This window comes from Lynx rufus, unplaced genomic scaffold (genome assembly GCF_022079265.1).
Source record: "Lynx rufus isolate CCGP_SWC_20201006 ecotype Redwood Valley unplaced genomic scaffold, mLynRuf1.p SCAF_2, whole genome shotgun sequence".
In the NCBI taxonomy this organism is placed as follows: Eukaryota; Metazoa; Chordata; class Mammalia; order Carnivora; family Felidae; genus Lynx; species Lynx rufus.
In genome coordinates, this window is record NW_025814834.1 from 14,466,310 (window position 1) to 14,610,488 (window position 144,179).

The following is a 144,179-nucleotide window of genomic DNA, read 5'->3' on the forward strand; positions in this document are numbered from 1 at the left end:
GTCTAGCTGCTGTAGAAGACAAAATTATTTCTGTCTCTCAAAGAGTGTCACTGCTTTCTAAAGTTCCTCTCTCCTGAGTCAATAGATACTTCAGTACAAATCCACTTGACTTGGTTTTCCTTAATCATTCAATCTGAATGGCCTCTGTTCTTTTGTTTATCATCTGATATAGCTTGAACACCGTTGCCGCCAAAGACTGTTAAGACAGATAGCTTTCGGTCCTACCTATAGTTTTCTAGTTATAGATACAGAATTTCTAATTCCTGGTAAGTCCTTATGGTTTCCAAGCATAGGTATGTGAGTTACCTGTAGTTTCTCTGTGTCTTTGTTGTGTTGACTTTGGAACCATTTTATATTTGGATTCACAGAGGCGCCAAATGATCTGTTAATTAGGAATGCTTGAGACACTACATTTTTACATCTTGCTAGACTTCTATTATATGCAGATATCCACAGAAGAAGGAAACTGGTGAAATGTGGAAATGCCAGCATTATTACTGCGGTGTAATCCCTATGCCTGCTGGAATGTCAGCCCTAGGGAAGGAGTGGGGGTGGGGACTTCTCCGGACTATTTTCTTAGAGGCCTCAGTTGGAGAAGAGGGAGCTGCGGGTGTTTAATTATCCCATTGTGGAATAGCCATTCCAAATATACTGTTTGTTTCCTTTCCTTTCCTTTCCTTTCCTTTCCTTTCCTTTCCTTTCCTTTCCTTTCCTTTCCTTTCCTCTCCTCTCCTCTCCTCTCCTCTCCTCTCCTCTCCTCTCCTCTCCTCTCCTCTCCTCTCCTCTCCTCTCCTCTCCTCTTCTCTCCTTTTCTTCCTTCCTTCCTTCCTTCCTTCCTTCCTTGCTCTCGCAAGCAAGCACAAGCAAGGGAGGGACGGAGGGAAAGAGAGAATCTTAAGCAGGCTTAATGGTCAGCACGGAGCCCCATGCTGAGCTGCAGAGGTCAGTTTCGCCACCATAAGATCATGACCTGAGCCGAAATCAAGAGTCGGATGCTTAACCGATTGAGCCAATCAGGTGGCCCGCAAATATACCATTTTAGATCCGGAAGGGTCCCCGGTTCCTTCATCATTACTGACTGATAACTTAAGCACTCTTTGGTTCCTGGGGTGCACGCAATGTCACAGCTGCTCCAGACTGTGCCTGCGGGCTTTTTAATCTTGGTTCCCTGTTTCCAATTATAATTCAAATGAAATGGAAGCTTGTTGGCCTTCAGTCACTTTCTGGTGTCATTAAACAATGTGAGAGACGCTCACGCCCAGGGCCCGGCAAGTGCAGGACTGATACTTAACTTGGCCTTGACTCCTTAAATTTTCTGTCCGCCAAGACCCACAGGCTGCACCCTAATCCCACCCTGAGTCACATTATCCTGATTTTCTTTGTATTTATCGTCATCTGAAACTATCCGCTTCATTTATTTACTGATGTGAATAATGGGAAATAGTTCTCTCTCCCATCAGACTACAAAGCTCCATGAAAACATAAACTCTGACACACAGGGCCTCCAAATCCAGTAGGTTTCGGGGACACAGTGCACAGAGTGCTTGATGCTTTCAGGGGCTCACACGAGCATCTGAATGTTAATTTCTTCTAATATCAGAAACGCTATTTTCATATGGCTTCATTTTTGTTACACTGTTACGCTCCTTAATTTTTGTTTAATTCTTGTTAACCTAACAGGTGAGAAATGGCATCTCTGTAACTTTAATCTGCATCTCTCATGTTCTGAGTGAAGTTGAACATCTTTTCATATGTTTAAGGGTCACTTAAGCTTGTGTGTGCGCATGTGTGTGTTTATGCCTTTTGCTCATTTTTTCTATCAAGTGTTTTGATCTTTTCCTTCTTAAATCTGAGTCCTTTGTATGTCAGAGAACTAGCCCTTTATCTATGGCATATGTTGCAAATATTTTTTCCCGTTTTTCATTTGTCTTTTGACTTTGACTAGTGCTGGTTTTTTGTTTCCTGTCATAACATTTAAAAAAAATACTTATTTGTCAAATTTATCAATCTTTTCTTTGATCGACTCTAGCTCTTTTTAGAAATCCCTTGGGACGCCTTGGTGGCTCAGCTGGTTAAGTGTCCGACTTCGGCTCAGGTCATGATCTCACGGTTTGTGGGTTCGAGCCCGGAGTCCGGCTCTGTGCTGACAGCTCAGAGCCTGGAGCCTGTTTCAGATTCTGTGTCTCCCCCTCTCTCTGCCCCTCTCCTGCTCGTGCTCTGTCTCTTTCTCAAAAATAAATAAAAACATTAAAAAAAAGAAAAAAAAGAAATCCCTTCCCTATACACAGGTTAAAGAGAAACCTCTATGTTTTCTTCTTTTATTTATTTATTTAAAACAATTTTTTTTTTTATTTCTGAGAGACAGAGAAATGTCTCTGTTTTTTAAATGTTTTTTTTAAATGTTTCTTCTGGGGCGCCTGGGTGGCGCAGTCGGTTAAGCGTCCGACTTCAGCCAGGTCACGATCTCGCGGTCCGTGAGTTCGAGCCCCGCGTCAGGCTCTGGGCTGATGGCTCGGAGCCTGGAGCCTGTTTCCGATTCTGTGTCTCCCTCTCTCTCTGCCCCTCCCCCGTTCATGCTCTGTCTCTCTCTGTCCCAAAAATAAATAAAAAACGTTGAAAAAAAATTTTTAAATGTTTCTTAACTGTCCTTGCATGTTTATTTTACATATAAACTTTATTTCTACTTGTCCTGCTCCATAAACAATGTCTTGGTATTTTTATTGGAACTGACATTTTTATAATGTTGAGTAATCCTATGCAAAACAGAGTATTTGTGCCCTTTTGTTCAAATCTTCTCTTGTGTCTTCCAGGAAAAATTTTTTTTCTCCAATAAGGTTTTAAAACACTTCATGTTAAATTTATTCCCAAGTGATTTTCCCCCCCGTTTTTGTTGCTGTGGTAAATAGAGGTCTGCATACTTGATATGATATGATATGATACTATGATATGATATGTGGCTCAGTCGGTTGGGTGTCCGACTTCAACTCAGGTCATGATCTTGCGGGTTTGTGAATTCAAGCCCTGTGTCCAGCTCTGTGCTGACAGCTCAGAGCCTGGAGCCTGCTTGTCTCCCTCTCTCTCTGCCCCTCCCCTGCTTGCTCTCTGTCTGTCTCTCTCTTGAAAATAAACATTAAAAAAATTGAAAAAAAAAAAAAAGAAATGCACTTTCTTGAAAATAAACATTAAAAAAACTAAAAATCTCAAATCTTCATATTTAATTATGGTAAAAAGTTTCAAAGTCCTTATTATTCAGTGAAGTCAAATTTGTGGCTGGTATCTGGTAATGTGAGGTATACTTTTTTCACGTGTCTCCTTACCAGTTTTCTTAGAACAACTTGAAACATTGTTTATAAATATCAAGTCAATTACACTTGTGTAACTATGAACCATTTAAAACTTTAGTGATGTATTGGGGTAGAGAGGGTAAGAAGAAGCCTTCCTACACTTTTCTGATTTCCAAAAGCAATAAGTAGACAAAAGTAGCTTCAAAAAAAAAAAAAAATCTGATGTTTAATGTGTTGAAATGTATTAACTAAGGCTAGTACCCAATGAAGCACCTAACTGTGTTGAGAATGCAATTGCACATTTAGGAAAATTCTCCCTAGTTGCACAGTTGTGTCTGTGCTCCCATAATCATTTCAATTGCCCTTTAATCTCCTACTGAAAATATTCATCTCATTCCTAATGAATGCAGTGGAAGCTTCTAATTTAGTGCGTAATTTATTTACACCTATGGCCTGAGTCTCCAAAGCGAGTCACAGCAGGATCCACAGGGGCATATACATCTCACAACATAAAATACCATTCTAGAACTGATGCCAGTTTGCACCTCGTGCCTGGAAATCGAACGTTGAAAGGAACACAAAAGGAAGGGTGTGAGCCTCGTGTAAGCCTTGCAGCCGCTGTCTTTCTTCCGGCATCATGGGCTTTCTTAGAGTTAATTCAATGAAAGAAATATATCTCGTTATATTTTTCTATGTATCTCTGGTGAACTTTAGGAAAATTGGGTTATTACCTAGAGCCGATTGGTTATTTCAACACAGTCAGATTAAGAGGTAGAGTATTGAAGAACCGGTTTCAAAGAGGATAAATATTGATTCATTTGTTCATTTATGTATTCATTTGGGTATTTTCTTCACCGTTCTCGGTTCTGGTTTGAGGGGAAGGGTCGCTTATACGCAGTGAGTGCCTATTTTTTTTCTGACCAAGGTGCTAAATTCTTCACCTGGGTTATTTGATTTAACCTTTTAAAAAATATTTTATTTATTTTGGAGAGAGAGAGGGCAGGAGGGGCAGAGAAAGAGTGGGGGACAGAGAATCCGAAGCGGGCTCTGTGCTGACAGCAGAGAGCCTGACGCGGGGCTCGAACCCACAAACTGCAAGATTGTGACCTGAGCAGAACACTCAACCGACTGAGCCAGCCAGGTGCCCCTGATTTAAACTTTTTAAGGGCTCTGTAGAAATGGTCCTCAAATTCCAGATTTTCTGCTTCTAAAACACCCTCCCACTTCCTGCCCAAATGGTGATTACAGAACCCCCAGAGGAGGCCAACAGGAAGTGCTAATGAATGCCTTCAGGACAGCGTAGGGTAGAAAGAGCATGGACTTTGGCTCCACATTTATCTGGGTTTGAATTCCAGTGCGGCTACTCACTGGCCAAGTTAACACTTGCAACTTACGCAAACATTCTGGGCACTCATTGCTTTCATTACCTGTCACATGAGTACAATGATATCGTGTATGTAAACATTAAGGTACTTAAAGCAGGATAGCCTAGTATCCACAGTAGATAAAAAAATATTAGTTCCTTTTTTCTGCCTCCCTTCAATTAGAAATGATGCAGATGAAGCAGGGATTGAACCTACTTTGGGGACGTTGATGGAGGAGAAGAGAGCGCTGTGCGGGATGTGCCCCTTGAGGCAAAGCTCACTGTGGGGTGGAGTTGGGGTGTGTGGCCTGATCCCATTGGAGTTCCTGGTTCACAGCTTTTAAGAAAGGCTGATACTGGGCAATACCAGTTCTCTGGCCCAGTCTCTTTGGCTCTTGTTACCAGTTAAAGAAGGAACTTACAAGAAGGTCTGAATGAGCAGGATTGGGGATGTGGGTAAGGCTGACTTCCCAAGGGAAGCAAAGAATGCTCTGTAGTCAAGGAGGGGAAAATCGCCCCAAGGACCAGGGATAGAGCTGCTGACCTAGAGTCTCCTAATGTCTAGAAAGAAGGGGAAAGTGCTAGAAGAATCTGCAGCCTGGGAATGTTTCTCAGTGGGATCTTGAAATGAGTTCTATTTTGATTCATACAAGACTTCACTGGACACTGATTCACTGAGCCTGTGTTCGTCAGGCACCCGCTGTGCAGCAGCTACTGGAATGACCCTTAGGAGCTGTGTGGCCCCTGAGCAGCCATTTAACCTCTGGATTCGGATTTGCTCTCTCTGTGAGGTGGGGAGAGTAGTGACCTCTAGAGAGTCTCATGGTGAAGATTAAATGAGTCCATGCGTACAAAGTGACACATACACTGCCTGCCACATACTCAATGTCCAATAAATTTGACCTATTTTGATATGTCAAGCTGGGCCAGAAGACGGAATTTCGAAGACTGGTAAGTTCCAGAGGGCTGCAAGGCACTTAGAAGTCCCTCATCCCAGCAGGGGGAATCTGGGTATCCTTGTCAAGCCAAAGACAGGGTCGGACAGATGCTAAACCCAGTTCCCAGCCCTGCTTTGATGAGGTGCTGTTTGAAAAGCCCAGGTGGCACCCCATGGCTTCAGGTCAGAATCATTCTCCCCTGGTTCCTGACTGGTCTTTTGGACCCATATCTTTTCTACCGCACACAGTGTAATGGGAGGGCCGAGCTTGGGGGAGGCTATGGGCTTGGATGAGGTGATATGGTGACTCTTTCAAGCCTGTGAAGTTGGGTGGAAGTTTTGAAGGTTACGAGCTTAAAGTAGCTGAAAAGTGCCCAAGAGAACCCTGAATCCTCTCCCGTGCCTCTTCTGTGACCCTGGAACCTGGTGATGGTCAGTGACTCGACCACCCAAGCCAAAGGCAAGGCCAGAAGCCAGTCCCTGGTTCTGATCCCAGTCTCCTGGGATTATAGAATCAAAAAGGCTCCTGGGCTGTGTACTGTCAAAACTTTCTGGGTTTTTTTGTTTGTTTGTTTTTTGTTTTTTTAATGTTTATTTATTTGAGAGAGAGAAAGAGAGTGAGCAGGGGAGAGGCAGAGAGAGAGAATCCCAAGCAGGCTCTGCACTGTCAGCAAGGAGCCCGACATGGGGCTCGAACCCACGAACCATGAGATCATGACCTGAGCCAAAACTGAGTCAGACACTTAACCAGCTGAGCCACCCAGGCGCTCCCAAACTTTCTGTTTTTAGAGATGGTAACGCTAAGGCTCAGTGATGTTGGAAGACGCTGCTTACTGGTCCTACTTCCTAGCTCCACTGAATCTAAGCTGACTTCTTGTTAATTAAGTTGTATTGGGAAAGGTGGCAACTGATTAGAGAATAAATAAGTTCCTAAGAATGGGCCTGGTGCATAAAGGATATTTTCCCACTTAACACCTTTAGATAGGAGAAAAAAGGTTCATTCTGGTAGCTATTACTCAGACTGAACACAGGGGGTCTCCACTGTCTGGGCCTACAAATAGCTCAGTTTTCTGGTCTTCCTTGAAAACCTTACTACACCTCTCACAAAACTGTTAGGATCTAGTCTTTAAGTCTGGCAGGGATAGAAGAGGTTACTTACTGCTCTGGGAGCTTCATGTTACCAGAAATGCAGCTCTGAGTTAACATTCAGACTTTTCCTTTTGCCTGAAAGTATATAGGTTTAACGCCAGAGGACTATCTAGGCAAATGTTCAATAGTTATTAAATGGGAGCAATGGAAAATGTGGAACACTCCTAATCCACCACATTCCAAGGAAAACGATTTCTTGTGTTGGGGGGGCTCAGGTAAGCAGATACCACGCTGCCATGACCTGAGAAAGATGACACCATTTATTTGAGGGGTGGGGGGCACAGTGAGCAAAGGGCAGAGACAGAGAGAGAGAAGCAGGGCTCACCTGAAGCAGGGCTTATGTTTACCCAAAGCAGGGCTCGAGCTCACAAATTGTGAGATCATGACCTGAGCTGAAGTCAGATGCTTACCCGACTGAGCCACCCAGGTGCTTAAATGACACCGTGGAACATAGGATTCAGAGAGGAGAGAAGGGAGTATTGAACAAGTGTTCTGTTCATGCATTCCTTAATAGGGGGAGCTCATGAGTGCCGGTTTGCTCAGAAAGCTAAAAGAAGGAAGGAGGTTCTTTTCCTTAAAACATTCCAAGTCTTTAGCAGAGCCGACAAGACTTGCCCCACCTGGAACCAAGATCTTCTGGAGTGCTCTGCTCCCCATATGCCAACCACTCACCTGTCCTCTCCCATCCTGGTCACCTGGCTGACTCCAATCCAAGTCTCCCAATCCCTTTCAGCCTTCAGATTCAACGCCCCTTCCTTTAGGCCCCTTCTAAGTAGATTCCTCCTTATTCTCCATCGCTGGTCCCTGCTTTTATCCACCATGGATCTCCTCCTAGTTTCCAATTATGCTTTATTACTGCTTTTGCTGGGGTGCTCGTTTCCTGCTGGTTACTTCTCACAACAAAATATGAGTTGTGCACCTCCATTTACATATCACCTCTGTATCACCTCCATTTACAGCTCCTCTACTGGCCTCAAGGGAGACAACAGTCCGAGTGAGATCTTTGTTTTTGCCTCCGACAGAGGTTCACAAACTTTGGTATCAACAAAAGCAGTTAAATTTTCTTAAGCACTTACTACGTATAGGCACCATGTAAATAATTTTGGGGTGTTATTAAATTTTTTTTTTAATCTTTATTTTTGAGAGAGACGGAGAGAGTGTGAGCGGGGGAGGGGCAGAGAGAGAGAGGGAGACACAGAATCGGAAGCAGGCTCCAGGCTCTGAGCCATCAGCACAGAGCCCGATGCGGGGCCCCAACCCACAAACCGTGAGATCATGACTTGAGCGGAAGTCAGACACTTAACCGACTGAGCCACCCAGGCGCCCCTTAGGTATTATTGTTGTGGTTAATTCTCACTACAAAACTTTGCACGTTAATAGTATCTCCATTTATAGGTGAGGAAAAGGCACGGAGAAGTTAGGTAATCAGTTCAAGTTTGCAGAGTTAAGAAGTGGTGAGGTTACTTAGTAAATCAAAGCCCTGTAGTAGAATCTATGCTTGCACCTATCTCATTAGAAGCCCTTGAAGAGATCTTCTGGATCAGCATTTCTCTGGGCAGGGCTGGGCGTGCCTGTCTTTAGCATGCTCCTTGGCGATTCCGTGCGCACCCAAGTTTGAGGCCCCCCGGCTCTAGTGAGAGGGGTCTAGAATTCTAACAGCTCCCATGGTCTCGGCAGGACTTTTGTCTAATCAGTGGGACCCCAACCCGTGTCGAGGGCGGTGACTCTAAACGTCAGGCTGGAGGCAGAAGTGTGAACACTGTGTGCAGGACAGAGAAGACTCTTCGGCCTCTTTTTTTTTTTTAATGTTTTATTTATTTATTTATTTATTTTTAATGTTTATTTATTCTTGAGAGCGAGAGAGACAGAGCGCGAGTGGGGGAGGGGCAGAGAGAGGGAGACACAGAATCCGAAGCAGGCTCCAGGCTCTGAGCTGTCAGCACAGAGCCTGACGCGGGGCTCGAGCCCACAAACTGCGGGATCGTGACCTGCTCCGAAGTCGGACGCTCAGCCGACTGAGCCACCCAGGCGCCCCTTCCCTCGTCAGACTCTTACAAATGTTGCAAGGTTTGGCCAGAATAAATGCAGCCCAGTAAGTTGGGAATGCAGACGATGAAAATAAAGGAAAGTTTGATAAAGTCTAGCTAAAGACTTTAGCTAGGTCTGGGTGCTAGGGTGCTGGGTGCTGAACGACAACCGTAGTGGAAAGACCATGGACTTCAGGGTCCAGATCGCCCATCTGAGTTCCAGCTTTGCACCTTACAAGGGGGGTGACCTTCACAAGCTTAACCCTTCTGAGCCTCGGTTTCCTCATCTATACAAGAGGGATAATGACTTGTACACAACATCGGCAGCAACCTCAGTATTTTCTAAAATGTGTTTCCTCTCAACCAGAGAGGAAACAAGTGAGAGGAAAAGAATGTGGATTAAGAAAATAAAGAGGCGGGGAGTGGGGCGCCTGGGTGGCTCAGTCAGTTAAGTGTCCGACTCTTGACTTCGGCTCAGGTCACGATCTCACAGTGTGTGGGTTCAAGCCCCACATCAGGCTCTGCGCTGACAGCACGGAGCCTGCTTGGGATTCTCTCTCTCTCTGCCCCTCCCCCACTCTCTCTCTCTCTCTCTCTCTCTTAAAATAAATAAATGAACATTAAAAAAAAAATTAAAAAGAAAAGAACGAGAGGGTAGACCTGCACAGAAAACCTCCACTGCTGAGTGAATTCCTGCCAATTGTTTGCAATTCTAGATCAAAAGGGCAGAATGTTTTGCTTTAAAGATAAGATTAACAGCTAGTATCTATTACCCATTAACACTGCTTTTAGAATATGAAGCTGGATATTTATGATGGCAAAGTATTTGTTAAGGACAGAAATAAGAAGGGAATAAAGTTCTTGAGCTCTTTCAGCAGCAGAAGAGGAAGTATTGTCTCACACAGGATTCTGAATGTAGGAGGCAGCTTGCTGTCATTCTCTCAGGTGACAATTTCTGCACCCGTGTGCATTCACATGATTCCCCCTACGGAGCCTTGGGACCATCTGGTCACCCATGCCCCCTGCTTGTGTGTGCAGATCACCGTTCTGCACCATTCACTTCTTTCTCGAGTTTCGTGTGCCTCCCCTGGCCTGGGGCATGCTGGGGCCATCAAGCTACCTTGCCTTCCCGCTCAGCTCTCTCCCTTGCTTTGAAACATGGGAGTCGCGTTTTAACACGCTTTGGAAAAAGTATTTAGGGCCGTGAGTATGCAAGGTTGCTTTCTTTTTTTTTTTTTTTAATTTTTCAACGTTTATTTATTTTTGGGACAGAGAGAGACAGAGCATGAACGGGGGAGGGGCAGAGAGAGAGGGAGACACAGAATCGGAAACAGGCTCCAGGCTCTGAGCCATCAGCCCAGAGCCCGACGCGGGGCTCGAACTCCCGGACCGCGAGATCGTGACCTGGCTGAAGTCGGACGCTTAACCGACTGCGCCACCCAGGCGCCCCTGCAAGGTTGCTTTCTAAAAAAATTTTTTTTGATATTTATTTTTGAGAGACAGTGAGACAGAGTGCTAGCAGGGGAGGGACAGAGACAGAAGGAGACGCAGAATCTGAAACAGGCTCCAGGCTCTGAGCTGCTGGCATAGAGCCTGACGTGAGGCTCGAACTCGGGAATGGCGAGATCATGACCTGAGCCGAAGTCAGACGCTCAACTGACTGAGCCACCCAGGCGCCCCAAGCTGCTTTTGTAATAACGTTAACACAAATGAAAATTTACTACTAATAGTGAGAAGAGCTGTAATTATTCAGTAGTGACTTTTAAATCCTGGCAGCATCTTTAGGAAGCATAAGAATTATCATTTCCATTTTACCGGTGAGGAAACTGAGGCACAATGAGGTTAAGCATCTTGCCCAAAGTCACGTGGCTTGTAGGAGGAGGAACCAGACCGGCACTCAGGACTTTTGATCGTAACTCCTCTCCTGTAAGTCAGTCCCAGCACTCAGGCAGGTCTGCGGCCACGTTTCCATGGGCAGGGGTGAACCCTCAAACTTTGCCTGTCCCAACTCACTCGAGGTCTAGGTTCTCCATCTGTTCTCCATCGCCCCTCCTGCTCCCTGCCCCACATTTTGAATCACCAGCCTAGAGGTTTAGTTCCCTTTCCCAACATATACATTTATCTAGGGACTGTGTACTTATGCTCAGTCTATGCATGGTCACAGGATTGCATGGGGAGTTTACAACTAAAAGCTATAGAACCAAAGACTGCTGTTCATCAGGGGCACCAGGGCTAACAGTTCTCTGGTTGACGTTGAAATTTAAGTATCTCCCAGAGAGGGGCACCTGGGTGGCTCAGTCGGTTGAGTACCTGACTTCAGGTCAGGTCACGATCTCATAGTTTGTGAGTTTGAGCCCCGTGTCGGGCTCTGTGCTGACAGCTCAGAGCCTGGAGCCTGCTTCGGATTCGGTGCCTCCCTCTCTCTTTGCCCCTCCCCTGCTCATGCTCTGTCTCTCTAAATAAATTAATAAATTAATAAATTAATATCAACCAGGGAGTTCAGCATATTCTGTAGGAGTCCGGAGGCTGGGAACATAGGACACCAGTGTGGCCTCAAGTTTCGGACCAACCTGAAGGCCTCTCGAATACGAGGGTATCTCCTCCAACCCAGCTATAAATCAGGCCCCCTCAATGTCACATCTATGCCTTGGGTAATTCATCAGTGTCAGCACTGCATATGCTGAGCAGCTGGGGGTGTGGCCATCGTTTGATTGTTTGAATCTTCAGAATTCCAAAGTAGGGTGGATATGAGTAGGGAGGAAATGGTGGCAAAAACCAGACAAACGTGGAATGCACCAGCCAGGAATGATGCCAACCCTCTTCCACCAGGACCCAGAGTGGGGAAGGCGACCCTAAGAACCCGGACTGATCAAATCAAAGGCTAGCCCTCACGTGAACGTCTCGGTTCTTTCGCAGGTACCCGCTCTCACCCGCGCGCTGACGTAGTCTGCGTTTTTCATGGTGATTGTAACTGCCAGCCAGTATCAGGGTTCAGCTAGATTCCATTTTCTTTCCGGTGTAGCAACAATAACCATCAGCCTGCCTTGTTGAAGTATCTCATATTTTGACAACTCAAAAGAGAAACCCAGGAGCTGCCCCATCCGACCCATTTTAGTTCAGTTGGCCCTTAACCAGATAACCATTAAGATTGGAGAGAAAGACCTTGTTGGCTTCCTAACATGCGTCGTCTGATATCTTCAGTAAGTCTTGTGTATTCCCAAAGATTGCTCAGAAGGCAAGAGCCATCAGGAAGCATTTTGCATAATCACACACACGAGATGCATGCTTCACGCTCGTTTTCTAAAGAAAATCTGGCGTCTACAGTGTGAGGAAGTAACACTTGAATAGCATGCACTGGTATATACATCATCTGGATAGATGATTACAACTCTAAGGCGGAGACACAGGTCACTGCAGAGACATTCGTCTCGTTCTGGAATAACGTCACATACGGAGCGAGGTGTTGACGTGTCTGTATGAATCCTTCAGCATGTCCAGAAAAGATGATAGGGAAGACCACTCTTGGTACTATGTATGTAGTGATGCTTTTAAAGCCAATTTGTGGTCTCTGGAGATAATGGATATAATCTACTTATGGATGGACCAAAAAGGCTTGGCACTCCAGAGCTCTCCCCAAAAGAGGGCGGGACCTACTCAAGGTATCTGCCAAGAAGAACACGGAGGCATGATGATAAGCCTGCAGCATTTGACTTGGTGGCTTTCCTACCCTCTCAAGGCTCTGTCCCGACCCTGCCACACCTCTGGGTCTGGGGGTCGCACCCCTCTTTCCATAAATCCCCACTGCAGGAAAACCATGCCGGAAATACGTTCATGTGGAGATGGAAACAATTTGACAGTTCCCATACTGCCTTTCCTGGTGATTCAGTAAGTGATAAAGCCCGTAACGTAAAGGAACTGCATCCTTGTGGAGTTTCTGCCTTAACAGCAACGTGTGGGCGTGTCTGTGCGCGTGCACACGTGTCCACGTGCGCGTCTGTGAATCAAGTGACACGCACACTCTGAATTTCTTGGCCAGATTACTAGCTTCTTCTCAAATCTCCAGAAGTACATTTAAAGTCCCACCTGATTGAGCATGTTTGAACAGTTCCTTCGGACATCGTGCCCTTATGCCCTGCGGCCAAACACCTTCTCAGGTTAATCTCCTTCAAGCACAGCTGTGTTCACCCACACGCTAACCCTTTCCGCTACACTTCCCGCCCCCAACATCCTCACCCTGCCGGAAAAAAACCCAATAGCTCCTCACTGTGTCTAAAAGTAAAACAAGTTTTAACCGACGGGCACCGGTGCCCTTCAAAGCTTGGTCCAAACCTCCGTCAGCAGCTTTAAAACACCTGCTATCCTAACTCATGCCACTTCTCAGCCACCCTGGGGACTGAGTGTGAACACTGACCCTGGGTGGGCCAATGCTGAGAGCACTGGAGGGTGAGGGGGATTTAGCAAAGGCAGAAGGACACGGCCAAGGAAGTAAGAGAGCAGAGCCAATGGTGTCCCGGAGGCCAAGTAAACAGCGTCCGGGAGGGGGTCATGAACAGTTTGATTCCACGTTGCTAACGGATGGACCTGAGTGAAGATCAGTGGGTTGGACACTCTGAGCTCACTGGCGATCTGGATCAAAGCCGCTAATGGAAGTCAGTTCAAAAGAATGTGGGATGAGTAGATATGAAGACAGAGTAGGGGTGAACTGTTTGAGGCATGACTGCACAGAGGAGCAGAGACACAGGTGGAGGCTAGCAGGGCATGTGGGGCCAAAGGAAGTTTGGGCTTATTTTCAAAAGATGGAGTATATTACCGCATGTTTAAACATTGCATGGGAGTGCGTCCGTGGAAAGGGGGGATGTGTGACACAGAAGAGGGTGGCCGTTGCAGAACCGGATCCTTGCTCTGTTGGGTGGGGGGCTGGGGACCTCGTGTCCCAGTGGACGCCCCCCGGGGGCCAGCCAGCCAGGTAGTCACAGAGGGATGAGCAGGTGGCGGAGGTGGGGGCAGGCGGGAAGCCTGGGACATTCGGTGTTTGAAGGATGAGGAAGTTCTCTTTTGATTGCTTCCATTTTCTCAGCACAGTAGGAGGCTGAGAGAGAGAGGCAGGAGGAGAAGGTGGAAAACATTCCTTCAGGAAAGGGCAGCCGGGTGACAGGTGAGGCTTCTCTGGACCCCAAAGGCCTATTTACATTTGTGAGCAAGAATCTGAGGTGAGACCAGCCAGCCAAGTTGTGAGTTTTCTCCGGCTAAATTCAGCTGGAACTTTGCTTACACTGAAATTTATTCTTCATTCAAGAGTTACACTGGGTATTTATTATTGCCAGGAGTGCATATCAGTGTAAATTGATACAATCTTTCTTGATGTATGTATATCTACATCCTGTGTGTGTGTGTGTGTGTGTGTGTGTGTGTATATATATATATATATATATATATATATATTTCCAGAGAGAGAGAGAGAGAGAGAGAGAGAGAGAGATTGAGAGTCCTGAAAAAAGGTTTACTCTTTCAACCAGTAATTTGAATTTTATGGATTTATCCGGATGTGACCAGAAGCTTGGACCAAATTTGTATGTGCAAGATTTCCATTGTGATATAAAAACCAGAAACAATGTCAGTATTTAGTTGTAAGGACTTAGATTCCGAATAGCAGTATGTATCAGTTATAAGGAAATAGAATATAACTAGTCCAAGAATGGACTCTTTATATGTCCTCTAAGTATCGTTGAAAAAGATTAGAAATTGGTTTTGAGAAATTCTCACGAAATAACACGAAGTAAAAAAAAAAAAACCACCATCCTGTTAGGAGTCACAATATCATCTCTCACCTGAAATATTGCAAAGGCTCTTAAGCCTCCCTGCGTCCTCTCTTGTCTGCCTCCAGTGCTGTTCTCTACACCGTCACTGTAGCAAATGGGACTATTCATAAACATCTATTATTTTATTTTATTTTATTTTGTTTTACTTTTGAGAGAGAGCGTGCACACGCATATGCATATGGGAGGGATAGAGGAAGACAGAGAAAGAATCTCAAGCAGCCTCCACACCTAACACAGAGCCCGACGCGGGGCTCCCTCTTAAGACCATGAGATCGTGACCTCAGCCGAAATCAAGAGTCAGATGCTTAACCGACCGAGCCAGTCAGGTGCCCCCAAAACATCTTTAAAAGGCAATCTGGACAGTTCTCTGCTTGTAAGCCTTAAATGGTTTCTCATTTCTTGGTCTCATATTCTGAGCCCCTTAAAGTGACCTCCAGGGCTCTGTGTGATCTGCCCCTCCCCACACTCAAGCTTTCTTGCTCCAATATCATCCAGCTTCACCTGCTCCAGGCCCCTTGGCCAGCCACATGCTATCCTATCTGCTTCAATGGCACTCCTAACCTCCCTCCAGGCTTCGGCCTGCTTAACTCCCATTCGGTCTTTAGGTCACACCTTACACCTCCTGGCCTCAGGAAAACCTTTATACCCCTAATCACCTTAATTACCCCAAACCCTGATAATCCAAACTAGCTCAGATAACTATAAAACCCAAGGTCAGTTTCAGGCTTGATTCAGGTCAGAAAAAGTCACCAGCACCTGATTATCTCCCTACCTCTAGGCCCCATTTCCTTAGCGTTGCCTTCACGGAGAAGCTCAACCTTCATGGTGGCAAGATGGCTGCAGCTGGTCCGGCCTCCTCATTCACCTTCAAACCCAGTAGGAAAAGCTAATATACTGCTCCAAGAGGATTCCAAACAGTGTCCCAGAATTCAGTCTCATTGGCTTGGGTTACTTGACTCCAGGTATTTGCTTATATTAAAACTAAATATTGTCACTGTGACAATGCAATGCTCTGATTGGCTAGGACTAGGTCATGTGTCACCTCTAGAGCTACCAGCTCGCTCGTGTGTGGGAGCACAGAAGCAGAGGTATGGGTCCAGAAGAGGCAAACAATGTACGTACGACAGGAATTTTTTTTACTACAGGTTTGCATAGCACCTTATCCTTTCCTTTCACAGGATTTGTGATAACTGTATATTTACTTATGGTACTATTTGTTCAGTATTTGTCTTTACTATGACCCTCTGCACTTGCTTTGAGAGGGACTGTGTCTCCTGTTCTAACTCTCTTATGCCTGGGAGCCAGCACAGTTCTTGGCACAGAGCAAATGCTCAATTAACATTTGTTTAATAACAATGTTACTAAACAAACCCCAAAACAGCAGACTGTAAAACCGTATATATGCTAGGATTCCATTTTTTGTTTTAGCAACTACGCCTTTCCCCTCCTCTGTCTCTACAGATTGCAAACCTGAAATACACCAGATATGATAGGAGTTATTTCTTGATACACGAATGGGATTTTAAAACAACGCTTTTCTTGATTTCCCTAATCTACAATGAACCTACATTATTTTTAGCTGAAAAATTGCCTGAAAATATTCTTTAGAAATATGTTGGGTAAGGTTCTTCCTCTTGGAATAAAAAATGACCTGTTTTGACAAGAAAAGGGATTTTCCAAAGAACAGAAGGCCTTAAACCAACTGCTTAAGGACAAGGTGAATTCCTGTACACTGCAGAAGGGATTATTGGAGATGTTGATTACTTAGGACATTAATAGGAGGGCACTGGGGACCAACAGGGCCAGGCTCCAATCAAGTTTGTGTGCTGCAGTGGAATTATTACATAAGATGGCTTTGAAGTTGGCCTCTCTTTTATTGCTTCCTTTATTTTTTAACCTTGTAGCTTGACCCCTCCCAGTTTCTGGAAAGTTAGTATTTTGGCTTACGGACTATCATGGTTTTACTTTTATTTTCATGTCCCTAATTTCTCCCCCTCCCCCACCTCCCTGGTTGGTGGTGGCTTTTACTGCTTTCTCTCCATCTTCTGTCACCCTGTAGTTCCGGAGCGATCTGAGAAGTGAAACTCATAAATCGAGTCGATCTCTTGCCAGGGCATTGTGTTGTGAATAAACGTACACGTACAGAATTGCGTTCGCCTGCTCTCAACCTCATCCGAAACACGTTAGTGCACTGTGCACGCCGGTCTCTTTCTTAACAGTAGATTTCGAATCTAAAGACCCCATCTGGATTGCAGCAGGGGCCTCTTTCTACAGCGGAACGTCTTGAGCTATAGGCCTCTGGGTCGTCCTTGGGGTCAGTCTCATTGTTGGCAGACCTGATGTGGAGTTCAAAAGGGAGCAAAGATGGGATAGAGAAGCAAGACCCCAAAACGCAAGTTATTCCTCAGGGGCGCCTGGATGGCTCAGTTGGTTGAGCGTCTGACTCTCGGCTTCGGCTCAGGTTGTGATCGCACGGTTCATGGGTTCCAGCCCCACGTAGGGTCTGTGATGGCAGCGCAGAGCCTGCTTGGGGTTCTCTCTCCCCCTCTTTCCGTCGCTCCCCCACTCGCACTCACTCTTTTTCTCTTTCTCAAAATAAATAAGTCATCCTGAAAAGATGCAAGTTATTCCTCTGAGACACGTGGGCGTTCTGAATAAACATCGCTTACCACCCACTGCTGTGTCCCACTGTCACGTATGAGGCTTCGGGGGGAACCAGCTTGAGGCTTGGTGCCGTGAGACCAGCCTTAGCTCTCCCTCTTCTTTGCTGCCTGTGCCTGCTTCGGTCTCACCACCTCTGTGTTCAGGCTCTCATCTGGACAATGGGCACAGTACCCCCCAATCCCAAGCAGCATCAGAGCCTGACATGGGGCTCGATCTCAGGAACTGTGAGATCATGACCTGAGCCAAAATCAAGAGGCAGACACTCAACCAACTGAGCCACCCAGGCGCCCCAAGATGAGTTTTGAAGTCAAACTCCCCTCATTTTCTAATCAAACGTTCCCTAACACTGGCTACTCTGCGAGGGAGCTTTCTCTCGCTCTAATTTTTTATCTAACCCTCTCGGCAGGAGCACGGGGATTTATCTTTCATGTACACCATTGATACTCCAGCTCTTTCTACTAGCAAAAAAACCCCTCAAAGCAGAGGGCGCTGGGTGCTTTTCATAGGCTCAGCAAGGCAAGTGGGGTAGGGCTGTGCGCCACCCTGAAGTCAGTGGAAGGAAAAAGACCCGCAAAGGTTACGGTTGAACTGGGTGAAGTCGAAAGGCCAAAGACAGGCAGAAAGCACACCCCGGGGTGACAATCAGAAGTTCGAAAGCAGCTCTCCTGAATTCACAGTAAATCGTGGAGCATCTGTCAGAAGGCACACTCACCCCATTGGGATGGGGCATAAACCGTTACACATCCTCTTTCAGAATCCTCTGGAAGATGCCACAACACCAGGGAAGGAAGCCAACAGGAGGCGTGAAGCATGATGGAGGTGAGCTTTCTGAGAACTTTGCGGTTGCCGTCTTGGGGGCTGTAAGCCCTGTACGTGATGCCCTAAAGCAGAGAAGGCCCACAGTCTTCTGGTTCCTGCCATCTCTCTGACGTCCTATCACTTAAGTCCAGCCACAGAGGTCCCCTTTGGGGTCTTTCGAAAAGGACAACTCTCTTCTTTTCCTTCTGAGCACTGGCTTTTCACCTCCAGGTCTTACGTCGCTGCCTCAGGGGCATCCTTCACCTGCCCCCCCAGGCTCAAGGTACGTAGCCTTCCCTGAGCCCATCCCAGCCACCTGCACCCACCTTCCTTAGAATCCTTTCACCCACTTGACACTCATCTTACTTTATAATCATTATCTTGAATCATCGTTGTTTATTTACCAGTTTATTATCTGTTGTCCCACAAGAGACTATAAGCTTCCAAAGACTGGCTGGCTCAGTCAAAAGAGCAGGTGATTCTTGATCTTGAGGTCGTTGAGTACGAGCCCCACATTGGGTGTAGAATTTACTTAAATAAATAAAAATAAAAATAAAAAGCTTCATGAGTTCACGAGCCCCACATTGGGTGTAGAGATTCCTTACATAAATAAACATTAAAAAAAAAAAGCTTCAGAAGAAAGACAGCTTGTTTCTTCTCAGCTGGCCCCCCATGCCCCTTCTGTAGGACCCGGCACAGAGTTAGCACTGATAAATGTGTCACCAGTGCATGGACGGATGGAGCATGCCTTCTAACCCATCTTCTCAGCCCACACCCCGTGGAAATTACACAGTAAATCCTAGGAAGGTCTTTGAGCAATTTTGGCCTCCAGGGAGCACCCGGGCAAAGGTTTTTAACCTTTCCGCACCGGATCTCTTCAGGTGTTTGATAAAACCAACAGCCTCTCCCAAAAGAACATACACACACACTAAAAACTCTGCTTACAACGTGGGGGTCTGGACACTCCTACCGCCCCAGGTAAAAACTCCAGGCTTAAGAAACATCAAGCGGAGAAGGGAAGAGACTGGACATTCGACGCCACCAAGTCTTAGGAGAGACGTCCTAAAACCAAGCTTGTATAAAATGACCTATGTCCTTGGATTGCAGCATTAAAAAAATACACAAAGACGGGAAGAAATCGGGAATGGGTGGGAGGGGTGGGGGTGGCAAGGGATCGCTTCTAGTTCCGGCTCTGCCAGCCGCTCCCTCCCTTCTCGGTTTAGGACAAGCCAGCAGCGTCTGCCACGTTCCCTAAGTGCTGGGGGCAGATGCACATTTCTGGAATACAGGAATAACATATTCCCCGGGCAGAATCGGGAAAGCAGCCCCCTCGGGGGTCCCTGCTCAGGGGTTCCCAGTGGCCCGGGGTGCAGAGGCGGGGGCAGGTGCTTATGCACCTGCCGCAGCCTGCGCGCCGGGCTGGGAGGGCTGGGGGGGGGGTGGGGGTGGGGAGGAGGGAGAGGAGGTGGAGGAGGGAGGGGAGGAAGTCGTGGAGAGACGGAAGGAGGGGAGGGAGAAAGCAGGGGAGGAGGGAGTGGAGGAGGGAGAGGGGAGGGGAGGAGGGAGAGGGGAGGGGCGGAGGGAGGGAGGGGAGCCGCGCGGGGAGGAGTCTGCAAACTTTCAGTTCGAGGGCATTGTGGGAAGCAGCCATGGTCTGAGGCGGGCGCCTCACCTGTCAGCCTCCGGCTCCTGCGCTCGCCTTGCGCCCTGGTGACCCCCGCTCCACGCTCGCCGCTCGCTCCTGGGCGGCCGGAGGGGACGGGGCGGCGGAGGCCCGGCCACCATGGTGAGTGACCCGGAGGCGCGCGCCGGCGGGAGGCACCTGCGGCGGCCGCCGGGGGGACCCCGGGGTCCCGGTCCGCCGCCCGACGGTGCGGACGCGCGGGCCACCGGGACGCCGGCCCGGGACCCTCGGGGCCACAGGCGCGCTCCTTCATTCATTGGCTCGTTCGCTGAGCGCGGGGTCAGTGCCAGGCGCGCGCGGCCAGGTGCAGGGTGTCGCGGGGGACGCCGGGGACCTTCGCTGGCCAGGGGGGTTACCTTCTGGGAGGAGGGTGTGGAGACGAGATGGGGAGCCGGTGGCAGACCGGGGAAGTAAAGGTAACCGCCGCGAGTGAGTGCTCCCCAAGTCTCCAGTACCACCGGATGGCGGAGGGGAGAGGCCACTCGGGAGGAGATCGCGGAGAAGGCCCTTTGCAGGAGGTGACATCTCAGATGCCGGAGATCCCGCAGGGGCCATGCAGGTGGTGGGAGCCGAGAGAGAGCAAAGAGGAGCGAGAAGAAATCCTTGCTTGTGGCAAAAAGAGAGAGAGAGGGGCCAGTTGAGGTGGGTCGTTAGAAGCCAAGTTAAGGAGTTTGGGTTTTATTCTAACTTAGTTGAGCCCTGGGAGCCTTTTAGCGAGATTACCGGTCTCATCTCATCCCTTCTACACGCAAAAAAAAAAAAAAAAAAAAAAAAAAAGTGCCTGTGGCTGTTGGCGGAGAGTCGCCTGAAGGACACGTGTTCGAGGAGGGGTTTCCATCAAAGTAGAAACAAGGAGACCAGTTCCAGGGCCCCAGGTGAGAGGTGGTGACCTGCCCTCGGGTGGAAGCAAGAGCTTCAGGCGCCTCTTCCGTTGCCTTCTGTCCAGGGCTAGCGTTTTGACAGTGAGGTGGCCTGAACTGTGCCAGTCGCACTTCCCCAGGTGAGTTCAGGTCCCACATTTAAGTAGAAACAGAAGTGACCCGCAGTCTGAGGGCTTGAGGGCCCGCTGCGGGCTGGGCAGGAGATAGTCAAGGACAGTGTGGAATGCTAAGCCCCTGGACGCAAAGACCACAGATCCTGGCCCCAGGGAGAGGCCTGGCCGCACAGGCCGGAGATGCCTTTTGTTGTTTGTTGAGAATTCCTTGTAAATACAGCACGGTGTAAAAAGGAGGCTGTAAATAATGGAGCAGCTCTGTTCGTTTGCTCGGGTTTCCCAAGGAACAAGGTGACAGCGTGCGGAGCTCGCCAGCATCACTTGCCTGTTGGAGGGGTGGAAGTGGGAATGAACTGGGGCAGGGTCCTCACTCTAGACAGCACTTGCCGTGGAGTTTTGGTTTTTTTCTTGCTGGTTTCGTATGATCAGGTAGTCAGAAATGTGTGCAGAAATGTGTGGCTTTAGCACCAGGCCTCGCCCACCAGAAATGCTCATGTGATTGAGCACTTCGGATAGGCCCAGTCGGATGCTCAGCCCTACCATTCACCATCTCGGGCAAATCCTGATGAAAGTGAGTGTTCTGCTCTTTGCATTTTACCTGTTCCGACCTATTTTTAGCAATGTGGCCCTGGACGGTCTCTTGACCTCTCTATGCCACTTGGCTTATTTGTAAAGTGAAGATTGTTAAGTGTTCCCGACTTGTTAGAAGGAGTTCTCCACATGCAGTCTGGGGACCCTAAGGAGTCCCTGAAACTTTTCAGAGATCCACAAAGACCCGAGGAATTTCATAATAGTTTATAACAGCACCATGATATTATGTGCCTTTTTCACATTCATTCCTACATGACCGTGTGTGGAGTTTGCTTGAGACTAGCATGTCCCGGGATTATGTGACAGATTGAATACAGACACAGCTAGGAGAGTCCAGCTGTCTTCTACTGAGCCAGACATTGAGAAGATTCGAAAAAAATGTAAAATAGGGGCACCTGGGTGGCTCTGTCACTTGGGCTCAGGTCATGATCTTAGGTTCGTGAGTTTGAGCCCCACATCAGGCTGTCAGCACAGAGCCCCCTCTGGGTCCTCTGTCTCCCTTTCTTCCCCCCCCCCCCACCATGCTCTCGCTCTCAAAAATAAATTAAAAAGAAAACGTTTAAATTTTACAAAAAGAAAAACTATAACCATACATAACCTACATAAATAAAAGGTCTTTGGAGCTACCTGTTTTTAAGAGTGTGAAGGAGTCACAGGCAGGTTCTGTGAGTCAGTGCAAGTGAATGCATTTAGGGCAGTAGCTTTGCCCCCGTCCGAGCTCGGGGACTATAACGTCTCCTCCGATATTACTGCCACGTGCTGGGAAGAACCTTCTTGGTGAGGGCCACTTTGTGACCCTCTGTCTTTCTCCTGCTCCGTTCTTGACTCCTGCCAACTCTTCCCTTAGGAAACTGAAAGGTGCTTACGCTATCCTACTTGCTCCCTCCGCACAGGAGATGGTTCTTCATCCCTGTGCCCGTGGGCCAGGTTTCTAGCACAGGGATTCTATACCTCCTGAATCTGGGGACTGTTTTTTTATCCGAATTGTCTTGTTTGAATCAACTTTGTACCTCTGCACCCTGTCTTTGTTTTAGAAACCTCTGCCCTGGGAAGCGATGAGAGGGTTATTGTGTTTCAGGGATCCCCGTGGCTTCTGAGCACAGTGTATTTAAACATCTTAGTGGGAAGCCTTTACTGTTGGATGGTTGACAATGTTGGTGGAGGAAGGAGGATTTTCTTTTATTTTTTTGTTTATTTTTTTTTCCCTGTAAGAAGATAGCAGTGAGGATTTAGAGGGTGAAGTTTGAAGGGCTGTGGGGATGCCTTTACTAAAAATGCAAGCGGACATTGCTTTATGCAGTCCACATGCTTCGGATCATTTGAAATGGCTTTTAAAACCACGTTGCAAACAAAATAGAGGAATTACCCATTGAAAGAAACTCCAGGGGTGACCCATTTTTGAAATATGAAGAATCATCTTCTTGCGATGCAAATGATCATAATGGACGCTGCTTATATCTGAAGTGAGATCCACTCACGCTAAAAACAAAAAGATCGAAGATTCTTTGGTGTGATTTTAAATCTTAGTTTAGAGAGAGACTTTCCCGAGCTGAACTGGGAAGCCAGTTCTTGATCAGCGTTGAAGTCAGTCAGTTTGAAACAGCACGAGGGCACCTTCTCCTAAATCAAGTACATCAGAGTTCCCCGTGTTCGTCCTAATCTCACTGTATCGCCTGGAAACAGGAAGGATGAAGAGGGTTGCAGAGGGCTGAGGAGGGAGAAATCTAACTATGAACCTGTAGATCCTGCTACGATCCCGCCTCCCTACCCAGTATATCAATTTAATCGTCCAAGGCTTAAGTGAACTGTAATAAGCACGTAGTTATTTAGGCAGTTTAAGTTCTAGTTCCAGGGTGAAGTAGTTTATTACAGCAAGGAGCGCTTTCCTGCTCCAAAGCCTCGTGTGAGCTGCTGGGCAGCCATTAGTGTGGGGGGGAGGGGGGAGGGAAGAAGGGAGGGAGGGCAATGTGGCCTCGGTGGTGGTCAGTTATCCCCGGAGGCGAGACCACAGACAGCCCTTCCCCCAGGTCTCCCAACAACACCAGTGAGACATGTGTTTACCTGACCCCAGGATTGTGATTCCTGAGTTCCCATTCCTGGTTTCTGTGGCCAATAATGTCAACAGCTTATGATTTTTGTGTGACATTTCACAAACAGCTGGAAGGAAATGGTCAGCAGATTGTGTACTCGCCACAGGGTATTTTCGATGTGTGTCCCTTTGGGTCCCATGAGTGATTTCATTATTGACTAAGACGTAACAGATAAAGCGAAGCCCATCCCCCAACACAAAGGACGAAAACTCCTTGAAGAGCCCCCAGAGATAAGCATTTTGGGATCTCCCCATGACCCATTCCTTTGATGATATTTTGTTGTTACTGTGGCCAGGCCAGAGGTTCTTGCAGTGATCGGAGACTTCACTGGGGTTACTTCTTCCCTGGGGCCTGCCCGTGCCTATCCTAGCCATTTACCTGGGAGAAACTCCCTTTGGACCATCTGGAGCCCCCAGATCCTGTGCTGTGAGAGAATGGGCAGGGAAACCAGAAGCCAAGCCCCTCAGGCCTCCCAGGGCAGCTCTGACCTGTCTCGCCAGCACCCTGACGGGCCAGAGGAACTGTGCTGATTACGTGGCTGCTGATAGCAGGATAAATGGTGACTTTTAACAATGAAAAGGAAGCGCTACAAATCATTTAAGTTAGAAACGAAATGCCGTTGAATGTTATGAGGAAGCTGGCCTTCGAAAAAGCTCCGACCATGTCCCGAGCCCGGGAACTTTCCGACAGGTAGAAGTGAGTTCTGAAAAAGCTCTGACTAGTTTCTGCAAAGCCCCCGGGGGAAAATGATCAAGTGTCCGGGAGTCTGTCAGTGTGATGGGCCACTGACCTGCAGTACAAGAATAAGGGCACTCAGGATTTCCTATGTTCATGTCCTTGTCGGATCCTCTCTTAGTAGGGCTTCCGGGCTGGTGAGAAAGGATGGGAGTGTGGTGGGGTTCGCTGCGTACTTAAATGCTGCAGGAGGCTTCTGGCCACCCTGGGTTATTAAAGAGGAGAAACTTAAGGCCATGGTTTGCAAGCTGGGGCGCCTTGTACTTGGTCTTGTAGACAGCGGACGTCAAGGGATAATCGTGACTTGCACAGATCATTTTAGATTTAAAACTTCCTTGCACTAAAACACGAATGGGGGTGCCTGGGTGGCTCATTGGTTAAGCGTCCGACTATTGATTTCGGGTCAGGTCACCCTCTCACGGTGTGTGGGATGGAGCAGCCCATGTCGTGCTCAGTGCTGACAGCACGGACCTGCCTCGGATTCTCTCCTCTCTCTGCGTCTCCCCCACTTGTGCGCATGCGTGTGTACGTTCTCTCCCTCAAAAATAAATAAACATTAAAAAAAACTCACAAATGCGTTTGAGTCCACGCTGCAGAATTCATACACACTTTAAAGATTAAAAAAAAAAAACCCTAAGAAGTAGCTTGTGTATGGCTAGTTGCTTAAGACTAGCACTCTACATCTCACAAGGCTACCTGCCTTTTTTGCTGTTTCGGTGATTTGGGTCGAAAAGGTTGAGATGGTGTTCGAAGACGGGGTCAGAAAAATTATTCTGTAAAGGGCTGGATGGTAAGTATTTTAGGCTTTGTGGGCCCTAAAGTCTCTGTCACTGTCACTTAACTCTTCTATTATAGAGTGAAAGCAGCCATGGACGAGATGCAAATGGGTGTGGCTATGTTTTAATAAAACTTTATAAACACAGGGGGCGGGCCAGAATCGGGCTATCGGCTGTAGTTTGTTGACTTACGTTCTAAAGTAACTTCCATTCATTCACTATATATTTGACAAGTGAATTGGGCATGTGCCCCAGGACAGGCAGTGCACCAGGTAGAACTGGCTATATAATTTGTCACACCTAATACAAAATGAAAATGTAAGGTCCCTTGCTCAAAAAACTGTTGAGAATTTCAAGATGACTGCAGAGCATTAAACTAAGGACTTGCTCTAGGCAAGAACCCTGTGTCCACAGAAACCAGCCCTGGGTCTAGGCCTCAGAGCTTGTGTTAAATAAACCAGAAGCTCCTTGCTGTCCTGGAGCCCATGTTCTTGGTAGAAAGTTCTCGAAACTTTCTAAATATTTTGTACCAATGACACAGAAGAGGATATTATAAAGCATTCATAAATCATCCTCTCATTTTTTTACTTGATGGAAGTGGCAGGTGTTTCTGATGTGGGCAATGTGGGACCCTGTGAGAGCATGTGGAATTGGGGGCGGTCCTGGTGTAGGTGGCCACTTCAGGCCCTGCAATTTCACCCCTTCTCAGCCTGAGGAGGTGGGTCCATTCACCGGGCCAACTCAGCTGGCCCTTGGTCACTTCCTGAAGCAGTTGTGACTGGATAGAGAGTTCAGGAACCATGTCCTTCTATATCCCCTTGGGTACAGGACATCGAGGCTTCCCCAACCCGTTCCAGGTTTGCCCTAAAAGTCCAGGTGTGGTGTAGTTTGTCAGTGTAAATCCTGTACATTAGCTCCCCATTTGTGTAAAATGAGACCGATACGCCCGTGTATAAACTGGAGACTTCCAGGAGGATACGAAAGAAACAGTGATTGTTCCTGGGAAGGGCTCTAAGCATCCAGTGTGATACATTTTCATTTCGTATTGTATGTTCTATTAGACACTTCAGTTCTCTCTATTTGAATGTTAATTATCTTCTAAATTATGTGAAAAATCACTTTTAAAAATATCTCCATTTACATTAGTCCTCCAGCAAGACTCTGTTTGGTTTTTCCCTGTGTTTTGTAACTTTTTCTTAAAGTTTATTTATTTTGAGAGAGAGAGAGCACAAGCAGGTGAGGGGCAGAGAGGAGGGGAGACAGAATCCTAAGCAGTCTCCGTGCCTAATGGCACAGAGCCTGATGCGGGGCTTGACCTCATGAATAGTGAGATCATGACCTGAACCGGCGATCAAGAGTCAGACACTTGGGCGCCTGGGTGGCGCAGTCGGTTAAGCGTCCGACTTCAGCCAGGTCACGATCTCGCGGTCCGTGAGTTCGAGCCCCGCGTCAGGCTCTGGGCTGATGGCTCGGAGCCTGGAGCCTGTTTTCGATTCTGTGTCTCCCTCTCTCTCTGCCCCTCCCCCGTTCATGCTCTGTCTCTCTCTGTCCCAAAAATAAATAAAAAACGTTGAAAAAAAAAATTAAAAAAAAAAGAGTCAGACACTTAATTGACTGAGCCACCCAGGTGCCCTGCGTGTTTTGGAACTTCTTAAGGTTGGATGTGTCTGGAATTGGGATGTAGGCAGAAGTTTCCTGAAATCTCAACACACACACACACACACACACACACACACACACACACACACACACACAGGCTTTCTCTCTGACTTGAGCTCTTGGCCAGCCTTCTGAGACTCCTATTAGTACCTGTTTTCATATGAGAACTGAGAAAACCTGAGGGGGAAAATGTGAACCATCTTTCTCACTTCAGTGACTCTGAAAACTTTTGGTAACGACGTAGAATAATGTTTCTAGTCACTTCACAGAGGACTGAACCATTCAAGTACAGAGATGGGTTGGCAGATCACCTAGGGTTGGCCTTCCTGCATTCAGTGAAGAACTGAACATTCCAGCAAGATTAAGAAGTCACGTCCCTGAAAAAGTCAGGAAGGCCCCATCAAATGTGGCATCAGATAACGACTGTCACTGATTTGTTCTGCCCCTGATTTCAGTGTCTGCTGCATATCCCCAGCTTGCCAAGCCTTCCTTAAAAAAAAAAAAAAAAAAAAAAAAAGGGACAAAAAAAAAGGCAGCAACTTTTCGTTATGTGGAGGTAAAGCTGTAAAAGGCTTGAAAAAAAGGTTTCTTTGAAGAGAAATGTCCGAATTTCATCAGGTGACAGAACGTGTTATTGGAAGACACATCTCTGTTGTGAAAACGTTCAGCTACTGGTTCCCTGTGGAAGTGACACGCGGGGCATTTTGCCCAGCTTCCCCCCACCCCCTAAAGCCTTCATGTGTTCATTTCCAGAGGCAGGTGTCAGATGTCAGTGCAATGTGTCCAGGAGGAGCACATGATGAGGCCGACAGCCCCAAGCCCTGCATGTGTGCCCTGTGACCTTGACCACTTGGGTTATCCCTTTCACACGGGGCCCACTTCCTCAGTTTACCTGCAGATTGAATGAGATAATCCAGTTCAAGCCCTTTGCATGCGGTCTGGCACCTGGAACACATTCCATAAACGTTAGCTAGGCTATTTTTAAGAGAAACAGGAAAAAACCCTAACAAAATGTTTAAAAAGGGTTATAAGTTGATTCCCGCCTCCCCCCCACCCCCCCAGGAAACTTATCTGAACCAATGAAATAAACAAAATATCATAGACTGTAAACACTGGGGAGATAGGAGAAGATAAGGGTTTTTGTAGTATCACAGTGTTTTTCCAATGTGATTCAAAACCCAGTGTATGTATAGGACATTTTTCTTTTATTTCCTAAACAAGTACTTTCAGTTTCTTTACTAAGAAGCCGAAACCTCAATTCTAAGTGCACTGCACGTGCATCCAACCTTTTAAAGTTTATTCGGCCTCATGACTTTTATACTTTAAGGATTCAGATAATCTACTCTATATCAACAGTCTTGGTAAAAAAAAAATAAATAAATAAGCGGGAGAGGGAAGACTTGACTATATAGCAAGCCAGGTCTTTCTCTCAGATTGAACCTGAGCTTTGAAAGAGGATGATGGATGTGCCATTGCCCACCTCCTAACAAATTTTGTTCGCCGGTGTAGACCTTGTTGTCAAGGTATAAAGGCGCGAGGGACAGATTTTTATTGAGTTCTGAGTAGTCTCCAGTAGGAGGAAAATGGAAGTTCTTAATAAACATTGAAGTGGTCATTACCATCGAGGTTAGCATATTAAGCATAGCCTCTTAAAGTTCCTGATCACAAAAAAATTCACATTAAGAATGATTGAATGAGCATCACTATGAAATACGAATAGGGTCCCAAGTTATTCATGTTTCGTTGGACTTCACAGTCATACTGAATGTTGCCTGGAATTTCTACCCACTATTTCCAGTTATCTTTTGGTCCTTAAATGATTTGAAACAGAACCAAAGGCCGGTCTGCCTCTCAAAAGACTCTAGAAGAAAATCTAATTGGAGTTATAGTTACTCTAAGACAAAAATGAAGCAATTAACAGGTATTGTTGGTATGTTCTAAATTGATTACTCTGCCCAGAGGAAGTAATGAATGGAGAAATCATATATGAACCACTTCTCAGGCTTTTTTTTTTTCCTCCTCACTTGTGAATCCTTGAGCTCTTTTAATTGGGGAAGTTATTAGAAAAGAAAACCCAGGGGCTCCTTGGTGGCTCAGTTGGTTGAGTGTCTGACTTTGGCTCAGGTCATGATCTCACAGTTCACAAGTTTGAGCCCCGCATCGGGCTCTGTGCTGACAGCTCAGAGCCTGGAGCCTCTTCGGATTGTGTGTCTCCCTCTCTCTCTGCCCCTCCCCTTCCCCCCGCCTCGCTTGTGCTCTGTCTCTCTGCCTCTCTCTCTCTCAAAAGTAAGTAAACATTAAAAAAATAAATACAAAAAAAGAAAAGAAAAACCCACAAGTGTAGATCTGTTTCTTGATTGCAAGATATGTGTGTTGTGGGGAAGAAATTTCTCACATGCACAGGAGTGGATGATTAAGCACTGAAGTATATTGTTCAGATTATATAATTGCTGCAGAAGCAGGACACAGTACGAGCTCATGGGAGAGATGGGCACTGGGCTGAGACCAGAAGGGCAGGACGATCCTGCCTGCAGCTTTTCAGAAGAGCACGTACTGTAGATATGCTGGATGTGCATGTGAGTGGGAAGGGTTCATAAGCAGACCGTAGAGACAGGCAATTTGAGGGAAATGCAAGTCCTGGAGGAGAGCCTGGTTTCTCATCGACTCCACCTTCTCCAACTTTGCTCGTCCATCAGCTCCAGTGGGACAGGATTCATCCAGTATCATCTGGGAATGACACTTCTCCCAAGTGGATTTTCCAGAGAGCAAAATGGACACACTTTTTTTTTTTTTTAATTTTAGAGTTAAAAAAGTGTTAATACCCTCCTCAAGCATTTGGGGAAGTTCATCAGAAGTAGTTTGAAGCAGCCTCACTTCCCTGCTTGGTTTTGGGGATGAGTTAGTTGCCTTCTAAGCAGCCAAAGTACAATGGTACAGAAATTGCAGGTGTATTTAGGATGCATGTGTGTGTGTGTGTGTGTGTGTGTGCGTGTGTGTGTGTGTGTGTGTGTGTGTGTGTGTGTGTTTTATCTCCGAGTGGGTTAGTTCCTTTAAAATACTGGGGTGCCTGGGTGGCTCAGTCGGTTAAGCGTCTGACCGGCCCAGGGCATGATCTCTCGGTTTGTGAGTTCAAGCCCCGTGTTGGGCTCTTGTGCTGACAGCTTACAGCCTGGAGCCTGCTTCGGATTCTGTGTCCCCTTGTCTCTCGGCTCCTGCCCCATTCATACTCTGACTCTCTCTTTCTCAAAAATAAATAAACATTAAAATACCATCTGCTGTTCCTTCCCTCCACTACCCTGTATGTCTGCCCCCAAACTCTCTTCCTCCAATCACTTTCATGTATGTTTCAAGAAGGAAAGTTCATTTTTAAAAAAAGTTTGTTTATTTTGAGAGAGGGGAGGGGCGGAGGAGAGAATCCCAGGCAGGTTCTGCACTGTCAGCATAGAGCCCAATGTGGGGTTCCGTCCCATGAGCCAAATCATGAGATCATGACCTGAGCTGAAATCAAGAGTTGGTCGCTTAACTGACCAGGCCACCCAGGCACCCCCAAGACAAGGGAAGCTCATTATAATAGCAGCTTAAGACAGATATCACTAGGAAGACAGAAGAACATAGCATTGGTAGGGGTTGCCACATTGGGAATGAGAGAACTCAGGGCCGTCACCCGGCTATACCAATGACTGTGACCTTCACTGCTCTCCTGCCTTCCTGGCTCTGTTCTTGCTGTCACGTGAAGCAAGCTTGGACCTGAGGCATGATCTTAAAAACTCTTTCTGGCTCTCACAGTCTGTTACCTGCTGCAAGAAAATCCCATGTCTCTCTAAACCTAATGTACACTGTTTTCTGAATGTGTCAGAACCAGAAGCAGGGCGGGGGTGTGATGTTGAGTTGTTGATCCGTGTGTCTTTACGTTGCTGTTGATGCCTGACATGTCCTAGGTGCAACTTGCAGGTGCAGTTTCCATGTCTGCAGCTGGCCTGAAGGTCTGATGGCCATCCCAACACCGAGGGTACATAACTAGGTGGTGAGTCATTGCATTCCTCACACATCTGTCTGTTTACAGCGCGTAAACGTCACGAGTGCATCGTTAAGTGCACGATCGTAAGTGCAATTTTGGCTTCAGTCAGCATAAGTGTAGAAGAAGCACAGCGTTATTATTCTGCTTTAGGTACAAATTTACTGAATACCTACTGTGGTCTAACCCCGGAAATGGAGATTATTAAGCGCTGTAAGGGAAACAGAACTGATGATGCTTCTGATCCCACGGGGAGGGAAACCTATAAATAGAGCAGTTTGTACTGCTAAACCGTGGGTTTCTTCAAAGAACGTTGAAAAATGAAGATGTGGTCAGGAGGCACTAGGGTTCAGAGGGAAGTGTGAATCTGGAGAGAGGTTTTGAAAGGATGTTACAGACGTGCTTTGGTGATGAGTGTATTTCAGACACGGGGCTCGAAGGAGGAGCCAGCTGCTGAGGTGGGTCCCAGTAACACGTGTTCTAGGGCCTGTAAGCAGATTGGCATGGCTGCATGGGGGAATGGGTTGGAAAACACACACACACACACACACACACACACACCCACACCCCCCAAATACTTGGGAGCTAGATATCTCCCAAGAAAAAGTAGAGTACTTGGGTGCTTTGGTGGAGGGCATTGAAAGACAGGAGATTTTCTCTGTGCCATTCTGGAGGACAGTCCCGAAAGGTCTGTCTTTTCTGTTTTCTGTTCAGAACCATCATTTCACAGATGTGGAGTGTGAACAGCGGACAGGCACTGCTTGAGACAAACACCTAAACGAAATCGCCGTCCCTCTGTAGTATTTTTAGATGGTAGGGGGTAGCGTGTGCACATGTAGGTGTAACTGATTTGAAGTTTTAAAGTGAAACAAAGTTTTTTGTTCATCTTGTTTGTATTGGTAACCACACCCATTTCTCGGAAGAATTTGAGCCTATCTTTGCCAATGATCATTTACAAATTTTTTTTAATATGAAATTTATTGTCAAATTGGTTTCCATACAACAATCAGTTTAAAAGAAAATTCAGGCAATAAATATTTATTGAGCAGCTGTTTGTCCATACCTATTAAAATTCAAGCCATTACACTTGCTCAAAAGTAAAAAAAAATGTAATTTTATTTATTTTTATTTATTTTGAGAGAAAGAGGGGGAGAGAGAGAGTGAATAGGGGAGGGGCAGAGAGAGAGACGGAGAGAGAGATTCCCAGGCAGGTTCTGCAAGGTCCACGCAGAGCCTGACATGGGGCTCGAACTCATGAAACCATGAGATCATGAGATCATGACCTGAGCCGAAGTTAAGAACTGGATGCTTAACTGACTAGCCACCCAGGTGCCCAGGCACATAAGGGACTGAAAGTGAAAACTTCAATTCTGGCTCCTTGTGTAAAGCTTTGGAAAGGACTCTTATTCTTTGTCAGTTGCAAGATAAGTAACTATTGGTCTGAGAAAAAAAGTTTTTTAAAGTGTCCTTCTTTAAAATAATGCGCTTGTCTGATTAAGTGATGTTTATCCATGTTTATCAGTTTCAGGGTCAAAATGCTGATACGCTAAAGACCACGCTAAATCTTTCCAACACAGTAATGGTGAGACTTTTTTTTTTAAATAAAACTACCCTTTCAATCCCATTTTCCTGAGCTCCTTCTTATAACCAGTGAGTATAATCATATTTTATCAGTAAGAGTTCAAAGAACAGAATATTTAAGATCAATAGGTTTGCAATAATCATTATATTTTTAGCAAATATTTACAACGTGAATGTTTCTAAAATATACTTCCAATTTAGAATTATATTCTGTACTACAGTCTTGACTATGGAAGCTAAAAATTTTAGACCTTGAGCAAAAGTGACCAAAAAAAAGGTCTAAACTTCTTTTTTGTTAACTGTGAAATAAGATAGTCATAAACATAGTAGGATTTCCTTTTTCTTACAAAGCATCTTTTTTTTTCTCCCAGTTTTATTGAGATATAATTGACTAAAGCATCTTGGGTGGTATTTTTTTTGTAACATCATAGAAAGATTTATAATTAAATATCAGTTTTACTGAAAATGCACACAATTATTTATGGGAGCCAATGACTTTAGAGTTTATTCCATAGCTACACGTTGCTAAAATTGGGTTTGATTTCTGAATTTTAAAGTAACTATTTAAAATGTTGCACAAGAAAAAGAAATGAGAAAACAGACTGTACTTATCTTACATTGCCGGTTTCTCTACCGAGTGGTATAAGGAATGGTGATTTCCAGCAAAAGTGACCGTAAAACATCTATTGTATTCTCCTGTAATAAAACTTTATGCTACATGGGAAGTCTAATAAAAAAGAAACAGGTGTTCAAAATGGAAGATGTTAAGCCCATCTTCAGCCCTACCTGCACATGGCTGATTGCTATGACCCCAAAATGGGCCAGCCCAGTGCAGGCTGTAGTCTGATGCTCCCTTTTGGGTAGGGAACTGGAGGCCACCAAGTAGAGAATAGAAACACTTCGGCCAATGCATGTGTGTATCACCATCCACCCTTAATTACTCACGTCTTAAGAATAGAAGGAACCCGGAGAGGAATCATATAATGAGCTCTGAGCAGAGGTCAGGTTCACTATCAAGTAATTAGCACTATCAGCAATTAATATAGCGTTAAACTATTTGCCTGTGACTGAAACTTAAATTGGTAACAATTAAGTAATGTCACCTTAGTGCATGTAGCCTGCACAAAATACCGTGCTGGTGGTTCTTAAAGTTTTCTGGGATAAAAATCCTTCTTAAAATCTGCTAAAATTTCTGGACCTGATTTCTAGAGTAATCGCTCATCTAAAAGTTTGCATCTAAAAGTTTGCATAGACTTTCAAGTCTACCAACACTCCTTTCCCTTTTAAATTACTCTTAGACCTTGGGGATTTATTATAAAGGTATAGAATCCTACCTGAATTCAATACCTAGCCCTGCCACCTATATTTTGAAGACTCCACGAAAGTCTTTGAAGTGTCAATAACTAATTTTTTTTTGTATTCAATATGATACGTCACCTAGGTATGTGGATTAAACAATACAATAGGACCCACATATAAATGTGCCCCAAACCGTGTCCGCCGTGCAATGGATTGTCTTTATTGATAAATAAATAAATTTGTCATGTGGCATAGTATGTTCATATGGGTTGGTCTGTTAATAGACTGGAGTCTTCCTGGAGAAAAGGGACCCTGAGAAGTCAGATGGTGATCAGAAAGTTTCTTGGAAGAGTGCAGGATCAGAGTAGCCAGATGGGGGGCCAGTGACAGTGTCTGTAGGGTGATCCCCCTCATAGCTATCGTATTTACCTCCACTCTAGGTAAACAAGTCAACAGATGCTACTTGGAGAGGCCACACAGGTGCCTTTGTCCCTAGAGATGTGTTCACAGATTCTTCCAAATTGTCCTATTTTTTCAAGAACTCTGAGCAGACCACTGCTGCTAACACAGCTTTCTTCAGACCAGCTCCTGTAGAATAGGAGCTGGAGGCCCTTTCTGGTTGTCATCCCAGCCGTGTCATCCTGTGACACTGTGGCTGATTGAGCTATGTCTTCTGTAGAGAGCTAATCTCACCACTATGGGCTATTTTATTTTCATTGCCAGATTATGAGGGTTACCTGCAGTCTTTTGTGAACAGGCTGCAGTCTTGTGGACCAGAGTGTTATGTATCTGTTTAACAGAGATTCAAAAGCCTCATGTAGTATGTCCAGCAGTCTCACGGGCGCTGTGCACATTTGAAGACTGCCTTTAACTGGCGGATTGTGTGGGAAAACCTCAGGCTTTAGAGTCGGACGTATCTGTGTGTTGGAATCCCTCTCTGCCATTTACTGGCCTTTGAGCTGAGTCCCTGACATAGGTATCATAGACCATCTATCCATGACCTCATATGAGTACTATCTGTTCCTTGCTGGTGGTTATCATGATTGTGATGGCTTGTGGCTACTCACATTTCCTGCTTCTCCTAGCAACGCTGCATGTTCATGGCCCGGAACCCTGGCTTTGCTCGAAAAGGACCATCTGATCTCTTGATTTGTTTTTGATGGGTTATCAGTTGAAGTAGTTTTTTTCCAAATGTATGGGGATGAAAAGAATAATCATCCACTCTCTGTCATAGAGGCTTATCACCACACACGTCACACTACGTTCCTAATTTAAACAATTAACCTGAGATGATAAAAGTTCACTCTGATAGTATTGTGTTCTGTGGAATGCAAAGCGATGTACCTATAAGATTGGTTTATGTGCTTGGATTTGCTGTGGAGTTAAAACCGTTTCAGATTTCTTAGGAACCTAGGACCCATTGCTTTAGGTTTTCTTACAAGGTTCACATGTTAAGTTGGTTTCACAAATCTGTGCATCATTTATTTTAGGTTAGTACTGCAGTCCTTAGGAATCTGATGTCGGTTCATAAAGTTAGGGGGAAAGTGATTGTTATCTGACCCTTAAAGCAGAAGCTAAAGATCTGTTACTTTGGGTCTTTCTGGAGTTAATTAACCCAGTCTCTCTGCTTTCCTTGGGTTGAATCCAGCATCAGCCCTGGACGGTTTTTCCCAGACTTAGCTTCCCCAGACTCTCCCTCCCGAGGAATACGTGTCTTACACTGGAGCCCAGGACTAAAATTTACCATGCAAGGTGAATCCGAGACTGTCCTTAGTTTTATAGCAGAAGATACCCAAACATTTTCCAATGTGGTTTATAGAACATTTACAGAATCAATGGTATTGTTTCACTAACTCAGTCAATCCCACTGGTAAAATGGTTTAAAAGTCCAAGTCAAAAATTATATTGATGTTCATTTAAAATAAAATTGGGGGGGGCGCCTGGGTGGCTCAGTCCGTTGAGCGTCTGACTTCGGCTCAGGTCATGATCTCGCGATCTGTGAGTTCGAGCCCTGCGTCGGGCTGTGTGCTGACAGCTTAGAGCCTGGAGCCTGTTTCAGATTCTGTGTCTCCCTCTCTTTTTGACCTCCTCTGTTTGTGCTCTGTCTCTCTCTCTCTCTCAAAAATAAACAAACGTTAAAAAAAAATTAAAAACAAAAAAAAATAAAATAAAATCGGGTCTTTGTTATTACTGTCAGCCTGAAATATCTTGCACAGTCTTAGAATTCTTGCTATAGTTTTTAGTTTAATGTGCAAGCCTCATTTGGATTGAGGTACAGCTAGGAGTTGCTGTGTTTGAAGCCTGAGATTGTTTTGCAAATGGTGGATGTTCACATGATCAGTGAGAATTTTGTTCATGACGTTTGTTGGGGTCTTTGGAGAATCCGTCCTGGGCACCTGCCTCTGATTATTTTGGCCTAGGATGGTGACCAGGGATGGTTTAAATGTGACTTTTCAAGTACATTTGGTTTCAGAATTTGGTAATGTCAGTCCCTAGGCTGTAGGCTGTGAACCAGACAGAATGAAAAACAAAAGCAGAGAAGGGCCATTTCCTATTGTTAACAGAGCAGAGTGTAAGATTCCAGCTATTACCAGCTGTACCCACCACAGCCTCTTATCTATGATTTTTCTCAAACTTAGCATAGCCTTCCTTCTAGCGAGAGTCACAGGGAGTCAGGGCATGGATTGGGGGGGTGGGGGGGGGCGCACAGGAAACGCAGGCTACTTCCATATTCTGAAGCCACCTGCACATGAAAAGAAAGAGAGTGCCCTAACAAGGCTGTGAACATTGTGGCACCTTTTCAAGCCTTAGGCTTAGCCAGTTAGCACAGGCAGCATGCATAAAATACCGCGCACTTTCGTCTTGCCTTTTGCAAAATGTTTGAGGGATTTGTAAACAAAACAAAACAAAACAAAACAAAACAAAACAAAATATATTGATTCACTGTGTATGCCAGGAGCTTGGACTGGTAATGGGCACACGCTTATGTCCGTATGAAGAACGTCTCTGCCTTTTGACCTCAGTGGGCCTTTTCTGTGACATCCTGAGTAGTATCCAATTTTACGTTTGAGATCCTTTGTGGATGTGAGGCCTGCCCCTTCCTTCTAACCCCTTTCACTGAGATGGGTACCTCTGATTCTGAGGATGACTTATGTGTCATTGCTGCCCCACTCATTGCCACTTAGGGTCCATGTGTTAGAAAATGGCTTACAGGAGGTCAGAATGGCATACATGAGGCCATGGTGGAAGAAAAGGACATTTTTTCATTGGCTTTTTTTACTAGTTTTGATTCCAGTTTACTTGTTTTTGTGACTTTGTGGCACATTCATGATTTCACTCCCCCTCCTTTCTCTGTTCTTTGAACAAGTAGACAGTAGTGGTCAAGCAAGGCTCCATGGAGACCCCGGAAGCCTCCCACATCTCTTTCACCATAGCTGCTCAGATTTCTCTTTGACTCTTTGTGATGAACTCTTATTTCACTCTAGACACTCTGTGTTTTAAATAAAAGCCCTCTTGAAAACCCCTTCTCTAAGGGCAAAGGATAGAAGAGAACTAAATTTTGTTGCACTTGCCTTTTACCAGGTCAACAATGGCTCACATACCTACATGCATAAATGGGGGAAGACTTTGGTCAGTGAATGGGAGACTTTTGTTTTTCTATAACATTTGATTTCCGAAAAGTGTGCAAATATGCTTTATGACTGCTGGTCTGAGAATCACTTTCTGCATCCCATTGTTTTAAAGAATGTATGGGTGTCATTGCCTTGTATGATAGATAGATATCTAACATCAGACTGTTGGGGTTGAAGGGAACTATGGAAATTATTTTAGGTCTAGCACCCCAGAGATACTCGTCAAGTTGCATAATCACATGGGACTAGTTCTTGGTTAAACCTGGGATTGTAACCACATTTTAAGCCTCTAGGCCATGCTGTTTTTCCTAAGGCTAATTATTTTACTGGCTCAAGAGTAAATAGGTAGAGAATAAGCAAGCCTTAAACTACTTACAGGGCACCTAAAAACTACCAAATCATGTATTCCAATGTCTACAGCTTATGTCCAGGAGACCCCAAAACATAAACACAATTCCCAAGTCCCAAATAACCATTGAATCAGAAGGCTCCCACCGTCTACAATTATATGTAGGTGGAATTGTTAAAAATGGAGCCCAAACAACTCAATGAAGAAATAGATAAAGGCCTTGAATAGACATGTCTTGAAAGATGATATCCATGTGACCAATATGCACATGAAAAAAAATACTCAGTGTCATGATTCACTTCACACTCATTAGATGGCAACTATTAAAAACAAACAAAATAACAAGTGTTGGTGAAGATGCAGAGGAATTAGAATTTTTGTGCAGTGACGGTGGGAATGGAAAACGGTACAGCTGCTTTGGAAAACAGCATGGTGGCTCTTCAAAAAATTAAACATAGAATTACCATATGACCTAGCAATCCCCCTCCTGGATATGTACCCCCAAAAAATCGAAAGCAGGGACTTGAAGGGATTTGTGCACCCATGTTTATAACAACATCATTCACGAAAAAGTGGAAGCAACCCAAATGTCCATTGATGGATGAATGGATAAAATGCACTGTATATAAATGCAATGGGAATATTATTGAGACTTAAAAAAAAAAAGAAGGCAATTCTGACACATGCTACAACGTGGATGAGCCTTGAAGACATTATACGAAGTGAAAGAAGCCAGTCACGAAAGGAAAAATACTTTGTGATTTCACTTATGTGACATCCCTAGAGTAGTCAGATTCGAAGAGACGGAAAGTAGAATGGTAGTTGCCAGGAGCTGGGGGGAGGGAGGAGAGGGAAAGTGTTGTTCAAGAGGTACGGAGTTTCACTCTGGGAAAATGAAAAGGTTCTGGAGGTGGGTAGTGGTGATGATGAATGCACAACATTATGGATGTATTTCATGCCGCTTGAACTATACATTTAAAAATGGTTAAAATGGCAAATTTCAGGTTATGTATATTTGACTACAATAAAAAATTTTCTATTCATCACAAAGTATTTGTGGAGTGTTTTCTGCATAGTAGTTTTTTGGTAAGTGGAACAGCAGATCTTTGCATTTAGGTAAGTAGACATTACTTCATGTGCTATTTCTTTTTTTTTTTTTTTAATGTTTATTTATTTATTTATTTATTTTTTTAACGTTTTTATTTATTTATTTTATTTTTTTTATTTTTGGGACAGAGAGAGACAGAGCATGAACAGGGGAGGGGCAGAGAGAGAGGGAGACACAGAATCGGAAACAGGCTCCAGGCTCCGAGCCATCAGCCCAGAGCCTGATGCGGGGCTCGAACTCACAGACCGCGAGATCGTGACCTGGCTGAAGTCGGACGCTTAACCGACTGTGCCACCCAGGCGCCCCTAATGTTTATTTATTTTTGAGAGAGAGAGAGAGAGAGAGAGAGAGAGAGAGAGAGAGAGAAAGAGGGAACGAGAGGGGGAGGGATAGAGAGAGAGGGAGACACAGAATCCGAAGCAGGCTCTAGGCTCTGAGCTGTCAGCACAGAGCCCAACGCAGGGCTTGAACCATAAACCTTGAGATCATGACCTGAGCCTAAATTGGCCACTCAACCGACTGAACCACACAGGCGCCCCTTTCATATGCTATTTCAAGAAAGAAAATTACAATGCTTCCTTGGGCCAGCTGCAAACTTAAGAGTCGTGTATTTCAAAAACTACAAAAGAGAGGAGTTGGGATGGGGTCAGGTATCAGTTATTTTCCCTCTGTCATGTATAAGCCATGTAGTCTAAATTTTCACTGCCCCAGCTGCATTTCGCTTTGGTCAAAAGACAGCTGTGTACTGGAATTTAAAACACACATACACACACACACACACACACACACACACACACACAGACACACACACACACAACGGTGTTTGTGGTCACGGTCTCCAGGCAATGATCCTGAATCATCAGCTTATTAGTGATGCAACTTTGGGCAGTGGCCTCTCCTCTAGAATTGAGTTTCTATTAGACTGTATCCAGTAGTCTATTCAGGTTTAGCATTTTGTGAACTCTATGCGATTTTTTTAGCGCATTACAAATTTTAAAACATCTTGCTCTTGACTCTTGATCCATCTAACTCTTTTCTCATTTCGCAATCAAGAAAGTTCTTGAAGATTGCTTTTGAGTTAAATGTAGGAAACCCAGTGGACTCAGGTAATAGCCCAGACCTGAGAAGAGGTATGGTCAAAGATGTAAAAGCGTCTTGGTGTTAGGAGGATTCTCAGTGTTGTTAGAGAAACATTTTTGTGAAAACCCCTCTTAAGCCCCCTTGATGCTAGTGCTGATGGGATTCATTATTAACTCCCTCTCGAGTCCCGTGGTGGGTGAGCCCTGCCACTTTTCTGCCATTCAGACGACACCTGGAAAATTCATAAGCAAAACATGAAGGGATGGATGGTGACAAAAGCTTGGCTCTCCATTCCGAAAATACTGGCTCGGAAATTGAAACAATTTTTTTTCCAGGGAAACAGAAAAATGAAATGGCTACCTCTAATGAGTGGTTTTAAGAAAATTCTTTTATTTCCTCCTTAGCTAAATTTTCACATGTCCTTAGAGGCTTCCATTGTGCTGGCTGTACAACGGTCATTCACACAATCTAGGTACATGTTAGACAGCACGGCCCAGTGTACTTTTGTGTTGTCAAGATATTTCCTTTGGCTGTAACTTTTTTTTCTGATAGTTGATCGTCTCATTTTCTGGGAAGGGTAACGTTGAATGTCCTGGAAGAAGAGATACTTGGTTTCCAGTTGAAAAGTTAAATGTTAATCAACTAAATGTTACATCCCCATGGCGATTACTCCATGATAGTCTCTCTCTCTCTCTCTCTCTCTCTTTTTTAAAACATTTCTTTATTTTTGAGAGACACAGAGAGACAGAGAATTGAGCAGGAGAGAGAGAGGGAGACACAGACTCTGAAGCAGGCTCCAGGCTCTGAGCTGTCAGCACAGAACCTGACGTGGAACTCGAACCCGCAAACTGTGAAATCATGACCTGAGCTGAGGTCGGACGCCCAACCGACTGAGCCACCCAGGTGCCTCTACTCCAAGATAGTCTTGTCGGTAAATGCACTAAGGGAGGTTTTCTTTGACTATATGTGATGGATTCTTCTTTTTTTTTTAACTGTAAAATTTATAGGAAGAAAAATTCATAGTGTTCTCATGTTGCTTTCTCATCTGTTGTCCTAGGCTTATCCAAGAAGATTGGCACCAAATATACTTGTAGGCTGATTAGTAGATCAACATCCCCTAGAAGAAATTAATTTATCTTCTCTCCCACAGGCACAATTCTGCCATTAAAATGTGAAGCAATGATTGATTTAGACATAATTATATAATAATAACCCATCAATATTATACTAAACATTAATCTTCTAAATCCTCACAGCTCTATTGTGAGTTAACCAAATAATTACATTTTACACGCTACCTTTTCTCTTTTGTATTGTGGAACTACTATTGAGTGAATTACTGCTTCATCACCTACCTACAAGAGCAGATCTGCCATAATCACTCATTCATTCAAAAAGTATTATTTGAGGGCCTACTATGTGCCAGCCACTGTTCTGGAAGCTTGGGATACATCAATAAACAAAAGACAACATGACTACCTCATTGGGCATATATTGCATGATGTGTATTGAGTATAATAAAATAATAAAGTAAAATATTAAGTCGCAAGTACTTTGAAAAATAATGGAGTAAGACTGGAAGATTAGGAGTATTGGGCCAGGCCAGTGATGGGGTAGTACGTTTCATGTAGAGTGGTCAGGGTGGCTTTACTGAGAAGTAGATTTTTGTACGGATTTGATGGAAGTGAGGGAGTGACCCATGAAGATATGTGGGGGCAGAGTGTGCTGGGCGGGGGGTACAGCTAGTGCCCTGAGGTAGGGTGTGCCAGCGTGGCTAAGGATAGGGCGAGTTAGGGGACAAGTGGCTGGTGACGTCAGAGGTAGAGAGGGCCTCATTGAGTAGGGCCATGTAGGTCACAGTGAAAACTTGGCTGTTCCTCGGAGAGAACATGTTGAGCAAGGGAGTGGCCTGTCCTACGATTGTAGTCTGGGTGCTTTATTAAGAACAGATGGTAAGGGAGCAGTGGATGAAGTCATTGTTACGACCTGGCTAATGAAGTCTCCTAAAACTTCACCAGCCTGTTAACATTTATTGAAAAGAAAATGTTGAGTATTCTAAGGAAAGGCAGCTGTATGGTTTTCCAGTGCTAATATTAGCCTGGTGCATTCTGGTTGATTGACCATCAGAGTACGAAAACAGGGCTCGTTTTTGGTCTGCCTTTTAATGAAAAGCTGAGCTATTTAAAAGTGGAAATTACACATCATGCAACTTTGTAATGTAAATGTGATTGAGAAGAGTCCTTCCTTCTGCAGTGTTTCGGGGGGCCTATGGAATAACCAGAAGAAAAAAACACGCCCCTCACTTCCATGTAGTATTAGATTAAATTCTCCGTAATAGCCTAGATTTTCAAATGTATCCAAAGGGGGGGGGGTGCACAGCGGGGGGAGCAGAGACTTCATCCCATCCTGGGTATCCGGGGCCTTTGGGACGGTGTTGGCTCGAAGCTGCCAGGGAAGTCATCGCAGCAAGATAGGGGTCTCCGGATCCTTGGAGCTCAGTTCTAACTATGTCACCTCCCTGTGTTCTGGGGTCTTACTTGCCTCCGAGAAGAATTTATATTAACGATGTTTTCACTTCTTAATGAGGGGAATGCTTACAAATACTGGGTGGGCTATTTCTTGACCTAAAGCCCGAGTCAGCAAAGCCGTATTTTCTCGGGCAGGTGTGTCGGGCCGGGGTGGGGGTGTGTGTGGCAGAGTCCTTGCTCTGATGTCCCTGAATAACAGCTCTGCCTCCAGCTGCCCAGCACCCCAGGAAGCCCCTTCCCTTGTTAGAGTGGCCCCTGCGTTCTGTGTTTCCCTAGCAATCTTCACTTCGATTTTTAAAACTTAAAAATTTGGAAAAAGCAGAAATACAAAGGGGGAAATGCGAGCGAAGCTTGCAATGTTGTTTATACAATTACTTTTTCATTCAAATATAAAAAAATAAAGATGAACAATATCTGATATTATTGGCTCCCCCCCAAAAGCACAGTTACAGTCTCAATCACATGTATATAAATGAATACACATATGTTCTAAATACTGAAAGTGTAAAGTCAACTTCCTTTTTTTTTTATTAAAAATTTTTTTAATGCTTTATTGATTTCTGAGAGAGACAGAGAGAGAGAGAGCAGAGTGCAAGCTGGGGAGGGGCAGAGAGAGAGGGAGACACTGAGTCTGAAGCAGGCTCCTGGCTCTGAACTGTGAGCACAGGGCCTGACACGGGGCTTGAACTCACGAACCGTGAGATCATGACCTGAGCTGAAGTCAGATGCTGAACCGACTAAAAGTCAACTTTCAAAAGTAAGATACATAAAATGGAGAATCTAAAATGATGTAAAACGATATGCAGCAAAAAGATACAAAACACGGGTAAATGATGTGATATAAAAATAATCAGCCAAGTGATATAAAATATCTAGGTAAAATGATATAAAATAATGCTTTGTTTATATCAGAAACTGAAATGTGACCGTGAATTTTACAAAGCGTGCATTTCACTTTACTGGGGTGATTACCAGGAGGGGTCATTTGGGTTTGGCACATTTAGTAATGAAAGCATGTGGTCATTTGGAACCTGTCTGGTTTCTTTTTAACTTGGCAAGCATGCCTGCTGGAGAGCCATGAAGTTTTTTCTAGTGTTTGTAACCAAGTCTGTCTGTGTTTTTGTTTTTCTAGAAGTTAGTTTGACATTCTTTCTCTCTCTCCAACCTTTACTTGGAACAGTACCAATTCTCCTGTAACATTTGTGATTCGGTCCTTGATCAATCATTGTTAGAAATGGAGGTTTCTGGTGTACTCAGACTAGGGAAGGCACAGAAGGTGCCTTCAGATTTAATCTCAGAATCATCATCATTTGCAAAAGTTCCGAAAAACATTATAACTAAATTATGTATGCTGCTTGGGCAAAAAGCATAAGGCAAAAGGGAAGAAAAAAAACAACCTCAACTCATCCAAACTTGCAAGCAGCCTAGGTTAAGGATCAGCCGGCAAGATCAGACTACATTTTTTTAATGTTTTAATTTTTATTTTTTTATTGTTAAAGTTTTTATTTAAATTCTAGTTAACATAATATTAGTTTATATGTTATTATATATTTATTATATTTATATAATATTTTATATTTATAAAAAATATATATTATATATAAATATATATTATAAACTATATATATTTATAGTTTATATATTATATTATATATTTATTATATTTATATAATATTATTAACATAATATTAGTGTAATATTAGTTTCGGGAGTAGAATTTAGTGATTCATCACTTACATATAACACCCGGTGCTCATCATAGCAAGTACCCTCCTTAGTGCCGTCACCCATCTAGCCCATCCCCCCCCCCACCTCCCTCCAGCACTTCTCGGTTTGTTCTCTATCGTTCAGAGTCTCTCTTAGGGTTTGCCCCTCTCTCTCTTTTTTTCTTTTCCCTGTGTTCATCTGTTTTGTTTCTTAAATTCCATGAGTGAAATCGTATGGTGTTTGTCTTTCTCTGACTTATTTTGCTTAGCATGATACACTCCAGCTCCATCCACATTATGGCAAAAGGCAAGATTTCATTCTTTTTGATGGCTGGGTAATATTCCCAAGTAGAAGAAGGGAGCTGTAATTCTGACCTACAACAAGGTATTAGCATATGCTTGTTAAAGTAACTTACAACGGTGCCGGATACACACCTGAAGCTTCTCGTAGATCACTTACTTGGCAGAATAAACTTTGAGACCAAATGCTTTTGTCTTGACTTTAGCAATGTATGTTGGAAACGTAATGGTAGAGAACAAAACCGTCCGGAAGCATTTCCGGAAATTGCTCGTAAACACGTGTTAAAGCTGTAGTAGTCACAATTGCCTTCTTCCTAAGCCCGCTGACAGGTGTCCAAGGCTTCTGTTCAATGCTGGCCTTTTCTTTGCTGGGCCATTCAGAGGCAAGTCCTTTCAGTGGTGGTTTCTCCTTGACTGTTTACTCCTGGTTTCTTTTTTTTTTTTTTTTTTTTATTTATTTATTTTTTTTAAATTTTTTTTTTTTCAACGTTTATTTATTTTTGGGACAGAGAGAGACAGAGCATGAACGGGGGAGGGTCAGAGAGAGAGGGAGACACAGAATCGGAAACAGGCTCCAGGCTCTGAGCCATCAGCCCAGAGCCCGACGCGGGGCTCGAACTCACGGACCGCGAGATCGTGACCTGGCTGAAGTCGGACGCGTAACCGACTGCGCCACCCAGGGGCCCCCTTTTCTTTTTTTTTTTTTTTTTAAATTTTTTTTTCAACGTTTATTTATTTTTGGGACAGAGAGAGACAGAGCATGAACGGGGGAGGGTCAGAGAGAGAGGGTTTTTATTTTTTTTTTTCAACGTTTATTTATTTTTGGGACAGAGAGAGACAGAGCATGAACGGGGGAGGGGTAGAGAGAGAGGGAGACACAGAATCGGAAACAGGCTCCAGGCTCTGAGCCATCAGCCCAGAGCCTGACGCGGGGCTCGAACTCCCGGACCGCGAGATCGTGACCTGGCTGAAGTCGGACGCTTAACCGACTGCGCCACCCAGGCGCCCCAACTCCTGGTTTCTTTTTACGTGACTTGCATTTGACACGTGTTTCAAGCCTATATAATTTCAGGAGTTAGCGATTTCCAACTAACCAGCACCAGAGTGCCCATTCCTGCAGTGCTGCTGCAAAATTAAGTCTTCTAAGATGCAGTATTGAAGATGGACGTACAAACACAAGTTGCAGATTTTACCATTAATATCCTTACTTTAAAAAACTTCCGTTTGTTTCATTTGATCCGGAAGATCCTGGTCTTTTCTGTCATCCCATAGTTTGGAATCAGTGGGTGGGAAACTGGAAGAAAGGGAATTATGGCATTGGCAAAGCGGGCGTGTTCACTTGAGCGTGCATTGTGACGTTAATTAGTGCTTACACCTCCCAGTGGGCAGCTCAGATCCACAGCCGCTAATTTGGGGCACTTGGGACGTGTGTTCAGCCCCCACCTGACGGCTGTTCTGTCATGCTTGAGCCACGGATGGGACCTAAATTTAAGTGTGTGAACGTAGACATCGATTGGGAGGCTCTAACTTTACCTGGCTCTCATTGCAATAGTTTTTAGTTGTTTTGTTTGTTGTTTTTATTTTCTTTAAATGTTTATTTATTTTGAGGGAGAGTGCACCTGCACATGCATGAGGGGAGGGGCAGAGAGAGGGAGAGAATCCCAAGCAGCACGGAGCCCCACTGGGGGCTTGGTCTCCTGAACCCAGAGATCATGGCCTGAGCCGAAATCAAGAGTCCAGATGCTGAACGACAGCCACCCAGGCGCCCCTGTTTTGTTCTTAAAGGCTGTTGTTCAGCCTATAGGAAAGGGAGATGCAGAATAGGGTGGGTCACAATTCAGCATTCTATTTGAACTTGAATAATGACAGCCTTGCATCCCACGTTGCTTCTGTCCAGTCCTCCTTTCAAAGGCCGATAAAATTATATCCATTATTAAATACCTTTTGGAGCTTTCTATCATCATGGCTCCTCTCTCTTGTTTTCAACTTTCCCACGTTTTCTGAATTCAGGCACACAATTTTCACCCCAGTGGTAATAAGTGACCTGCCACCCTGGGACTTGCAAGAGCAGTTTTCTTTAAGTACACAATATGGCTGGGCCCATCACCTTTACCCTCACGCTAGGTGCCACGCTGTTAGGATAAAACCAAGTAATTGTCGCACGAAGCGAAAAGCACTTACATACGGAATTCTGAGAGGTGATATTTAGTAACACTAAAACGCATCATGAAATTGGCGCATTATAAACCTGATGGCATCTAATTTTTGTATGCCATTTTGGCTCCTCTTGACTCATCCTGGAGATAAATGAAAAAACCTACTGGCTGCATTTGACTTCGAATAAAGCTTTGGCTTTCTGAAAGAGGAAGATCTCTACCTGAGTTTGTGATCTCTCTGAGGCTAGATCTTAGAGTTGGGGTGAGTTGTCCACACCAAGCACGAGTGATTTACAAGAAGAAAGAAGAAACTTGACGGCTGGTAGATGTATTGGTTCACAGTTGATATCATTGCAGTTTCAAGTTGCTTTAAGCAGGGTTCAGGCAGTCATAGAAGAACATTGCCTTCTAGTGACAAATGTGCTTCAGTATCATATTGACTTTAAAAGTGGTGAAGGCCAGCCCAGTGGGTGCCCACGGATGTGTACTTGCTGTCTTCAGGGAGGCGATGTTGTAGAATCATTTAAAGGGTGAACTCTAGAAACAAGCCGAGCTCTGGAGTCTTCTAGCTGATTGACCTGGAGCTAGGCACTTCACTTTTTGGGGGGCCCCAGTTCCCTTATCAGTAAATGGGGGTAATAACAACATGCTGACGAGGATTAAATGAGGTGCTGCATGGAAAGTGCTTGGTGTGGTTACAACCACATGTTCCCACGTGTCAACCATCGTAAATAGGTTTCTGGTGTTAGCATGAGACTTGCTTGCTTGTCATTATTTGCACAAATAGAAAAAAATGAAGAAGAGTAATAATTTTAGCTTTGCTGGAAACCAAAAGGGGTTGAATGCATCGAGTGCAAACAGCCTTGGGAGGGGAGACAGGAGATCATTTTAACTCTGCTGCTCAGTAGCTACCCAACTGAGGGTCCAGCCCCCTAGCTCTCTGGGTCTGCATTTCCTCATCTTCAGAGGAGAAGGTTTGCCCCAGCCCAGCTCTGTTGTCCTTGCTAACGTCAGCATTTCGTGCGTCCAGGAATGAGCGATTATTTCATTTAAAATACCTCACTGTGGTAGACACTGAATAAATATTTGCAAAGTTGAGTGGAATCTGCCAACTTTATCTCTGGAATGTAGATGATGTGGTTTTAGGATAGGCATTATAATGGCGTAGAAAACAGCAGTCGTGCTTTTTGAGATTAAAAAAGAAGACATAAAATTCAAAGCCACAGAGAAGCTGCTGTAATCAAGTACCACAGACTGAGGGGCCTACACAAGAGAAATTTATCACCTCAAAGTTCTGGAGGCTAGAAGTCCAAAGATCAAGGTTTCCGCAGAGCTCGTTCCTTCTGGGGGCCCAGAGAGAATCTGTCCCACACTTCTCTCCTAGCTTCTGGGGGGTTGCTGGCCATCCTTGGCACTCCTGGTCTCTGCTGTATCACTCCCACCTCTGCCTCCATCCCCCCCGGCATGCTCTTTGTGTGCGTGCCTGTGTCCAAATCCCCCCCCCCCCGCCTTTTTTAGAATGGTGCCTATCATATTGGAGAAGAGGCTCACCCTCTTCAATACGACCTCATCTTAACTAGTTACATCTGCAGTGACCAAGATCACATTCTGAGCTACTGGGGGTCAGGACCTCAACATATGAATTTTGGGGTGATGCAGTCTACCCCCAATAGGTTACTTGTTCCGTCTTCTAATGCTGCTCCCCAGCCAGCCATCCTTCCATCCTTCCCCCCAGTAAACACTACTGCTCAGTACAGGTGGGTGGATACCAGACAGTCTTATGAGGAATTTTCTTCACAGAAGGATCTTTAAAGTCCTACATAAATGGTCCCCAGCTAGTTCTCAGTAGTGAATCCTTTAATTCGCGGCTGACTGGTGACTTTTGTTTCTATCTCATTCCTTTTGCCTTTTCTCTGGCTGTCCCTCTCATTCTGCTCTTCCTCTCTCCTCCTCACCCCGTTCGCCTTCTTCACCGAGCATGTCACTTGTCATAAGCAGACCATTCTGCCACCAGATGGTGTGCAAGGATTGGGAAAAGAATCGAAAGATGTTGGCCAACGTGGCCGCTTTTCAATATTTTGTTTCCAGGAAAAGGCTAGCACTGCCAGCCCCAAATGAGATTCTCAGATTGTGTAGATTTGACTTTCCATATAAATTTCATCTTCTTTTATTGTGGAGACAGAAACCAGAACTGGAAATCTTGCAGAAAAGAAGCCTGTGTAATTTGATGAATTAAGTTCGTAGGAGATTCTAATTCAGAATGGATTTGACAGTATTATTAGGCTGAGATGTGGGAGCAAGACTGTCGGGTCGGAGGGCCACCTCCTCAAACAGATAGATTCAGAAATCGCAAGGAAAGGGAAATCGGTTGAGGGCACACATGCTATGGAACGACATTCGTGACTTGAGCTGTCCCCTCATTCAACAGTGTCACATGAGGCCTGCGGCCTGAATGCCATTCGAGGCTGCAGCCACTCACAGTCTGCTTTGCTCAGCTTATATAGTATTTTCTTAGAATTATTATTATTAATTGCCAATGTTAAAATAATCACGGTATTTTCCATAATCACCCAGATTTCGGGCTTCTTTTGGAAAAGAGAAAATCTGAAGACCCAGTGAGACTGGCTTATAGTTTTTCTTGGCAATACTTTCGTATGGCTGAGTTATGCCTGTCCCTTTCGTCGGAATGTGTGATTTCCAGTTTCACTCTGTTTCCTCCACCCCCTCTTATGTTACCCTGAACCTTTACCTTTGTTTAAAATGTTACCTGCCTCTGCCCAGCCCTTGAAAGGTATTTGAATATGTGACCCTGCTCTCCTGTTCCCTAGGTGAAGACACGGGGCCTGGAGAGGGGAACTGATGGCTGACTCAGTGCCACATGGTTCCTGCTAACCCAGGCTGCCCCTGTGACAACCCGGCACAGAGGAGCCCTGCCTTTCAAACAAAGAGCTAGGAGAGAAGGCAAACACTAATAATTAAAACATGAATCGCCAGGGGCCCTTGGGTGGCTCGGTCAGTTGAGCATCTGACTTCGGCTCAGGTCACGATCTCACAGTTCGTGGGTTCGAGGCCCGCGTCGGGCTCTGTGCTGACAGCTGGGACCCTGGAGCCTGCTTCGGATTCTGTGTCTCCCTCTCTCTCTGTCCCTCCCCTGCTCATGCTCTGTCTCTCAAAACATAAAATAAAAAATGTTAAAAAAGGTTTTTTTTTACAACATGGGCTGCCATTACTTGGGTGTAGAAAAGGAAACTGGAGACACACACACACACACACACACACACACACACACAAAGAAATGGGGAACCCTAAAGTAAACACCTTACAGAGAACTTGGAGAGAATGGGTAGATACACGATCAGAAGACCATCGGTCTCCAGAAAGAAAGGAGCTCTGAACGATTTACATGCAAGTTTGGGCTGTCTTTGGGGCAAACTCACGATTAAGCATTAGGCAGTTTAATTAAGGAGACTAGGTAGCAAGTCAGCTAGAAACTGGATGGTTTATCATGACGCCAGGAATCAGCAGAATGCCTTTGTGGGTGCCTGGCAGAGACTCTCCATATCAACGCGGGGACCGAGGAGGGAAAACAGACGGGGTAGCAGTGATTCTAAAGGAGGGAGCAGAGAATTTTTGGCCCCAGTGAAAACCAATGGCAGTATCAGCGGGTAGAGCTGACTCCTGGGTGATTTATTGGCAATAGCAAGACTTATTGAGAGTTTACTCTGTGCTAGACTCTGCACTGGGGTTGATACGTGTGTTATCGTTGCAGCCCCCGGAGGCCCGGCCTGGTGACAAATGCCCTTTATCAAATTTGGGCTGGCCGAGTGGTAAATGCACAGCATACGTAGGATGTGATCCGCAACAGTGGCTGAGACACATGGTTTTGGTTGGATGACAGGTCACAAGTTTTATTTATTTATTTTTTAGATGTTTACTTATTTTTGAGAGAGGGAGAGGGGGAGGGGGAGGGGATGAGTGGGGGAGGGGCAGAGAGAGAGGGGGAGAGAGGATCTGAAGCGGGCTCTGTGCTGACAGCCGAGAGCCCCGTGCGGGGCTCGAACCCACGACCACGAGATCATGACTTGAGCCAAAGTCAGACGCTCAACGACCAAGCCACCCAGGCGCCCCAACAAGTTTTAAAGAAGTAAAATTTTGGGGTGCCCAGGTAGCTCAGTCGGTTAAGTATCTGATGCTTGATTTCGACTCAGGTCAAGATCTCGTGGTTTGTGAGATCGAACCCCATGTTGGGCTCCGTGCTGAGAGCACGGAGCCTGCCTGGGATTCTCTCTCTCCCTCTCTCTCTGCTACTTCCCCACTTGCATGCATGCGGTCTCTCTTTCTCTCTCTCTCTCTCTCTCTCTAAATAAATATACTTAAAAAAAAAGTACAGTTTTAATTTCTGGCATGTAACAAATTGCCAAAGGGTCACTAAGCTGGAGGACTGACAGATTGTCAGTGAACCTTTATCCTGAAAGCACGATGCAGCTTTTGGGAAAGCGTAGTCTAGCAAATCTTATTGCCACTCAGGGTGTGCTGGTAAAATCTGTAAAAAGGGCACCTCACTAAAGAGCTAAGCAAATGACCTTTGTGGAGAGAGAGAGAAGATTGCTGGGCTTCTAGAAGAGGGAGCTGTGTGTGGCTGGAGCCCTTTTGAGGAGGGGAACGCATGAGGCTGGTAAAGAAACCAGGTGGATGTCCCGTCCCACCTTCCAGAAGCCCCTCTGATGCTTCAGAGGCGGCAGCTCTGAAGGAATGAGTGCCCAGACCCGTTGTGTGTAACGTGGTTGTAATTGATCTAGAACAGTAGCTGGATCTCTCCGTTTGTGGATGCTGTTAAGCTCTTTGGACCAGAGGACTACTAAACCAGTCGGGAAAAGCTGCCAGAATTCCTGGAAGATACAAATCCTAGACGCATGTATTGCGTCCGGAGAAGAGTGATTCCAGTTGTAAACTTACGATGCCCCATGAAACCCCAGGCTTTTAAAAGGTCCGCTCGAGAAAACCGTAATGTTCTCTAAGCCTTAAGAAAACTCAGTTCTTGGGGCGCCTGGGTGGCGCAGTCGGTTAAGCGTCCGACTTCAGCCAGGTCACGATCTCGCGGTCCGTGAGTTCGAGCCCCGCGTCGGGCTCTGGGCTGATGGCTCAGAGCCTGGAGCCTGTTTCCGATTCTGTGTCTCCCTCTCTCTCTGCCCCTCCCCCGTTCATGCTCTGTCTCTCTGTGTCCCAAAAATAAATAAACGTTGAAAAAAAAAAAAAAAAGAAAACTCAGTTCTCAGAATATTACTACAGGACTAGTTGCCATTTCTCAAAATCCAACAGTCCCACCGATAGGTATTGAGTCCCCGTTATGGGCACAGAATGGAACTGGACATAATCCGGGAAGAAACCTGCCAACTGATCTTTCCTCCTTGCTTTCTTACTGTGTCCAGTGGTTTGCTTTCTTTTTCTATTTGTTCTAAGGGCAGAGTCACACCCACGGCGGAGTGAGGCATTTCCCTCCATTTTACTTGCTGTTTTAGTTTGTCTGCATTAAGAAAAAAGAAGTTTGAGTTCACTCCTACTCCAAAGAGGGCATCTTCCTGTTGTCACAGCGGACTTAGTTATTTGACCTTATGCTGCTCTTATCAAAAGTCGGCTTTCTCACTGTTTGCGATATCATGGTTGCTACACCCAGAGATCCACTCCAAGTGGCTGCTTCTCATATTTGGGGAAAAGAAAAATTTTTTTTTAATTTTAATTTTTTAAAATAATTTTATTTTTTAAAATGTACATGCAAAGTAGTTAGCATCTAGTGCAACAGTGATTCCAGGAGTAGATTCCTTAGTGCCCCCTCCCCATTTAGCCCATCCCCCCTCCCACGACCCCTCCAGTAACCCTCAGTTTGTTCTCCATATGTATGCGTCTCTTCTGTTTTGTCCCCCTCCCTGTTTTTATATTATTTTTGTTTGCCTTCCCTTATGTTCATCTGTTTTGTCTCTTAAAGTCCTCATAGGAGTGAAGTCATGTGATTTTTGTCTTTCTCTGACTGACTGATTTCACTTAGCATAATACCCTCCAGTTTCATCCGCGTAGTTGCAAATGGCAAGGTTTCATTCTTTTTGATTGCCGAGTAACACTCCATTGTATGTATATCCCACATCTTGATCCATTCATCCATCAATGGACATTTGGGCTCTTTCCGTACTTTGGCTATTGTTGATAGTGCTGCTATAAACATGGGGGTGCATGTGTCCCTTCGAAACAGCACACCTCTCTCCCACGGATAAATGCCTAGTAGTGCAATTGCTGGGGTGTAGGGTAGTTCTATTTTTAGTTTTTTGAGGAACCTCCATACTGTTTTCCAGAGCGGCTGCACCAGCTTGCATTCCCATGGGGAAAAAAAAATATTTGTATGTGAGTATTCTTTCTGGTACCCCGCATTCTCTAAGAGCTTAAAATATTAATGCTGAATAAAGGGCTATTTTTATGTTAACATTCCCTTACTGACTAGCCTCACATAAAAATATTTTTTCCTTATGTTTTTACCTTCAGTGGACAACCTTTTCACTAGGCTCAGTGTCTTTGTATTTGTCTCCTCCTCCATTTCCTCCTCCTCCTCCTCCTTCTCCTGTCCCTCTTTTAGCCACAACCAATAGCAAGAAATGTACTTTACACGACTACTCAGTATAAGTATACTTATAGGAACAAGTTTCTTGAACCACATACCTTTAAGATATGTGGTTGCTCTGCTATGTTCTGTTCTGTCCTTTTTCATTAAAAATATGCTGATTGGGAACAAACAATCCCAAAGACCCCACAAGCAACCACAAAAGACCCCAAATAGCCAAAGTAATGTCGAAAAGGAAACCAAAACTGGAATTATCACGGTCCTGGACCTTAACCAGTACTACAAAGCTGTAATCATCAAGACAGGATGGTATTGGCACAAAAACAGACACATAGGCCAGTGGAATAGAATAGAGAACCTGGAATTGGACCCACAAATGTATGGCCAACTAATCTTTGACAAAGCAGGACAGAGTATCCAGTGGAAAAAAAAGACAGTCTCTTTAGCAAATGGTGCTGGGAGAACTGGACAGCGACATGCAGAAAAATGAAACTGGACCACTTTCTTACACCAGACACAAAAATAAACTCAAAATTGATGAAAGACCTAAGTGTGAGACAGGAAACCATCAAAACCCAGAGGAGAAAACAGGCAACAAACAACCTCTTTGACCTCAGCTGCAGCAATTTCTTGCCTGACATGTCTCCTAAGGCAAGGGAAACAAAAGCAAAAATGAACTATTGGGACCTCATCAAGATCAAAAGCTTCTGTACAGCAAAGGAAACAAGCAACAAAAGTAAAAGGCAACTGATGGAATGGGAGAAGTTATTTGCAAATGACATCATATAAAGGGTTAGTATCCAAAATCTATAAAGAACTTACCAAACTCAACACCTGAAAAACAAATAATCCAGTGAAGAAATGGGCAGAAGACATGAATAGACACTTCTCCAAAGCAGACATCCAGATGGTGAACAGACACATGAAAAGATGCTCAACATCACGCATCATCAGGGGAAATACAGATCAAAACCACGGTGAGATGCCACCTCACACTGGTCAGAGTGGCTAAAATGAACAACTTAGGAAACAACAGATGCTGGCGAGGATGTGGAGAAATGGGAACCCTCTTGAACTGTTAGTGGGAATGCAAACTGATGCACTCGCTCTGGAAAACAGTCTGGAGGTTTCTAAAAAAATTAAAAATAGATCTACCGTATGACCCAGCAATAGCACTACCAGGAATTTATCCAAAGGATACAGGAGTGCCGATTCATTGGGGCACATGTACCCCAATGTCAATAGCGGCACTTTCAACAATAGCCAAAGTTTGGAAAGAGTCCAAATGTCCATCAACTGATGAATGGATAAAGAAGATGTGGTTTATATATACAATGGAATATTACTTGGCAATGAGAAAGAATGAAATCTGGCCATTTGCAACAGTGTGGATGGAACTGGAAGCTATTATGCTAAGTGAAATAAGTCAGTCAGAGAAAGACAGATATCATATGTTTTCACTCATATGTGGAATTTGAGAAACTTAACAGAAGACCATGGCGGAAGGGAAGGGGGGCGGAAAGAGTTCAAACAAAGATGGAGGCAAACCTTTGTATTAAGAAACTCTTAAATACAGAGAACAAACTGAGGGTTGATGAGGGGGGCGGGGGGAATGGGAAAATGGGTGATGGGCATTGAGGAGGACATTTGTTGGGGTGAGCACTGGGTGTTGTATGTGAGGAATTATGGGAATATATTCCCAAAGCCAAAGGCACACTGTATACACTGTATGTTAGCTAACTTGCCGATAATTATATTTAACATACATACATACATACATACATAAAACAAATGCTGGTTGGGTCCATTGAGTTTGTCAGCCTGTCGTAAAAGCAATACTCTCATTCGTGTGAGTAAAGCTTAACCTGTAGGTCCACTTTTGCTCCCTCTCCCTTTCTTCATTTCGTTGTCAGAGTTAAATAGCATTGTTTTGAAATTAGAGAAAAATAGCTATCAGGGCCCCCATGTCAGTATGGCAACAATGATCATTTCACATATTCCTTCCCTACCGTCCTTGTCCTTATGCTTGTATAGTTGTGTGGCCAGGACACCAGCTGTGAGCCCCACTTGTCTGATTACATAGTACTGCAGGGTCTCTTGAGTAGAGTACAGTCTCCTTGAGGTATAGTTTTATTTGTTGCAAGCACCTTGACATTTACGTGGTGTTCGGCCGCCAGATAGAATGCTGACTGATTTTTATTGAATTTGCTAATATTCTTTTCATTATGCATTTTTTTTCTAATTATAAAATCACGCATATGAATTTGGGAAATTCCAGGCGAGTACAAAGTAGAAAACAGCATTTAGAATTCCACTCTTCCAGGATAAACACTATGAACCATTTAGTGTCTTTATATAATTTCTATGTGAGTATAGTTTGAGATTGTTGCTGTAATACTTCATGTACTATCTTATATTCCTTTTTTAAGCTTGACATTGTACTATAGACAGTCTCACTTACTGAAATCATTTAACAAATACCACTTAAAAATTTCTCTATTATTGCTAATTTAGGTAGTTTATAGTTGTATTTGTTTTGTATGTATGTGTGTGTTTCTATAAAGAACTACAGTAAGCATTAGGGCCTAAATACTTATCTGCATTTTAAGGCACATCCTTAATATAGATTTAAACAGTAGGCTTATTGGGCCAGAAGGTATGGGCACTTTCTGGACTCTTGACACTGACTGCTGAGTCCAGGTTGGGATTCTAGAGTGGACCACTGTGTTTTTAATTTTTTTTTGGTAATGTTTATTTATTTTTGAGAGAGAGAAAGGTGGGAGGGGGGGAGCGGCAGAGACAGGGAGACACAGAATCCAAAAGCAGGCTCCGGGCCCTGAGCTGTCAGCACAGAGCCCCACGCGGGGCTCGAACCCACGAACTGTGAGATCATGACCTGAGCTGAAGTTGGACACTTAACCGACTGAGCTACCCAGGTGCCCTGAGGATCACTGTTTTTTTTTTTTTTAAACATGAGAGGGAACTTGGAATTACTCAATATCTACGTGTAATGTGTCTCAGAAGGGAGGGCCAGTGTCAGAATGACGGATCCACACTCCTGAAGACATCAGTGAGGGTTGAAAGCCAGGGCAGAAGATGATGTCGTGTCCTCTGACCCAGGGAGAAAATAAGTTGGCAGGGGTGGGGGGTGACCGAGTTTGTGCATGTGAGTATACAGGTGTGTTGGGGGCGGGAGAGCTAAGGAAACCCTGCAGAATGATTTTTATCCTCTTGACTTTTATCTTCCCAGAGTCAGGGAGTAACGGTGGAAGTAGGGAATAGGAGGGGCATTACGGTGACTTGCAATAACCCCCTTGAGAAATGGAAGGGGGAGTTGCCTAGCAACCCTTTATATGAAGAGGTGGATGGAGAGTTCCCAAATAACACTGGGGAGTTCACTGAGCCGGACCTTCATACATCTAAAGTAGTACCAGTCTGCAAAGTCCTCTGATTTTTCTATGATCGGGAGTGCCTGATGCTTCAGCAGGGAAGCAGAGAGGAGAGTGGATGGGCTGATCTGGGCTAGGAGTTTGTAGAGTGCCTGCCGAAGTTGGGAATGAGGCTAAGGAGGCAAGGACTGTAGCAATAGTGTTGTTTAACTGAGGCATCATGGGATACAGGGCACCAGAGGGCCTATCAAGTTGATGGAATGGGAGGAAAGGAGCATATTCTGTGTATTTATATTTGCAGCTCAGATCCTGAAATACAGGCTAGCCTGGGGTAACGGTGTTGGAGGTAGGAAGAGGCTCCTGGAGACCTCTCTCCTTAGAAGCTAGTTTTGAGTCTACTCCATGGGTTCAGGTCAAGAGCAGGGAGATTTGAAGACATTAAGAACTAAAGCTGCTATCGGATGCTTTCGCCTTTTATCTTCGACTAGAAGGAAAATGCTAACAGTGGCTCAGAACAGCAGACTAAATAGTTCGGTGCTGGTCTGCTTGGCACATCATTAAAAGGCCAAATGGTGCCTCCCTGGACATACTTCAGAAATAAAATTAAGAGAGTGCCCAGAGCAGTTTGCATTCTGGGTCAAAGTGAGAAATTCCGGCTATCTTCCATCAGGTCGAGGATTATACTAGTGGACACTCTGAGGACCGGGCATTCTTGGATTAACCTGACATGTTTGGATTTAAAGGATCGTTTGGGACAGAACCAGACCCCTCAGAAGGGCTTCTGGGGTAGGGATGAGAAATCTTGGTGAAGCAAAATGGCCACCCGAGGCCAAAGTATTTGGGCCAAATGTAGGAAGTCAGCGTTGCTCAACACACTTCATTGGATTGTGTGGTTATTTCTGGAGTTGGCGTTTTCCGAAAGAGTATTATCAGTCTGCCTCTCCATTACTCTTTTTGTCTCAGCAATATTAACGTCTGGGTATTGTATTCTGAAGTCAGATGAAGTTTGTTTATGACATTAACTGAAATGTAAGTTGGCTCTTTGTAAATATTGGAAAAAACCCTTCCAGCTGCTCTTTTTCCTGCTCTCAAGCTAATGCTAATCAATGAAGGTATTTGATTAACCTCTTGAAGCTTATTATTCAAATAGGCCTTGAATGACTAGACTGATAAATTGGACAAAATTAATTGCGGGAGGTGATGAACTCTTGTGCGTCACCACAGTTCATACAGCTCATTCTGCCGGTTCTCTCAAGCGAGACCATTAACTCTGGGGTGTGATAGACACCAGACACCGCAACACAAGCCATGTTTCGTTTCAGAGCAGAACTTGAGAGGACTAAATCTCTCAACACTGCCTTATGCAGTGCAATTATGGGATAAACTTGAATCAATTTGTTGCTTCTTTTGAATTTGGAACGCATTTCTGTATTTTATACGGGCTTTATAGATGTGTGTATCACGTTCCTAATCATCCTTCTCTTTGAACTCATGGTTAGAGTAAGGAGTTGCTCTTTGTTCATTGTCCTGCATCGGTGATCCATGTTTAAGAAGGCTGGCAGGGGCTCCTGGGTGGCATCCGGCTCAAGTTATTTAATGTTTATTTATTTTTGAAGGAGAAAGAGACGGAGTGTGAGCGGGGGAGGGACAGAGAGAGAGGGAGACACGGCATCCAGAATCCGAAGCAGGCTCCGGACTCTGAGCTGTCAGCACAGAGCCCATCACGGGGCTTGAACTCACAAACTGTGAGATTATGATCTGAGCCAAAGTTGGATGCTCAACCGACTGAGCTACCTAGGCGCCCCGCATCTGACTCTTGATTTCAGCTCAGGTCATGATCTCATAGTCATGAGATCGAGCCCTGAGTTGGGCTCTGCTGGGCCTGGAGCCTGTTTGAGATTCTCTCTTTTTCTCTCTCCCTTTGCCCCTCCTCCGCTCATATTCTCTCTCTCTCTCTGGCTCTCTCTCTCTTCCTCTCTCAAAGATAAAACAAAGGCAGGCACCCAATCTTGAGAGCATGTTGCAACGTAGAAGAACTAGAAGGGAATCCACAATTAAACTCAGACCTAGTTCCAGCCTCTCACTGGAACTTTGGACATAGATCTGAGCGCCCCCAGTTAAAAGTAACATTTAGCCTATGGAGAAATCTTGGAGGAATCACAAGAGTGATTTCGAGATCTGCAAATAGAACCAATATGAAGACAACATGAAACCAGACTTATTTCTTCTGGAAGGAAAAATATTTATGGTAGACCAAAAGGCATCTTCAAATATGTGAAGGGTTAGCTGTTACTCCTGGGATAGCATGATATTGTGTTTTAATATACTCTCTGGATAAAAATCAGGGAAAATTGGTGTAAATGGTAACAGATGGGAGGAAAAGAATTTTCTGACGGGAAATGCAAAGTGAACACTAACAAAATGTGTGGATTTCATTTCTCTAGTGAAGGTCTGACCATTTTCTAGACATTGGATTGAATAGATTTTTCCATTGGTGGTGACCCACAGCTGAGTCTTGTTCTCAAGATGCTGAGGTTTTATGATTCTTTCACCATTCAACTTTGCCCTTTTAGAATGTCACTTTTACTATGATCTCTTCTTGGAAGTAAAAATATCTTTCTCAGGTTAATTCTTAGAAAACGGTAACGGTGTTCCATTATGGAGTTATTTATACCTGTGTTGATAGAAAAAGCTGTGTTCGGGGCGCCTGGGTGGCTCAGTCGGTTGAGCGTCCGACTTCGGCTCAGGTCATGATCTCACGGTCTGTGAGTTCGAGCCCCGTGTCGGGCTCTGTGCTGACAGCTCAGAGCCTGGAGCCTGCTTCAGATTCTGTGTCTCCCTCTCTCTCTGACCCTCCCCCATTCGTGCTCTGTCTCTCTCTGTCTCAACAATAAATAAACATTAAAAAAAATTAAAAAAAAAAAAGAAAAGGCTGTGTTCTGAACAGATATTTAAAACTCCAGACTGAGGGTGACTTTTTTTTTTTTAATTCAAATCCAAGTTAGTTAACATATAGTGTAATAATGATTTCAGGAATAGAATTTAGTGACACGTCACTTACGTATAACACTCAGTGCTCATCCCAACAAGTGCCCTTCTTAATGTACATCGCCCATGTAGCCCATCCTCCCACCCAACATCCTGAGGATGATTTTTCTTAAAGTTGCTAGATAAGGAGGGCTTTTACATTTGCTTTCTCCTCACTTGTGATGTCGTGGCCCTCAAGTCCTTGTTTTCAGAGATGTTTTCTTTGTAAGACAGAATATAACCTTATTAAGAAGACCTCAAATTCTATAGGCTGGGGGCAGGGGGAGCTCTGGGGAAAGAGCCTGGTTTCTTTTGGTCCTCAGATATCACCACCTAGTGAGTTTTTATGACTTATGCCCTGACATTCAGAGCCAAACCCCTTCAATAAAAGAAGGTGAATATTTTATTTATAAAAATTCTTTAAAATTATAAGAATTTTGGTTTCTAGTATATATTGTTCTTCCCTCCCTGACACAATTAACCTCCACAATGAATTTTATCAAAAAAGGATAAAGCAAAAAACATGATAAATTATGATTCTAAACTTCTTCTCATATAGTACATTGAGAAAATGTCATCTCCCATCAGATAAAGATTATATACCATGTGACAATTTCCAGGAAGCATAGTGACTATACCTCCAAGGTAGCAGAGTAAATTTCTACATGTTATGGTGTTTTCTAGTTATTTAAAACTTTTAAAATTCATTGAAATGTGGGCATTTATTTAAAATGCAGACTTTGAAACTTCACTGAAAATCAAGATTAGGTTGCTTCCTAACGTGGCCAACACACTAAACTGTTAACAGTCTATTGTGGTGACAAAGACAATTGTTACATGAGATGGTTGATTCTAAAGCTCTCAGCCAAGTTACCCACAAAGTGGAGTAAAGAGCTTATATGTAAGACTTAGTTTGAGGGGCATTTGGGTGGCTCAGTTGGTTGAGCATCTGACTCTTGATTTTGGCTCAGGTCATGATCTCTTGGTTCATGGGATTGAGCCCCCTGTTGGGTTCTGCACTGACAATGTTGAGCCTGTTTGGGATTCTCTCTCTCTCTCTCTCTCTCTCTCTCTCCCCCTCTGCCACTCACACTCTCTGTGTCTCTCAAAATAAATAAATAAGCTTAAAAAAACCAAACAAACTTAGTTTGATCTTCAACAAAGGTGCCAAGAACACACAATGGGAAAAGGACAATCTCTCGATAAGCAATGCTGGGAAAACTGGTTACCCATGTGGAAAAGAATGAAATTGGACCCTATCTCACTCCATTTTAAAAAATCAACTCATGTTGTATGGAAAACAATTTGACAATAAATTATATTTAATATAAAAAAATCAACTCAAAATGGATGAAGACTTAAATGTTAAGATCTAAAACTGTAAAACTACTAGAAGAAAGCATAGAGAGAAAGCTTCATGACATTGGTCTGAGCAGTGATATTTTGGATATTGCCCTGAAAGCAAGGGCAACAAAAGCAAAAACAGCCAAATGAGGTTACATTAAACTAAATAGCTTTTTCACCGCAAAGCAAACAATCAACAGAGTGAAGAGACAGCCGAGGACTGGAAGAAAATATTTGGAAACCATATATCTGTTAAGAGGTTAATATCCAAAAAATATAAGAAACTGAAGTCAATAGCAAGAAAATAAATATCCTGATTTAAAAATGGGCAAAGGACTTGAACAGATACTTCTTCAAAGAAGATACACAGATGGCTAACAGGTATATGAAAAGATGCTCAACATCATTAATCATCAGGGAAATACAAATCAAAACCACGAGAGGAGATCACCCCACACTGATTAGAATACTGTTCTCAAGAAATCAAAAGATAACAGTGTTGGTGAAAATGTGGAGAAAAGGGAACCCTTGTACACTGTTGGTGGGAATGCAAACTGGTGTAGCCATTATGGAAAACAGTATGGAGGTTCCTCAAAGAATTAAAAATAGAACTACTATATGATCCAGCAATCTCACTTCTGGGTATATTTCCAAAGGAAATTAAGTCAGTATCTTAAAGGGATACCTGCAGTCCAACTTCATTGCAACATTATTCACAACAACCAAGATATGGAAGCAACCTAAGCGTCCATTGATAGATGAATGGATAAAGAAAATGTGGTATATATGTGTGTGTTTATGTGTGTTTGTGTGGGAGGGTGGGTAATAATAGAATATTTTCAGTTATAAAAAAAAGAAAGAAATCCTGTCATTTGTGATATCTTGGATGAACCTTGCTCAATGAAATAAGCCAGTCATAGAAATAGAAATACTGCATGATCTCACTTCCATGTGGAATCTAAAAAGTTAAACTCATAGAGGCATATAGACTAGAACAGTGGTCACCAGGGGTGGGGAAATGGGGGAAACGAGGAGATGTTGGTTGAAGAGTACAAAGTTGCAGCTGTAAGATGAGCAAGTCTAGAGATCTGCTCTTCATGATGACGACGATAGTTAATAATGCTGGGCTGAATACTGGGAGTTTGCTAAGGGAGTAGATTTCAGGGTCTGTCATCATACACACAAAATGGTAACCATGTGAGGAGGTGAAATGTTGATTAGCTGGACTATAGTAATCACTTCACTATAGACATGGATATAAAATCATGTTGTACACCTTAAATGTATACAATTTTTATTAAAAAAAAAAAGACAATGTTGTCCCTTTCTTTCTTTCTCACTCTTTATCCTCCTTCCCTTCTCTCCCTTTTTTTTTTTTTTCTCTACTATCATTACATTGCTGTAGTTGTGATGGGCAACTGGGGTGTAATTTTTAGAGCAAACTCTTCTGCCATTTTTTAACACTTTATTTTTGGCTTGGGAAGGAAGATTTTGTTGTTTTCTCAAAAGAGTTACATGCTTCCTCAGTATCTTTTTCTCCGTGTAATAAATTTGTGACTCCAGAAGGGAGTACTTTTACAAATCCTATCTTTCCCCACGAATATAAATAAGCCATGTCTGTAATGTCCCCATTTCTTTATTCTTTAATGGGTTAAATGTAATTTGCAGATGAGGTCGTTTTCACGCTGGTGAGAATTTTTTCGTTTGTTCATAACTAGCATCCTTTGTAAGCCCTGCCGTTTAATTTCCAGTGTCTATGTAGAATGACGTAGCTGATAAAGCTCTGTTTTTCTCTGTGCTTTATTTGTTCTAGATACATTTCATATTGCTTTTCAGTCGACAGGGGAAATTACGGCTGCAGAAATGGTACACGACTCTCCCTGACAAAGAGAGGAAAAAGATCACCCGGGAAATTGTCCAGATTGTTCTCTCTCGTGGTCAGAGGACAAGCAGTTTTGTTGACTGGAAGGAACTAAAACTTGTTTATAAAAGGTGTGAGTAACTTTATGAGAATTGTCTTTCTCATTATGGCTTTGGATTGTTTTAAATACCGGGCGTTTTCGATTGCAACACCAATTCCATCATTTACTGAAAGTTTTGGAGGCTGGAGCCCAAATATTTATACCCGTAGACTAACAAAAAAGAATTCTCATTTATTGAGAGGTTCTCCCTGTGCCAGGATGGCTTCTAGGTACTTAATCTACATGTGGCTAATATACAAGTGCATTCAAGGAATAGCTTATGGGCACCTATTGTATTTCCAGCACTTCTAATGGCTGTGGGCTCAGTAACTACCCGGCAGGGCTCAGTGCCGCTCTCTTGGAGCTTACTCATTGGTCAGGTAAACAAAACCTCTGTTAATAACAGATGCTGCGGAAAAAAATGCAGGTTAACGTGATAGAGAGATGGACGGCTGTTATTATTACTCATATTTGCAGATGAGGAAACTGAAGCCACAGAGAATGCAAGTAATCAATTAGTCTTCAGCCACAGTAACTAAGTGACAGTTTGGTAGAGCCAGGCTTTATTTTTTTTAAGTTTATTTATTTATTCTTTTGAGAGAGAGAGAGAGTGCTCGAGTGGGCGAGCATAGGTGCATATGTGGGGGAAGGGCAGAGAGAGAGAGGGAGAGAGAGAGAATCCCAAGAAGGCTCTGCACTGTCACCTCAGAGCCCCATGCGGGGCTCAAACTCACGAATCATGAGATCATGCCGTGAACCAAAGTCGGGGGCTTAATCAGTTGAGCCACCCAGGTGCCCCCATATCTTTCTGGCTTTAAAGCCTATATATTCTCTCCTGGTAGCACCTGCTTGCCATAGCAAGACCATCCTGGAAAGGGACCTCAGTTTATGGATGAGGAAACTGAAGCCCTAAGACGTAAAGCACTTTTGCCCATAAAGACCCAAATAACTGATGCCTAAGCCAGGGCCAGAACCCAGCTGACCCGACCCTGCATCCAACATCCTACTGCCACTCCCAGAAGGAAAATGCACATTAGGAAGGTTCTTGCACGGGGTGTTTATAAAACCTGAAAGGAAAAGACAGAGGCGACCTTGTGGACCATATTTAATGAAGTAAATTACCAGGAGGTGCCTGGGCAAAGCTTCTGCTGCTGAGTCCCAGGATTAAAGCTTTCAGTACTAGCATCCAGAGAGATGTCAGTGAAGGCCTCTTAAAATGAACATCCCAGGGACAGTAAGGCAAAGTCCCAGGAAGCACTTGCCAACAGGAAGCTCGCCCTTACTCTCTGCCTGCTGGTTTTTTAAAACTTTAAGTTCATTTGTAATTTAAACCATTGTATAAAGAAAAGGCTTTAGCAGTTTTCTCAACAGATACTTGCAGCTCCTGGGTTTATGATGCTGAGCAAGGCAGACTGAGGACCTGCCTTTGGGAAGCCACTGATCTCGTGGGGCAGAGACAGGCCACTAAACGGGCAGTGCTCTGATGGGGGAGGCACAGGAGTGCATAGCAGGGCATCTGGTCCGGTCGGAGAGGTTGGAGATTTCCCAGAGGAAATGACATCCAAGTTCAGAGCTAAGGGAGATGTAGGCAGTTATCCACACAAATGGGATGGGGAAGAGTATTTTAGGCAGAAGAAAGAGTTGCAGAGGGTAGACTGGATAGACTAAAGGTGGGACGCATCCAGAAAGAGGGCCACACAGTGTGAGGCGAGAGCCCTGGTCAGGGGGTTGAAGTTCAGAAAGGACAGTTCACAAGCGGGAGAGGGGCGTGAGCATACCCCCATTCCAGTGGGCCAAGGACTCTGTCCCCAGTGGACTGTTTCCTAGGGGTAAAATGGTGTTGAGAGTCTTTCATATAGTTAACAGAAAGAACCCAATGGCCGCCATGTTTTTACATATTCTATTTCACATTTTGGGAACATATTGGATGTGGTGAATGATGATTTCCTTTTTTGTTTGGATGGTTGGGGGAGACTCTCTGAAGAAGAGGTAACTTTGTGTATTCACTGAGGAAAACACCAACTTCAGGTTATTTGATGTGTCATCATATTTTACTTTTCTTTCTTTCTTTCTTTCTTTCTTTCTTTCTTTCTTCCCTTCCTTCCTCCCTCCCTTCCTTCCTTTCTTCCTTCCTCCTTTCCTTCCTTCCTTCCTTCCTTCCTTCCTTCCTTCCTTCCTTCCTTTTTTCTCTCCAAGGTATGCTAGTTTATATTTTTGCTGTGCAGTCGAAAATCAGGACAATGAGCTCTTGACGCTAGAGATTGTGCATCGTTACGTGGAGCTGCTGGACAAATACTTTGGAAACGTAAGTGTTGTTCTCGTCTATTCAGAATCAGTCCCTATTTCAGTTCTTACACCAGTGCTATCTTTCCTTGCATTGCTTCTCCCTCTCAAGTCTAAAGCATGAATTGCATGGGTACAGGGTCCAGAATGTGAGGCGTTCCCCCACTTCCCGTGATTCTTTGTAAACAAAAGACCCACAGCTTTCAAGAGGCAGGCCGTGTCTCTGTCTTCAGACCACAACCGCACTAGAGACCCTGTTCGATGAACTGGAATTTAGTTGTGAAGGATTCCTCGATCTTTTCCTTCTCATTCTTCATTGACTGTCATCTCCCTTCTGTTTTGACTTTTCCATCCCCTCTCCAGCTTCTTTTACTAAGTTCCAAGTGTTCTTTTATATTCTTTATATGTTAAAAAAATGCCAAACAAATCAACAAGAGAAAACCCAAATCCTTTTCCTTCCTATTGTTATTTAGTCTCCATGCATTTATTGCCAAGTAGGATTCCATACAAGGGGCAGCGTCCTCAGAACCCATGTGCTCTGGGGCCGCTTAGAGCTTGGGTTCCACCTTTTCTGCTCCAAGGAGATCACAGAGTTACCGCCGGCCCCTTCCTAATGGTCAACACCAGTGATGCTTCTTAAATCTTTACCTGCTCACCTCCCTGCAGTGCTGGATCCTTGCTCGTCACCACACCTCTTTATTTTGCCACAACCCCGAGTTCTGATTCTCATCCCGTTTCTAAAGGCCCCTGCTTGGTTTCTGCCCCCAGCTCCCTTCCTCGCCCTGCCCTTTCTACTCTCCTTGCAGGTCTGCCTGACTGTCCCTTCCAGAATCCATGACCCTATGGCTCTCTTGCGCTCTGCTGAGGACAGTCTTCACTGGGCTTCCCACAGCCGTCTCAGTCTTTTGTTTTCTTCTTACAACCATCTCAGCCTCAACACGTCAAGAACTACAGTCACCTTCTGCAAACCTGTTCTGTCTTGTGATTGAGTCTATTGTGTCCCGGGATCCTCCAATGCTTCCTTCTTTCTTCTTTCTCCACGCTTTGCTAAAGGCGGCCTTTGTCTATTCCGATTGGACTACAGTCCATCTCTTTGCTCCCACTCCCACCCGGTATAGGTTTACTTGGGATGGCAGTTTTCCTTTTCATTGGGACCTCACCTCTGGCCCTTTCTGCCTCTGGGCTCATGTCTGCCTCCCTTTCCTGGCTTGTCAGTTACCATCTTCCTTGCAATGCACAGATCCAGGGTGACAGACATCCTCAGTCACTTTCCATCGTCTATAATGAGTAACAGCCAAACATTGTAGCCTGGCACGTGAGCTTTCTAAACATCCATCCCAGGCCACTTCTCCGACCTTCTCGCTTTTCTCTTTTTATCCCTGATGTGCCCAGTGCCCCAGCAACATGGAACAGCCTGGTATTACCCGTAACTTGTGCAGGGTTTGTGTGGCCCCCAAACAGCACGTCTCTCGAGATCATGACCTAGGACTTAGTCGTTTGATTTTTCAACACGTGCAAGCAACTCTGGGCCAGATTTTAGCAAATGTTCCAGAAACATGTCATCCAGTTCACAGTCTCAAGAAATAAGTCATTGGATTTGGAGTGTTTTCTCTCAGTAATGTTCTCTTCCCCATTCCCCTGCTCGCTGGTTTTTATTAAGCGTTGTTGGGAGAGTTTGCTTCCATAAGACATTTTGTTCTCTGTCCAATGGAATGAGTAGCGTTTGCGGTATTGGTTGGGGTTTTATCAGATTTCTTGCAACGATTTTCACCAGCGTGAGCGCTTGAAAGGTTTTTGAAAGAATTTTCTCTCCCTCCCTCCCTGTATCCTTTTGATTCTCCTTTATTCCCTTTATAAATGATGTTAGAAGATGACCTTTAATGTTGCTTCAGAGATTCAGGTTGTTGGTCAGTATACAGAGTAAGACAGGCAGACCATTTTTCTTTCTCTTCCTCTTAGGTTTTCTCTAAGTTTTTATTTATTTATTTATTTATTTATTTATTTTTCAATATATGAAATTTATTGTCAAATTGGTTTCCATACAACACCCAGTGCTCATCCCAAAAGGTGCCCTCCTCAATACCCATCACCCACCCTCCTCTCCCTCCCACCCCCCATCAACCCTCAGTTTGTTCTCAGTTTTTTTTTTTTTAATTTTTTTTTTTAACGTTTATTTATTTTTGAGACAGAGAGAGACAGAGCATGAACGGGGGAGGGGCAGAGAGAGAGGGAGACACAGAATCTAAAGCAGGCTCCAGGCTCTGAGCCAACAGCCCAGAGCCCGACTCGGGGCTCGAACTCATGGACTGTGAGATCGTGACCTGAGCTGAAGTCGGACGCTCAACCGACTGAGCCACCCAGGCGCCCCTGTTCTCAGTTTTTAAGAGTCTCTTATGCTTTGGCTCTCTCCCTCTCTGACCTCTTTTTTTTTTCCTTCCCCTCCCCCCATGGGTTTTCATTTTTTTAAAGAGAGATTTGCAAACATATAATAGGATGTTTTCAAACTTGAGATTAGTTAAATTTATGCTTTCCATTATTCAAATGAAGCCTGACATTTTGAAATCCACTGCAGACCTGGCCTTTTTAAAGGCCTGCAGGAGTTTTTGTGAGGCCCAGGCTTCCCTAGGACCTTCTGCCCCTAATTTCCGCACTCTGGTTTGAACTATATGTTTTCCTAGATTTACCCAACTGTGATAACGTGAATTGGGGTTAAATTTCGATCTTAGTCTAATCATGACACATTGCTTTCTTAAGACAATCTAAATCACCTTCACCAATGCTAAGCTCAGTTAAGATATAAGGAGAATCAGAATGAATTCCTATTTCTCTAACATTAATTTTTCATCCTATTGTGGCGTACCTTTAGAAGCTCTGTCTTTGCCACGGACCAAAATTTAATTCACTAAAAAATTCAATGAATCTTTTATTAAGCTAAGAGCAGCTAAGAGCAATTCAAGGCTATGTGCCCAGTAGGTGTTCAGTTCTTATTAATTAACTGTGATGAGCAAAGGCTACCAGTACTGATTCTCATTGACATCATCTCAGGAATAATCTATTTCTCTTTGGCACTCTTTTTTTCTTTGTTAATACTGAAGGTTTCCTTGAATTCTGCCCTTGATATTATCCAAGAGAAAACTTTGTACTGTGTTTCTCTTACAACAGTGGAAAATATTACCTTCCTATGGCAGATCAATCAAACTCTCTGGGTACTAACTTATGTATTTTTTGAGCATTTTTCCATTCCAGGGAGACTTACACGGATTAACTAGTTAATCTTTCAATCTTCCGTAAACAGCATTAACCCCAATTTACAGAGGCTACGAAGAGATGCCCCAGAGTCTTTGAGTAGATAAAGGTCTGTTTGAGGATTTAGCCACCTGCCATATTTTCCCATTACAGGCTGTGGTATGAGTTTTTGCTGATGTGCTCAGAGGGTATGGGTGTTGCTATCCCAAAGAGGCTTGATCTTGATTTAGGAAGTTTTCTTCTAGGAGGAGGAAGGCTCTGAGTCCTGCTAGGTCCTGAGTGAGTGGTGCCCAGTCACCCACTAACCAGACCCGTGATTTGGCTTATGATAGATCTCTAATTTCACAGATAAGAAAATAACACTCCCAAAGGTCAACAGAAATATTTACTTTGCTAATCTCATGGGGCTGTTGTGGGGATCAAAGAGACAGTGCGATCGACAATACTTTATAAACTGTCAATTGCTATGTCGTTGTACCTTAAACTGTAATTATTATTTTATATATGGTTTTATACGTTTGCTGTATGTAATTTAAACTTTCTGTACTTACTTTAGAACAGAATTCAGTAAGAGAAGGCTCTTCTTAGACTCTATCCAAAAGTATTTAGTTAATGAAATGTCAGAAATACTCTTACAAAGTCATGTATTCTGCTCTAAGAGAAGACCCTCAAGCCAAATTAAAGCACAGGCTAAGAGATCAAGGGTGAAATTAAATTATCACTGTTTCTGCCTTCTTATAAGCTTTCTTCCAGAGTCTATATATACACAAGAAAATGTGAAAAAAAAATTCAGATGCTCACGTGTTTATAAACACGGAAACCATTTATTTTTACATAATAGATGAAATGCGGTAATTTAAGCATCGAGGGCACATTCCTGATGTACTGGGACAGTACCCTTAAGTGGAATCACCAGTATTTGAGTAATTGGGCAGTTAGCTGAAGAAACCTGCATTTGGTCTAGGGTGCTCCGGGAGGTGTTTCCTGTTTCTGCTCTCAGATACAGTAACCCCTTGGGGTTAGGCTCAAAGAATAACCATAGAAGTAGCATTTTGGAGTTGCTGTATACAAAATCGTTGCTCATATGTGACACTCCCTACAGTTCCGATAGAACTTGTACCCCTGTTTCCTTATAACCTAGAGATAGTCACTGTACATCCAAGTTGCTGCTGTGTGTGTGTGTGTGTGTGTGTGCGTGTGTGCGTGTGTGCCTGTGCATGTGTGTTCTCTATCGGACTTTGCGTGCCTGAGACTTTATTCTCTTCCCTTGAAACTAGATGCAGTCAATTAACCGCCCCATGGCTGTCTGCGAGTGGGGTTTGAGACGTTCCTGAAAAACTTGCATTAGTATCTGCCAGGTTCACCTTGCAGGATCCCAGCTGCTGGTTTCTCCTAATGAGGCTCGCGTCTGTCTCCGATTCCTGTCTCCGCCTGCCTTGAACTCTGAGGTTCCTCAGCTTTTGCTACTGTTACTCCTGACTTCCTGCCTCTACTGACCTCTGGTAACTGCTTGCTCCTTGTGTCTTCTTTAACCAGACATACGCAGTTTTATTTCTAAATGGGATTGCATTACGCGTGGTAGTCTGCAACTTGCTTTCTTTTCCTTCCCCTCTCCAAATGTACCTTGGAGTTCTTTCCCCATTTGTCCATGGAAATCTCTCTCATTCTTTCCAACTTCTACATGGAATTTCCACACCGTCACAACAGACAGAGAGGCAGACGGACTGTTGCGGGAGGGAGGAGGTAGAGATAGATGTATACACCCACTTGTTGTGGATTTACCCGCTTACTGCTGTTTTCTAGTGAATGAGGAGACCAGGACCTTTGCAGGTAGTTGGAAGAGTTTTTCTGAGCTGGCCATTTATGGTCGTGATAGTTACCTAATGATTTACGTCGTAGAGTCTGCAACTTCATTGACCTAAGTCCTAAATACGTGAAGCAGTTTGCTAAAACGTTGACATCCGCTTCATGTAACGTTATAGCCCTCAGTAGGATCAGAGAATCAGTGATCTGGGAACCCATTAATTCCCAGCCTCATAGAAACAAGGCCTAAATAGTGACTGACTCATTTGTCCTACAGATATGTCCTGCATCCTATGATGTGCTGGATACCGGGGATATTAAGATGACTGAGGTCTGTGCCTGAGCTCACAGTGCTGGGGGAGAGATCGATAAGTAAGCATACACTAGTGCCCACAGATGTAGGAGAGAACACAGAGCAAGTGGTGTGAAATCTGAGTGAGGGAAAAGAGGCTTTGGTGGAATCTCCGGACCCCTGACTTTTGAGTTTGGCCTTGGAAAAGTGAGCTTCATTTTGCCAGCAGCGTAAAGAAAAGGACATCTGGGGTGTATCCCAGGAATCGCTCGTATGTGCAAAGGTAAAGGCATAAAAGAACTCAGTGGACCGTGGCTGTAGCACGGGGGTGATGCTGACACAGGAAGCTAGAGAGAGGGGGGCCCAGGCTAGGTGGTAAAGAGTCCCAAAAGGCACGTAGAGGAATTAAAACTTTGTTCTGGACATAAGACCTTACACAGGAGAGGAACGAGATCAGCACTTTAGCAGAGCGTTAGTCATTGTGGGCCTTGAGTGGGGACCGACGCCACCTAACAGGTCATTGCAGTGGCCTCAGTGAGAGAGGTTGCAGGCCTGAGAGAAGGCGGCGAAAGGGTAGCAGACAGAAGAGGCGAAGGGGTGTCGTTTATTTACACGATGGAATCAACAGGAACTGATGACCAGACTGAGCGGCATGAGACCCGAGGCAGGGGGAAAAGAATGACGGGGAGGGAGAAATCAGTGGCACTGTGGAGTGAATTCGGTCAAGCCCCAGATCGAATTTTCAGCTACTAAGCAAAATGGTCTGCGGGGAAGAGAATATGCTTAGCTTCAGTTTGGCAGATGGTGACTTGGACTGAGGAACGTCCAGGCAGACATGTCTCCTGAGCAGGTGAAGATATTGGGCTCGCTCCAGAAGGAGATCAGGGCTACACATCCAGGTGATGGGACCCTGGAGGCGAGACACAGCCATAGAGAGTCTGTGAGGTTGTCTAGAGTATATGTATCGCAAAGAGAAGAAGCTCTCATGAAACACGCCAATGCTGAAGAAGAAGGTGGGTCGCCAGAAGGTAAACGGCCTGAAGCAGCGGTGTTGATTTTGCTGATGTCCCAAGCCCCCCTCCAGAAATGCTTCTTCACCGAATGCAAAGTAGCGGTGTCTCAGCGAGTCTGAGAAGGAATCACCAGAGACGTTGGGCAAGAACAGGCCTTGAATGGTATGGCCCAGGTCAGGGAGCAAGGGAGAGATTTTTCAAGCGAGACATGGGGGAGCGTATCCAGCGCCACTGAGAGGTAAAGGAGGCGGAGGGCAGAGGGCGAGAAACTTGTAGTTAGCAGCAACCTTCCAGAGGGTGTGGAATAGGAACGGGGATGTCGGGGAGTTGAGGAAAACGTGAGAAGGAAAACACCAGGAGAGTGCCAGTGTGGCCAATCAGGGAATTGGAAATAAGCCCTATTGGGATCATGAGGGGCGGCTCTCTTGCCTCTGGCTTCACTTGAACCACGAAATCTATTAGGCTCTGCTTTGGTCTGTGACAGTGGTTCTCCCCCTGTGGTCCCCAGACCTCCATCATTAGCATCGCCTGGGAACCCCTCACACGTGCAGACTCTCGGGCCTTACCCAGACCCGCCGAATCCCAACGTTCAGGGTGGGGACCCAGCAGGTGCCTTCCGTGTGGATTCAGTGCGCTCTGAAGTTTGAGAACCACTGGCTTGCGGCATAATTTTGAGAAAAATTAGCACAGGTGAGCTGATTTGCCTCTGAGGAGGGAGCTGCTGATAGTCCTGTAGCTAGGAGCCCAGACTTTCGGACCAGAGAGCGGGAGGAAGGAGGCGAGGCCCTCGTGCCTGACATCACTGGGGACCCGGCCTCTGTTCCGGCAGGTGGAGATAGGAGCCATGCTGCCCGATCCCTCTCCCGAGTCTCAAATTTCTTGTTGTGACGTCAAAGAATATTATTTAAGGACATGGTCTGCTTAATAGAATGTGGTTTTACTTTTGCTAAAGCGCCTGGGATTCCCCACTTGTATTTTTCTGTCCTTAGAATACCATTTGATAGTTTTCCCTTTGGTGCGCCACCTGGGTGTGGCTGTTGGAAAAGCTTGAGGCTGATACGTGTTTCCCCTGCTGCTCCTGCAAGTTCACCGACACGTTTGTTTTTGTCTGAGCAGGTCTGCGAGCTGGATATTATCTTTAATTTCGAAAAGGCTTATTTTATCCTCGACGAGTTTATAATGGGTGGAGAAATTCAGGAAACGTCCAAGAAATCTGCTGTCAAAGCCATTGAAGATTCTGATATGTTACAGGAGGTCAGTACAACGGGGACAGATAACGATGGGGACGATGATGATTGTGTGTTGGCCGACACTTCTTGAGTCCTTGACGCTGTGCGGGGTGCGGTTTTTAAGCAACTTACCTGTGTTCGCTCTTAAGAGGCGAGTGAACGGAGACACAGAGAGGTTAAACAACCTGCCTGATGTCACACAGCTGGAAAGTGTGGAATAGAGAGTTGAACCCAGGAACTTGGGCTCCAGAGTCTTGGCTTTTCCTGTTTGGCTGAGCTCTTTAGTGAGGGTACCTCAATTGTCAACAAGGAACCAAAAGCTGGGTGCTATTTTTTTTTTCAGACATTTAACGAGAGGTATAAAAAGACTTTCATTAAAATATCTGTGCTCCCCTGGGAAAGGAGAATAGCAGTGCATTGTCACTCCGTTTGCCAGGGATATTAGTTTATTACTGAAGATGGCATTTATCATTGTAATTAAAATTCCTTACACCTCCTGGCGAGGCTGCACGTGTGCTCCTGTTTGCATAAATAAATTGGGAATCCTGTGGTTTGCTTGCCAAGGTATAAATGGGCCCTGAAGCATCCATGTGGTCGTGCTCCTGACTCTGTGATATTTACATAAAATACAGTGGGTCTTTTATTTTATTTTTATTTTAGAGAGAGAGAGAGTGCCCATGAGTGAGGGAGAGGGGCAGAGGGGGGAAGAGAGAGAGAGAGAGAGAGAGAGCAAGGGAGAAGGGCACAGGGAGAGAGAGAGAGAGAGAGAGAGACTCTCAAGCAGACTCTCTGCTCAGCATGGAGCCCGATGCGGGGCTCGATCCCACAACTCCGGGAAGGTGACCTGAGGCGAAATCAAGAGTCAGACACTCAACCGACTGAGCCGCCCAGACGTCCCACGTGGGGCTTCTAGAAGCAGTGCAGATTTGCACCATACATCACACCTAATGAGGGAACTTAGCTACATCGGCCCCTTGACTCCTCCCAAGGACACTGACGGGGAGCACGGCACCCCGCTGACCTTTGGCCTCCTAATGAGGTGATCCCACCAACCCCTGCACAGGCCGCCTCTAGGCACTTCTTCCCACAGCGTCACTGGGTCTTTGCACCTGCCTGTCTCACATGGCAGGTCATGAGATTCCAGAGGATTACATGCTCTCTTTTAAAAAATGGCGTCAAAGCCATTCTTCCTGCTGTTCAAGAAATAGGAGACTGGGTTAATGAAACAGCATCAGGGATGGTCTCCCAGCAACTTTTCTGGCACCTCGCTGAGCTGATGACTTATTCCAGCCCATCCGGGGGGGAAGCAGAGCTCAGGTGAATGGACTCTGAGGAAGACACCTGTTGGAGTAGGTGCCCGGAAGCATCCGCGTGTGCCTTTGAGGAGACTGGTTCATCTCGCTCTGGAGGTGTTCTCACCGCAAGAAATGCATTTAAACCCTCTGATGTTTGCTTGGCTCTCTCCAAACGCCAAAGGAAGGGAATTTTACAAGGTGCTTGAGAAATCAGGGGTTTGGAAATTCCACAGGACAACCTTTCTTAAAATATGCCAAGGGTTATTTATAACCCTATCCTCAGGGCCCTTACTGTGGAGTCTACTTACAGGAGAAAGAGACTTTTTAGCGGGGTCTCGGGCACTAACGGTAATTGCAGCTTTCTGAACTGGGGCCAGGAGACAATCTGGGTTATTTTGAATTCCTGCTCTGGAAGAAATACAGGGTTTTAAAGAGCTGGGAGTGCATCTGATGCTGCTAGTCCACAGAAATCTGGGAAGCAGGTATTTCAAGAAAGAGCCCTTCCACAATTAAACGCTAACTGGTAGCTCGAGTTCTTGCTGATCGAGCGGAAGGTCTTGATGGGCAGGGCTCACGGGCCCCTCCGTTTAGCCTCTGTGTCCCCATGGTGACCAGGCAATGTCATGACTGCCCTCTAAATCTCTCTGGGTAAACTAACAGCACCTGCCAAATAGAGACGACGTTATCAGCATTCTCTTGGGCTCCGGGTACTTCAGCTAAGTCAGTGAACGTTTGGGGAGCTGGCTGAAAAATGGGCTGTGTATATCCGGTCAGAAAAGCGTAGAATGACTAGGCACAAGCCACGTAATTACAGAAAGAAGAAAAAAAATACTGCTTCCTTTTTTCCCCTGTCCTTTGGACCTAAGCACATATTTTAGCTACTAAAGGTTAAGGGAGGCCTTTGTAACATTGCTTTCGCTTTTAGCCCCTAGAACTTTCCCTGACCCCTAATTAATAAAGGTTTCTTAGAATAAAAAGGCCATCCTCGCATATTTAGTAAGAAGACACAGAGTCTTAAATTTGCAAATGCTCAAAGATTATTCTGAGTGTCCTGGGGCTTGGTGTTAGTGATATGGATTAAAAAAGAACAGATTAGGGGACCTGGGTGGCTCAGTCAGTTAATGTCCAACTTCGGCTTGGGTCACGATCTCACGGTTCGTGAGTTCGAGCCTCGAGTTGGGCTGTGTGCTGACAGCTCAGAGCCCGGAGCCCGCTTCGGATTCTGTGTCTCTCTCTCTCTCTCTCTCTCTCTCTCTGCCCCTCCCCTGCTCATTCTCTGTTTCTCCCTCTCTCAAAAATAAATAAACATTAAAAAAATTTTTTTGGGGGGCGCCTGGGTGGCGCAGTCGGTTAAGCGTCCGACTTCAGCCAGGTCACGATCTCGTGCTCCATGAGTTCGAGCCCCGCGTCAGGCTCTGGGCTGATGGCTCAGAGCCTGGAGCCTGCTTCCAATTCTGTGTCTCCCTCTCTCTCTGCCCCTCCCCCGTTCATGCTCTGTCTCTCTCTGTCCCAAAAATAAATAAACGTTGAAAAAAAAAATTAAAAAAAAAAATTTTTTTTTAATAAAAAAATGCAAAGAACAGTTTAATTGGTTGGGGGTGACTTTTGGAGGTATCTTATTTTGTGGGTGACAACCCGTGGACAGTGGCTTGAAGTGATAAGAAAACAAACTGAAAGAGGAAGGTAGTTAGCTTATTACCTGCAGGGGTTGCAATTCCTGGCATCGCCAGTGGGGGCGACGGACAGAAGAGGTTTCCCCACAAAATGAGGAGCCCGAGTCAAAATGGTGTCTCATTGGCTCAAGCGAGAGAATACCTTGCCTGTGTATGCGTGGAGGCATGAGAATGGCATAGGTGCATCCCCACATTGTCACCCTGAAAAGCACAACCCACGTTGGGGTACCTCGGTGGCTCAGTCAGTTAAGTGTCCTACTTCCGATCTTGGCTCAGGTCGTGATCCCAGGATCCTTGGGCTCCACACCGAGCATGAAGCCCGCTTGGGATCCTCTCTCCCTCTCTGCCCCTCCCCTGCGCGCTCTCTCTCTCTCTAAAACAACAACGACGACGACGACGAAAACAAAACCCACAACCCATGTTAACTGCTAAGCAAAGCCATAAAGCAGTAAAAACTTACAGTATGTACAGTGCGAAATCCACAAGAAACTTGGTGGTGCAAGAAGGGGTCCTGAGGGACAGATCCTGGTCCTCTTGTGAAACACAGAGCTCTTTAAGGTTGTGCCAGCCTTGAGTGTCTATTCCAACCTTGAAAGCAGGAAGCTCAAGAAAATACCAACCTTGTACGCTATTGATTCATGTAACTTGAGTAACAGCATGGCCCAGAAAGGTCAGTCAGTGTCGTCTGTAGCCGACTGAGGTAGCCAGTGGTGGGAGGTGGTGCCAATAACTAGAAGCCGGCAAAGTGACAATTCCAGAGGCTTTTGCTGGCCCAAGCCCCTTCCGAGGCTGCAGGCTCATGTGGTGGAATTTATAAAGGTAAGATATCGTAGCCGCAAAGCGCATGTAGCCATACAGTGAATACATTATAGAAGCATGTCAGACACTTAATGAATGAAAACCTTAGGCTATGGTTCTGGATTTTGGGATACTTGTCCTTTAAAAACGCATAATCTGTTACTGCCTTCCTCATTCTAAATCAACTTCATACCCAATTTTGTATTTGCAACTTTGTATTCCTTTTCAAATGGTATAAACTCTAGGTGCTAAAAAACAGGCGTGGGCCCCTGGCCAGTGTGATAGCCCTGCTAAGTTTGAAGACACCGGCAGCAATTGTAAGAGGAGATGCAGACAGGGCAGAGGGCTGGGGGTGTGGGCTTCTCTTGGCCAGTGCTCATCTGGAGGCGTAAGAGCTTTATAAGAAAGTGTGGGTGACCGAGCGTAAGTGTTTCAGCATAGGAGCCCTGGAATTCTAAACAGAGCTGGTGAAAACCCGTTGGAACGCCTGATTTCTTTTTTTTATTTTTTTTTTAAATGTTTTTTTTTTTTTTTTAACGTTTTTACTTATTTTTGGGACAGAGAGAGACAGAGCATGAACGGGGGAGGGGCAGAGAGAGAGGGAGACACAGAATCGGAAACAGGCTCCAGGCTCTGAGCCATCCGCCCAGAGCCTGATGCGGGGCTCGAACTCACGGACCGCGAGATCGTGACCTGGCTGAAGTCGGACGCTTAACCGACTGCGCCACCCAGGCGCCCCTGGAACGCCTGATTTCTAACCTTGGTTCCCTCTGAGTGATATTGCTTAGCCATGGCCTTGCCGTTTGGCCCATGCGGATCAATTGTCTTCCTGGCCAGATGCAAGTGAATTATGCACCCTGAGGTTCAAGGTTAAGCACAGTTTGATCACTACTGATGGAGCTGACTGGGGCTTACACGAAAGAGGCAGGGGCGTTTCCCCAAGGCTCTCCCCTTGAACTTTTGTATTGATTCGACACAGGAGCCACTGTGTTACACAAATATATAAGTCTACAATAGAAGAGAATGCAAGAGACAACCCATTTATCTTGCATGGTAAAGGGCTTGCCCATCACGGTATATTTCAACTCTACCTGTAATTGTGAATCTGGCCGAACGTTTCTTAAAAAGTACTGGCAAAAAATTATGGCCTTCTGGCATGTTAACAAACTTGCTAACTGGTGAGGAGGATGAAGGAAGTTCGCATACGTTGGAGGAAAGCCTTTTCAAAATACATGGGAGAAATCCTTAAGAATCCTAGTTTGTGTGTGCTTGTTATATCTTGCCAACAAGCGTAGAAAGATGCTTTGCACAGTATCTGTAGCAATTCTGATGTTACAGAGATACAGTCGAGATTTCTCTACTACGTGTGCCTGGAGGTGGGTGCTCATGATCATTTAGGCACGTTTACCCGAAGTCAATAGTGGCATATTGGCAGCTATTGCCTTAGAATTTCTCTTATCGGACATTCTTTTTGGGATCAAGCGTAGCTTTTTCCGTGCAAAGTTATTAAGTTCCAGCCACATGGATGTGTATGCACGTTACGCTCAAACTTTGAACCGCTGTTTTTTTTTTTTTTTTTTAAATTTTTTTTTTTTTTTTTTTCAACGTTTATTTATTTTGGGACAGAGAGAGACAGAGCATGAATGGGGGAGGGGCAGAGAGAGAGGGAGACACAGAATCGGAAACAGGCTCCAGGCTCCGAGCCATCAGCCCAGAGCCTGACGCGGGGCTCGAACTCACAGACCGCGAGATCGTGACCTGGCTGAAGTCGGACGCTTAGCCGACTGCGCCACCCAGGCGCCCCTGAACCGCTGTTTTTGATCAGAATGCAAAGATTGATGTCCATCCCCGTTTAGATAACTTGTGTTCAATAACCGCAAACAATAAGGAAGTAAAAGAATGACAAAGGTTTCACATTCTGCTAAAGGCTGTCGAAGGGGCTCTTGTTCTAATTTCTCGTTCTCTTTCAGACGATGGAAGAATATATGAGCAAGCCTACGTTTTAACCGCGCGTCTACTTGAAGACTCCCGAGTCCCCCACGCTGTGAGCCTGTAAATTAGCAGAACCTGCCGTCCAGTTCCTTGACGAGCTTCTGGCAGCATGCCAAAAATAACCTAAAAGGGATCCTTCGTTAACTAGCAATTAAGTTGTTTCACATAACATATTTATCGTTATTACATATCTGTATTATGCTGTACGTAACTACTTACTATGGTTCTGGATGTTCAAGCAACTGCTTTATGACTCAGTAGGCTGGGTATGTGTCTACAGTGCTTTAATTCCATGTGATATTTTTAAGCTAATTTAAGTAAAGGTGTTGCAATATGTTTATTGTTGCATTCCATTCTCTGCTGACAGCTGAATAATAACCCATGGTTTTGAACGTGAAATACATGTTGTATTATGAGTAATTCTTTTCTAAATGTTCAACTTTTTAAATTGTATAATAATTCAAAATTATGTTAATAGTTCAGAGTTCATACATAATGCTAGACATTTTTTTTTAGATACACTTAGTAAAATGTAAATTTCAGTCCAGATACAATGTATCTGATTTTAATATCCTGCATTCTTTATTTGTTCAGGGTTGGAATTAAGGAAAATAACCAAAGATAGTAAGGGACTTAAGTGGTTTTGATATCATGGAAGCTGCTATCTAGTCGAGATTTTCATTTTACCTTTTAATTGAATATAAAGGGCATTCCATTATAAGGTTATATTTTCCTATAAACTCTCTGTATTTATTAAGGATTTCAGACTTCTGGAGATACAGTGTCTATGACTTCCCTTATTATAACAATAATATAATAAAGATGAATAACAGTAGCAGTAATTATAATAACTACTACTATTTTAAATTTTTTTTTTTTTTTCAATGTTTATTTATTTTTTTGGGAGAGAGAGAGACAGAGCATGAACGGGGGAGGGGCAGAGAGAGAGGGAGACACAGAATCGGAAACAGGCTCCAGGCTCTGAGCCATCAGCCCAGAGCCCGACGCGGGGCTCGAACTCACAGACCGCGAGATCGTGACCTGGCTGAAGTCGGACGCTCAACCGACTGCGCCACCCAGGCGCCCCACTACTACTATTTTAATAAGTTTTAAGGTTCCAAGCACTTAGCTGCTTGAGAGATTTTGCTTTAAACATGTTTTAATGTGTATCTACTATGTTTGACGACTGATTGTTTATTAGACTTACTTATTATAACAGCCTATATAGTAGATGCCCTTCCTCCTTTTTTACTTCCTCATGCCCCGAATTAAATATTTGCTGCTGATCATTATTATTCTCAATATGTTGCATTCCTGATTTGCCAGAATGAAAGTTCTCTGTAACCAGGTAGTAAACGTGATCAGACATTACAGGAAAATAGCTCGTGACACTCTGTGTTGATGTCCCACCTCTGATGTCCTACGTGTGCATTTTCCATGTTCATTTTGAGGTCTGGTATCATTCGGGTTGGCGTGGTTAGGGATCCCTCATGCTTTTCCTAAGAGAGCAGTGTGCTGGCTGCTGTATTCTTTCCCTAGAAGATCCTATATGGTGGACCTTTAGAGAACATGAAGGAAAAATGCCCTCTCTGATTCATCTTGCCAGATATATTGAAGGAAAAATAAGACACGAACAGAAGAAAAACTTGGCCAATTCCTCAATAGAGCCGTTACTAAAAAGAAGGAACTCAGATTAGTATACGAAGGAATTATTGGGCTTTTAATATCTATTTACTCAGGCTAATCCTGTGATTACAATGATGGCTTGGATTGAAGTTTAACTGCCATTTTTGATCACTCTGTTTATTTGATGTCTTCCGATTTGTGTTGTCAATATGGTGGAACTCTTTTATTTTTAAAAAGGTTTGTGGGGCCCCTGGGTGGCTCAGTCGGTGATGCGTCCGACTTCGGCTCAGGTCATGATCTCACGGTTTGTGAGTTCAAGCCCTTCATTGGGCTCTTGTGCTGACAGCTCGGAGCCTGGAGCCTCCTTCTGATTCTGTGTCTCCCTCTCTTTTTCTGCCCCTCCCCAGCTTGTGCTCTCTCTCTCTCTCTCTCTCTCAAAAATAAACATTAAAAAAATAATAATAAAAAGTTCTGCAAAGGTAGACTTTATGTAAGTCATTGTGTTTTCCTGGTTCTTTTGAAGTTTTCGGCCATTTTTGGGTGAAGGTATTTATTCATGTATTCTTTCAAATGGGCTAATCCCACGTTAGACATTATCAAGCTGTATACTGGGCTTTCAGACTCCGTGTCGGTGTCTCACATAGAAAACGAGCGAAATGGTAGGGCATGCTGGGTGAATATGAGGTATTTGGGGGACATTTTATGTGGGTCTCGGTGAAAGCAATCATTATATTTTCTTTATATTATACAATTATAATAGAACTACCAAGTGAAAGATAATAAATACTAAATTTGTATAAAACTTCCAAATAAAATGTTTTTACATTTTGTAACGAGGAATTTGAGTGTGTTTTTTACGAATAGAATTGGTTTTTGATCAAATTTTATGCTAGAAGTTTCTACTCATAATTCCTGGTGATAGTCCCTTCAATGTGATCTCTGTGGTTTCTTGGCACTTACCGTCAGGAAGCAGCTTCGCAAGCAGGTGAGAGCAAATGGAGAGAAGAGTCTGAACCGTTTTGCTTCGACTGACTTCTCATCATTCACCCACAGTTTGGTAATCTGATCTCTGCGTGTAGTCAATGATGCATTCTTTAAGTCTAGTAATTTCTTTCATGAGCAAACGTTAAGTTGGGACAAAGTAAGGGAATCTTTAATTCATTCAAACTTTTTTTTTTTTTTTTTTTTGCCAAATCAAGTCTCCTAAAGTAATGAAAATCCTTTTCATCAAACACACAGATGTTGTTCTACTAGGCCTAATCATACCTCCTTAAGATTCATGTTGTAACACCTAGGAAACATCACTGAGGAACTGTGTTTACTTTTCTGAGATTGAATCAATGAACCTCGTTGGTAAATGTTACCGTATTCTTTCACATGGTCTCTGCAATTTTGGATGAAGTCCAGTCAGATGCTCTGGGAAGTAAGTAACATAAGCCAATGACTGTTTTTCAGTAATTAGCAAAGTGTGGGCCATTAAAAATCTTTCTCTCCTTCCAAAAAATAGGGGGGCGGGGGGGGGGGAAGTGCTTAAATTACTATTGAAGTAAAATAAGGATATCTCACATTTAAAATCAAGCAAACTCATAATTCCTTTTCTTCAGCATAAATGTCTTATTTACTTCCAAATATTATCAAGTAAATCATGGTGGCCTCTTTCTACTAAATATTCCTTTTACACACAAGATTAACATTTTAAACGTGCAAATTATCAAGTAAGAAGCAGCATTCCAAGTTAGAACAGTACCAGGTGTAGCTCAGAAAGTCAGTTGGAAGTCAATGCTAATAATAAAAAAAGCTCACAAACTCACATAGTGCAGAATCGCTCATTTTACCAGCCTCCGTGGAAACTCTCAACACTTTCCAAAGGAAAGACGAACATGCTTTTTGAATAATACTATGAGTGTATGGATAAGAGGCCGTGTCAAACACATGGAAATCATTCTAATCTGGAAGATGGTTAGGCTCCAATTTTAATAAATTTTTTTTCATTATGGTGGAAAAATATCTATAAAATTTAAGACTCTATAAATGTGAAGAATAATTAGTGTACTTGCAGGGGTTTGTGATCCGAAAATGAAGTTTGAAAACAAATTTAGGTCATTAGCAGTTTTTAGAATGGTATAAAACTAAACTGAAAAATGAAAGTATGATGATACAACTTTGCAAGTTAATGCAGTCAGAATTGGAAGTATTGGAACATTAGTTTTCATTAAATAAAATAATCAAACTTCTAAAAGCATCTTAAAATATAATTACTTTTACTTATGTATGAGTAAATATATTTTGGAGAAACTGTCCAATGAATTGATTAAATTATGGTTTTCTGGATTTAGAAATAGGCATCTTTTTATTTCTGGAAACAAGTTTTTAAGGATACTTTATCAGGAATCGCACTGTGGCTAATTGTAGCAATTTCATTACTATGTATTCATCCAAAGGATACAAAATTACTAATTTGATGGGCTACATGCACCCCAATGTTTGTAGCAGCACTATCTACAAGAGCCTAAGTATGGAAAGAGCCCAAATGTCCATCAACAGATGAATGGATAAAGAAGGTTTTATATTACATATATAATATACAAAGTTGAAAAAATATCTCATGGAATATTATTCAGCCATAAAATAATGAAATCTTGCCATTATGCTGAGTGAAATAAGTCAGAGAAAGACAATTAACACGTGATCGCGCTCATACATGGAACTTAAGAAACAAAACAAATGAGCAAAGGAAAAAAGAGAGACAACTCAAGAAATAGACTCTTAACTGTAGAGAACAAATTAATAGTTACCAGAGGGGAGGTGGGGGGCGAAGGGTTAAATGGGTGATGGGGATTAAGGAGGGCACTTGTGATGAGCCCCGGATGTTGTATGTAAATGTTGAATCACTAAAGTCTACACCTGAAACTAGTATTACACTGCATGTTAACAAATTGGAATTTAAATAAAAACTGAAAAAAAAAAAAAGCCAAAACTGACACAATGGATGGATGAATGAATAAACCAAAGCATATTATAAGAAGAATGAATAAAATCAATTATGTTCTACTTGGAATACCTAATCTCATATGAAAATAGTAACAGTTGCTGGGGCGCCTGGGTGGCGCAGTCGGTTAGGCGTCCGACTTCAGCCAGGTCACGATCTCGCACTCCGTGAGTTCGAGCCCCGGGTCAGGCTCTGGGCTGATGGCTCAGAGCCTGGAGCCTGTTTCCGAATCTGTGTCTCCCTCTCTCTCTGCCCCTCCCCCGTTCATGCTCTGTCTCTCTCTGTCCCAAAGATAAATAAACGTTGAAAAAAAATTAAAAAAAAAAAAAAAGAAAATAGTAACAGTTGTAAAGAAAGCAATTTTCACGTTCTTTCCGTAGTCATTGAAAACTTTACTTCAAATATAATAAGGGCATAGAACCTATTAAGTTGGAAGAAAATTTAAATCTTTAGCCTACACACCCTCCAGAATGATAAATCGTAAATGAGACTAAGTCATTAGTTTAGAACGTGCTACATGTGTGGACACTTCTTCCAGCCTTCTGCCTTCTGTCAGTGTGTTCTATATTCAAAATTGTAGGAGCCAAAATATATAATTGCTAAATTTCCCTGAAGTTGTTTTTCTGAGGCAGCCATCCAAATACTATTCAAATATAATTTCGACTCTTGGGAGCTTTGGAATCGGTGGGAAATAATGGCTTGATTTTTAAAAATCTCTCTCTCTATAGATTTTCAGCCATCAGTTTCTGAGCAAACAAGTCGATCACTACTCGCTGACTGGGACCACAACTCTCTGATGGGATTGTTTGAGCCACAAGACTGTCCTCATTTGTGGTCAGAGCATCAGAATGGACTAGAAACCGGGCAGGGCACCTTTATGCTGGTCCCGGATGTACCACTGAAAAGGCCCACAACCTTGCCCTTTGGAATGGATGGAAAGTTAAGAGATGGGATTTTGGAAGTGAGCTAGTCTGTGCTGCTCATTATACGAAGAAGACGAGAGTAGTCAGTGCATTAACATTTATGCTTTGATCAAGTCTCAGAGCTAATGATTTGTTTAATTAAACCTTGTCTTGATCAAAGGTGTTACCTGATGAAAGTATTTGATGAGCTTGTTTTCCTGGTATGAACTACAAGCCTAATGACATTTAAACATGTTTTTCACCCTTTTAAATGATACAAATGAAGTACATTGCGGGCACTTTAAATAAGGGATGCCATTATAAGAGTAGAAAAAAAAGGTGGTGCTGTAACAGGTAAAGGGTGAATTGCCAAATTAGTGTTGTCGAATTTTAGAGGTGGGAGATCTTACATGTTTCAGAGGGAAGGGAGAACAGAGGAGGAATAGTTTTGTTTTTGCTTTTTGGGGTTTTTTGTTTGTTTGTTTGTTTTCTGCTGGTCTTGAATCAAAGGGACTGATGATCTGGAAAAATCCCTGAATTCAGTGACTGTTTCCTGCATGTAACGAAGGTTTGTCGTTTCAACACTGTACCTAACTGTGAAAAAAGACCTTTCTTTGCGTTTGGTTGTGAGCTGTGAGGCCCCAGTGCTGGATGAAACCAAATGCCGCTTGAAAATGAGGCAGATCCCAGCTGTTCACTTACCAAATCATTTCCTGTTTCCTCCTGGGCACAAGGCTAGGCTTCATTCCCCAGCCTCTCTTGAAGTGTGGTTTACCCGTGGCGACATCGTGGCCGGTGGAATGCGGGTTGAAATAACACAGGCCCCACCGCAGGTCTGGCTCATCGAACATTCCCCCACAGGACCCTCCATTTTCCGTCTTTCCCTGTTTACACCTGAAGGAAAACACGACAGCATCCAGGCAAGGCAGAGCCATGAGACGGCAGGAGCCTGGAAAAGGTGGTCAGGAAAGCCAACCGGGGAGGAACGGCCACACTGGACCTTCACCTGCGACAGAAACAAACAATTGCGTTAAGCCGCGGAGCGCCTGAGGTTGTTTGTTTCAGCGAGGAGCCCACCCCGAAGCAGGAAACAATCCTGGGCTCCCATCGGGAGGATCAAGATATGTGTAATCATGTTTCTTTTCAGGTAGTGGAAAAACGTAGCCCCCTTTAGGGCTAATACGAGCAACTAATTATCTGGAAGAGGGTGCCACCATTACACCTGCCCCCGTCACCGAGTTACAGATTCGCCTACCCAGGGGACATGTTCTTTTTGACCCCTGTACTAAATTTTCCCTGTGCTTCTGCGGTGGCTGATGCAGCTTCTTAGTCTGACTTTTGAGACCTTTCATGATCTGACCGCTTCTGGATTTTTTTTTTTTAATTTTTTTAACGTTTATTTATTTTTGAGACAGAGAGAGACAGAGCATGAATGGGGAGGGGCAGAGAGAGAGGGAGACACAGAATCGGAAGCAGGCTCCAGGCTCTGAGCTGTCAGCACAGAGCCCGACTCGGGACTTGAACTCACGAACCGTGATATCATGACCTGAGCCAAAGTCGGATGCTTAACCGACTGAGCCACCCAGGCGCCCCGCTTCTGGATTTTTTAAGTCTCATATTCCACACTCTGATAACACAGGTCAGTGTGTTACTCTCTCTCTTCTTTGCTGAGGCTTGTTCCATTTATTTCTTCACCTGAAGCGTTATTTGCGCCAATTGTATCCCGATTCTTTAACACACAACCCAAGGTGTCCCTTTCTTTATGGCTCTCGCCTCCTTCCACCCTTCCTCCCCTTCTCTGCAATCCCTTTGCATTACATAGGTTCCCACGGGGCACTTGCCGCTTTAATATTCTATTGTAAATATTTAAATACATGTCTTATCTCTTGCTGAAAAATGCTAGAGAGCAGGATATGGGTGTGTGTGTGTGTGTGTGTGTGTGTGTGTGTGTGTATGAGGAAAAGAGAGAGAGAAAGATCACTTTTTTGGCTCTCCTAAAGGGCCTGTCAGGGTATTGCATACATGAACACAATTACTGACATCTACTGGATCAGGCTATGAAAACCTCCCCTTTAAAAAGGTACATTTCCTGGGGCGCCTGAGTGGCTCAGTCGGTTAAGCAGCTGATTCTTGATTGTGGCTCAGGTCATGATCTCACAGTTGGCGAGTTCAAGCCCTAGGTCGTGCCCTGCACGCTGACCTGAAGGAGCCTGCTTGGGATTCTCTGTCTCCCTCTCTCCGTGCCTCCCCCACTCACACTCTCTCTGTCTGTCTCACACTCTCTCAATAGTTTATTTTTGGCCAAGAGGGTAGGTACTATCTCATATTGTCTTAAGTTCTGAAATAACATTAAAATCTTCTACTTCTTTTTAAAAAAATTTTTTAAATGTTTTTATTTTTGAGAGAGAGACAGCATGAATGGGGCAGGGGTAGAGAGAGAGGGAGACACGGAATCCAAAGCAGGCTCCGGGCTCTGAGCTGTCAGCACAGAGCCCGACGCGAGGCTCGAACCCATGAGCCACGAGATCATGCCCTGGGTCGAAGTCCGATGCTTAACTGACGGATCCACCCAGGCGCCCCTAAAACCTTCTATGTCTGATGTATGACTGGATCCCAAAACTTCAGGCGGCACTGCTCCAGGTGACTCTTTCAATCTCACCTACTGCTGGGTCCCCAGTGCCCTTAGTGGTGCCCGACAGAGACTAAAATATCAATACATGTTTGCTGACTGGAAGCTTAGTGATAAAAGACTCCATGCAACATGGCAACGAATTGGCCGCGGCTGTTTCTGTGATAGCAGCAAAGTGATTAAAATTAAAACTGAGCACTTAGCGTTGGTGCCATATGGATCTGTTTTGTTTCTTGTGAAAGAAGAAACAAGAGAACTAGTGGGCTGGGACCGGGCCAGCCTTCACTCAATATACCACTTCTGTGAGGGGCACACAAAGCTTTTATATTGGGGCCACTCATCTGGTGGCAAACCTGTCGTCAACTCTTAACCGGGGTGATGAAAGAGAGCCACAAGGTTTGCTGATGTGGTTGTGCACAGAGGAATAACTTCTTGAAACATAGACGAATTTACTTCTACCCAAAGATGAGTACTTTCAATATGTTTATTTTATTTTATTTATTTATTTCATTTCATTTCACTTCATTTCACTTCACTTCACTTTATTTTATTTCATTTCACTTCACTTCACTTTATTTCATTTCATTTCATTTCACTTCACTTCACTTTATTTTATTATTTTATTTTATTTATTTTTTTATTTCATTTCATTTCACTTCACTTTATTTTATTTCATTTCACTTCATTTTGTTTTATTTTATTTTACGTTATTTTATTTTATTTTAAGTTAACTATTTTGAGAGTGTGAACAGGGGAGCAGAGAGAGAGGGAGACAGAGAATCCCAAGCAGGCCTCATGCTATCAGTGCAGGGCCCAACATGGGGCTTGATCTCATGAACCGTGAGATCGTGACCTGAGCCGAAATCAAGTCTCTGACATTTAACCGACGGAGCCACCCAGGCACCCCAGTACTTTTTTTATTTTTAACTGGGTCACGTGGATGATGACCCTGCTACATGATTATGCCAGGGCATGGCTTTTTGTTAGAATGGAAGTTCCCTTTTCGATAATGTTTCCTACCTCATGAAGTAGAAGGCAGTGATGTGCTCGTCCCTCTCTTCTCTTCACGTCCTTCCTCTGCCCTCTGCTATGAAAATGAGTTGGCCTGCTTTTTGGATCCCCTGTAAGATCTGCACGAATTCAAGCTATATGAAAAGAAAGCTATGAAGGCACATTTATAAACAGAAGTGAAAGAACGCCTTTTACAGACGCTTACTGTAGCAGAGAGCGGTATTTGCCATAGGAATGATTGACTACCAATTACGTTTCACACCAAACCTAGCGAAGATAGTACTCACAAGGGACAAGAAAAGCAGTTTCTATTTTAACAGGATCTTTTAAGTTTAGGACAGATGAGGAAGCATGGGGGAACAGAGAGCGGTAGAAGAGAAAATGATTATTTTCTGCTGGCCAATGTAAAGATTCCTTATTTATTGAATCTCATTTCACGCTCCTGTTTATAGATGGAAAAGTAGCAAAACAAGAATTTAGAATGCACAGCCATTGTACAGGAGGTCTGAGAGCCAAATTGGATAATTTTTCATTAGTGCCATGACATAAAAAGGTTGAGAAACTCTGTCATAAACTACTTGGTAACAATCAGCCTTACAAACTTTCCCTTACGGAGAGGACTTAGGAAAGGAACCTTCGCAGTACGATGGTCCAGAAACCCCAAGGCACCTTGCAAATCCTGTCTCCAATGCGTGTGTTGAACCCTTGACCCGAAATATCCTACCTTTCTCTTTCCTGCTCTGAGAGTGCCCTGCTCCCTGTTGACCTAGCAATTCTTGGTCACCAGCCAGTCCCCAGTTCAGGTGGCAGACCCTGTGAGACTGTGTCCGTTACCCCCTTTCCCCAGGATCGATGGATTATGTGGATATTACAGAGCTGAGAACGTTGTGGCTTATCCGTATGTGACCACACACTGACAGCACGGGGCCCCTTCTGCGAGACTGTGAGCTTGTCGGGGCAGAGGCTCTGAGATTCACGCTGCTATCTCGATAGCTGCTTGACGTTTGTTACATAAATAAACACGTCACACTTTTCATACTCAGGTGGAAGGAAGAAGGTGGAAACCTTGGCCCACCCACCACATCCCCCCCGACACAGCTCCTGGAGACTCAAGGTCCCACTGTTCCTTTTTATTCCTTGATATTATGGATGAGATCATTTTAGGAGGTATAACTTTTTCTCTGATCATAATGTGTACAGGAAAGGTTTAACTCAACAGGCCTGGGGTGCTCAACCCTTCACATTCTAAATAAAAACCTGCCTCCAGAATGGGCTGGCTCTTGGGGAATAGCCTCGGACTCTTTGGAATGTTCTGCCTGATAAGAGCGGTTTTTTTTGCACGTCTGAGAACTTGAACCATGCTCTACCAGTGTGGCCAGGTAAGTTTATCCTGACAGAGTGATTTATGGCGAACGCTTGTTTTTGCTCTGGGTTAAGGGCTGGAGCGTGAGTACGTGGGATCAGTCGCATGGGCCTTGCATACCAGCAGGACTGGTTCTCAATAAAACTTCTGGCCACCACGACTTTGGGAGCTTCCCTGATTGGTACCCTTGGCACATCGTTGCTGGAGGACTGAGTGTGTCCCCGTGTGACACCACCGAGAGGGACACTGAGAAGCTTGCCCCTGGTTCCTCCTGGACTTTACCCCGTGTGCCTCGTCCCTTGGCTGACTCTATTCTACAACCTTTGACCGCAATAAGCCGTAACAGCGTGCGAGCCCCGTGAGTCCTAGGAAATCACCGTGGGGACTCCCAGAATGCCACCCATTCAGATGCCATCATCCGGGAGGATGATAGGTGAAAATAAATAATTACGGGGGCACCTGGGTGGCTCAGCTGGTGAAGAGTCCGACTTCGGCTCAGGTCATAATCTCACAGTTCAAGAGTTTGAGCCCGCGTGTCAGGCTCTGTGCTGACAGCTTGGAGCCTGGAGCCTGCTCCCGATTCTGTCTCTGATTCCTCTGTCTCTGGGTCACCCCCACTCATGCTCTCTCTCTCTCTCTCTCTCTCAAGAAAACAAAAATAAATAAAGAGATAAATAAGTAAATAAATTAACAAGCAAATAAAGAAGGAGACCAGAAAGGAGGAGAGTCCGGAAGATGTTTGGGAGGCCAAATGCAATGGGTTCTGTGACAAGTGGGTCTTTCCACTTTACTGGGATTACGTGCCTAGAGCCAGTGTGGACATGGCCGTGGTAAAGACTCTCCGCTGTGTGTCTTTTGACACAAAAGGTATCTCCATGTTCCCACGGGAAGGAAATGAAGCGAACAAACGGTTCGTATCCGCAACTGGCAACTCTCCCGATTTGGGGGGGGTCTAAGTCCGCCCAGGGCAGCTTGTCCATCTAGCACTGGTCCGTCCAGGGGGTGCGAAGGGCAGACAGACGTGCATGGGAGTTGAGGGCACAGGTGGCCAGTGCTCTAAGACCAGGGAAATGTCGTTTCACAGTCGTTTTTATCAACCCTTGAAATTAGCACCCAGAATCCCTGAGTTGATTAACAAGGTGGGTTTTGCACCCGGAGTCTCAGAGCTCCTCCCCCGATGCTGTTGCTCGCCTGTTGTGTGACTTTGGCAGGTAACTTCTGCCTGCCTCAGTTTCTTCATCCGTGCTCAGGACAGGGTCAGGAACCTAGGAAATGTTCATTACGTGGTAACCGCGGTCTCTGGCTTCTCTTCTGGGTCTCTCTGAGAAGCAGCAGAAGAGCTCTCCTAATGGTATTGTTGGGAAGAGGGTTTGTGGTTGTTTAAGAGAGCTTTCTGGGGCGGGACTGGAACCGAGTCAGCATTTTGTGAGTTGAGTACAGAGATTGCACTTGAATACCATTTCTTCCTTCCTTCCTTCCTTCCTTCCTTCCTTCCTTCCTTCCTTCCATTTTTGGAGAAAGAGGGCACAAATAAGTGAGGTGCAGAGAAAGATGGAGAGGGAGGGGGGGGAGAGAGAAGTGGGGCTCAAGCTCTCCCAACTGGGGGCTCCAACTCACGAGCTGTGAGATCATGACCTGATCATGATCTGAGTCGGTCAGATGCTTAACCGACTGAGCCACCCAGGAGCCCCGGAAGAGGATTTCTTTATGACAAATAGGTTGGGATGTGTTCCCCTGGTGACCCTTCCTCCTCCCCTCTCCCCTAAGGCTCCTTTCCAGACACCCCCCCAGCAGCAGTGATGGGGCCTCGGGCATGCAGCTGGCCAGGACGAATTTCTTGCTTCACCAGACAAAGCAAGTAGGAGGCTAATATCACCCCGGAGGCCAAGAGGGCAAACTGACAAAATAAGAACTTTAATCACGGGGCGCCTGGGTGGCTCAGTCGGTTGAGCGTCCGACTTCGGCTCAGGTCATGATCTCGTGGCTCGTGAGTTCGAGCCCCGCGTCGGGCTCTGTGCCGACAGCTCGGAGCCTGGAGCCTGCTTCCGATTCTGTGTCTCCCTCTCTCTGCCCCTAACCCACTCTCATTCTGTCTCTGTCTCTCTCAAAAATAAATAAACATTTAAAAAAAAAAAAGAAGAAGAACTTTAATCACAAACAGGTTTAAAATAGTCTCTTTCTTTGACATATTCAGGATAATCCCCAAATGATAAAGCTTATTTTCTGCACACATTTGAAAGGCCACAGGCCAACGTTTTCCGGAGCATAGTACCCTCAGCGTGCTGAGGGTCTGATGTGACACGATACCTTAGGTGACCTGGCGAGGCTGTCCCTCCACAGGACAGGAAAACAAAACAAAACAAAAGGCATAATGAGGCATTTTCATTCTCTAGGGTTATGGGCTCCGTTTCCAAACCTCTTCAAAGTTTCAGTAAGAGTGGCATGTTTAAAGAAGTGAATAAGAATTCCTAGCAAATCCTGCACACAAATTCAAATTATATTTAGTGGAAAAAGAAAAACCAAACATAATACCCAATATTGGATGACACAGGTTACCAGCATAGACTGCTACAAAAGAGGTTGTTAGTGTGTATGAATAACACCGTAACGATCGTATCCCTTGACCTGGGGGCTCTGAGAATCGAATGCAGAGTTTGGCACGTGGTCCGTGGGCCAAATCCAGCCTGCGACCCGTTTGGGTATGGCCGGCAACGTAATGATGGTCTGTAGGGTTTTAAAGAGATTTCAAGGGGAAAGAGAAGAAAGGGAAGGGGAAGGAGCGGGAGGAAGAGGAGACAGACCGCGTGGCTCACAAAGCCCATTTTTACCACCTGGCCCTTCGCACAGCCACCTTACCTTAGAAATAACCCCAAACGTGGAAAACCTACACGAACGAGGGTGATCTCTGCGGTGGTTTTACGGTAGTTCAAAAGACCGGGAACAATCTCCGTGCCCGGGGATAGAAGAATAGTTCCACAACTAGTAGGTACTTCGCGTAAGAGGATATTTTTCCACTACTAAAGTGATGCCTCTCCAGGCCCACGGGTCTGTGATTATGTATTTGGCCCCTTTTGACGAAGGCTTTATGGACTTCGGGCTCACAGACGCCTTTCTCACTCCTAAACGCTCAGGGCAGATATTTTATAAGCTGTACATTTTAAAACTTCGTGATGTTCTGCCTTGAGTAGGGAGGTCATGGCTTAAGAAGTCGACCCTGACTGGGGCTCCTGGGTGGCTCAGTTAAGCATCTGACTTCAGCTCAGGTCATGATCTCATGATCATGGTTCTGCCCCGCATTGGGGCTGTGCTGTGCTGACAGCTCGGAGCCTGGAACCTACTTCAGGTTCTCTGTCTCCCTCTCTCTCTGTCCCGTCCCCCACTCCGCTCTGTCTGTCTGTCTGTCTCTCTCTCTCAAAAAGATAAATAAACATTAAAAAAAATAAAAGAAAGAAGTAGACCCCGATGGCTCTTGATACCCAGACTGTTAGGACCCTTTGTAGTAGGGAGATTATGCCCAAGGTCACTTGGGAACATGTTCTAGCTCAGGCCACTCTTTTCTCCTCACTTAAGGAAGCTTCTCTTTTTCCTGGTAGCTCCCAGGGCCCCTTCCTCTATATTCTGCAGACTATGGGGTGGGTGGTGGGATTCTCATGCTCTTTAATTGATTTATATGTCCTTCTGAAGGACATATATAATATATATATATATATATATAATTATAATATATACATAAATATATAATTACAATACATACATAGATAAATATATAAGTATAATATATACATAAATATATTTATAATTATATACATATAACTATATATATATTATAATATATATAATTACATGGAACTTTTGTGGTTATTTCTCTAAGAATCTGGCTTCAGAGCCTTGGCCAGGAATATAATCAGGGTCACATTTTTGTTGAAAGACATCAGATATCATTTACATTGTTTGCTCTTTTCAGAGAGAGAGACAGTGTTGATTGCGTCTGTCTTTCTAATGAAGATTTGAGAGGAATTCCCGAACCCAGGCTCTGCCCGGGCCATTTCTTTGTGATTGAACAAAGCACAGCTGAGCTACAGGTCAGACCCCATGTCCTGCGTTGCCCTTAATCCTGCTGTGGGTCCCTGGTGCCCGTAAGATAACGTTCAAGCTCCCCGGTGTGGGGCTGGGTGTTACCACATTCCCTCCAGCCTCACCGAGTGCTCTACCCCTCATTCGCCTGTGCCCCCAACGTGTGATGCACTCTCGCTTTCTTCTGCAATCTTGCATGTTCAGAAACTACAACTTCTGTGTCCCCTCCGCAGAGTCCTTCACAGATCACTCCAGTTAGGTGGCAACCTGTCTCCCCCACCCTTGTCACGTTGCTCCCATGGTCCCGTTTTGTTTTCTTGACAACACTTGCATGCTTTGCAATTATCCCAGTGCTTTGTTCGGTTGTTTGCACACTTATCTACCTGTGTTTGTAGTTTGTATGCATTTACTTTCCCCCTCTTCTCCCTCACGAGAACGTATGCTTTTTGAGGGCAGGGACTCGTATTCCCAGCCCCTAGATGTAGGGGCTCTCTTTGAAGAGAGCTCTCTTTGAAGAGAGCTTGGCACACAGTGGGTTCCCTAAATTTCCATCTTCCATCGTGTGCCAAAGGACATCTTCTCATCTGTCGGGTCACCCTCGTGGACCTTCCAAGGTCGAGGAGGATGCCTCGTCCTCTGCATTCTGCCAACACAGTTGGCACGGTCAAGATATGCATCAGATCCCCCACTAAACTCTGAGGAGCCCGGGAAGGCAAAGATTGGCTCTTTGAGCCCATAGCTCACGGTCTGGCATCAAACAGGGTCAGGTTTTTATTTCGTGACTGGGCCGTGAATAAATCCATAGTAGTTTCCCGATGCTGAGTTGACTTGAGTCTATAATTTCTTGGTTCCCTTTTCTTGAAAAGAAATAAAAAAAAAAATAAAAAAAAACCACACCTTGCTATATCTGTTATCCTCATATCGTGCTGTATTTATTAACCTACCATTATTTTCACTCACGTTTAAAAATATGTGTCTCCGTGGAGAATGCTAGCTTGGTTTATATTTGGCTTAGCTTTTGTCTACCTCTGCCTCTCCTCATTTGACAGACAACCAAAAACTCTAGAAGTTACGTGGAGGCATAATACTTCCGGTGATTATTTCGCCATGTTCCCCTCTTTCTCCCATTTACAGTGACGTAGAAAATAGAGTCCGTGAAGCAGCTTCGTAGAGTTCATTTCATGATTCCATGCGACGAGACTGTATTCGGGCCGGATACCTCCCACACAAAGAAAGAGGAATCAATCACAATCAGGGCTGCATAGTGGTGGCATAAGGAGCACACACTGTCCAAGTGTTTCAGATCCCGGAAATATGGGAAGACTGTCCGCTGATTCATTTCTTTGTTCGTCCATTCGCCTCTTACTTAGTAGCGCCTCACCTGAATACGTAACGAACTTGGAGCGAATTATGTTCTTGGACAAGAATCAAGGAGCTTGAAACAGAGCAACTAGCTTGGGCTAGGAGAGATCCATGGGGGACCCAGTTCAGATCAGAACTGGTCCCAAGGAAACAACCACAGAGCATTCATTCTTCCCTCACTTGCCTGACCGCTGGTAGGGCACAACCGGAAGAACAAAGCCAGCTCAGGTGAGAGGTTCAGCAGAACCGGGCTCAGCAACCACTCTGGGTGCCTCTAAGTTTCTGGCCGCTTTTAAAGCCGAAATGCCAGGGCCTGAGATCCAAATGAACGCTGGCCTCATGCGGAAGAGATGTGCGCTTAGTCCAATCTGCTGCCACTGCTCGCACCCACATGGGAATCCTCTTCTGGAACGCCCCTTCGGAATGCCACATTTTCAGCCACTTGATAACTGAATGAATACGGAGCTCCCACCACATGAAAGCTGTTTGTGTTCTTACTTGCTGAGTAGGTATTGTTCCAATTTTGCCGCTAAGGAAACTGAGGCACAGAAAGTGATTGACTTGATCCTGGCACCTCGGTATTAGGAGGAAGAACTGGGACTTCCGGCCAAATCTTCTGACTTCGAATCGCTGGCCAGCAATTTGATACCTGGAAGTTTTGGGATGTCAGGTCTGGTGACTGTGGAGGAGGGTTGGCTTGGGTGTAAACCATCTAGGTGAAAATAAGGCATGTCGATTTGATGAGACTGGTTTTCTTGTAGGAGTTATAAAGTGAGTTCGAAGGCAACTTCAAAAGGGTCGTTCATTCAGAAAGAAAAAGAGTGAGAGAGGAAGGAACAGAAAGAAAAGTGATAGAACCGAAAGGAAAAGGAAGGAAAAGGAGAGGAGGGAAAATGATTGGCCGGTCATCCAAGAGCACACCGTACCGATGGGCAACACAGGAAACCAGCCTGGGGAAAGACAGAACCCAACAGGAAGAAGCGGCCGCTCAGAAGCACCCCCACTACCCAGACTGTGCCCGGGGCCACGTGTGGCAGAGTAGGAATTGCCCACAAAGAAATGGAGAGAACTTTGGGGAAGGGGAACGAATCCTGGGCACGCAAGGGCAAGGGACGGAAGGGCTCCAGCGAAATGTCCAAGACTGCCTCAAAGGGATGAATGGGGAAAAAACATCCAGAGAATTTAACTGCAAATATTTTCAGGAAGAAAAATGCCATGGGCTACCCTTTTATCTATGGATTAAATTTGGAAACACCAAGCACAAGGACTACAGACTTACAGTTGATTGGATTTTGAATACGATCATCTCGTAACCCCTTGTCTGTATTATACATCAATTTAAAATAAATTTATTTTCAGCAAGTGACTTTCCCATTTAGGTAACGAATTGCAGAGTTAGAATTGGACTCCGCATCTCCAGATTCCTACTTTAGTGCTGGGGTTAGGCTAGAGTTTCTTGTTCAATGTCATATTCAAGGCCGTTGAGTTGGAGCTGGTTTGAATCCCAGCTCTGCCACTTACTCTTAATGGGACCTTGGATTTTGCCCAACTTCTCAGTTCTTTTCATCAGTAAAACTAGGGGGCAGTGGGGGCAAATCCCCTCCCCTTTGTTAAGATGCTTGTGGGAGTTACATTAAATAAATCTTGTAAAAGCTTGGTTCAATGCCTGACAATTAGAAAGCGCTCAATTACGGGTGCCTGGGTGGCTCAGTTGGTTAGTGAGTGATCTCGGTGATCTCGCGGTTCGTGAGTTTGAGCCCCGTGTCGGGCTCTGTGCTGACACCTCAGAGCCTGGAGCCTGCTTCGGATTTTGTGTCTCCCTCTCTCTCTGCGCCTCCTCTGCTCGTGCTCTGTCTCTCTCTCTCTCACTATCTCAAAACTAAATAAACGTTAACAAAAATTAGAAAGTGCTCAATTAATGTTAGTTGAACCCAGTTATGGGGACTTGAATGAGCGGGATTGATCTGTTGCAGTGACATCGTCCTGAGATATCCATTCCGCAGTCAAAAAATAAATTGATTCGTGATACTGGTGAGTGGGTGGATGATAAATGTGTTAAGGAACTTGCCAAAGAAACAGCTGAGTGAAAGACCAAATTCCTGGCTCATGATGGTTTAAAAAATGGCCAAGAATATGTTCCAAACAGAAGAATGGAACTTCGAACGTAGGAGGAGGACAAGAGAGGAATGGGGCTGTGTTTTTTTCAGGTGCTTCAGAGTTCTGGATGTTCTCGGAGGTATCCAGGTGCTACACAGGGCTCCTCTGTGAACTTGTGACCTAGAAATGGGAGCAATCACAACGGGCTCCAGTTGAGCCTGGACAACACGGGGAAATGAGCTCTTCGCCCTTGGAGCCCATCTCTGGTTCCTCTCTGCACCATCCTGCTTGGAGCCCCGCCCCCAGCCCCCTTTATGGGCCTCTACACGTTGGCTGCTCCAAAAGACGTAGCTGCTTTGCACCTGCCTTGACCCATTTCTGTCCATCGACAAATCCATGCGAACCTCCTAATCGTCTGATCTGTCCTTGCCTCTGAAAGACCTTGCCGTTGGTCCAAATAGAAAATGCCAAGTCAGGGCCACCTGGGTGGCTCAGTTGGTTAAGCATCCGACTCTTGATTTCAGCTCAGGTCATGATCTCAGTTTGTGGGTTCAAGCCCCACTTGCTGGCAGGACAGCGTGGAGCCTGCTTGGGACTCTCTCTCTCTCTCTCTCTCTCTGAAAATAAATAAATAAACATTAAAAAAAAAGAAAATGCCAAGTCAAAGATAGGGCATGGGCCACAGGTTCATGGTCACGAAGCTTGCTGTGAGGCAAGACCGAGCTGCCCCCCATCTCTGATGCCCTGTATTCAACACTCCTCCATTCTCCCTCTTCTCTTAACTTTGGGGCTCTTAGAGGTGGGGGTTCCACCTCTGACCTCTGACCTCAGACTCCCTGGTTGCATTCCCCTCCCAGTTCCATGTGGCCCCAGTACCTGCTCTGGTATTTGGCCTCTTGGAATTAGCCTCAGAATCCGCTCCTCGGAAGCGCCTGCCCCTCCCTCGTCACACCCACTTCCCTCCAGAGAGTGAGTGGGTTGATGGTTATTTCTGCCGAGTGTTTACCAGGGGTCCTTGGGGGAGGACTGCTTTTATCCCAGTGCTTCCCAGGGTGTGACACATCCAAGTCATTGCAAAAGATATTCAAGAAAATAAGGTCCTGTGCTGAAAGCTGCTTTAAAAGTCATAGTACGAGGCTCCTGGTGGCTCAGTCGGTTAAACCTCCGTCTTCGGCTCAGGTCATGGTCTTATGGTTTGTGAGTTCGAGCCTGGTGTCAGGCTTTGTGCTGACAGCTCAGAGCCTGGAGCCGGCTTCGGATTCTGTGACTCCCTCGCTCCCTTCCCTTCCCCCCACTTGCGCTTTGTCTGTCTCTCTCTCTCTCAAAAATAAAGATTAAACAAAAATGTTTTTTTAAAGTCACAGTGCATCTTATTCTATTGTAGGCTCTGGAAACCCCAATTGTGAAGAGGCTTTTTTTTTTTTTAAGTTTATTTATTTATTTATTTTGGGAGAGAGGGAGAGAGAGAATCCCAAGCAGGCTCCGAGGTGTCAGCACAGAGCCTGACGTGGGGCCCCCATCTCACAAATTGTGAGATCGTGACCTGAGCCGAAATCAAGAGTTAGACCCTTATCCGACTGAAACACCTGGGCGCCCCGTGAAGAGACCTTTTAACTTGGTGTTTTATAGCAGTATTTGAATATAGGAACGTTTTCCCAGAAAGTCCTTACCAACAACCCAGAGAACTAGTTTCCTGGGGAATTCTGCCTGCACTTCCTGTAACGGTGGCACTCCGAGGGGAAGATGTTGCCTCATGGAAGGAGCTCGCCCTCATAGTTTTCTCCTTTAGTCTCACAGCAACCCTGTAGGGCGGATGTTATTGTCCTCGTTTTATGTTACTATTTTGTAAGAACTTATTTTATTAGAGCATTTTCAGGATTACAACAAAATCTATGGTGTTTTCCATATACTCCCTACCCTGACGCAGGTATAGCCTCCCGCCTAAATTAGGAACATCACTCACCAGAATGGTACATTCTTTTTTTTTTTTTTTTTTTTAAATCAAGGAGAAACCTATATTAATACATCGTAACCACCCCAAGTCCATGTTTCACCTTAGGCTTCGCCCTTGGTGTTGTACACTCTGTGAGTTTGGACAAATTTATAATGAGACGTATCCATCATGATAACATATAGAATATCCTCATTGCCCTGAAAATTCTGCCCCGTGCTCTGCCTATTCGTTTCTCCCCCACCTCAACCCTGGCAACCGCTGATCTTTTACCGTCCCCATAGTTTCGCCTTTTCCAGAATGTTGTATGGTTGGAATCACGCAGTACATAGCTCACATTGGCTTCTTTCACTTAGTAACGTGCATTTAAGATTCCTCCGTGACTTCGTGACTCGACAGCTCATTTATTTTTAGTACTGAATAATCGTCTGTTGTCTGTATATACAGTTTGTGTACCCCTTTGATTACTGAAGGACGGTATACTTAACTTTTTAAAAAAAATTTTTTTAACGTTTATTTATTTTTGAGACAGAGAGAGATAGAGCATGAATGGGGGAGGGGCAGAGAGAGGGAGACACAGAATCTGAAACAGGCTCCAGGCTCTGAGCCATCAGCCCAGAGCCCGACGCGGGGCTCGAACTCACGGACCGCGAGATCGTGACCCGGGCTGAAGTCGGACGCTTAACCGACTGAGCCACCCAGGCGCCCCTTAACTTTTTTTAAAATAATTTTTTTAATGTCTACTTATTTTTGAGAGAGGGAGAGAGACAGAGCACGAGCAGGGAAGGGGCAGGACAGAAAGAGGGAGACACGGAATCTGACGCAGGCTCCAGGCTCTGAGCTGTCTGCACAGAGCCCGACGCGGGGCTTGAACCCACAAGCCACGAGATCGTGACCTAAGCCGAAGCTGGACGCTTAACCGACTGAGCCACCCAGGCGCCCCAGTATGCTTACTTTTTAAAGAAACTGCCAGACTGTCTTCCAAAGCGGTTGTACAATTTTGGATCCCTCATCAGTGATGAATGAGAGTTGTTGGTTCACATTCTCACCAGCATTTGGTGCTGTTAGTGATTACTTCCATTTTATTTATTTATTTTTTAAAATCACTTTCCTGAGGTCGGATGGACCTATGAAAAGCTGTGTACATCTCATGCATACAACTGAATGAGTTTGTAGGTAAGTATACACCCATGAAGCCATCACCACAATCTATGCCAGAAACATCTCCATCACCTCCCAACGTTGCTTCAAATTCTATTTATTATTACTATTTATTTATAGTATGAGATAAGAACACAGCATACAATCTACCCTCTTGGCAAATTTTTAAGTAGACAACACAGTATTGTGTTTTTATTTTGTTTTATTTTTCATTTTTAAAAAATTTACATCCAAATTAGTTAGCATCTAGTTCAACAGTGATTTCAGGAGTAGATTCCTTAGTGCCCCTTCCCCATTTAGCCCATCCCCCCTCCCACAACCCCTCCAGCAACCCTCAGTGTGTTCTCCGTATTTAAGAGTCTCTTCTGGTTTGTCCCCCTCCCTGTTTTTATATTATTTTTCTTTCCCTTCCCTTATGTTCATCTGTTTTGTCTCTTGAAGTCCTCATATGAGTGAAATCATAGGATTTTTGTCTTTGACTGACTAATTCCACTTAGCATAATACCCTCCACTTCCATCCACGTAGTTGCAAATGGCAAGATTTCATTCTTTTTGATTGCCAAGTAATATTCCATTGTGCGTGTGTGTGCGTGTGTGTGTGTGTGTGTGTGTACCACATGTTCTTTATCCGTTCATCCATCGATGGACACTTGGGCTCTTTCCATACTTCGGCTATTGTTGATAGTGTTGCTAGAAACATGGGGGTGCGTGTGTCCCTTCGAAACAGCACACCTGTATCCCTTGGATAAATGCCTAGCAGTGCAATTGCTGGGGCGTAGGGTAGCTCTATTTTTAGTTTTTTGAGGAACCTCCATGCTGTTTTCCAGAGTCGCTGCACCAGCTTGCATTCCCAAGTATTCTTAACCGTAATCACTAAGCTGTGCGGTAGAGCTCTAAGACTTACTCATCGTGGGCAGTTGGAACTTTGTACCTAATACCTCCCCGTTTTCCTCTCCCCCCAGGCTCTAACCACCACCATTTTACTCTCTGCTTCTATGAGTCTGACTCTTTTAGATGCCTCATACAAGTGGTACCATGTAAGATTTGTCCCTCTACGTCTGGCTTATTTCACAAAGCATAGTGTCAAATGGGAGGACGCCTTTCTTTCTCTGAGGCTGAACAATGTTCCACGGTACGTATGCACCACATTTTCTTTACCCATTCACCCAGTGGGGAGCATTTAGGTGATTTCCATGTCTCTGCTGTTGTAAATAATGTTGCAGTGGACACGGGAGTGCAGCTGTGTCTTTGAGAGCCTAATTTAAGTTCCTTTGGATGTATAGTTGAGAATTGGAGAGGTGAACTTTTACGGAGCTCATGTTTAATGTTCCCACTGGCAATCAGGGGTGAGGAGCACACCATCTTATGTCGAATCTGCCGGTGCCACGAGAGTGGCAGAAGAGGGGTGGTGTCACCTCCCTGGACACATGTCTGGGGCAGCAGGTGGAGTGGTTAGTCCAGCTTGCAGAACCTGCCTCTAGAGCTTATCTCCCTCTCTTTCATTGACCCACCTCCATCCGGCCCATCTGTAAGACACGTTGCGTTATCTTCGAAAAGATTTTCAAAAATCTTCCTTTGCTACCCCAGATCAAGCCACCAGAATTTATGGTCAGGAGCTCGTAAAGGCTCCTTAGTCAATCCCTTCCACTCTTGCTTCACTACAGTCTACCCTGCAGTCGCGAGTGATCTTTTTCTTTTTTTTTTTTTTAATTTTTTTTTTTTCAACGTTTATTTATTTTTGGGACAGAGAGAGACAGAGCATGAACGGGGGAGGGGCAGAGAGAGAGGGAGACACAGAATCGGAAACAGGCTCCAGGCTCCGAGCCATCAGCCCAGAGCCTGACGCGGGGCTCGAACTCACGGACCGCGAGATCGTGACCTGGCTGAAGTCGGACGCTTAACCGACTGCGCCACCCAGGCGCCCCACGAGTGATCTTTTTCAAGCAATAATCACATCGTGGCACTTCTCTCAAAAGCCTCCGAAAGCCGCCCATTACGTCTTCTATCAAATCTGTGTGAATCTGGCCCCTGCCAGCATCTCTGTCTTCAGGTTGCTCTCTGTCTTTTCGCCGTGGCCACGTGGGACTTCACTCCCGGTTTGTGAGCCCAGCCAAGGTCAGTGGAGCCACCTAGGCAAACCCCCAGATGTGTGGGCAGCACTAGCCCAGTGCTGTGTTCCGGGTGACTGTTCGTGATTTGTTACAGGCACCGTTTGGCAAGAAAGCCAGTTGTCTGGCTTCCTCACTTTGCTCATTTATATTTGGATGCCTGCTGCTTCGAGTGGCTGTTCTTGTCTATGGGATCACTTTCTATTTCTTTATTTTTTTATGATTTTATTTTTTATTAAAACAAATTTTATTTTGTGGTGGTTCACTGGGTTGGGCGTCCAACTTCAGCTCGGGTCATGATCTCACGGTCTGTGAGTTCAAGCCCCGCGTCAGGCTCTGTGCTGACAGCTCAGAACCTGGAGCCTGCTTCGGATTCTGCATCTCCCTCTCTCTCTGACCCTCCCCCGTTCATGCTCTGTCTCTCTCTGTCTCAAAAACAAATAAACATTAAAAATTTTTTTTAAAAAATAATAAAATAAATTTTATTTTGTGGTGGGTTGGGCATCCAACTGTGGCTCAGGTCATGATCTCGCGGTTCGTGAGTTTGAGCCCCACATCGGGCTCTGTGCTGACAGCTCGGAGCCTGGAGCCTGCTTCGGATTCTGTGTCTCCCTCTCTCTCTGATCTTCCCCTGTTCATGCTCTGTTTCTCTCTGTCTCAAAAACAAATAAACACTAAAAAAAATTTTTTTTAAATAATAAATTTTATTTTGTGGTGGTTCAGCGGGTTGGGCATCCAACTTCGGCTCAGGTCATGATCTCATTTTGGGTTCGAGTCCCGCTTCCGGCTCTGTGCTGATAGCTCAGAGCCTGGACCCTGTTTCAGATTCTGTGTTTCCCTCTCTCTCTGCTCCTCCCCACTTGTGCTCTCTCCCTCCCTCCCTCCCTCTCTCTCTCTCTCTCTCTCAAAAATAAATAAATAAACATTTAAAAAATTAAAATAAGGGTGCCTGGGTGGCTCAGTCAGTTAACTGTCCTACTTCACTCAGGTCATGATCTCTTGGTCTGTGAGTTCGAGCCCCGCGTCCGGCTCTGTGCTGACAGCTCGGAGCCTGGAGTCTGCTTTGGATTCTGTATCTCCCTCTGTCTCTTTCTCTCTCTGCCCCTCCCCTGCTCACATTCTGTCTGTCTCTCTCTCAAAAGTAAATAATTAAAAAAATTTTTTTAACAACAAAAAAATTAAAATAAATTTTATTTTAGGCATATGATCACTGTATTCCTATTTCTTCATTTTCTTTGCTTTAGTTTCTGTTAGCAGTTATCACTACCTCAATCAAGACTTCGTATCTGTCTCCCTATTTATTGTAGGTCTCTCTCAATACGCTATGGGAGGGCAGGAGTTTTGTCTTGTTCATCACTGTCTCCCCAGGATCTAGAACAATGCTTGTGCAGATGGGGCGCTCATTAAAGATTTGTGGAATAAAAGCTGATATTAAAGTCTTTATCTCAGCGTATATGTCACCCTTAGAGGCCTCCTCTTATCCCCGCCTGCCCCCATTCAGTGCTGACTACTCAGGTTTGGTACTTTTCTCCTCTCTACTACTTTCTTATCTTAGCAGTTTCATTTTGCTCACTTATTCATCTGTATTTCTCTCTAGACTCTAAGTTCCTGAACACCAGGGTCTCTGTGTTGGTCATCTTATTCTTAGAGCTTAGTATATAAAGGCACACTCCATGGCGAGGGTCACTAAATACTTTCTTTTTTAAAATTTTTATTTATTTTTATTTTTTTTAATGTTTTATTTATTTTTGAGAGAGAGAGACAGAGTGCCAGCGGGGGAGGGGCAGAGGGAGAGGGAGACACGGAATCGGAAGCAGGCTCCCGGCTCCGAGCTGACAGTACAGAGCCCGTCGCGGGGCTCGAACACACGAACCGGAGATCATGACCTGAGCTGAAGCCGATGCTTAACCGACTGAGCCACCCAGGCGCCCCGGTCACTAAATATTTTCTGAAGGTGTAAGCATATATTCAGCACATACTCAGCCCATTCTGGGATGAATGACTTTGGCTATTGTGTTAAGAGAGGAAGCAAATAGAATAAAAATACCCCCAAAGAAGAACAGGATGTTTTTATGGCCACTTGTTTTATTTGTACAGGATCTGTACTTTATGAAAATTTAAAAATTTTACTTTTAGTTGGCTGAACCGTCTACCCACAGATAATTTAAAGCTGCCCCTGGAGAGGGAATGACGCAGAAAAACAAGAATAACGTGTTGACGTGTGAATTACACCCCTGGAAGGCAACAGCAGCCTGTATATCAGTTACATCAGGCATCAGCCTCCTCTTAGTGACTGTATTTATGATGTGGACTTATTCGGAAGGCTAAATATAGCAGCGAGAGCCCCAGGCAGTTTATAGGAGCCTTGGCCAAAAGTTTATCTCATGTTTTCCATCAAGCTCCCACTTGAGCTCGTCCCTCTTGTATTGGCTTTTTATCTGGTTTTATTTGGATAAACCAGGAGCAAGGAACATTTTATTCAAGATACCCTATTTAAGGTTAAAAAGCACCCCTGCCTGTGACATATTCAAAGCAGGGTTTGATTTTTGTTTCTTGTCACTCTTTCTTTTTACGCTTTCACTTTTTCCTCCCTTCCTTCCTCCCTTCCTTCTTTCCTTCCTTCCTTCTTTCTTTCTTTTTCCTTTTCCGGCTTTGTCAGCTCACCTACTTTCTGCTGGAGTGTAATCCGCAGAGATGTTGATCATCTTGACACTCCACAGAATAACACACTAGTCTATGACGTTGATGGCATCGTGTTGATTGGACTTAGGGAAGCCACCAACCTCTTTAGGTGCCTTACTCAGACACAAGTGAGCCAGGGGGTGGGAAAGATTCCTATGTCTGGTATCAATAACTGTGTCTTTAGACAAGACGGAGGGTTGAAAAGGCTAAAAGGGAATTCCGATGAATTGCAGAGGCACTAGCTGCAGGAAGCAGTTCTCACTCTCAGAGAACAAAGGAGAGACATTGGAGTTATCAGAATCTAGAGTATTGGAGAAGGAACCTTCCAGAGCTGGGCCTGGTCCTCTGAGGAGTTTCAGAAGAAACTCCTTGGAAGGAGGCCCTGCAGAGTCACTGACATTCAGACCTCTGATGAGACAAGAAGGAGAGAGAGAACAGTAGGAACTATGTTGGATGAATTGTGTGGCCGGAAAATGAAAATTCGTTCAAGGATGTAGGAACATCAGTTTCTTCTTAACGTGTTGGTTAACTTATTTGACTTGATCTATTTTAGGAATGGGCTAAGGAAGTAAACGTGTAAGATGGGATAACGTTCAATAAAATTTGGGATATATTTCATGCAGGTACCTCTGACTTTTACTATTCACTTTAAAATCAGTATTAGCAGAGATGGAAAGCATATAGAAAACCAGTAGAAAGTCAACAGAACTATAGTGGCTGAATCCCAGAGCTGAGAAACAGAAACATTTGGGCTCAGCCTACAATGGGAAGTTCAGGGAAGCATGAGTCAGAGAGAATTTAGTTCAAATCTCAGCTTTATTGCAAATTGTAAAATCACTCAGGTTATTTCACCTTGGGTTTCTTTTTATAACTGGGATTATAATTATACCATTGTACCTTGACTTCTATAGAGTTAAAATCAAAGTGTCATTATGCCTCCTACATTATTACATACTTCCTTTTAGGCCTTCTCCTCCCCACCGCCCCCGGTTAAGGCTCTGTACTTAATAACCATAAACCATTTGTGTATTCTGATCTCCAACGATTATTTATGATGCTCCTTTTCTTCTCCAATAGAAGCCTGGAGTTTGGATCTACTAGGAATTGCTTCACTTTCTTGATGTACCCCCAAAATTGGGAGATTCAAGACTGAACATAGAAAGAGAGGGCTACCAGGCAGGTGTCCTCCAAGTGTGAAATAGACAGAGTCCCACTGAGAGTGATGGTAACAACTAGCACAGAAAGGCTGCCCTGGGGACAAGGGAGAAAGGCAGAGAGTTTTGAAATAGGATGAAGATATAGTATTCAGAGGATGCAGATTCACATAAACTTTAGAAAAGAAAGTCAGAGAATAAGAATTTGTCATGGTGCCTCTAGGCATTTCCCAAAGGATTGAGGTTCCAATCGAAGAGACCACAATGTGATCCTTCTAGAGAAGGGAAGGGCCATGCAACAGCTGTCCAAAGTCCGTTTATTGAACGTTATCCCATCTTACATATTTACTTCCTTCACTCTTCTCCAGTATTCATCGGGCATCTACTTCTCAAGCAATTTGCTTTCCTTAGCAGACTTGCGCCATAGGAAGGAAGCGCCCTCTGCTAGTGTCAAGTTCATAGGCCAGGTCCTTCTCACTACAATTTAGTGAATTTCTCATTTGTTTCCTATTACACACCTGTGTGCACGTGGGTGATGATGTCACGCTGAGGCAGTAAAAAACAGCAAGACAGTGATAAAGTAAGTTGATCTTCCTCAAGAGCCACAAAACAAATCATAAGAGAGGATGGAAAGTTACTGTATCAAAAAATGTTCAAAGAGTAATAATGCTTATGCAATAAAAATTCGAGGAACTAAGAGATCGGTGGATACGGCAGTGGCCAGACATATGACTTGAATGGAGACATCACAGGAAAACCAAGAAACCCATTGGTGGGCGTGAACATTTTGGGTTAGGGAGAGATCCAGTCTCCTTGGAGAGAAGGTACTGCCCAGGGGATAAAGCCATGAGACAAGCCCGGATCGGAAGCACTAGGACAAACACCTCGGAAGCAGAACTATTACATAGCCAGAACGTTTCGAAGAGAGTATCTGTTTGACTATTTGCGCAGGGATGTCAGAACGTTGTTGGATTGTGACCCAAAGGTCACCTGACGCACTTGAAGCTTTGAGTAAGTGTCAGGGTGAGTGGTGGCATGGCCCCACGCGTAAGCTGGTAAAGTCCTTGGAAATCTTGCCGTGAAAAGGCAAACTGGAAGTGGTCACTGTTAGTGTGTTGTAAAGAAATCGTTGTCGACTGCATGTTTGGTCTCCCCCAAATCATATGTTGATATGTGATGGTATTTAGACATGGAGCCATTGGAGGTCAATTAGGCTCAGATGAGGTCATGATGGTGGAGCCCTCATGATGGGATTAGTGTCCTTTAAGGAGAGAAAGAGACCAAGGGGCGCCTGGGTGGCTCAGTCAGTCGAGTGTCAGACATCGGCTCAGGTCGTGATCTCATGGCTTGGGAGTTTGAGCCCCACATCGGGCTCTGGGCTGACAGCTCAGAGCCTGGCGCCTGCTTCGGATTCTGTGTCTCCCTCTGTCTGTGGCCCTCCCCTGCTTGTGCTCTCTCTCTCTCTCTCTCTCTCTCTCAAAAGTAAATAAGCATTTAAAAAAAAGAGAAGAAGAAGAAGAGAAAGAGACCAGAGCTTGCTCTCTACCTTGTGAAGACACAGCAAGGAAGCAGCCATATGCAAACCAGGAAGAAGGTCTTCACTAGACGAGAAATCTGCCGGCACCTTGATCTTGGACTTCCCAGCCTCTAGAACTGCGAGACAGAAAACGTTTGTTGTTTCGAATACGGTATTTGTTAGAGCAGCCCCAGAACTAAGACACACGTCAGTACAAAACACTGTATGCCTTCAGCATTTTCCGAAGGAAAAGAACTCACAACACAGACTGGGTCTTGCTTGACAAGGAGAGACTTGCCTTTTGCCAGTTTTTCAGTCAACGTTTGACATTGAAATTGTGGGACGTTCACAGTTTAAACTTTCTTTGGGTTGAAATCATCGTCGCCGGGCGTGGGGAGGAGGAAGCTGTTATGACCCACAGGGGACTCTGGAGGGCATCTGGGTCATTCTACCCGGGACGTTACTGTTCTTTTCCGAGTCTTCTGAAAAAAGCAGAAGCTTGGCGTCAGGCGCTGGTGAGTCATCTCTCCTCACAGGGGCTCTGACTGGGATTTGCAGGCTGCCTTTGCCGCAGCCACTGTTAGTCATCCACAAAAAAAAAAAAAAAAAAAAAAAAAAAAAAAAAAAAAAGCATATTGGAAAAGCTGAAGGGAAATGCTCGGGTGAACAAGTGATTAAATTTCTATTTTCATGGCGGTGAATCTGCTTGCTTGCTCACAAAAGCAGCTTCATCCAGTACCAGGCGCCCTGAGGGCACTCGGTAAATACTTGTTGATTGACTGACAAAAGAATCTTCTGGGTCCTGGTAAATGGGGGTGTTGAACTGAATTGTCAGATATGATTATGTGGTTGGCACACAGAAGTTTGTGCCTATTCGCTTCTCCGTGAAACGTCAGCTCAGATTGATCAGATTTACATAAAGAGGTTAGTAACCCTGCTGGCCCCGCTATCATGAACTTCCTGAAAGGAAAATGGATAGGGCCCTTTCTGGAGGTTCATCCACAAGGGGATTTATACAGGTGGGATTCCCATACAGGCAGGAGGAAGGTTGAATTGCGCTCTAAGTATTATGCTTTGTTTTGCTCTAGGAGGCACCGCCCCTCCTCCCCTCCAAATCTTTCAACCAACTTCAGAACCTGCGAGGGAAAAGAATAAAAATCTCTCCTTCCTTGCCAGGAATGTAGAGGAACAATCAAGAACGAAGGAAAAGAAAGAGGGTTAGTCCTGGATTCCTTCAGCCCGAGGCAGGAAATACCATTATTGCTTAACTGATAGAGAATCTGACAGCCATTCAGAGAGCGAATCTGAATTAGCCAACAATGTCTAAGAGCCAACAGTGTCTAAGAACTATGGCCCGTGCCTTTTTGTTTCTTCCCTCTCTTAGGTGATCTCCATGGCTTTCTGCATCGTCTGCGTGTCGATGACCCTTGCGTTCCCCTCCTCTAGCCCTAAGCTCCAACCTCACAGGTGCAACTTTGTGATTCACACCTTCATAGGAAAGTCTGCAAGGTAGTTCAGAGGTCACATTCACGCTGGAGCTTGTGACTTTCCCCTCCAAATTTGCACCTCCCTTCCCTCCCTGGGGAGGAACCACCATTTGCCGTCCTCTGAGCCAAAACGTCTAGGAGTCATCCTTGGTTCCTCTGTTTCTCTCATTCTCTACGCCCAATGCATGAGCAAGACTTTTCATTTCTATCCCTTCTCTCTCCGCCCAATGTCAACACCCTACCATAAACCACGGTTATTTCTGTATTGATAGAAGTCACTCTGACCTAGTCTCTCTTCTTTCACTCTTGACTCCTATTATCTATTCTCCAAACAGAAGTTAATGGGAAAAATTAAAAATATTAATCAGATCCTTTTTATTCTGGTCCTTGCTTTAAAAAGTCCACTGGCTTCCTGTTCCCCTTTAAATGACACTCAGACCTCCCGCCGGGCACAGGGTCTTACCTGATCTGCTTTCTCTCATTCCACTCTCATCTCCTTGCTCTGGCCTCTCTTGGTTCCTCCCACATGCATCTTGCCCTCCCTCAAGATCTGTGCACTTGCCTCTTCACAGAGCTCTCTTGTCCACATTTGAGATCTCAGTGCTAAGGCTCCTCGCCTGAGAAGCCATTTTTGAAAATGCTTTTGTAAGTGGTATCCCTTGATCTCTCCCATTCCCTATGCATCACATCACTGTTTAATTCCTTTGTAATGTTAATCACACACCCTAATTATCCAGCATATTTATTTACTGGTTCATTGAATTTCCACCATCATCCTGCCTCTTTGTAAGTAGGTTGTAAGCTCTATGGGAGCAAGGACTTTTGTCCTTACGAGATACAGGATGGGACAGTGGTTAAACTCGCACAGTCTAGAGATAGATTTCTTTTCTTTTCTTTTCTTTTCTTTTCTTTTCTTTTCTTTTCCTTTCTTTTATTTTCTTCTTTTCTTTCTTTCTTTCTTTCTTTCTTTCATCTTTCTCTCTCTCTCTCTTCTTTCTTTCTTTCTTTCTTTCTTTCTTTCTTTCTTTCTTTTTTGCGAGAGAGAGAGAAAGCATGATGGGGGGAGAGAGAGAGAAAGAGAGAGAGAGAGAATCCCAAGCAGGGATGACCGTGAACTCAAGACCTGAGCCACAATCAAGAGTCAGATGCTTAACTGACTGAGCCACCAGGCGCCCCAGATTTCTTTTTTTTAGTTTATTTCCCCCAGTTTTATTGAAAAATACTTGACATGAATCTGTGTCATGAATTAAAAGCCCACTGGGAAATTGTCTAACCTCTCTTTCCTCCTAGGTAAAATAATAGCAATAAAAGGACCTACCTCACGAAATTGTTGGGAAGAGGCCACTATCCACACAGCACTGCGGACACAATGGTAGGTACTCAGCAACTGTTAGCTGTCACTACCGTTAACTCCAAACCTGCCTAACCTGTATTGGTTGAATGGCCAATACATTAATTTTACGTATTCAAGGACCCCTTCTGCCGTGTCACAGATCAGATTTTAGAACATTCATTGAAGGCGGCCTGCTGGAAGCCGAGCTGTCCCAGCCTGAGTGGCAGGGCCCGGGCTGTGGACAGATTGGTGACTGCAGGGCGGCCTGCCGACCGCGAAGCTTGTGGTCCTCCCGCTTTTAGGTAATTTGGCCTTAATAAGAGTACCTGGGGTATTGTCTGTTGGGGAATTGCTCTCGGCAGGCCCCCTGGGAAAAGAACCATTAGGGAAGAAAATAAGGCTCGGTGAGAAATTGTGCGGCCTTACGTTTAGCCCTTGCCATCCCCTATGGAGACTCCTCTACTTACAGGAAGGATAGCCTCATGCATTTGCCAGCAAAGGAGGCTGACAAAGGAGAGACGTATGGATTTGAAAGCCTCACTCCGGCAACGAAGGAGTGTATCTCTGGGCACAGGCGACTTCAACCCCTAAGCCCCCCTGGCCCCCCGGAGGCATTCCAGATGATGACTGAACCTAGTCGGTTCAGGTACAGAATGGTTCCTTGGTCCCTAGGTGCATTGTGTCTCTGAGAATGTATGAGGCATGGGTTTCTAAGGCCCTTTCGGCCCCTTCCTGGCACCTCGGACCGAGGCAAACACATTGTTCTTCTGGCCTCAGGTGGTCAGGAGGTCATGTCCCTGTAACTGTTCCACTTGAGGTGTTGAGAAATGGAGGGCCTTTCACGAGAACAGGAAAGCAAATGCTTCGTAGATTATAGATAAACGCAGATGCATAATGGAATAATGTAAGAAATCTATAATCAAAGGGTATGCGGGAAAGTTAGGGGAAGATCGCCGTGTTATTTCTTAAAAGTTGTTCACACACGGGAACATTTTCAAAATTAGGTAACGTTAGAAAAACATAGATGACGTGTGCTACAAGGAAATCACTAGCACATCTAATGCCACACTTACTGCAATAAATCGGCCAGTTCAACACACTGCGGTTGTCTGTGTCCATTTTTATTTTGTTTTAGTTTTTTATTTTCTAGTTTTTTTATTTTAGTTTTGTTTTCTTTTCACCGACGCCGTTCTTCCTTGGGGAACCCCTGGACCTCCCGGAACTGGACTCCGGCTGGGGCCCCTGCCTGGGGACTGAGGGATAAGTTCAGAAACTGGCTGGGTGAGCAGCCGCTGTGCTGAGAGGAGGGCGACAGCACGTTGAAATGGGAAGTGATAGTCATAGAAGCCGGAGTTTATTTAGCACTTACTCTGCGCTAAGCACAGTGACCCATTTTTCTTTTTTTTCCTCTCCAAAATTTTTGACGCATTACTATGAAGTTATCTTATGAGGCACTTCTTGTGGTTCTTCGTTATACCAGAAGGTTCTTCCTCCTCTTACAGAGACTGGGTACCGTCCACTCACTCCCCTGTACAATTACCCTTCCCATCCCCTCCCCTCATGCCTAGTTACAACGTTCTCTTCTTCAGCTCTCAACTATAATGCCACTTGCGTAGAGAAGCCTTCTCCGAGCCTGATAGAATGTTCCAGATCTCCCTGCAGCATCTCATCATACCACCTACCTTTCCTTTCTTGCGGGTACCGTTGCTTACATTAAATTCCATGCTTATTTTGGGGTGCCTGGGTGGCTCAGTCAATCCGAGTGTCCGAGTCTTGATTTCAGCTCAGGTCGCGATCTCACGGTTCGTGAGTTCGAGCCCCGCTTCAGGCTCTGTGCTGACAGCATGAAGCCTCCTTTGTATTCTGTTTCCCTCTCTCTCTCTCTGCTTCTCCCCTTCTCTCTCTCAATAAATAAATAAATAATAAATAAATAATTTTTTTTAAATGTACCTCATTATTTAGTTAATCTGCCTTCCCGACTAGATTCTATAGTTGTGGGGGCTGGGTCTCTGTCTTGTTTTTCTCACCATGGAATTTCCAGAGTCCAGCAACATTCCTTTCTGATGGTTGGTATATCAGAAATATTTGCTGGATAAGTAAGTGAGCATCAGTACAGCAGCCGAATGAGGGGCCCCTCAAACCTAACTGTCACTCTCCTTTCAAGATGGCAACATGCAAAAACCGTTTCAGTTGAATTGAAGTTTTGTGCTTATCACTTTCCATGCTTCTCACTTTCTTCCCACCTGAATGTAACCTGAGATAATGATGAAAAATGAAAAACAAAATTTGTCTTGAACTCTAGAAGAAAGAGAAGTCACTAAAAGAAGGAAACGGAAGACGGCTATGGTACATGAAAGATTAAACCAGGATACTTTCAGGGCACTTGGGTGGCTCAGTGGGTGAGGCGTCAGACTCTTGATTTCGGCTCAGGTCCTGATCTCATGTGAGATTTAGATTCCCATCAGGTTCTGTACTGTCAGTGTGGAGCCTGCTTGGGATTCTCTCTCTCCCAATTTCTCTGCCCCTCCTCCACTCACACTCTTTTTCTCTCTCTCTCTCAAAATAAATAAACATTAAAAATAAAACAGAATACTTTGAATTTTTTTTTAATGTTTATTTTTTATTTTTTGAGAGACAGAGAGACAGAGCACGAGCAGGGCAGGGGAAGAGGGGGAGGGGGGGAGACACAGAATGTGAAGCAGGCTCCAGGCTCTGAGTTGTCAGCACAGAGCCTGACAAGGGGCTTGAGCTCAGGAACTGTGAGATCACGACCTGAGCCGAAGTTGGACACTTAACCGACTGAGCCACCCAGGTGCCCGAGGATACTTTATAGCATCTTTCAACTTCTTATTCTATTGAGAATATTTCAGAAAAAAAAATTGTACGTAATTGTGTTTTCCTCTTTGAAGCTAAACAGTCTCATCTGACTTCTGTACAGTTATCAGTACATTCATTACAACCCCTCTAGAAGGAAAGCTTGATTTTTCTTTTAATTTTTAAGTAGCAGTAGAAAGAACTTCTGCTGATATCATCAAATTTATAAATGAAAAAACAGCACGGATCTGATTAACATTATTTCTTAAGAGTCTGGCTCAACAAAAACCCAAGGAAATTCAAGAAAAAAAGAATCATCAAGTAGAAGTCTGTTTAATTATCTCTTGGTAGCACAGGGCATTCAGCACTTTAATATTCTCATTAAAATAAGAATGACTAATTCAGCATGACCCATACAAATTGTTTACAACTTTCGATTATTCAGGTCGATAATTTCCATTGGGGTTTATTATGAAACTAGACGGAAGCCTGATGGAATCCAGAAAAAAGAACACAAAATAGTATAGCGATGATAGTATCTTCAGATATGCAAAGAGCAGGGTAATGACCAAAAGAAGCTATTGTTTGATGGTTTATAAAACAGTGCAATGCTCCTGAGGGGAGAGATCAGAGCACTGAGATGGCTCTTCTAGGAGTTCAGAAGGAAACGTGACAGATTTGAACTCAAAGACAATTCATAAGACATTTATCAAGTCGGACTGTGAAGACACCTATTTCAAATTTAAAGACAAATCTCTTGTCTGGAATTTGATGTTTTTTCTTGCCTTTAACAAATAAATATTCAAGCAGGGGTAAGATTTTTCAGGGGTGTGTATGAAAGGTATATTTTCCACTTGGGATGAGGTGGAGGCACCATGAACTGAAGTTACATCATTGATGAAGTTACCGGAGATCTCTCAACATGAACTGGAGCCCCAAGGTGATGTTTACATAAGAATGTTCTTTTTGAAACAGAGTTCAACCTACAACCTATGGACTTCTGTGAATGGAGGGAAACCGCGGAAGAGAGTAACAGACAGGAACAAAATAAAACAAATCGAAATGTGAACTACTGTGGAATATGTGGTTGCCCATCTTTTAAGTTTATTTTAAAATTTGTTGTTTTTTTTTTTTTTTAATTTTTATTTCTTAAATTTGAATTTGTACCAGCAAGTTTAGGAACTTTCTGTTTCTTCTACAGAAGTTTTATCTTTTTGAAATCTATATCTAATGGGGTCAATTTTGAAAAACCGTGTTTTCCTATTTTTCTAGAACACTATCCATTTATCCAGGGTTTCAGGTGTATTTGTATAGAGGCTTGCAAAGTAGACTTATCTAAAAAAGAAAAATTCTTCTCTTTCAATGTCATTAATTTTGTATATTTGTGTTTTCTTGGCTCAAATTAGTTAGCTAGTGCTTTATTTTGTTGTTTAAAAATACTCATATCTTGTTTTACTAATTAGATCCGCTATTTTCCTGTTGTCTTTCTCATGAATTTGTTTTTATATTGCTTATTTCTTTCCTTTTGTTATATTTTGGTTTACTTTGTTATTGTACTGATGGATGTTTTGTTTGGCTTTTATGAAACCAAAATTGGAAATTTAGATTATCTTTTATTCCATTCAATGTATTGATACAGCATTTTAAGGCTATGAATTTTCCCTTATAATCAGCTTTAGATATATCCCATAGATTCTGAATTGTAGTGTTTCAATCATCATAAAGATTAAAAAGGAACAGTGAGTCTTTTTTGGGCTTCCTTTGCTTATAGCTCTGGCTATATATCAAAAGCATTCGAGCCCTCAATTTTGCCATCATAATCCTTTAATAGTATGGCTTTTAGTGTTGGTTTTGGTATTTAGACTCTAGAAAGCATAATACACTTTAGATATTTATGAATGATAAGTAGGCCCATTTGGTCATGCCTTTCAGAGTAATTAATAAATATCTGAGTTAAAAATAATTTTTAGAAATTCTGTTATATTGGTTGTATATTTATTTCCTTCTACTTGATAGCTATTTGATAGAAGTGTTTTTCAGTTTAAAGGTTTTCAAAACAAACTTTTGATTTTGAAATAATTTTATGTTCACACAACAGTTGAAAAGATACCATGGGGTTCCCATATACTCTTTAGTAAGTTTCTCCTATGGTTAATAGCTTATATTATCATGATAACATCTAAGAACCAACATTGGTACATTACTTTGAACTGTACTCTAGACTTTATTTGGATTTCTTCAGTTTTTCCATTAATGTTCTCTTTCTCTTCCAAGAATAGATCCAGAGTATCACATTGCATTATATTATGTCTTCTTAGTCTGCTTTGACCTGTCATAGGTTCCACCGTAATTTTTAAATTTCCAGGGTGGGGAGGGACTTTTAGCTTTTAAAAAAAATATTTTATTAATAATTACTGACTTTGTTGCATTGCCATCAATTTTTTACTTTTTAATTTTGTATGCCTTACTTTCCTTTCCTTTTGACTTATTTGATCATGTTTGTAAGAATTCTATGTGTGCTCGAGGAAAAAGTGTATTCTGTATTATCAGGGTCAAAGTTCAGCGTAGATCCATAAGATCTGTCTTGTGCTGGGAGTGGTCTGTTCAAGTCTCTTGTTTTTAATAGGTTTCCACTTATTTCTCTTTTTTGGGGGTTTTGCTTTATAAAGGTAGTTTCTGGGGCGCCTGGGTGGCGCAGTCAGTTAAGCATCCGACCTCAGCTCAGGTCACGATCTCGCGGTCCGTGAGTTCGAGCCCCGCGTCGGGCTCTGGGCTGATGGCTCAGAGCCTGGAGCCTGTTTCCGATTCTGTGTCTCCTTCTCTCTGCCCCTCCCCCGTTCATGCTCTGTCTCTCTCTGTCTCAAAAATAAATAAACGTTAAAAAAAAAATTTATAAAGGTAGTTTCTAATTCCTGTGGTGAACTAATATTCATAACTGTTTGAACTTTATTGTGAATTTTAACACTTAGTACTTAACATGTTACCTTTGTTTGTTACCTTTAATGTCTTTTGACTTGGACTCTTTTTATTTGATATATCAGAGTCTGAAAGCTTGCTTTCTTATTATTTCCATTTTCCTGGTTTATCTTTGCCCATCACTTCATTTAAGCCTTTATGAATCACTTTATTTTAGTTGTGTCTCTTGAATACAGCATAAAGTTACGTCTTGCTTTGTGAACATAATTGACTTTTTTGTTTTTGTTTTTGTTTTGTTTTGTTTTTAATATGTGATGAAGCCCATTCATATTAATTGGCATGATTTTTGTGTTTGGTCTTTTTCAAATTATTTTATAAGTATTATGTATACTATATATTTTTTATGTGTTTTTTTTTCTCTATATGATGTTCTGTCTTTCCTTTTTAAAAAATTTACTTTTATATTTAGGAAGTTTTATTTTTTTCTAGTAGTTACTTTTTCTGCTTTTTCTAGTAGTTATTTTTGTACTTTTGGGGGGATGGTATCTTTTTTAGTTCCTTTTAAAAATGTCTCTAGCCCATGTTTCCTTGTTTAATCTTTATTATCTGGTTTGTGAGTTGTTGTTTTTTTTTTAATATGTCTCTTGGCATAAGGATTATTTTACATTATAATTTTATTTTATTTTTTTAATTTCTTTTTTAATGTTTATTTTTGAGAGACAGAGCAGAGAGGCGGAGGGGCAGAGAGAGAGGGAGACACAGAATCCAAAGCAGGCTCCAGGCTCCAAGCTGTCAGCACAGAGCCCAGTGTGGGACTTGAACTCACAAACTGTGAGATCATGACTTGAGCTGAAGTCAGTTGCTTAACCAACTGAACCACCCAGGCGCCCCTGGTTTGTGAGTTTTTAATGCTTTCCTATGATGCCCACCAATTGTCTATTCACCAATCAGTGAACTTACTCTGCTTTCCTCTTTCTAGTCCTCTCGTTTTCATTGCATGATTTATACCTTGTCAGAATGGACAACACTGAAATATCATTCTTCCATCTTTTAGTCCCAAATCTACAACTATATATTAAATGCTCACCATCTATTCTATTTCCACTGCTTCCTTAATCCTCTCGGTTGGGCGAAGCTCCTCTTCCAGGAGATCCTCAGGAAAGGCACCTGTATATTGCACCCCGAGTTCTGACACATTCAAAACTGTTTTCTAGATCCTTGACATACAAAGGACCTCTTGACTGAGTATAAATCCCTCACTTCCCACCTTCTTTCCATGAAAGTGGTACATGTGGAGGGGCACCTGAGTGGCAGTCAACTAGTGTTATGCCCAGAATTCGTGATCCCCAAAGACCGCCAGGGAGCCGAGTCCGATGCAAAAAGCAAAGAGCCTTTATTCGAGCTAGCTCGAGCTCAGTCTCCTACCTGCACTGACACAGCGGTGAGATACCAGAGAGAGAGAGTGAGTTTCAAAAGCACAAAGGTTTTATAGGGATCATGGCCTTAGCCGATTGGCTGGGAAAGGGTCGTGGCCTCAGCCGATTGGCTGGGGAAGGATAGAACAATGGCTGCCAAGGTGTGGTCCCAGATCAGCAATTATCAGCGTCACCTGGAACTTGTTAAAAATGCAAATATTGGGCCTGGTGGTCACAGACCTACTGAATCAGAAACTCCGGGGGTGGGGCTCAGCAATCTGGGTTTGAACAAGTCTTCCAGGAGATTCTGATGCACCTGAAGTTTAAGAACCACTGTGTCTGAGGATCTCTAACATGTTTGGCCTCAGTGTATACAGAACGTTTCTCACTGGGCACCTATTAACCATTGGCTGTCAGCCTTGCTGTGCTATATAAATACCTAGCACCAAACACCATCCCCAGAGACTCTGATGAATTGGTTTGGGGAGGGGTAAAATGCTCCCAGGTCATTCTAAGCCCGGACAGGGTTGAGGGCTCCTGCCTCTGGCCCCTACCTGAGAGAATTCCCCCCCTCTTCTGCTCACACTTTCCATTCCTCTCACACTCCCCTTCCTTCCACCTCAGGCTTCGGAAGAATGCATCAATCGGTAGCCTGCTTTCTTAGAAAACATAAGTTACTCAAGGGGAGGAGGCGTGGTCTGAGGTTGGAGCGGGAACCTCTTTCTGCAGCCATGTCAGGGATATAGTCACTAGTCAGCCGGCCTAGGTCTGCTTTTTCACTAGAGAGTTTGCCGGAGGTAAGGGGGTAACCAAAACCATTTGTGTCATCTATGCATATTCTCCAGGCTGGCAAGGAAGTCCCAGGTGAATATGTAACTTCAGTTACGCTGGCCTAGGTACTTGTTTAATATTAGTTCTCTTATGTTATCTTTATCTTATCTTCGGAGAACTTTAGATGTCCGAAACTATCTTCAGATAACTTAATCACACAACCCTCTAGGTGTGTATAATTATTTGCACTTTCTGATGGAGCTCAGAATATTATATGTCACACATTCACACAGCTGAAAAGTGACCAACCTGGGACGTAAGCTCTAGGTCAGATGGTACCCAAACCTACATGCGTTGTGCTGTGAGGGGTTATCGAGTGTAGTGGTTGGGGTCACAGACTATGATGCCAGGCTGCCTGGGTTCAGATCCTGACTCTTTTTCCTCCTCTGTCAAATGAGGATGACTACAGCTTCTGCCTCATGGAGATGCTGTGAGAGGGGGTCTCCAAGTACATGTCAAGCATTTGGAACATTTGTCTCCGTGAACTAGTTCAACTTCCTCTCTGATATTAATTTCCATCAAAATTCATCCATCTATCCACAAATCCATCCATCTATTTATCAGCCTATCTACATAATGATTATTCCATTTCATGCGATACCCAAATACACCATGCTCTTTCATACCTCTGTTCTTTTCTCTGTGCTCTTCCCACAGATCGAAGAATACCTGTGCCGTACAAATTCTTACTTTTCATTCAAAACTGAGCTCTGAAGGTGATTGGTGTGAAATTTTTCTCAGGCCCCTCAGGCTGGATTAGGTGACCCTCTCATATTCAGCCCCTCAGCCCAACGCTTGAAGCCTCCCAGAAAACCTCGTCCCAAATTAGTTTCAGGCTTTGTCTCTCACCATGGCCCATCACAAGTTCATAGGCAGAACTGCATAATAGTCAAGAGAGAGGGCTCTGATATCAGCATGCTGGGACTGAAATCCCGCTTCTACTATTGTTATTTGTGTGACCTTGGCCAAATTTCCTAACTCTAAGCCAATTTTTTTGTGTGTAATACGGAGATTTTAATATATCGCCCACCTCCTGATAAAATCAGGTGTCATGATAAAACAAGGCAATCCACTTTGTAAATTGTCCCACTTACTAAGCACTTTTCATTTATTAAATACTGTCGTTAGCAACTGTAATAGTGTGTCCCATGCTGAACTTTGTTTAGTTTTTCTAAACTCTGATTGACATTGGAAGAATCTGAGGAACAAGAACTTTCATCATGTTAAAAGTTCAGTCAAGGGGCGCCAGGGTGGCTCAGCCAGTTAGGCGTCCAACTTTGGCTCAGGTCGTGATCTCACGGTCTGGGAGTTTGAGTCCCGCGTTGGGCTCGGTGCTGACAGCTCAGAGCCTGGAGCCGGCTTCGGATTCTGTGTCTCCCTCTCTCTCTACCCCTCCCCTGCTCACACACAAACACACACACACACACACACACTCTCTCTCTCTCTCTCTCTCTCTCAAAAATAAATAAAACATTAAAAAAAATAAAAAAAGAAAAGAAAAGTTTAATCAAGAGAAAAGTACACAGAAAGAAGGAAGTCAAGATGTGTTTGGTGATCTAGGGAAGGCAGTGGAAATCAAACCTGAGAAAACATACCAAGAATGAATTAGGGCTTAGAAAGAAAGTGATTTGTGAAGCTTATTATAGTGGTGGAGAAAATTTTAGTCTGGCCAGAGGTGACATTTGAATCAACACAGGAATAGTATAAATGAGAACTTTACATCATGAGCTATTGCAAGGTATCCTTAGAAGAGGCTTTGGATTAGATTATACTGACTTTTATTTTAAAGGACTAAAAGAAACCATTAAAATTTGTATTTTATTTTATGTCATAAACCAGATTAGAGATATTACATATTGCATATATTTTATTTTTCAACTTCAAAAAAAACCCGTAGGTAATTCACATATCCCGATGAATTTTCTTTCTATCTAGCATTTATAAAATAATGTAGTTAGATGGGAGGATCTCTAAGGCAGACTATAATCTTTAAGATTACCTCTATCGCTGACATTCTGTGATATTCAACAAAATTGTTTTCCTAAGAAGATTTCTATGGTAGAGAAGGGACAGTAATATAGCAACAACCTTCCTTCAGTGAGCTTTCTTCAATGGGATGCCATTTAGAGTTTAATGGGATTAATTTGGCCGACATGTTCCATTTTAAAAGAAATTTCTGTTCTCGTGCCAGCCAGCATGGGTTTCGACAGGCAAAAAGCTCCGATCCTGCCAATTTCACCCAGGAGTATGGCCCTTTAAGCCACGCCTCTGGCTGAAAGCCACTGGCAGACATTGGTTGCTTGACAAAATAGACAGTTGGATGAAGAATTCCGGGGCTCTCAAAAAAGATCAAATCCTCCTGGCCCCCCAGGCTCTCCAGCCCAGTCTCCGGGACCTTCTTCCCGATCTGTGCTAAGAGGACAATCAGATTCAGAGGGAACAGTATTCCACTACCCCAGGCCCCATGCGCAACTGAAGATGAATTTCATACTAGGGAGGTTCATTCCAAAAGGCAAAGCAAACCCTTTCTATGCGGGAAGCAGCCTTGGCAGCCATATAATTTCCCTCTCCCCTTCCGGCCTTCCCGTCTATGTGCCTTCAGGCTCACGCAGATAGAACTTTCTGTTAGCGACGCGGGTATTTTCAACAGCAACGGCTCCTTTACCTTCCTCTGGTGCTATCAGGGCCATTTCGTGTTAAACTCCAGCTCCTTTTCATGCATTTTGCACAAGAGGGATGGTCTTAACGACTGAGGGCAGGGCAGCTATAAATAATTAGGGCCAACCCAGCAGAAGCTGAACCCACCGGGATTCCAAATAGATCTTCCCCTTGCCCAAGAAAGTATCACCAATTAGCTAGATTCCATTTTTATCTTTCCTCTAAAGCTCTGGGTGAAGAAGGGCATATGAGAATAGACCAGGTATTGATCCCCGGAACACATTTCTGCGACCACCCACCACCGTGTTTTCGCACATTGGGTTTAATTGATTTGAGAGGACTTGCCCTGGAGCAGAGGCACAATGATGCCATCAAGCTGCCAATGGGCTCGCTGCCCAGCCCCTGGAAGCTGTTATTTGCCGCAGTAAAGGCTTATACTTTAGACTCGGACTTGACTCAGTCCAGGCCCCACTTGCTACCGTATGTATATCGGTTCCATGGGCAAGTTAATTTCTCTCTATAGTAGTCTTCCCCTGTCTACAACTAGGATAATAAAATGTCTCCTTCCTAGAGTCGTAGTAAGGATGAGACAAATTAATTGAAAATAATTTAAGTGCTCAAACCTCACCAGTTACTGAGTTATTTGCAATATCTTCTTTACTTTTATTTATTTTTTTTTCAACGTTTATTTATTTTTGGGACAGAGAGAGACAGAGCATGAACGGGGGAGGGGCAGAGAGAGAGGGAGACACAGAATCAGAAACAGGCTCCAGGCTCTGAGCCATCAGCCCAGAGCCTGACGCGGGGCTCGAACTCCCGGACCGCGAGATCGTGACCTGGCTGAAGTCGGATGCTCAACCGACTGCGCCACCCAGGCGCCCCTATTTTATTTTTTTTTAATGTTTATTTTGTTTTTCAGAGAGAGAGAGAGAGAGAGCGCGCGCGCGCGCATGAGCAAGGGAGGGGCAGAGAGAGAGGGAGACACAGAATCTGAAGCAGGTTCCAGGCTCTGAGCTGTCTGCACAGAGCCGGACACAGGGCTTGAACCCATGAATCGCGAGATCGTGACCTGAGCCAAAGGTGGATACTTAACCGACTAAGCCACCCAGGTGCTCCTCTTCTTACTTTTATATTCTTTATCCTTGAACCCAGGCTTCTTGGCCCCAAGTTAAAGGTCTTAAAGCCTGAATCAGATTGAAGGCAGGGGGGAAGGGAAAGACAAGGCTAGCTTTCAGAGACTTTGCAATGAAAAACTTGGCAGACCACAGGAAATACTTTTCTGGGAGATGAGAGTGAACCCAAAGATAATTAATAGGTTTAAAACTTCAGAGCCAAGGAAGATAGCAGTATCAAGGAATGGGAACTTAGGAGAGGAAAATGTTTTAAGACCAAAGATAAGGAGTTTAACTGCTGATACAGAGACACTGAGACCGTGGTAGAGCGTCCAGAAAAGCTGTCCAGCAGGCAAATGCAAACATTGGGAAAATAAATTTTTTGTTACTTCTAGAAATTATCTTAAATGTCTGAGTATGACTTTGAGGACTTTATGTTGAAGATTTAGCTCTAGATTTTAAAAAATGTTTATTCAGGGGCGCCTGGGTGGCTCAGTCGGTTGAGCAGCTGACTTCGGCTCAGGTCACGATCTCGCGGTCCGTGAGTTCGAGCCCCGTGTCGGGCTCTGTGCTGACAGCTCAGAGCCTGGAGCCTGCTTCAGAGTCTGTGTCTCCCTCTCTCTGACCCTCCCCCGTTCATGCTCTGTCTCTCTCTGTCTCAAAAATAAATAAACGTTAAAATAAATAAATAAATAAAAATTGAAAAAATAAAAATTTTTATTCATTTTTAAGAGAGAGAGAGAGAGCTAGTCAGGGAGGGGCAGAGAGAGAGGGGGACAGAGGATTCCAAGTGGGCTCCATGTGCGGGGCTTGAACTCGAGAACCATGAGATCATGACCTGAGCCGATGTCGGATGCTTAACTGACTGAGCTACCCAGGCACCCCTCACTCTCGATTTTTAGTAGTATGTAATGTCCTTTTCCTGTTCATCATTTGAAGTCATTTTTAACGTCATTTTTAAATTATATTTTTCTTTTTGGAGGAGTTCTACATTATAATTTGGGGGACAGGGTTTAATTGTTTCTCCTTAAGAATTTTGCCCTTTAGTGAATATGTTTTGGTCTTTATTTTAACTAAACGTTATCACAGTCAATGCACAAAGTACATTTCCTGGAATCCAGGAATTCTAACCACACTAGAGAAAGTTCATGGATTAGCAAGAAGCCCATTAGGAAAATATCTCCCTTTTAAGAGACGTTCTGAGAATAATCCTATTAAGCTAGAAGCTTGCTAAGCTTATCAACTCCAGACACATTTCTCTACAAAGGGGAGGAAAAATCCAAATAGAATTTAATGTGACAAGTAAATGTTGATAGAAAACAGATATTTAACCTCAGAAAATAATAATCACGTTATATCCAAATGTCGGTTTCATACCAGGAAAAATGGATGACCTTTTAAGATCTAAGCTTGAGAACATGAAAATGTTAAAATGACGCATTTTTCACTTTAGGTGAAAAACAAAGAAATCAGTCTATCTTTAAAGAGTTGGATCGGTGTGATTCCTTAAATAGTCATATGTATTTTTTTTAAAAGGAAAAATGTCTTTTATATATTTTTTTATTATTTTACCAATTCTGATGCTTTTCATTATTTCCTGAAGATTTGGTTTTCCATAGGACCTCATTCCCCTTCAGCCTGAAGAACTTCCCTTACCATTTTTGGCGGTGCAGGTCTGTCGGTTGTGAAATCTTAATATTTTCTTATCTGAAAATGTCTTTATTTGACCTTGATTTTTGAAGGATATTTTTGCTGGAGATAAAATTTTACATTGATTATTAAAAAAACATATTTCAGTACTTTAAAGATCATCCTTTCTTTTTTTATTTTGTTCAATTTATTTGTAAAAATTTTAAGTTTATTTTGAGAGAGAGAGAGGGAGAGAGATGGAACAAGGCGGGGGAGGGGCAGAGAGGAGAGACGGAATCCCAGGCAGGCTCCATACCATCAGCACAGAGCCTGATGTGGAGCTCAAACCTACAAACCATGAGATCATGACCCAAGCCGAGCCCAAGATTTGGATGCTTAACCGACTGCGCCACCCAGGCACCCAAAAATCGTCATTTCTGATGAGAAGTCAACGATCATTTGAGTCTTGTCCCGTTGTGTGCAATGTGTTATTTTCCTTTTTCTGTTGGTAAGACATTTTTCTTTACCTTCGATTTTCACCAAATTGACTGCGATGTGTCATCGTATAGGTCTCGTCATATTAACACCTGCTTGTTGCTCACTGTAAATTTATGTCCTTCCTTAAATTTGTAAACATTTCAGCAATCACTTCCTAAGAAAATTTTTTCTATCCCATACTTTCTCTCCTCTTATACTGGAACTCAGATGACACATATAGACTTTTTGATATTATCCCACTGGTGTTCCTTTCTTAAATTTCAATCTTCTTTTCTACTCTTTTTTTAGATTGGATTACTTCTGTTGATATATTTTCAAGTTAGCTGGTTTTTCCTCCGTCGTCTCCGCTCTGATGCTAAGCCCATCCAGTAACATTTTTATTTCAGATATAGCATTGGCTAGGTGTAGAAATTACATTTGATTCCTTTTTATAGCTTCTATTTTTCTGTTGAGATGCCGTAATTTTCACACACTATGAGAATGTTGTCCTTTACATCCTTGGGCATAATTGTAACAGCTGGTTGAAAATCTTAGTCTGCGAATTGCCCAACACCTCTGTCATCTCAGAATTGGTCTGCACGGATTGTCTTTTCTCTGGAGGATGGTCCGTGTTTTCTTATTTGTATGTTGAACAATTTTGTATTGTATCCTCAACATTGCAGAAAATGTTATAGAAATTCTTGGTTCCATTATGTCCCTTTGAAAAATATAGATTTTAAAAACCATCAGGCTGATTGATAACTTGACTGAGCTGAAATGGAAAACTTTTGTTTCCTCTGTAGTAGGCAGTAGCTGAGACATCAATTCACTTCTTTTGCCCTTGTGACTGCCTTCCATCAGAAAGTTATAAAAACTGGAATTTTACCCAGTGCCTCTCTGTTTTAATAAATATTGTCTCCACTCCATTTTCTGCCTGCTTTTGTTCACTCTCTAGTACCTTTAGTTGGTTGTTTTTCTATCTTGTCCAGAGTTTATAGTTGTGATTTACTGGAGGGTTGGTCTGATAGGAACCACTCAACCTTAGCAGAAGTTGAAGTACACCATTTCTTTCCTTACTCTCTTGAAAATGGAATGGCTATTTCCACTAATTCATTGTCTTGAGCACTCTTGATTTTTTTCCATTGCCTTCCTGAAAATAGAGCGTGGTCTTGCATAAGAGGATAAAATGTTTGAGCAGATGGCAAGAAAATATCTATTCTTTTAGTCTCTGTTCTCTCCGTATCATTAAGCCACAGGGATTTGGCCTATGCCTCTGGGTAAGTAACACTCCAGAAGGGAATGCATTGAGAATATTAGGTAAATAGAAGTAAAACGGAGTGCAAGTCTGAATTGCAGAGATTTGAAATCTGTTGCTTTTCTTTATGCTGGGAAGGCTAATATTACGTCTTTAACTAGAAAACCACAGGTGATGAGTATAAGAAAATGGGTTTATAAAAAATTAAATACAATATACTAGTCACTATTATCTTGTATAGCATTTTGCAAATTTCGTCTCGATGAACACATACCCCATGATATTTTTTTTTTTTTAGGAAGGGCTATGTAGTTGAATACATTTGAAAAAACTATTTGGGGGAATAGAAATGTGGTTTTATTACCACCCACAAATTATAGATTTACCAAGATGGAGAGCACAATAAAAGTACTCTTAGCACTGGTTCACTAAGCTGAACATGATTGGTTTATTCTTGGATGATTCAGAAAGAACCGATCTTTCCTTGTCTTGTTTTTCCATTCTCTATTCTCTGCCTAGGTAATTTCATCCATTTCCATGGCTTTAAATGCCATCTATGAGCTGATTACTCCCAAATTTATCTTCTCTGAGTACATTCAAAGAGGCTGACTGGCAGTTTTTTTTTGAATTTTCATAACACTTCAATCCAGAAATTTTAATTCTACCCCTCATCTCCAAATATGCTCTACCCAGTCTTTCCCATGTCAACAAATGGCATCACCATTTACTTACGTTGGGAAGTCTAGAGTCATCATTGATTCCTTTCTTACATCCAACTCATTAGTGAGTGTGTTCTGTTTGGTGTTGATTTTCCTCCAAAATATATTTTTAACTCATCTGCTAGTCTACGACATTACTATCAGTTATAAATATGGAGAGAAAAATGTTTCTCATATTATTTCCTGAAGAACTAAAGCCCTGTGAATGATTCTCATGCCTAAGATTTACTGTTTCATATCTTTTCACTTCTGCATTATTACCTGGATTATTAGTGAAGAGTAGGAAGATATTAGTAGGATTATTAGTGAAGAGTAGGAAGCATAAAATCCCCTGTGGTTATTTAGATCAGGGGTCAGAAAACTATGATTCTGCACCATTTTCAACCTGCCATATGTTTTTGAAAATAAAGTTTTATTGGAACACAGATGAGCCCATTCCTGCAAATACTGTCCATGGTTGTTTTCATGTTACAACAGCAGAGGTGACTAGTTGTGACAGAGGCTGTATGACCCCCTAAACTGAAAATATTTACTATCTGATTTCTCTCGGAAAAGGCCAATTTGCCAATGCCTGATTTAAATAAATGCCATGATACTTTGAAGAGAGTGAATATTTAGTAAAAACAACAACAACAACAATTAGTGAATCTTTAGGTCATTATAATTTTCTTTTCTGTACCAGACAAGGCTAATCTCTCAGGAGATGTCAAAACATGAAGATAATAAATGGAAAATGAAAATCTGGGCTATTTGCTTTTCTACCTGTGAAAGGTAACTTGTATATCCTGCCAATACCTTTAGGTGATGATGGTTGGTGAAGGATTTTAAAAACCATGAACACACTCAATGTTTGATGTTGCATATTGAAGCCAACTTTTCTCTCCTTTTCCAATTATACTCAAAACCTTATATAAAAATAATTGATGGTAGAAAGTGTGTGGGACGTGGATCAAAAGTGCTACCCACCAAATTCAAACATATCCTTTATAGCTAATGATCATGATCACATTGAACTTTCTGACACTCCATTTTTTCATCAGTTAGATGAGACTAAAAACCAGTCATAGGTTATATGAAAAGGTTCTTGGCAAGAAGATATATTTTTAGAATCTTATACAGTTTTTCCCTGCTAGGATGATTTCTCCTAGCCTCTCCCAATTCCTCAGCCACACAGATCACCTCAATATTCCTCTTCAGTGGACCTATTCTCGAATATTTTGCTTCACTGGCGTGCTGAATATTCTCTGCTGGCTTCCCAGACTCCTACAAAGTTACTCTCATCTGGGAGTGAATGCTGACATTAATGCTCTGCAGTAGAAAACTCCTGGCTTGCCATTTTGCTGATGTCACTCTTCAATATTGCCCCTTTCATTTCTAGCAGAAATTCTCAGTTTCTGTATAGTTTCAGCAATTAGTGTCTTTCCTCATTTGTGACCAGCACCTTCCTTTAGGGCACTGCCTGGGGAAAACAAAACGTGATGGAAAGATAAAGACTTTCCCAGACAAACAAGAGTAAGGGAGTCCGTCACTAGACCTAACTTATAAGAAATGCCAAAGGGAGTTCTTCAAGCTAAAATTAAAGGATGTTAATTAATAATGAGAAAACATGAAAGTATCAAACTCACTAGTAAAAGTAAGTACACAGTCAAATTCAGTTTTCTAATACTGTAACGGTGATGATATGCCATTTGTGATCATATGAATGAACCTGGAGGATATTATGATAAGTGAAATGATCCAGACAGAGAAAAATGGTGTACTATAAACTCCTAGAAGAAAACTTAGGGAAAAAGCGCCTTGACAGAGGTCTTTGCAATGATTTGTTTTCATATGATCCTAAAGGTACAGCCAACAAAATAAAAAATAAGCTAGTCTGAATCCACCTAACTAAAACCTTCTGCACAGAAAAGGAAACAATCAACAAAATTTAAAGGCAACGGACAGAATGGGAGAAAATATTTGCAAACCATTCATCTGTTCAGAGGTTAATATCCAAAATACATAAGGAACTCGAACAACTCAATAGCAAACCCCCAACTAATCCCATTAAAAATGATCAAACTGAATAGACATTTATCTGAAGAAGACATACAAATGGCCAACAGGTACACAATAAAGCGCCCAACATCACTAATCGTCAGGGAAATGCCAACCAAAACCACAATGAGCTATCACCTCACACCTGTTTGGCTGCCATTATTAAAAAGACGAGAGATAATAAGTGTTGGTGAGGATGTGGAGAAAAGTGAATTCTTGATCACTGTTGGTGAGAATGTAGATTGGTGCAGCCATAATGGAAACCAGAATGGACGGTCCTTAAAAGATTAAAAATAGAACAACTATATGATCCAGGAATCCACCTCTGGGTACCATAATTCTACCATAATCGATGGGACCTTTATGTTCATTTCAGCATTATTCACATAGCCAAGATATGGAAAGAACCCAAGTGTCTCTTGACAGATCAATGAATAAAGAAAAATATGAGATATAGATATACATATAGATATAAATATAGATAATGGAATGTTATTCAGCCAGAAAAAGGAAGCAAATCCTGCCATTTGTGATAATATGAATGTGAACCTGGAGGACATTATGATAAGTGAAATGATCCAGACAGAGAAAAACAATATGATTTCCAATATGATTTCACTCATATGTGGAATCTTAAAAAAATAAGATTAAGCTCATAAAGCACTAGAATGATGGTTTTCGGGGATGAGGGAAGGGAAATGGGGAAATATTGGTCAAAGGGTCCTGACTTTCAGTTATAAAATGAGTTAATTCTGGAGCTGTAATGCACAACATGATGACTATAGTTAATAATATTGTATTGTGTATTAGAAATTTGCTAAAGGAGTAGATATTAAGCATTTGCATCACACACACACGGTAACTGGTAACTGGGGTGATGGATGTGTTAATTATCCTGGATATGGTTATCAATACACAATGTATACATGTATCAACTCCTCAAGTTGTACCCTTTAAATATGCACAATTTTGTCAATTATGTCTCAATGAAGCTAGAATAAAAGAAAATATACTCTCATTGCCTTCCTGGTCTTATTTTGTTTTAAAAAGACATATTTATTTATTATGAATATGAATCCAAGTGTTTGGATGGACATAAAAGGACCAAATGCAATAGAAATTTAAGATGGTTTTTCCCTATAACAAGAACAACTTGGTGCTTTGTGCTTCATTGGATACATTATCAAACATTTTCTAGACCCTGAGGTTGTACATTTTATTATGTGGCTGCCGCAGAGCTGCCCTGATTGGGTTTTTCAGATAGTGAATTTAACTCCTTTCTAATACCTATGAATCTATATGCCCCACAGGGAGAGAGCATAGATTATATCCTTGCGTTGATGAGTTTCCTGTTATTTGAATAATTCCACGATCAATGCAGATGTTTACTTGGAAGAAGGTAGAAGAAAATCAAAGCCTCTCGGCTTTTGGGAGTGGACTTCATAATAAGGTTAAGATCCAAAGTTATGAGATCAAGAAATATATTTTATGTTGGAAAATGAATATACTGGCAATAAAAATAGTCTTCAGTAAGTTTACTTCTCAACTTTCAAACAAACTGTGTGTCAGATTGGCTGAGTGTGATGCTGAAACTCACACAGCTAAATACACCGTCTTATGACTCACTTCCTCTAGTTAGCCCCTGAGTCATAACTCATCTTTTTCATCACATCTACGCAAAAGGTCTCAAGATGAACCCAAAGTACCTTATGTTCTTTTTAACGAGGTGGGGGAGGTATCTAAGTACATTCCCAATTTTTTTCCCAAATATGTAGTAAGTGACTTTGATGGGTAGCCACATGAGATATCAGTAAACATTGGCTAGATAGCTCATGCTTTTTTCTCATTTTCCTTTTTTGTAAACTTTTTCTCCTCTAAACTTTCTCTAGCCTTTACATCACCCCTTCGGCCTCTAACACCATCCAAGTAAACCCACTTTGTTGGTTGGAAATGATTTGAAATTTGTTCATGCCTGAGATCAAGTTAGAAACCAGTCAAAAATCCCCTCCCTTTCAATGGCTACTTTCTTTTTAGCTACCTGACAATTATCCCACCCATTCCTTAGGCTTATTTTTTGTACCCAAACAATAATTTCCCCCTCTGTCGCCACCTAACACACTTCTACCAGCCAGAAGGGTTAGTTGCTGGGATGGGATGATGGAGCCATTCCTGAGAGCATGTGGTGGCTGGATCCAAACACCAAGGTCAGAGAGGGAGACTACTTGAATTTGTTCTTGTACTGTTATCAGGATAATAAAGAAATCCATTTGACATGTGTGCATAGACTTGATTACTCTGGTCCATCTCTACGTACTGGACAGAAGGAAAACTTAGAGAAATTCTGAGTAACCAGGAAAAAGCAGCAGAAAAAATGTGTGCTGGATTTTATGGAACTGGGGGGCCTCAAAAGATGCGAACAATAGATTTGAACATATTTTGTAACAGTATTTGTGCTTGTTTGTAGTGAACAAAAAAGTCTGCCTTCTTAATTTGGGTGAATGTAACCTGGAGGTAAGAAATTTTCCTCTGGGCAAGGAAATGACTTTGGGTCCGTATACCTTAGAACTTGGCTTATTCCAAGAGTTTATACAAAGTCATTTGGAAGAATACATCTCCTTCTTTAGGAAAGTCATGACATTGCTTAGTGATCATATAAAATCTGCAAATGAGGGGCGCCTGGGTGGCTCAGTCGGTTAAGCGTCCGCCTTCAGCTCAGGTCACGATCCCGCGGTCCGTGAGTTCGAGCCCCACGTCGGGCTCTGGGCTGATGGCTCAGAGCCTGGAGCCTGCTTCCAATTCTGTGTCTCCCTCTCTCTCTGTCCCTCCCCCGTTCATGCTCTGTCTCTCTCTGTCTCAAAAATAAATAAACGTTAAAAAAATTTTTTTAAATCTGCAAATGAAAATCAGAAGCCTTTCCAAGGGAAGATCAGGGTAAGCCATCTTTCTCCTTAAGTACATTCTACGAATGTGTGTTTTTGTTCCAGCAATATTAAAAAAAAAATATTTCAGAGAAAGAAAGGAGAGTGGGAGAGAGGGGCAGAGAGAGAGAGAGAGAGAGAGAGAGAGAGAGAGAGAATCCCAAGCAGGTTCCATGCTCAGTGTGGAGGTGGACATAAGCCTCGATCCCATGACCCTGGGATCATGACCTGAGCTGAAACCGAGAGTTGAGCAACTGACTGAATCACCCGGGTGCCCCTCCAGCAACATTTTTAGCAGCACTGTATTATACAATCACAAATGTGTTATTAAAAAATTTGTTAGGAGGGTAGAGCTCATGTTAAGGGCTCTTACCTAGCTCCCCCCCCCCACCCCAAATAACAACAAAGAAGAAACTTTGGTTTTTGGAAACTTTTGGAGGTGATGGGTATGTTCATTACTGTGATTGCAGTGATGGTTTTATGGGTACATGCATATGTCCAAACTTATCAAATTGTATACATTAAACATGTGCAGTTTCTTGTATGTTAATTAGTCTTCAGAAAAGCTGTTCGAAAAAAAAAGAGTAACATGTTAACAGGGACAGCTATGCCGAGAGCATGTTAGACAAAGCAAGACTGTACCTAGGAGGTAATTATGGGGGGCTATAACATATGTTGTCCCACCAATTAAGGACACAGATCCCCTGCCCCTCACCCCCACCTGATCCCAAGTATTGCTCCCCTGGAAGCGAGAATCTAAGCGTGCCTTAATGTTGATGTAGGTACGTAAGATGTTAGGTGATCTATTGCCTGTATCAGGAGTAATACAGGAGTATACACATTAGATCTATTGCCTGAATTGGGAGTCTGTAGTCCCAAGCACAGGTGGCAAAATAGTTCTTGGCTTCCCTCTCAGAACTGACCTTGGATGCTGCTGTGTTAAAGCAAATCCGTCTCCTGGCCTTCTGCAGGCCCAGAAGAGTGTTATACCATACACCTTAGCAGACAGCTTCTATTATCTTGGGGTATGTGTGTGTGTGTGTGTGTGTGTGTGTGTGTGTGTATTTTGACTCTGCAAAATGAATTATTTGTTTTTCTTTTCTGAGGAAAACCAATCTGTCAGCTTCTCCGGGGTTATCTCAATATTGATGAGAAAAGTAGGTTTTTAAAATTTTTTTTTATTTCAAAACCCCAGGGGCCAGATCACAGCGTTCCCTAGACTGAGTCATAAAAAAAGCTAAATGCATTACCTGTTCCTTGATGAAAAGCATGGGTGTGAGATCTCCTTGAAGTTCATATGATTCACAGGAAATAAATGAAAAGGACAACCTTATAGAATAGCATTGATTCAATTTATCTTTCCCCCTGGTAATTACAAGGCCTCATTTTCATTTGGGTTCAGCATGTTTAATAAAGAAAGATCAGTTTCTGTGGAGAATCATCTTACTTGCATAGATGAACTAATAACTGTTGCCAACGACAAATATCTTTTAGCTGTGAAAATTATACTTTTTCTTTTACTAATCTCTAGAAACATGCCATACTCCCCAAAGTATTCAGTGTCGCAAAGTGCTGGTGAGATGGGAAGCCTTGATGGATGTTCATCCTTATTTTAGAGACCGAGAGCCTGAGGAAAAGAAATGTTGGAAAATTTTATCCAGCAGTGACATATTGGGGAAGGACCAAGATATAATGGCTGTGAATTCCATTGACTCCTATCCAGGCCTTTAAAAAGATACATTTCATTTGATACATTCCTATGACCTCATGCTGGTTTTCACCAATTGCTTCCTCTTGCCAAGATGGCAAGATGCCAAGACTGGGTTCTTCTTTTGGGTAGCGGGAAGTAGAATGATAGACTTCCAGGACTAGACAGGGGGGAAATAGAGGTGGAGACCGGGGTACAAGATTTTTGTATTACGTTTTACAGACTAATTCTTGGATGATATTAAATATTTGAAAAGGAAAACAAATGGGGACTTTGAGCTAGGTCATGTTTCCTTAAATGTCTTTTTCTCTGGAATGGATTAGGGAGGAGGGTGCTTTCTCAGGTAGGAAAGCTGAAAGCATTGGTGAGCATTTCAATGATAGCAACGATCCAGGCTCTTTCCATTGTTCTACTTTGTCAGCCATAGAGTGCCGGTCATTCGTCTTTATACTTGCCCCTCCATGGTCCCAAGATGGCCTCACATCCAGTTTCAAAGCAGAAAAAATAGGGTAGGGCTGATGCCAGGAGCATGTAGCTTGCACAAGTCCTGGAGTTTCCCAGTCCCACTAGTAAACGTCCCTGTGACTTATTCACCAAATTGGGGCACAGTGCCATGTTGCTAGTAGCTCTGGGGGAGCCTACGAACATGGGTATTTAGCTTCTCTGGCATCTACAGTGAAACACAAAAAGGGAGAAAGGGGCTAGAGCTGGCTGCTGAGTAAGGCAACCAACAGAGTATGTCACGGCATGTCACAGCCTCACAGGGCTTGCCCTTGATGACAAAAAGGAACTGAAAAATGAGTCCTGGCAAAAGAAATTGAGGCAACGACTGTCTTAGAGTAGTAATTTCCAAGTTTTCAGGATCATTTAAGACTTGTTGAAAGCAGATGTCTAGGCCCCGGTCTCTATATTCTGATTCAGTAGGTTGGGGATAAGACCTGGATATTTACCTTTTCATTAATCTTCTCAGATGATGCAAGAAGTCTGTGGATCACACATTCGGAAACAATGGTTTTGAGACACAGGCCAAAGTTGGTGCAGTGGTTCTGAAACTGGCTGAATGTTAGAATCATTGGAAGCTTTTTAAAAATATCCAAACAATGCTTGTGCATGGGCCTGTTCCCAACTAATTAAATCAGAAGGTCTGGGTTTGAGAAATCAGGATCATTCAGAATCTCCCAGGGTAATTCTAATATGCAGTCAGGGATGAGAATCTCTGACTTAAAGATTCTGGTGACTAACAAGGTTCTTGCACACATAGGGAAGCCGGGGACAGTTGGAGTGGCAGAAAGATGTACCCACCTCTCCATGCTGGCTCTTGGAAATCTGTGAGAACAATGGATAGACATGAGAGTAAAACAGGCTGGCAACCTTAGGTAAGGTAAAAAAACAACTGAAATGCAAGAAATAATAGTACAAGTGAGGCATTTCAAATAGCTCAGTCATTTTTGCTTTTAAGTAGTGATTGGAAATATTAGTATTTATTTATTTATTTAATTTATTTTAATGTTTATTTGTTTTGAGAGAGAGAGACAGAGACAGAGTGAGAGTGGGGAAGGGACAGAGAGAGAGGGAGACACAGAATACAAGACAGGCTCCAGGCTCTGAGCTGTCAGCACAGAGCCCAAAGTGGGGCTCAAACCCTTGAACCGTGAGATCATGACCTGAGCTGAAGTCAGCCACTTAACTGACTGAGCCACCCAGGTGCCTCTGGAAATATTAGTTTTAGATGCAGGCATTTATCTATCTATCTATCTATCTATCTGTTTATTTTTAATCTTTATTTTTTTAATTTTTATTATTATTTTTAATGTTTATTTTTTAAGAGAGAGAGTCAGAGCGCGAGTAGGGGTGGGGCAGAGAGAGAGACAGGGAGACAGAGAACCCGAAGTGGGCCCCAGGCTCTGAGCTGTCAGCCCAGAGCCTGTCGTGGGGCTCAAGCTCACAAACTGCAAGGTCATGACCTGAGCTGAAGTCGGATGCTTAACCAACTAAGCCACCTCGATGCCCCGATGCAGGCGTTTAAATACCATTTTTAAGGTATGGCATCAGTTGCTGTAATGTGCCCATGAACACAAATTTATTAATATTTAGGTAGATATTGTGATTAATCATTTATTTTGTCCAGGGAAAAGAAATACTGTTAGAAATGGCACTCTCTGGAGCCTCTTCAATCTTTATCCGTAGATAAACTCCCTGTTTGTCCATGATGATGCCTAGTGTAGACTAAATAAGACACTGGTTCCTTGGGATCTGAAGGCTCTGGCCTTCCGCAGCAAGTTTAGCAGATTAAATAGGTCAGTTTCAAATTCTCAACCGTAAACCCAGTAGCATTGGGCTCGTAGAGCGAGAATAAACAAAATACACGCATAACTACCTATGTAAGACACCAGCCTGGTATTCTAGAACAAGGGCTTTATTTGTGAGAAATGCTCAGTCATCCAAAACGCCATAGTGTTGAGGAATGTGGTTAGTTTATGCATGTTACCAGACCAGCTCTGTGGTCAGGGAGCGAATACCTTTTTGGGTGTTTCCAGTTGCAGCTTCCTGGTAGGAAAACAATGAAAAAGTGAGTACATGAGAAAAACTAAAGGAGGAAATTCAATTAAATTCTGTTCTGCAAACATGGATCAGGCACCAGCTGGGTCAAGGAAATGCTCAGGAAGAAGATGTGAAGATGGAAAAGAAATAAACCCTACCTGCAGGAGAAAACGTACGTGGCAAATAACTAGGAAACAAGTGTTTGATGCACCATGAGAGACATTCAAAACTCATTCAATGTAAATCACCTTTGTAAGTTGGGAGGAGAGCAATTTATATTCCACCTCAGAATTTGAAGATGCTTAAAAATTTTTTTTTAATGTTTACTTATTTTTGAGAGAGAGAGAGAGAATGCAAGGGAGAGGCAGAGAGAGAAGGAGACACAGAATCTGAAGCAGGCTCCAGGTTCTGAGCTGTCAGCACAGAGCCCGACTCGGGGCTTGAACTCACTAACCGCGAGATCATGACCTGAGCAGAAGTCACATGTCTAACCAACTGAACCACCCAGGTGCCCCCCTGGGGATGATTTTAAATGAAACGGTAGTTTTTGATCTAAGAAGTAGGGCATGACGTTATAGACTGAATTGTGTTCTCCCCCCAATTTATATGTTGAAGTCCTAAGCCTCAGTATCTCAGAATGTGAACTTAATTTGGAAATAGGATGGTTGCAGATGTAATCAGTTGAGGTCATAATGGAATAGTCGGTCCCTAATCCAATAGCATTGGTGTCCTTATAGAAAGGAGACATTTGGAGACAGCCACGCATAGGGAGAATGCCAGGGGAACGTGAGAGCAGGGGTTGGGTGGGAAGCATCCTACAAGGCTAGGGACGTCTATGAACAGGCAAACCAGCAGAGGCGGAGAGGCCTGGGACAGATTCTCCATTACAGTCTTCAGAAGGACCCAACCCTGCCGACACCTTGCTCTTGGACTTCCGACCTACACAGCTGTGAGACAATTTCTTTTGCTGAAGCCCCCCCTTTTGTGGTACTTTGTTACAGCAGCAGCAGCAAGCTAATCACATGGGTGTTGTTTTGACAGACAACAATTAGGGAAGGGCATGCCTGGAAGAAGGAACGGTATGAACAATGACAAAGAGGTAAAGGCATCTCCTGGTAACGGGGGTGTGAGGTCGCTGTGACCGAGACTCAGTGTATGCGATTGGGGGAAAGGAGAACAGTGGCCAGAAAGGCATGTTGAGGCAAGAATGTGGACGTTGTGAAGGGGTATGGACCTTTTTCTTTGGGTGTTGAGGAACTGCTGATGGTTTCTAGTGGGGGGAGAGTGAGACGTTTAGAGCTCTCTAAGTTATATCTACACGAAACACTTCTAGAGGAAACCATGTGAGGAAATGCTCGAGGAACCCAGTGGAAAGAAACTGAAAAACTCCCTTTAGCCTGTAAATGATGGAGCCTTATTTCTGTCCGTTAATTCTGCCCCATTCTAATATTCACATGCTATTGCCTTACATCTCGCCTTTAGCAAATGTCACTGTGCTGCTTGGCAGGAGGGCTTTCCTGACAGACCCACCGTCCCTTGCTTGTACCAGAAATTAATTACACAGGCATTTCAGATTCCTAGCTTCCTGAATAGAGTTGGCCGATGTAGATGTAGACCGTATAGATGACAGAAGAATTGGCCATCGTACGAATTTAAAAGGACTCAAATTATTCGACCGGCTGAAAGAAACACTCTTCTTGTACGCCTTATTTTTCCTCAGTTGTGCAATCCAGAAATCCAGGGTACCAGTTTGGTAGAAGCTATCTCATGTGTAGGTCGTGAGATTAAATGGAAAGATGCACGTCGTACATGTAGACCGTGCTCAACAATGTGAGGTGTCTTTTCTGGCACTAGAGGAGCTGGGATTCAAATCCCGGTTTTTGACTCCAAATTCTATGTTCTTTCTACCCCTCTACTCTGCTTTCTATATGGTGCTGATCTCTAACAATAATAGCCTTTCTGCTTCACCCCTACTGGCTTCTTATCATTACTTCTCTCTCCTGACACATGTTACATCCCTGTCTCTCCGTGCAACCTCCTCACCTGTGACAGATGGTGTTAAGCCTCAAGGGGTCCTCTGGGGCCTCGGAGAGGAGGGGTTGAGGGCTGCCAGTGTGCGACTCATGCAGTCACAACGCTGATGGATCTGAGCTGAACAGACTGTCTTCTAGAAAGGCTATCATCCCAGGGAGGGGGGAACCCTTGCCTTCAGTCAGGAGACTACACATTGCTGTAGACAGCGTATTCTTGAGTCATTGAGAGAGCCTTTCTCTTACGGCATTGAGAGAAGATCTCATCCTTGAGCCTGCTTGGGATTCTGTGTTTCCCTCTCTCTCTGCCCCTCCCCCGCTTATGCTCTGTCTCTCTCAAAAATAAATAACACTGAAAAAAAAATTTTAATGTGCAGATTCCCTGATGCACTTTGATAATTGTAGTTTAATCTGCTATCCAGGTCATGGTTACGCAAACAATTTAGGCCTCAGACTCAGACTCCCCGCCTAGCGGTAAGTTAAGAGCTCCCAAAGAGTTGACAGTCTCACCCCTTCAAGTCTTGGAACATTTACCTGTAAGAGTTAGGTTAGCTAGATTCTGTCTCGGCCTATAGAACTTCTCCATCAGAGCAAACGTTACAGCTTTTTATTTTTTGATATCCCCAAAACTCTAATTTTGCTTTTCAAGTGGCAAATACCACAAAGACACCATTGTGAATTAACATGCACAGTTGCTCCTTGAAATTAAAAATTTTTTTAATGCTTGTTTGTTTTTGAGAGACAGAGCATGAGTCGGGGAAGGGCAGAGAGAGAGGGAGACACGAAATCAGAAGCAGGTTCCAGGCTCTGAGTTGTCAACACAGAGCGGGCCGTGGGGCTCGAACTCACGAACCTTGAGATCATGACCTGAGCCGAAGTCAGACACTTAATCGACTGAGCCACCCAGGTGCCCTCTGCTCCTTTGAATTTAAACGAGATCATGCATTTCCGTGTACAGGAGACCAAATAGATTAATGAAGGGAAATTTGGGGAAATGAGACTTTCATCCAAAAGACACATACCTTGCTGGGTGTCTATCACGAGTGGAGTGGATATAATCTGCACAACAATTTAGCTTTGCCCTTTTACGTACAACTTGTTAGGAATATCACGGCTTTCTGCCTTCTTGATACTTTGCCATATTAGGGAGATGAGGCATACATGATTCCTCATGGGGGAAATCAAAAGCAGCTCACACCCGTAACTTCCCTAATTCTTTCAAGGATATCAGAGGAGACTCTTCAATCACTGGCTTAATATTTTAGAAGCACAGTAAGTCACTTTCTCAGACATGGCTTGATGCACATGGTTTAATTTTCTTAAACGTCCACAACACCAAAATAATTAGAACCCATTTTTTTATATTGATGACCTAGAAATTATACATATAAAAATAATATAATAGGTAACAAAATATAAAATGTTAACATAAAATATAATGTATAAAATAACATGATATAGGGGCACCTGGGTGGTTCAGTCGATTCAGTCGGACTTTTGATTTCCCGAGGTCTAGGGACTGAGCCCCTCGACGGGGCACTGGGCGAGGAAGCCTGCTTAAATTCTTTTTCTCTTCCTCTGCCCCTCCCCCACTCGCTCTCGCGCTCTCTCTCTCTCTCAAAGAACAAAAATTAACATGTTATATATAACATAAGGTATACAACACAAGATATACATATATGTTTATAATATGACATTATTCTGCTCCAGATTAGAAATAGGTTACAGTTCACGGGTTCATTTGGAAGTCACTTACTTGGAACTTGGAAAAATGCCTGATTTCCGATATGATATTATTTATTGTTATAATATGCGTGTATTTTAGATTATAAGAAAATTGTATATTATATCTTAAATTACATAAGAATTTATATTTGGTTATAGGATATCATTATGTTATTGTTTTCTGACATTACAAAAAGTGTCGGGGGCGCCTGGGTGACTCAGTCGGCTGGGCGGCCGACTTCAGCTCAGGTCATGATCTCGCGGTTTGTGGGTTCAAGCCCCACGTTGGGCTCTGTGCTGGCAGCTCAGAGCCTGGAGCCTGCTTCTGATTCTGTGTCTCCCTCTTTCTCTGCCCCTCCCCTGCTTGCTCTCTGTCTCTCTCTTTCTCTCTGTCACACACACTCTCTCAAATAATAAACATTAAAAAAAAATAAAATAATGAAACAAAAAGTGATGAACTCCATGGGTTTTTGTTTATATTTGGCAACGACATTTTCCCATTATTATTTATTTCTACTACCTAGTAGCACAGTTAAACCACTAGCTAAATATGCTTTGCTGTGCACAACTGATGGTTTTACAAAGTTATAATGAAAAATGTCCCACAGTGACAAGGGAGTGTGGTGGCTGATGACTTTTCTTCCTTTGGAGGGGAACTCGCAGACTAAAGGGAGCCCTGTCTGTGGCATGGTTCGGCCGTTGCCATATGTGGATATTTAAATGCCCTTACAAGACGATGGAGACTCTGCCTTAATAGTAATGATGTTGATGAAAATAATAGTCATAACAAGAATAATGTCCACCAAGTGCTTATGATATGCAAGCACCTTGTTAAGACCTTAAAATATGTTGTCTCACAAATCACACATTTATGAGATGGTTACTGAGGAAACTGAGCCGTGGGGATGTTGAGTGACTTGTTCATTATCCAAAGGTCATTGAGCAAAGGTTACTGAGCAAACGTCATTGAGGAAAGGTCATTGAGCAAAGGTCACTGAGAAAAACCAGGACTTGATGTGGACTGCCTCAGTCAAAAACATGTTGCTTCTCCAGTGTGCTCTAATATCTACATATACTTCCATTTAAGAAAAAAAATTATGCAAGTTATCCATTTTATGCCAAAAATGGTAAATAAAATCAGCATATAGGAAAAAAAATCACAATGTTACCATTCAAAGATAATTACTATTAGAACCCTTTCCAATTCCCTGAGATGCAGCATTAAGTGTAGAATTTCTGCTTAGGGAGTCAGTAAGAGTACATTTGATTTCATCCAACTTGGCATTCCTTCTCTCATTATCCCACAGCCTTAGTATCCATTCCCATACATAGTTCCTAGATTTCTGCTTCTACGTATTAGAAAATTTAAGTAGTTCTTTTGGAGTGTGTCATACTTCCTCATGGGTCACATATTGTACCTCATCTTTAGGGACGTACTGGGTCTTGAATCTAGTTACAGGTCTGGAAGCAAGCAGCAGGTCCTGAGCAGATGTAGCATTATCTTTCATAGCAACTACCTCAGGGGAGGCCATTACTGTTTCCTCAGATACTGCAGGGTTAATCCCTTCAGAGGGAGGTGAGAGGTCATTTCCCTGTGGGTGGAAGGACTGATACCACTGGGGTGGAGAGATTGCATCTGCTGGCAACAAAGACTTAACAGAATTTATGAGAAAGTTTCTCCTCACTCTAGGATTACATACATTTTCTCCTATACAGTCTTCTAGTAATTTTTGGTTGCGTTTTTGACATTAACATTTTAATCTCTTCGGGATTTATTTTGGTATGAGAAGTGAGGTAGGAAACTCCTTTCCCATTTAATACTTTTCAGAGCCTTTTAACACCAATGAAGGTATTTTATACTTGTGAAGAGGACGAGAGCTATCTCATTTCTTGTATTTTATACATATGAACACAATAATTCAGACATTTCAACTGATGTGCCTGTGGTAACAAATTTAGCGAATGGCAGAATCAGGCCTGGAATCTAGATCATAGGCGTCTGTCCAGAATTCTTCATACCCCGTTAACTTGCTTCTTGGTTGGTATTAGTTAGAGACAGTTCTTTTTCTGTGCTTTTATTACTCATTGGAAGTAAATTTGGTCATCACGTTTCTTAAATCATTACTGAATTCAGTTTGTGACATTTTTGTTGAGAATCCCCGCTTCTTTGAAGTCCCTGGTCTGTCACTAACAGTGTGACTTTAGGTAAGTTCTTTCACCTCTAATAACAATGACAATAGCTGTTGACATATGTTGACCTTTTCCATGTGCCAGGTTCCATGTTAAACTCTCAAAATAGGTTATCTCATTTAATCCTCAAAACCCGCTCCCCACCAGTGGATACTATTACTGAAATGCCTACTCTATAGCATAGCAGCCATTTTCCAACGTTTGGGTTCCTGACGCTCCCTTTATACTCCTAAGTATTGAAGGGGTGCCTGGGTGGCTCAGTCAGTTAAGTGTCCGACTTTGGCTCAGGTCACGATCTCATAGCTCGTGAGTTTGAGCCCTGCATCAGGCTCTGTGCTGACCTTAGAGCCTGGAGCCTGGTTCAGACCCTGTTTCTCCCTTTCTCTCTGCCCTTCCCCAGCTCATGCTCTGTCTCTATCTCTGAATAAATAAATACATAAATAAATAAATAAATAAACATACATTAAAAAAAAATTTTTTTAAAGTATTGAAGACCCCAAAGAGCTTTTGTTTATGGCTTACATCTATGAATATTTATTTTGTTAAACAGTGAAACAGAAAAACAATTAATATTTATTTACTATTTCCTTTAAGGAAGGAAGGACAATAATAAATGTCAACCTAACTATCATTTTTCAACTAAAAATAGCTACATTTTCCCGAAGAATAACTTTCTTTTTCGTTTTTGCCATGTGCCTTTAATGGCTGCTTTCATAGACGGACTACAGGTTCTCATGTTTTTTTTCTACATTTAATTTGCAGCAATATCGCATACCACATGGCCTCCGGAAGACTCCCAGTGTAATACTTATGACAGAATGACAGTAGGAAGGACAATTAATGCCTTAGTATTGTTATTAAAATAGTCTTGATGTTGTAGATCTCTGAAAGGCTCTTGTCTTTCTCTGAAGAATCATTGTGCTATGACATGATGGGTGAAAGGGTCAGTGCTGCCGTGGAGCTAGCCGGGTCCTTGGGTTTTAAAAAAACATTTTTTTTAATGTTTTATTTATTTTTGAGACCGAGAGAGACAGAGCATGAATGGGGGAGGGGCAGAGAGAGAGGGAGACACAGAATCGGAAGCAGTCTCCAGGCTCTGAGCCATCAGCCCAGAGCCTGATGCGGGGCTCGAACTCACGGACCGCGAGATCGTGACCTGGCTGAAGTCGGACGCCTAACCGACTGAGCCACCCAGGCGCCCCTGGGTCCTTGGGTTTTAATCCCAACCTCACTGTTCATGCCCCATGTGATCCTGAGCAAGTTATCCTGCTTTTTTTTTTCTTTCTTTTCTTTTCTTTTCTTTTCTTTTCTTTTCTTTTCTTTTCTTTTCTTTCTTCCTTCCTTCTTTCCTTTTTCTTTCTTTCCTCTTTCTTTCTTTCTTTCTTTCTTTCTTTCTTTCTTTCTTTCTTCTTTCCCACAGTCCCATGTCTGTAAAATGGAAGTTGTAGTTGTAAGAATGAAATCAGTTAAAATATCCAAAACATGTAATATTTGTTTTTTTAAGTTTATTTATTTATTTTTGAGGGAGAGAGAGAAAAAGAGAAAGAGAGAGAATGCAGCATGAGACAGGGAGGGGCAGAGAGAGGGAAAGGAAGAATCGCAAGCAGGTTCCTCCGGGCTGTCAGCACAGAGCCTGATGTGACATGAACCATGAGATTATGACCTGAGCCAAAACCAAGAGTCAGACGCTCAACTGACTGAGCCACCCAGGTGCCCCAATATCCAAAACATATAAAACAATGCTTGGAAAAACATAATCACTTATATGCAATAATAATAATAATAATAAATTAAATACTTTTATATCCTTCTTCTTCTTCTTATTATTATTATTATTCCCTTTCTATACTGCGTAACCTGAGGCTTAGTGAGGAAGTCCCTAGACTGAGATTTGGATCACATCTCTGTCAGATTTTAGCCATACAATTTCTTCACCTTTGGGAGCCTTAGATTCCTTCACCTGGAAGATGAGAGTAACAAAATTAGCCATCCCAAGAGGTTGTACTAAGCTTTAAATAAGACAATACATGTACGATACTTAGCATAATGGCTGTCATAGAGGAAACACTCATTATGTGTTTGTGGTAATGATCCATAACATTGTTACTTCCATTAACTATGACATATATGTTTATGTATATATAGGCCCACACACACCAAGAAGATATTTAGTGGCCTATGGGGATGAGCAAATAAACCAAGCCATGGCATGGCCAAAAGAGTCGGGTCGGTCAAATTAACTAGATATCTGGACTATCAGTTTGTCATTTTAGCTGAGATGCTTTGAAACCAACCGTGAACCTTGTCTTTTATTCATGAGTATTCAGAGGCAGGAATCTATGGGTGCATATCTACGAGCAATCCCCTAACAATTATAAGTTTTTAAATACTAGTAGATCTCCACAAAGAGCTCTTTTTATTTCGTGTTTTATTAGGAAGCTCTGAACGGTTGCCTACCAACAGCCAGATCTGAAAAATCCAACTCTGACGGGGCAGAATGGCTGGTTGGTCTTTTGAAGTGACAGTCTTTGGATTAATTAGAAATAAAGCAGCCTAGTACTGCACATGTAAAGCTGGAAGTGCTCTATCTAAACATCCTCCTCTGATCATTAAAATGTGATGTGTAATCCCAGTTGATTGAGTTTGATTTTTTGTTTTTGTTATAGATCATACCTCAGGAAGGCTTTCTTCCATGCAAATTATGATTCCATATAAATTTTAACCTTTATATTATAGCTGTTTAACAAGAGAAGGAAATAAACCACAACACCTTTGTTTATGAGTAAAATAAATTCTCTATAAAAATATCAAGAATTAGGGGCATTTGGGTGGCTCAGTCGGTTGAGTGTCCGACTTCGGCTCAGGTCAGGATCTCATGGTTTGTGGGTTCGAGCCCCGCATCCCACTCTGGGCTGACAGCTCGGAGCCTGGAGCCTGCTTCGGATTCTGTGTCTCCCTCTCCCTCTGCACCTCCCCCATTCGCATTCTGTTTCTCTCTCAAAAATAAACCTTAAAAAAATAATAAAATATTAAGACTTGTGTGTGTGACTCTTTGTGAAAAACACTAGGATAATAAACTTCTGTAAACATCTAGAGTTTTTGGATAAAATTAAAATAAGAAACGTAAAAAAAAAGCATGGCTGTCTTAGGGTTCTCCAGTGAAACAAAACCAATAGAGTGCGCGCGCGCGCGTGTGTGTGTGTGTGTGTGTGTGTGTGTGTGAATGCTCAGGCAATTGTGGAGGCTGGCAAATACAAAGTCTGCAGGGCAGGCTGTCAGGCTAGAGACCCAGGGAGGAGTTGAAATTGCAGCTTGAATCTGAAGGCAGTCTGTTGGCAGAATTCCCTTTTCCTTGGACGAAGTCAGTCTTTTCCTAAGGCCTCCACTTTACTGGATGAGGCCCACCCACATTATGGAGGATAATCTGCTTTACTCAGAGTCCACGGGTTTAAATGTTAATCTCATCTAAAGAATACCTTCACA

General features: G+C 43.6%; 1 protein-coding gene across 1 annotated transcript; it reads left to right on the top strand.

Moving 5' to 3' along the window:
• The first annotated feature begins 19,755 nt into the window (after positions 1-19,755).
• Positions 19,756-79,165, top strand: AP1S3 (adaptor related protein complex 1 subunit sigma 3). Its single transcript, XM_047084580.1, has 5 exons — positions 19,756-19,827; positions 62,505-62,683; positions 64,849-64,957; positions 72,406-72,543; positions 78,255-79,165. The coding sequence occupies exons 1-5, from the start codon at positions 19,825-19,827 to the stop codon at positions 78,288-78,290; spliced, it is 465 nt and encodes a 154-aa protein (XP_046940536.1). The 5' UTR covers positions 19,756-19,824; the 3' UTR covers positions 78,291-79,165.
• The last annotated feature ends 65,014 nt before the right edge of the window (positions 79,166-144,179 follow it).

Excerpts from the sequence above, each read along its gene's own strand:
- AP1S3 (XM_047084580.1), top strand. Across the intron at positions 62,684-64,848 it reads CTAAAACTTGTTTATAAAAG|GTATGCTAGTTTATATTTTT; the intron begins GTGTGAGTAACT and ends TTTCTCTCCAAG. Across the intron at positions 64,958-72,405 it reads TGGACAAATACTTTGGAAAC|GTCTGCGAGCTGGATATTAT; the intron begins GTAAGTGTTGTT and ends TTGTCTGAGCAG.